Source organism: Ostrea edulis, chromosome 3 (genome assembly GCF_947568905.1).
Source record: "Ostrea edulis chromosome 3, xbOstEdul1.1, whole genome shotgun sequence".
NCBI classification, from domain to species: domain Eukaryota; kingdom Metazoa; phylum Mollusca; class Bivalvia; order Ostreida; family Ostreidae; genus Ostrea; species Ostrea edulis.
This window is the reverse complement of record NC_079166.1, coordinates 74109717-74253895: the sequence shown is the minus strand read 5'-3', so window position 1 is coordinate 74253895 and position 144179 is coordinate 74109717. Positions and strand designations below refer to the sequence as shown.

At 34.7% G+C, this 144179-nt stretch overlaps 5 protein-coding genes, 4 long non-coding RNA genes and 1 pseudogene across 17 annotated transcripts in view; 6 read left to right on the top strand and 4 right to left on the bottom strand.

Annotated features, from left to right (window-relative positions):
• Positions 1 to 5032: 5032 nt before the first annotated feature.
• Positions 5033 to 8640, top strand: LOC125677567 (uncharacterized). Its single transcript, XM_048915689.2, has 4 exons — positions 5033 to 5685; positions 5874 to 5923; positions 6899 to 7042; positions 7126 to 8640. Exons 1-4 carry the CDS (start codon positions 5594 to 5596, stop codon positions 7425 to 7427), a joined length of 588 nt encoding a protein of 195 aa, XP_048771646.2. The 5' UTR covers positions 5033 to 5593; the 3' UTR covers positions 7428 to 8640.
• Positions 8641 to 17994: 9354 nt separating this feature from the next.
• Positions 17995 to 20177, bottom strand: LOC125677583 (uncharacterized). Its single transcript, XR_007371192.2, has 2 exons — positions 20046 to 20177; positions 17995 to 18477 (listed from the first exon to the last, which is right to left on the bottom strand). It is a non-coding gene; the product is annotated as an uncharacterized LOC125677583 (long non-coding RNA).
• Positions 20178 to 44569: 24392 nt separating this feature from the next.
• LOC125677563 (platelet endothelial aggregation receptor 1-like) lies at positions 44570 to 50802 on the top strand. 2 transcript variants are annotated; one of them, XM_048915681.2, is made up of 5 exons: positions 44580 to 45363; positions 45611 to 45657; positions 47431 to 47574; positions 47808 to 47951; positions 48041 to 50802. In XM_048915681.2, the coding sequence occupies exons 1-5, from the start codon at positions 45278 to 45280 to the stop codon at positions 48331 to 48333; spliced, it is 714 nt and encodes a 237-aa protein (XP_048771638.2). In that variant the 5' UTR covers positions 44580 to 45277; the 3' UTR covers positions 48334 to 50802. The 2 variants fall into 2 exon arrangements, with proteins under 2 accessions (XP_048771639.2, XP_048771638.2); XM_048915682.2 differs by lacking the exon at positions 47808 to 47951 and having other exon boundaries at positions 44570 to 45363.
• LOC130052828 (uncharacterized) lies at positions 48036 to 65178 on the bottom strand. Its single transcript, XR_008801241.1, has 3 exons — positions 65039 to 65178; positions 63375 to 63495; positions 48036 to 48100 (listed from the first exon to the last, which is right to left on the bottom strand). It is a non-coding gene; the product is annotated as an uncharacterized LOC130052828 (long non-coding RNA).
• LOC125677575 (uncharacterized) lies at positions 60199 to 63482 on the top strand. Its single transcript, XM_056158911.1, has 4 exons — positions 60199 to 61419; positions 61597 to 61646; positions 62957 to 63100; positions 63187 to 63482. The coding sequence occupies exons 1-4, from the start codon at positions 61334 to 61336 to the stop codon at positions 63480 to 63482; spliced, it is 576 nt and encodes a 191-aa protein (XP_056014886.1). The 5' UTR covers positions 60199 to 61333.
• A 4375-nt stretch (positions 65179 to 69553) lies between the features above and the next one.
• On the bottom strand, positions 69554 to 82684 carry LOC125677558 (uncharacterized). Of its 2 annotated transcripts, XR_008801239.1 has the most exons (9): positions 82569 to 82684; positions 82410 to 82473; positions 79691 to 79916; positions 78278 to 78426; positions 77136 to 77250; positions 76811 to 76941; positions 75342 to 75470; positions 70406 to 74017; positions 69554 to 70146 (listed from the first exon to the last, which is right to left on the bottom strand). XR_008801239.1 is itself a non-coding variant. In XM_056158904.1 (8 exons), the coding sequence occupies exons 3-8, from the start codon at positions 79914 to 79916 to the stop codon at positions 73878 to 73880; spliced, it is 858 nt and encodes a 285-aa protein (XP_056014879.1). In that variant the 5' UTR covers positions 82410 to 82473; positions 82569 to 82660; the 3' UTR covers positions 73552 to 73877. The 2 variants fall into 2 exon arrangements, 1 of the variants encoding a protein (XP_056014879.1); XM_056158904.1 differs by lacking the exon at positions 69554 to 70146 and having other exon boundaries at positions 73552 to 74017; positions 78310 to 78426; positions 82569 to 82660.
• A 1411-nt stretch (positions 82685 to 84095) lies between these two features.
• Positions 84096 to 114878, top strand: LOC130052827 (protein draper-like). Of its 7 annotated transcripts, none has more exons than XM_056158905.1 (5): positions 84096 to 84224; positions 110153 to 110231; positions 111747 to 111805; positions 113931 to 114065; positions 114471 to 114878. In XM_056158905.1, the coding sequence occupies exons 1-5, from the start codon at positions 84116 to 84118 to the stop codon at positions 114755 to 114757; spliced, it is 669 nt and encodes a 222-aa protein (XP_056014880.1). In that variant the 5' UTR covers positions 84096 to 84115; the 3' UTR covers positions 114758 to 114878. The 7 variants fall into 7 exon arrangements, 6 of the variants coding, with proteins under 6 accessions (XP_056014880.1, XP_056014885.1, XP_056014884.1 ...); XM_056158910.1 differs by lacking the exon at positions 84096 to 84224 and adding an exon at positions 86537 to 86665; XM_056158909.1 differs by lacking the exon at positions 84096 to 84224 and adding an exon at positions 99408 to 99454.
• Positions 100336 to 101477, bottom strand: LOC130052829 (uncharacterized). The gene is made up of 2 exons (XR_008801242.1): positions 101363 to 101477; positions 100336 to 101050 (listed from the first exon to the last, which is right to left on the bottom strand). It is a non-coding gene; the product is annotated as an uncharacterized LOC130052829 (long non-coding RNA).
• An 8194-nt stretch (positions 114879 to 123072) lies between the features above and the next one.
• Positions 123073 to 125521, top strand: LOC130053644 (uncharacterized; annotated as a pseudogene).
• A 16497-nt stretch (positions 125522 to 142018) lies between these two features.
• LOC125660914 (uncharacterized) overlaps positions 142019 to 144179 on the top strand; it is a 3848-nt gene continuing 1687 nt past the window's right edge. Inside the window, exons 1-3 of the long non-coding RNA XR_007364541.2 lie at positions 142019 to 142438; positions 143385 to 143469; positions 143599 to 144179. The exon at positions 143599 to 144179 is cut by the window's right edge and continues 1687 nt beyond it. This is a non-coding gene — a long non-coding RNA (uncharacterized LOC125660914). The remainder of the gene's footprint in view (positions 142439 to 143384; positions 143470 to 143598) is intronic.

Below are 144179 nucleotides of genomic sequence, written 5' to 3'. Positions count from 1 at the left end.
TATGTGGGTTTGATTATGCTGTGAAAATGGAAGTGGAATAAGTCAAAAGTTTCATTAAGTAAAGGAAGTAAGTAGTTTCAACAGCGAGCACATTTACAATGATTACTAGAGGCTATCCTGTAACAAAGATAGATAATTAAAATATTGTATATTGGTGAACGTCTCTTTTAAGAATTTTCCACTCATATGGAGACGTCACTAATACCAGTGAATGGTTTCGAATCCAGGCCAATGCTCGGCACTTACGGCCATTGAGCAGTGAACGTTCTTTAGCGTGCCACACCGTTATTAAGGTCATCTCCGAGGACCCGTTGCATTCACACCTGGTGGCGATGGAACTTTTATTAGGCCTTAACTGCTTTCATGACCTAGGTCTGTCGCAGCCGGGATTCGAACCCCAACCTTCCACATGCTGGGCGAACGCTCTACCATGGCAGTTGATGAATGGGATAAATGAAGACGAAAATAAAATGTAATGACAATAGAAATAATGCTTGTACAGTCTACGCCACCTACATTGAAGTTGTTTATATTAACTTATCTGCCATATTGAAGGGTACATTGGATTTTGGATATAATGAACAATTCGGGTTGGTTTTCCTAATGTCGATATATCTAGAGAACAGCATACATAATAACATGTAATAAAATGCACCTATTGAACCTCTATCTGGCTGGAATAGGTCATCTTTTGAACCTCTATCTGGCTGGAGTAGATCAACTGCTGAAGTTCTAACTGGCTGGAGTAGATCATCTGCTGAACCTATAACTGGGTGGATAGGCCATCTGCTGAACCTATAACTGGCTGGAGTAGATCATCTGCTGAACCTATAACTGGCTGGAGTAGGCCATCTGCTGAACCTATAACTGGCTGGAGTACATCATCTGCTGAACCTATAACTGGCTGGAGTACATCATCTGCTGAACTTATAACTGTCTGGAGTAGGTCAACGCGGGCGGTTTTGCACTTTATGATGGCGTCGATCTTGACATGATGGTGATATTTTCTTCATACATAGTTGATGGGGAGTTTAGGTACATGTATGTTGTATATTTTACTAAAAACATAATTTCTTTTGTATACCTTGCCTACTTTATATGAAATATTCTGTTCTCTATATTGTTCAAATTGCGATCAGGGTAGATACTTTTTTAAACTGTAAGTAAAAAAAAAAATTCTATTTGTTTTCTCTTTTATTCTTAATTTGTTAAGCAGGTAACCACATATTTGATAACTCTATTAAAGAATGAATGAATCAGTTGAGAGGGTAGTATATGTATGAATATACATGTACATGTATGTGACAAAAACTGAATAAATTATTTTTAGAAAATCAGACTGTGAGAAAACTTACTATCATTTCATTGCCAGGGCCCTTATTCACAAAATATCGTATGAAAGGTGAAGATAATGAACAGTGATCAATCTCATAACTCCTAAGATGTTGACGGTGCTACCGTTTGAGCGAGCGCAGCTTCATGTATGTACATATTTTGTAATATTCATGCTTTGATCGAGTTTAATTAAACAATGTCTACTTGCCAAATACACATGACATGGATTTTCTCCCAGGGTTTTATATTAAAAATCATTAAAACATGTATACATGAATGTGATTGAAATATTTTTATGCCACATGTATATATGCATTTTATTTCTGCTGCCTTCACTGCGACTTCCTTAACCTTTGATGCACGACCTGTTCTGAACTGTATGCTCTGTCTCTACTTTCCTTTTTTCTACTCTCAATCTTTTCAAATTACTAAATGTATGATAAAAATGCCCAAGCCTTTCAAGTTTGTAAAACTATGTTTAAACAGCACTGCCTTTGAACGCAAACACATTTCAATATATAATGAAAATTTAAAAATAAATCGATAAATTCAAATATTGGGCATGTATATCCCCCCACCCCGCCATTCGAACCTATCTAATTAAAAACAATGAAATTCATATGATAATCCCCTTGTAGCAATGATATGTTCTAAAAGAGAAAATTAAAACAATTTTTATAATATTGTAAATAGTCCTAGTTGTAACACAATGATGAAATATTTCAGCATTCACATACAATCATTGAATAAAATTGCAACATCATTAATTTCAGCCCCTCTCCTGGAATGCTGTTGTTGTGAGGATACATTAATTAAGATTAATTCACAAAACAGGAATTAATTAATGATTTTTTAGTCGTTAATAGCAAGTGTCATGGTTGGTTATCATGATGGGGGGGGGGGGGGGGGGGGGGGGGGGGTGGGGGTGGTCATCGGGGTTTGCATTACCGGACATCTTAAAAGGAAATGGATTGAAGCACTTATTATTTTTAGTCGCCGGAAAAAAACAACAACAGAGATTTAAAAAAAAAAGTTTGCAATCCGACCGAAATCCATCGATTTTTTGTAATTTTTTAAATAGCACTAATTCAGTACCTGTGATCCCTCACATATTCTAACAATTTTTAAGAAGTTAGTCTCCCTTTTTTCTTGTTAGAATAATAAATTCCTATTGAGAATTTAGTATTTTAATCGATTACGCATGCCTAATGTTTACGTATATATTCAATAATGTTCCGGTAGTATGACTTTTAACAAGTACGTATTTAGATCCGCCACTGTCTGTCTTATTATGACGTGCGTCAAAACGTAGACATAACGCCACACATCATCTTAGCCTGCCTTTCATAAACATTGCACTTCGTTAAACATTTCGCCTAATGGTGCAATACATTTTGGAGCTAGAAGGCTACAAGATTAGGATGATAATTCACGTAAGTTCACAATCATATTCCAAGGTGTGACTTTGCGAAAACTCAGCTATTTTTGACAAGGGACTTCAGGGATTGGCGTCAAAAAGTTCCTTGTTAGAGGTTGAGATTTAGCTCGGATTATTTCCCGCGCTCTAGTCATGAGAGCTTGTAGTACGGAAGCACTGGCTCGCTGCGCTCGCTATAAGTAATGCAAATTAGATAGATGGGCAAACAAGGACCCATGGACACACCAGAGGTGGGTTAGGTGCCTAAGAAGAGTAAGCATCTCCTGTCAACCGGTCACACCCGCTGTGAGTCCTATATCCTAATCAGATAAACAGAGTTATCCGTATTCAAAATCAGTGTGCCAAGAAAGGCCTAACTATCGGTATGAAACACGCCAGACAGCATTTGACCCAATGATAGGCTAAATGACTAAGATCAAGGTTTACGAACACTGTGATTTTCTTATTTTTCATTTCTTGTAGATTTTCTTCATTAATACGTAAACTACATTCATGGTTTATAAAACTTGATTTCATACTTATGATCTTGTGATCGGTATTTCATTATCAGACAGAAGTATTTTTTCAGCTGAGTCGTAAGATGATTAGTGAATAAGGAGACTGTTAAGTGGCTATGTAAAATAACTGTTGAGGAGGTAGGTGTTATTGTCATTTTGAATTTCAAAATGGTTCGGAATAAAATTCGCTTTCATTTTTTTTTTAGATAAATGTACACATTGATTGCAACATCATTGCAACTTTTCAAAATGTGTTAATGAATCAAATACTTTCGTTTCTTCCTGAAATTTCTTATATAGTATTTCTTTTCCATTCCGAAATATATACAGTCTGTATTGTATCACTCGATGACCACACTGACATTGTCACGGTATATGCTTCATGTAAATTTTGAACAGTGTATGTTGAATACTTATCATTTAAAAGAAATCTCAAAATTCATCTTTCTTTAATTTATTGATCACTACATTTGCGATTCATTTCTATTTTCTATACTCTAGTATTGATCAAGAAATAATGCAACACCCACACTCACCCAAATGTTTACCAGTCAATCTGAATGTGGGATTACATCTGTTTGATCACGATCGTATATTTCGAGCTACAATTACTACATGTGATCATGAAAAATAAACCAAATTGAACCTCATCATTACAGATTCAAATGTTCCTTCATCATTATATATGTTTCTTTAAATGGAATAGACACAAAGACTATAAAAGCCTTTCCAATATATTTCAAAACTACGGTCAATTAAAGAATGTTTACAGAAGTAACTCGGTGAATACGAAGTTCACAAAGCCATGTGCGACTGTAGTTATAGACATACTACAAGCACTAAAGATATGAAGCATTTTAAAATTCCCCTCTAAAGATCATTGTATAGAAGATATAAATTCTCTATCATCTCAAACTTCATTGACAATAATCATGTTTCTGATAAGGAGATCAAAGAACTACATGTATATCGAGAAAGCGATATCAAATGCAGTATGAAGGATAAAAGATGTTGTCACGAAGGATGCAGGGATGGAATCGAAGAAATCATATTTGCTGTAATTTAATAGTTATACATAGAACGGTGGAGATAACGAACAGTATTAAATCTCATAACTGTACAACTCCTGATATCTAAAACAGTAAAACAAAGTATACCAAATCCATTAACTTTGAGAGCAAAATTAATAAATAGATAAAGACACATCTTTCAAAACGCAGATTTGAAAGCTTTGTCGCTTGAATTTAGATGAAATGATCTGTGGTGATCATTTTTTAGAAATTGCTACAGGTATCACATTAAAAAAAAATACGGAAAATCTATTGATCCCTATCTTTCGATATTGATAAACCGCAGATGTTCAAAGGGGCATCTAAGGTCAAGTTATAAATATAGACTTGTATCAAGTTCAACGATTTTGTAAGACAAAAGAATGCAAATGTTAGATTAGAATCCCCAGTTACTTCAAATAAAAAGTGCATTTCACATATATAATAGATGAGTTAAAAGGTAGTTCAAAGGTCAACACCAAAGTATCAAGGTTAAAGAATTTGGTGTTTTTAATACAGTAAACGCTGAAAATCAGTTCGATTTTATAGTCGACAGTGAGTGAAACATGAAGATCAATGTCTGACTGCATATATTACAATTGATACCAATTAAAGTGTTTTAACCAGACTTTTACGAACATGTGTCGTGTGCATGCTTATCTCATTTTTTGCAGTGTAAAAATCATTTCATTGCTCGACTATAGAGAGTCGTTTTGGATGCTGGAAGGAAAATATTTTGGAAATTATGCTTGCACCAAGGATTTAGATAATGCCAAAGTACATATACAATCTTCTTCACACTCTGTAACGTGCTTGATTCTAAAGCATGTGATTCGTTTGAGGTTATTATTCTGCTGTATAAAGTATGGTTCTTTTAATATACTGTCAATTAACACCATTCCTATTGTAGTGTTGCTCACGTCTATCTCCCTGACCTCTTAACAATTTGGAGAACGTGTTTCCGTACACATAGAAAAGCATTCTTATGTTCTGGTTAATTGATCAACACATATTCTATTTTTGATTTGTTGTTGTTATTTTGTTTTTGTTGTTCAATACCAGGATGTAATTTTCATAATTATTGCCAGAAATAGACATAAGCATAATTGAAACAACGGCATGATTAAAGATGTAATTTTAGAAACTGAGGAAATGGATATTATCAAGTTTGTTTTCAAACCAGTACTTTTATATTTTTGAATTACTAATTAATCAAAGACTATATCCTGGGAATGACAATTCGATGATATGAAATATTTTACAATGATATAATCATGCAGTATATTGGTGTTGGTGTGTGTGCATTATTTGTTTTTTGTGTACATGTACAATTTACCATTTGTAAATCAAAGGAATGTGAGAATGGGTAAGTAGAAATCCTCTCTTTTTCTCTTAGTTTGTGTATGTCTCGCGGTCTCTCAATTTCTCTCTCTCTGTCTCTCGCTCCTCTCTTTCTCTATTGTTGATATATGATTGTCTCCTTTATTTCGTTAACGCATCATTTTGCAAAAATAACGATATGAACACTATAATGATATGCCATTCATACTGCAGGGAATGCTGTTCAGGCTACAAATGGGATGCTACAGCGGAAAGGTGTGTTGGTAAGTACAATTCCAAGTACGGTAACATTTAGAGGTGGTGCATATATATCTTTCTATCTAAATTATTCTAATATCTATTAAAACTTCCTTTGTACATATTCTGAGCATGTAAGTGTATGGTTATATGTGACATACACTGCGTAGGTTTGATTATGACATCACATTCACTGTTCGTTATCTTCACCTTGCATTGTGACGTTTTGTATGGTTTACTACGGAGGAAAACAAACAATGTCAACAAAAACGACTTCGGCGGAGAAAATACACCAGATTAACTGAGACAATATTAGTATGAGAATAAACAGAATTCCCTATACAATATCATTACTGTTACCCATATGCCAACATGTCAAGTGAAACAATCGTCAATGTGCAGAAACCAAATAACGATCAAACAGGACGATTAGGATTAGAACAGAAATAACATTAATGCATATTCCATTCCATATTGCTTTATAAAACAATCACTGGCCAAATCCGACGGCATATCTTACGCTAGATTGATGCAGTGTAAATTGGAATTTCACATTCTATGCCACGTCATCATAGGTTGCACTGTACTCTGTGTTAACCCCCTTTGTGTCATAAGAGTTGAGGTATTGATTATAAAATTTAAAAAAGATGGTCCAGAGTTTCTTCGATACTAATTTACACAGAAAGGACTATAACTGGCCTTAACTTACGTGTGTGACCATGTGAGGAATAATCCAAGGGGGTAACCATTATGTTGGAACCCGTGCCCCCAGATGATAATCAGTAATAGGAATACACGTGTCTATATTATATTTTAGTGCATCCATGTACTACATCAGTTTTGTTAGCAGGTGATATTATCAATACTATGCAGTATGTTTTGTACATAAAACTCCTTTTGAACAACGTTTTACATTAAATGATTCCTTTCTTTTAAAATTATTGTTATTAAGCAACGTTAACATAAATGTATGATAAGAACATCGTTGTATTATTTTTAAGAATGTGACGTTGGATATAGGGGACCTGATTGTTCTCTGACATGCCCAGTCCCATTCTTTGGACCAGGATGCAATTCTATGTGTAAATGTTCAAATGAGAGCTGTCATTTTTCAAATGGATGTGCAAAACTTAATGAATCTACAGGTAAAGCGTTAGCTTTGTTATAACCATTATGCAGTGTGCGAATATAATGAATATGAGTGTTACTAAATTCTGTGTATATTTAGGTACAGTCAGAAAGGATAAACCACAAGGGGGAGAGGTCACGCACAGGTCCACACCAGTTATACATCCTACAACAGAGAAGAAGAGGGGTACAAGACAGGAAGATGTGAGACCTCAGAATGAAAACTTGGGTAGTGTATTACGCACCAGCATTTTTCTTGTCACAGGCGTATTTTCCGTAGTCTTAATCTGTTACCTCATAACGTACAGCAGATACAGTAAGCTACTATGCCCAAAATCTTTTTCAACAACAGCAGATATGCATGCTCTGAAGATACTAGAGATCAACCAGGAAGAGGATTAAAGATTGAGCATTGAGGATTCGTTATATCTCTCTATTAAACTGAAAGGAGAGAAATGATATGCAATGTAGTTATTGATTTTTGACAATCAATATCATAGTCAATAATTTGTTTACTAAATATCTAACTTATCTGGCGAATTTTTCAAATAACAAGGCTTTCACATCAACCAAAAGTTATCCAATAATGGTTTTATTAAAATGAATAAATACATGTACTTTAGTTTCAAGTAGTAGAGGACAACGGTAAATCTTGTATCGTTAGAAAACACAGATAACATTCTTGAACGAGAAATTCATAGCAGAAAATGCTATGTTACTTTATAACATTTCGCACGTTACTGTATAAACAACAACACCAAATACAATAAACTACATGTACAATGTAAAATTCACACACCCACCTCATACCTTTGATTGGACCATGTGGCATTTCATCAGAATTTCCTCGGCTACGGACAACGTGTCTTAGCTTTGTAATTGCGTTTATCGACTTCCTAGGAGTCATGATGACACCTACATTTTGCACATCAATTTCTTCACCAAGCACTCGAATAAAATGTATCCTAAAATTAGCTTACACATTTTTACACATGTTATATCACTTCAAATAACGGACATTTCCATTTTTAAGAAAGTTGACCGGTGGGTCATTATCAATAATTCGTATCCGGAGCTTAACTGTAATGAAAAATAAATGAATGTTAAATCCTCACATACACCCAGCGCGGTCTAGTGTTCGACCTACTCTTAACTTTATGTTCTTTATTTGAATTATGAGATTGGTCGCTATTCATTATCTTTTCTTTCTATTTTAGTTTCGGTTCTCTTCTATCTTATCTTACATCTTCTTAAAAAATTTTAAATATGTAGTTCTACGATGCACTTTGAGCAATGAGTCTGGATATCTGGTATACGAGTAAATGTCATGCATTGTCAATTTATCGTTGAACGGATACATTTTCCATTTGATGGTATTTCTTCTAGCGGTGTTTGTTAGATTTGTTGACCATTATATATATTTTGCATGTATGTGAAAGTGGTAATAAACAATACAAAAATAGAAATAATGATGCTAAGGTAAACATTTTTGTTTCTATATTTGGATATACTACTTTTGCTAGATAATCAAGGCACACAAATACGCAGTGAATATACATTAATTTTGTGGTGTCAAATTGGGCAATCACAATAAGGAAATAAATATCTATTCATATTAATGTTTTGTTTCCTTATAGAACAAGGAATGTTGTTTCGATATGGTGGGGAAATATATGATTTTCCGCACACCACAATGATTACATCTCGAAATATCCATTTATTTCCCTTAAGGTAACTCCATACTCGCAGTTTTATCTGATACAAGTTTAAAAAAAGTGTATTTATTTCCATTCATTAGAGCTAAAACTAAAAAATTATCAAATAAAATATATAGGTCATCACACTTTTTAAGATGCAAGACATTACCTACACAGAATCATATATCACCGTCAGAAAATTACAATTTTCCTTAAACAGCGTTATTCAAATACCACACAAACTGGTTATGATGATATAATAGCATTCATAACAATTTCATGAAACTGTATCTTCACAAAAATATACAAAATGTCTGTAAAAAAATAAAGGAAATCTATCGCATAATAGACTTCATAAAGAAATCAACAAAACAGTTATTGCCCCTGGATTCAATATTTTGAAATGTATTGTTGTTTATTCATCTATAACTTAGACTTTTGAAATAGTTCAAATTATTTTAAGAAGATGTTTTACAATCACTATCTGAAAAGACTCCAACAAAATGTATGTTCCTATCATGCATAAATCTAAATAAATCATTGATTTTGCAAAATCTGATGACACCACAGGAGGGTGGAATTACTTTAAAACTAAAAACAAAACAATTCATGTTCTTCCTAACTATATTGATTCAAAACAATCAAAACTATATTCCAGGCAATAGAGTACATTCATATGAAACCTATATTTTTTTGCAGGAAAGTTTGATAGTAGTGCGTTTTTAATTATATCAACCATGCAGAAGCAGATAATTGTAAATGACAGATAAAACCCAAATTGATTTTCCTAATGGATAAAATATGTGAAAAGGTCGTCACTATAATTCTTTTAGCTGAATATATATTCCAAAATATAAGTTTGTCGTAAATGCCAATACTTTATTATGTAGAAAGTCGTAACTACCTATACTACAGAGGCAAAATGTTGTAAGTGGTACGTTATACAAACATCAATTTAACGGACAGTAAATTCCTAACTTATCTTTGAAATTGAGCATTAACTACCAATACTACCACTTACAACCATCATACATTTGCTTTGATTTTATATTGATTTGTATTTCCGGGATTTGCAAATTCTAGTGAATATAATAATGTTCTTATTATATCTAAATTGAATTTACTTTCGTTGCCTATACAATTTTCGTTCATCATTTTATCTTATTATCAAGAACAGAATCGATGCGGAGCAATGCTACGTAGTGAGTAAATTATTTACATGGTATAATTTCATGAAATAACACTTGCTCATAAAACCTCAACCATCTTTTGAAAAAGAGAATGTGTTTTACTTCATAAACTCTGAATAGTAACTTGTGACCGGTCAACAGGGATGCTTACTCCTCCTAGGCACATGATCCCACCTCTGGTGTGTCCAGGGGTCCGTGTTTGCCAAACTATCTATTTTGTATTGCTTATAGTAGTTATGAGATTAATCACTGTTCGTTATATTCACCTTGTATTCATAAACATTGTATTATATAAAAAGCCCGTAAGTGCAAAGATACTTTGGGTTATTTATTTTAGATATATTATGAACATTGAAAATTTAGAATGTTAGAATGTCATTACCTCAGTAACTTGATCCGAAGAGTTGGATCGCGTGGAGTTGACAGGGGCGGATCATCAGATCAAACTAAACGCGAAGCGTCGTGTTTGATCTAATGATTCTTGCTTGTCAACGAGTAGAAATGATAAATTTATCATTATTATCAGCAGGGGATGCTTACTCCTCCTAGGCACCTGATCCCACTTCTGGTGTGTCCAGGGGTCGGTGTTTGCCCAACTATCTATTTTGTATTGCTTGTAGGAGTTATGAGATTGATCACTGTTCGTTATCTTCACCTTGCATACGTACCCTATTGTATATTTTTAAATCCATATTTTAAAGATAAGAAATGTAATATAAATCATCAAAAACATAGACATACAGTGAAATTATATTTTGTGTACAGTCTAGTTTGTGACGCGGGAATATTTTCCACAAAAATCGTTGTAATGATGCATTGTGACGTCATCAGTTTCAAAGGATACTGATACGTAATAAGAAAACCACAGTGTAGTGATCCGGATCACATTCTGTGAAATCAACAGTATAAAAAAGGAAAATATTGATAGGTATGTAATAAATATATATTATTACTACAGTAACTTGATCCAAAGAGTCTGATCAAGTCGAGTTGACAGGCGCGGATCTTCAGATCACACAAGACACGAAGCGCATCTGGTGTATCAAAATTGGTATCGTATAAGTTTTACATTATGACCCCTGGGTCGAGGCCTCTGCTGATGGACTGTTAGTTCCCGAGGGTCTCTACAGACAGTAGGTAAGTACTTCGTTACTAGCTTGGCAATACGTAAGTATATTTAATTGCTGTGATAAAATTTAGAAATTCATTTAAAATTAAAGATGATCTCCCTCATGCATAGCTCTTTTCCTTTAAAACGAATTTGGCAATCTGATTGTCCCTAAAATAACTCTTACAAGTTTATTATTTCTTATTTCAAAAATTTTGGCTCGAGCATCACTGAAGAGACATTATTTGTCGAAATGCGTATCTGGTGCATCAAAATTGGTACCGTGTAAGTTTTACATTATGACCCCTGAGTCGGGTCTTTGCTGGTGGACTGTTAGATCCCGAGGGTCTCTACAGCCCAGTAGCTAAGTACTTCGTTACTAACTTGAAAATACGGATGTATATTTAATCGATGGGATAACATTTAGAAATTCATTTCAAAATCAAGAATTATCTCCTTCATGCATAGCTCTTCTCCTTAGACGAATTTGAATTCAGTCTTTGGCACTCTGTTTTTCCCTGAAGTATCTCTTACATGTTTATTATTTCGGATTTCAGTGTGGTGATCCGAATACCGGATTACACTCTGTGAACTCCACAGTATAAAAAACGAAACATTAATGGGTATATAAAAATGAAAACATTTTTCTTTTATAACAATTACTGATGAAAAATTAAAGGGCGTGGTCGGTCGAAAGGTGATCCTTACTCCTCCTAGGAACCTGATCCCACCTCTGGTATATCCTGGGGCCATGTTTGCCCAACACTCAATTTTCTATTCCTTGTAGGAGTTATGAGATTGATCACTGTTCGTTATCTTCACTTTTCATTTCATTTTTTTTTCCCAAAAGGTCATATCTACCATATACGACAGTATTCAAATGACGGTCTTTAACAATTTTTAAAGGCTTTCTGGGATATTATAAAAATTGAAAATCCATTGAGATATTGTTTTCAGGAATTTTATTGTTGCCTGAACAATCCTGAAAGAACAAGTATTTCATCCCTCTGTACCAGTGGAAATAAAATTAATGTAGGTAAAACCATGTGCGAGATAAAATACTGGGACAAAGCAGTCTGGTCACCTGCAACTTCCATAATTATAACACAATCTGAAAAAAGACTGACAGTGATATATCATGTTTTGTGATGCTAACCGATGATAAAATTATGATTTATATAGTAGTCACGTTGATATACCCTTTACAAAGTACAGAACAATAGTAAATAAGTACGTTCAAAAGAAAACAATGAAAATTATCAAGATACATCTATGGCTAAAAGTGCACAAAAGTTGTAACAGAAAGGACACAAAATAACACAGACTTAACTGACGACAACAAAAAGAACATCAGAAGACACCAAAGACGATGCAGAGACAACAATAAAAATCGACAGGGGCATATAAGATTACACAGAGTCTAGAGAGGATATCAGACAAAAAGAGATGCCAAAACTGTACCGATTCTTCAGCGGATACCAAATACAACACAGAGTCGGCGAAAGACAAAAAAGACAATTCAGAGTCAGAGAAAGACACGGAAGACAAGGAAGACTCATCAGGGGACACAGAGGACAATGCAGATTCTAAAGCAGACAGCACAGATTGAAGTGGTACACTCCAGGGACATACAGCGTCAATGGGGAAGACTAAGGACAACAGTGAAGAGAAGGCACCAAAGATAATATAAAGTCAACAAAGGGCATCCTAGACAACACACATTCCACGAATACCAAACATAATTAACATAGAGCATTTAAAATACAGGTGATAATAGAAGGCATCACAGAACATGTACTCTCAAGAGACAATGCAACAGAAGACACTAATGATGATAGAGTTTTCCAAAAGGAGGCAGAATGCAAAGCTGTTTTAACAGAGGTCAAACAAGACAGCACCGTATCCACAGAAAACATGCATACCGACTAATTATAGTTCATATAGTTCTGATGTCGATACCTGTGTACTGCTTCTATAATCTTACCGATCGTAATGTACATGTATGTTAGTGGATCTGCAAGCCGAAATGTTACTGTTAATGTTGATTTATGATATACAATTTCTGATAGCATTCTTATGAAATATTAGTAGATTTGTGTTTCGTAAAATGACAATTGAAGGTATTTTATTTTGGTTTGAAATATTATATAACGTGAGTTACATATGTTCAAACTTTCTATGTCGTTGAGTGATATAATCAAGCTTATAACATGATTTACTTACTTGTTATTTATACTATCATCATTCCTATCATTCAAAATGGCGGTATCTGGAAATTACTACCTTGACAACTATAAACAGTGATTAAATACTTTAAAGACACAAGAGCGTATTTGAAAATAAGAAAAAACAAAGATAAAAAGCAGATATACAAAAGGTTTAAAACTATTTCAATATAATTCTAGATATATTCAGCTACACTGTACAATATCAAAACGTTTTCAACAGGCTTTCTGGTGTTTTTTTTTCAGTAACAAAAAACCCAGAGTTTTTTCTTTTTCGCTCTTATCAGAAATTTAAAAATATCATACACGTATGAATTTGTGCCTCTATGGCGTCTGACATAAAGTATCAATATCTTTTCGGTACTCTAAGATAACACGGGCATTTATCTCTCTTACAGAATAGAAGCTGATTTTCTGAATTGCTTTTTTGTCCAATTCGAATGCTAACAATATTTGACGATTTGAATCCTAAAACTGCTGGTCATTCTATAGTTTTTTTTTTCACGAATCCGTCATTAAAATCCGAACACAAGGCTGATCTGACTATGGTATGCTTGGATACAAAATATGATGGCGCGGCTCTACAAAAGTAAGTCAGCATGGGCACAATCTCTGGCATCTGTGTCAGAAATGAACGATGACGTCACTGCATGGGTCAGTATATCTCAGAACCCAATAAAATCACCTAAAAAGGATAAATCAATTTTATGGAAGGTTATGTGCACAATATTGAAGGTATGATTTAGTTTTTTAACAGCCTCACAGACATCATAAATGAAACTGTCAACTTTGAGTCCGTTACAACTATTGCTATTTCTTAAATGACAGACAATAAAACCATGTCGGTGAATATTTGCACGCAATCTAACGAAAAGAAAACAACCATAATATGTGATGTGAGAAAACATAAGTGAGCGTGGTTTAGGTTTTTGATGAATTATGATTCAAACAGTATTTTTATTATGAATAACTTAATAAGGATTAGGCAACAGGCAACGCCAATATAAGCCTTCTCCTTTAAGGTACAAATTAATTATTTTCAATATGTACCAGGAACTATTTACCATTGATATCTGAAAATATTATGCAATATCGCACGCATGTTTTTCATATTTTTTTTATTTGAATGAAATGTACTAGTTCTCCACCATTCTTTTACAAAAACTATTTCAAATTCATTCTATACAATCTCTTTAACTATTCATAGCGGGTTAGAATAGGTCCTCAGTACCCCTTGCTTTTCTTAAGAGGCTATTAAATGGGATGGTAGTGCAGTCCGTCTCTCCGGCCTATTCGCGTTAGTGGTGTCAAGTAGAGTTTTATCGTTCCATACCGCTAAAGTGGGCACCTTTGTCTTTGTTCTTGTGTTTTGACCGCTATGGGGGGATCCGTGCCAGTCACTGTATGCTGACTAGGGTAAAGTAAGGTGTTAACAAAACCCAACTTGGAGGTTACTTTTCAATTGTATAATACTTTCTGTGACATTATAATACTTTTGTGTATGTAGTTTTCCGTTACGTTGCTATGACAGATAAACACGACTGAAGAAAACCGGTAACACGGTTGAAATATTTCTACAAAGTGTTTCGAATTATTTTGCGTTACGTTGCTACGACAGATAAACACGATAGAAGAAAACCGGTAACACAGTTTCTAGTAAGTGTTTAGAGTTTTATTTATATAGAGCCGTTCCTAGCAAAAAAGACCATTATCTTATCCAACATTTTTTCTTCTTCAAAAAACGTTACAATGAAAAAAAAAAAACCGCGACGTCATATTTTGCATACTTGTAAAGGAAAAGGTCACGATTACCAATCATGGGTTGGTTGTCATCTTTTATTGACTGTAACATTTTAACGACAATCAATATTGCTCTAATATTTAAAGGGATTGTTCTCTAAGAGTTCACACTTTAGCACTAAAATACGTAAGGGATCTTTTTGCTAAGAACGGCAATGCTCAACATGAAGAATGGAGATAACAAACAGTGATCAATCTCATAACTCCTATCAGTAATACAAATAAAGATTTTGGTAATCACGGACCCCTAGACCCAGCAGATGTTGGATCAGGTGCCTAGAAAGAGTAAGCATCCTCTGACGACCAGCCACACCCGCCGTGAGCCCTATATCTTGATCAGGTAAATGCATTGAAGCTATCCGTAGTCAAAATCAGTGTGCCACGAACGGTCTAACAATTTCTATGAAACAGGTCAGATAGCATTGGCCTAATGATACATGTAGGTTGTATTGGCAAAGTAGATCGTTATAACGACCATATAATTTGCGAAATGCTAATTTTGAACGTGAGAATTCCAACAGACAGTTGGAAGACGTTATCACGAAAGATTACGAAGATGTTTATAAGGAAAACGTGAGAATTCCTACAGGCAGTTGGAAGACCTTATTACGAAAGATTACGAAGATGTTGTCTATAAGGAACCCCAGCATATATTTATTTCAACTTCAGAGCAATGAGCCTTACAAACAAAGGCAATGTTGTTAAAGGCTTTGTCATCTTCGGGCATGATCAGCTTGCTAGACTACTCGACCATATGTTCAAGTTGAAACTCAACTTGTTTTGGACGTCGGTAGGATTCTCACCACATAGTCACATGCATTGGGGTATTTGGGAATAGAAATCAGATACAATTACAAAAAGAAAAGAAAGGGAAAACACAAGCAAACAAAAACATACACTTGCAGACTTTTATTGTGGTTTACTCATTTTAGCTGTTGAAAATGGAAAACATACTTTAGAGCTTATAGTATTAAGTGGCAGAAAATGTGTATGTTGAGATTTGGATCATGTTGAATATCGCATTATATCTAAATGTGAATTACAAAGGAGTATGAAATTCAAAACAAAATATACTAAAATATGGATGCTTCTCTCGATAAATATGTATCTGCGTGTTTCGCTTTTAGGCCTGAAAGTATTTCTCCGGAAACATGCCAATATGATTCATTTTACATCTTAGAACACAGTTCGACCTGGTTTCCCATCTTAGTAGAATTTAAGGAAACTGCAAACAAAAACTTTGATCAGCTGAGAAGCTGAAATGAGAAAAATTGGTGAGATGGAATTGAATATTTTTGGCAATGTACAGCCGTAACGATGAACGAAATAAGTCCATTGAATAATGGATCCACTGATTAACATATCTCATTTCAGATTACGTCGTTAATACACCCGTGTTATTCTTATGCACTTTTACGGTAAATATCGGAGAAGAATGAGTTTCTTAAAATAATTGTTTGATAATTTTCTGAATTTGTAAATTAATGATTCAAAGAGGTATATTCACATATAGTTATCACCCAGGAATGCCAGTAAATGTGAATGATATCATTGAGAGGAGAATCGTATAGCTATGCAACAATGCGGTGTAGTAGACCTGTTTCTACATTCATATGCAGCAGAATTTATTCAAAAACTTCTACATGAGAAGACAACAAATATATCGCTGCGGCCTTCAATTCGACATTTAGATATATCAATGACGTTTTATCTATAAACAATAATAACTTTCATTCATATGTTGATTTGATATATCCCCGTGAGCTCGAAATAAAGGACACCACAGAGTCGTCCACTTCTGCTTCATACTTAAATATTTTATTGCAAGTGGACATTGGCGGCAAACTGACAACTCAGCTGTATGACAAACGGGATGATTTCGGCTTCTCCATCGTCAACTTCCCATATTTATGTAGCAATATTCTATTTTCTCACATTATCACCAGTGTGAGATCGACTTTACCCATGTGAGACAGCCATGAGATTTTTTTGTCTCACACTGCTGCGACGTCATTTGATTGTGACGTCATATATTTTCTATGATTTACGTTACACTGTGAAGATTTACGTTACACAGTGAAGTAAAAATATTTTGCATTGTTATCTTTGAATTTTAATGTAGTATAGCTTTCTGGTGGACAACCTTGGGTTTTTTAGTTTACACTTACAGTGTAAACCATTTTCGGGTATGCTCTTTCTGCCTATCTAATTAGTTTTTGCATCGAAGTTCAAATGAGGATTTTGATAATCTACAATTTTTTGAAAGCTCCTAATTTTATGCACTAAACTGTAGTTAAAATGTGAGAAAAATAATCCTTCATTATTTACTCGTGCGGGATAGGGAAATTCCACTTCTGGAACAAAATTCGCTGTCTAGGACTCGGCAAAGCCTCGTCCAAGACTGCGAATCTTGTCCCCTCTGTGAAATTTCCCTATCTCACACTCGTACTAATGAAGGATTCTATTAATCACCTGTATATGGTGTGTATATATCTCAAATGATTCGATATCCAAGAGCTTGTTCTGCGTATAGTCAGTTTTTAAATCGAGGTAAGCTACTGACAAACAAGTTGATGGTACAGGGGTTTCAACAGTCTCGATTGAAGTCAGCATTTCGCAAATTTTATGGTCGTTATAGCGATCTAGTTCGTCAATACAACCTATCATTGGGTCAAATGTTGTCTGATGTGTTTCATACTGATTGTTAAGCCGTTCTTGGCACAGTGATTTTGACTGCGGATAACTCCGTTTACCTGATCAGGATACAGGGCTCACGGTGAGTGTGAACGGTCAACAGGGGGTGGTTACTCCTCGTAGGCACCTGATCCCACCCCTGGTGAGTCCAGGGGTCCGTGTTTGCCCAACTATCTATTTTGTATTACTTATAGGAGTTCTGAGATTGATCACTGTTCGCCTTGCAGGCAAATTATACACATCAATGTATTCCAGTTTTAATGTTAATAACTGTTTATTTCTGAAACATAGTTATACAACACTGATTTCAAAACGTATTAAGATATTCCATGTTCTGTGGGGAACATTCAACAAATGCGATGTTAACACGATGTATGTAAGTTAAAACAAGGATACATACAATGTACATGTTGCATCAAATAAGGTTTGGATTGTAGATCACATAATGCAACCATGGAATTATACAGTCAGTGATTTCCTGTCATCCATTCGAAGTACTCCCTTTTCTACCTGGTTTACTGGTAATCGAATTGTTAATAAATCCATTTGAAGTATTTTCTTTTATACCTGGATTACTAGTAATTGATTTGTTAAGAAATCGATTTGAAGTTCTTCGTTTTGTACCTGGATTGTTGGCAATTAATTTGTTAAGAGCGAATGTCGTGTCCTTGTTGAGTACGTCGCTATTACTTACAATGCTAGTTGATGCTTGCTTTGTTTGTACATGACAAGGAATATCTAAAACACAAAAGCAAAAATATAAGTGTTTCAGAATCAAATATACCAAAATAGAGATATCAAAGGATTGATATTTTCATTCACTGTCATTGATGTATGGATGTACATTGGCTGTCCGGTGCAATTTTTTTTTTCAACTTTCATCTCAAGAATTGCAAGGCCATGATTTACCGATCTTGTGACAACCTATTGTTTGGTGATAGTGTTTTATTTTCGAGCTAAAGTTTTATAGCGTACATGGTATCTTGAAGAAAGATTAATGATGTGTTTCATGATATGTAGAACGAAACTGAATCTGCGCATTGAAATAAAAGATGTATGCTTTTCGTTTGGTAACCTTTTTGATTTCCCTCGTTTTGATTCTGCATGGAGTTGATAAATAGATAGTTTTAACGTTATATTAAAAGAAACCTTTACGAAAAAATGTTTTCGAGTGGTTTTTCATCTAATTATTATCTATGGAGCATAAGGTGTAGATTATAGATTTTTTATAATTTGTATTATTTTCATACCAGCTATTAGGATATCATTTTCATATCAGTTTCATATAACTGTTTAGTACTCGTCACTTTGTTAACTGATGAAGATGGAGGGTTTAAGGCGGTTTTGTCTTGTCAACAGGGAATGCATACTTTTCCTAGACACAGTATACCACCTTCAATCTCATTTATCTTTGAGCACATTAAATAGAGTAGACACGGATTTGTACAAAATGGTCGTTATAACGATCTACTTTGCCAATACAACCTATCATTGGATCAAATGCTATCTGACGTGTTATTAGATCGTTCTTGGTACACTGATTTTGACCACGGATAACTCAGTTTACCTAATCAAGAAATTGGGCTCATGGCGGATGTGACCGGTCAACAGTGGATGCTTACTCCTCCTAGGCACCTGATCCCACCTCTGGTGTGTCCAGGGGTCCGTGTTTGTCCAACTCTCTATTTTGTATTGCTTATACGATTTATGAGATTGATTAATGTCCGTTATTTTTACCTTTCATAGATTCTAAATTGCTAATAGCATCAGATTTGAAAAGACATTATGTGTATATTCATCACTTTTCATACCAAAGATATGTACCCATGTGCACATTTGGCAGATGTTACAATTAATACATAGCATATCTTATGTCTCAAGCTCATTCATGAAAGCAATTGGAGGTACAAATGAAGACTTACAATTCTGCCAGCGATAACTTTGTAAAGGTGAAGACAACAAACAATGATCAATGTTATAACCCCTATAACAATGCAAAACCAAGAGTAAGACAAACACATGACCATGGAAACACTGGGGTGGGATCAGGTGCCTAGAGGAGTAAACATCCCTTTTTGACCGGTCACATCCGTCTATAGCCTTATATCAAAATGCAGTATGCAAAGAATGGCCTAACAATAAGTAGTCTTAAACACCTCAGCAAGCATTCCACTTAATGTCAGCTTGTGTTTGCATTAGGTCATTATAACGCCCATCTAATTTGACCTAATGACTGATTGTTAATGTAACACACATGTATTCATTTAAAAAAATTCATGAACAATTTTCACAACGAAATCACCAACCTGTTTTGCAGTAACCGTTATTACAATCATGATTGTTGGAATCAGAGATAAGGTGAGAAATGGAATCAGGTTCAAGATTACATGTTTCATAGTCTTTAATGTTCGGATATATTTTCTCATTCTTTGATTTCACATTCTCTGTAAAACAAAAAAATATGTGAATTTTAGTTTTATATTTTTATTTGAACTGCTTATACGTCCTAGAAGGTAAAACCAGGGCGCAGTTTGATGTTTTTTTTTCTATTTTGCTAATTAAGAATCAGAAACCTGTGTTCTATGAAAATGGGTAAGGTAATTATGAATGTTACATATTTACAGATATCTAAGTATACTTTGGTTGAAATATATTTGAATACATGTCTGTATCTTATTTTACTCCCAATTCATTCGTATGCTTCTCACTATTGTGGAAGCGTCATCGACTGAAGTTAAAGAGTCATTAATTTTCATACATGCAAGGTGTTCAAAACCGTAACAGTGAGCGTTTGACGACATTATAATTCCATGTTAAAGGCTAAATAAAAATATGTGACTGTCACTTCTAAATCTGAAAGGTTTTGCAAAAAGCAGTCTATATGTATATTGAACTGCGTGATATTTCCGTGACGGCTGAACTGTGAATGGAACCCGGGACCTTCCGGTTCTAATGCAATCGCCATTAATCTGAAGGTACCGCGACAGGTGATTGAAACATGAGGGATTGAAAAAATAAACAAAGTATTCTGTATAAGAAGACAAACCGATTTCGCACATGCATTCTTATTGGAGACGGTATCAATGTTGACTACGGAATTGTAACTCAGTGGTAAAAGCGTTCACTTCATGTTTTGGGATGGAGTCGAGTTCTGATCGTACCTGATCATGTCAAATTCAAAACGTAAAAGTAAATAGTGTCTGCAGCTTCATCAAGAGTTCGACATTTAAAAGTGAAAGTTGCACGTTTTTTATTTTGGATATTATGTTAAAAACCGATTCATGTGATGTGACAGGCAGCTTCGTTATGAATATACGGCCCATGGATACGTCAAAATATGTAACACTTTAACCGGTGACGTCTCAATATATAAACGAAGGGCTGTAAACAATGTATACAGAAAGACACAGTTCAGATGAAGGGTGAATATAACGAACAGTGATCAATCTCATAACTCCTACAAGCAATACAAAATAGATAGTTGGGCAAACACGGATCCCTGGACACACCAGAGGTGGGATCAGGTGCCTAGGAGGAGTAAGCATCCCCTGTCGACCGGTCACACCCGCCGTGAGCCCGATATGACCTGGTACGTTGCTATGACTTTGGTTTTCCCTTGATCGCTTTTAATCAATGGCTATCCCCTATGCCGCTTTCAATGAACCAGATACATGCTCACATTCTTGTATAAATAGTTTCATACATATACATATCTATTTTTCCTATGATGTACCATTTTTCCATTTGTTACGTAGTTTTCGCTTTCCTAACCAGCACACCAGCATTCCACAAAAAACCATGGTTAAGACAATTAAGAAACCAGCTCCAATTGACATGATGTGAATAGAAAATTCAGCACTACAATGAATGACGATTGAAATCTTTACAAAATGAAAATAAAAATTATTCTCGAATAAAACTATAATATTGATCATGACTTAAAATCGTTTTACTGAACGAACCTCTGGTATTGATAGAACATTTATGCAGTATCTAAAAATGCACGCAACATATTCATTATTCATAAGTGCTGTATAAAAACAAGGAAAAGTTTCGGTAGAAGGCTGTGTAGCTCCTTTATTTATCATTGCGTAACACTCTTGATCTATGGCAACAGAACATGCTTGATGATTTATTTTCATAAAAAATTAAACAGATTTTTAAAAAGACACAAGTTGAAACATATGTCCCCAAAGGAACGAAGACATCTTAGGATTAGAATTATTGTCATTCATTTATAGGATTATTCCGAACTAAAATGCAAAGAAAAGAATATCAGGGAAGTTATGTATCAATGAGAAAACATTATAAACTTCATACACCACTTCTTTTTTACATTAACTTTATAATGTGTGAGTATTTTTTCAAATATACTTTATTTCAGTAGATAGTGTGTGTATGCTTACATTTGTAAGCGTCTGTAGACATGAAGAAATTTGGACATGGGTTTTTGAACTTTTTGCAATCAACGTCAAACTTTTCCTGAACTCCTTCTGCAAGAATACTGAATTCTGGACAAAACCCTGTAAAATGTACCTGAAATATAATTATCGCATTTCCGCAGCCATGCTAAGACTATGTAAAGTGACATGTAGTAAACATGACACTTCAGATATCAGTTGTTATGTACGGAAGCCCATTACTGCAAACCAAAACTAAATAAAATATAAAATTATTATATAAAATGCGAAAGTATTAAATAAAAAAATAAATTATTAAATAAAAAACGAAAATAATCAATAAGAAAAGGCACGTTCTGTACTGATGTGATCTGATAAGTCATTAATTCTACATGGCACGGCAAAGTATTCAGTTCTTGGTATAAACAAAGGCAACCCGTTTTAGCAGCCACACTGGTACACACCGTATCACACCACCGAAACTTAATTAGTGTAAAGTCAAGTTATTGTTGAGGTACCTGACTGATGGGAGCCATATATTTTCTTACTTATACACGGTCAGCTACCTATGATATCACATCAATCTACACAATTAAACATACAATTTGAGGATTTAATTACTGCAGTAGAAACATACTACAGTAAATCGGACACATCTCTCTATGCAATAAATTCATCATTCACTGGCGATCTGAGCCTTCTCTTCAGATTAATTTTGGGAAATAATACTTTTAAATTTAATTCAAAAGTTTATAAACAGATATTTGGTTGTGTTATAAGAGTCTAATTGTCCCCCATCTGTATGCGATATCCGACTACATCAGATAACTAAAGAAATTACAAACAGATTTCCAGGTAAACATCGCATAATGTCCCACGTGCGTTATCATGACGATGGTTTTATTTTATTATGTTTCATGGTGAAGAAAGAGAAATCCGGCCATGATTTATTCGCTATAGAAAATTCCGCTCATCAACTGCTTAAATTCACATGTGAATAAAATGCATTTCTTTGGCAGTAAGGTGTATAAAGGAAAGTGATTTGAGGCAACTCGCATTCTAGATTTGAAAACGTACATCAAACCTACAGTTTGGAACGAAAAAGTGCACATCATTCTTCAGTCTATAAGGGATGTATAAAAGGTGAAACTATTTGCCATATATACTGGTAAATTAGCCGATGAATATACGACTTTATCTTAGAATGTAAATTACTATCCGCTCTACGGAAAGAATTTTGGGTTCCTAGATATTGTCATGTACCAAATACACTGAAATGTAGGGAGAGTTAATGAGAACATGAAACCTTAAAAGAGTTAAAAAACAACAACAACTATGTATACCCATGAGTAGGTCTGCTGTCCTTCCTAAGATGTATATATATATATATATATATATATATATATATATATATATATATATATATATTAAATTTTATGCATTATGTCTTTTATTTTGTGCTAATGTACATACATGTGTATGTATTAGTTATATACTTGTACCCTTGGCAATGTTGTTTAAATACTAACTTATATATCTATGTACCTCATGTACCATTGTATGAATGATTTGAGTGAATAAATTAATTGAATTGAATTAAAGAAATTCTTAAACATTTCAAAACAAACCCTCTAAAGAGGGGCTATAGTGATAATTGAATCAATAAAAAACAGTACAAGTGGTACTTGATAACTACGATCGAGCCACCTCTGTTATCAGGTGTAAATAGAAGCAAAGAACCGGATGTACCCCTTGTTTTTACCACCAAATACAACCCATGAAGCAAAAGCTTTTAAATTACTGGCACATCCTCCAGAGAGACAAAGACGTTTTCTCTGTTCTACATTGTACCTATCGTGTGGTTCATACCAACGCAATACAAATTTAAGGGATATGCTCACACCCTCATTTCAGAATAATCAAACTGCATAATAATTGTGAAGTGCAAATAGACTTCTGATGAGGCGGATCTTCATGTAGCGAAAATTCAATCAATCGATCAATCCAATCAATTAGCTCAATATCATAAAATCGTTTCACACCGCCGAAACAATTAGAGTAGAGTCAAGTGATTGTTGAGGTACGTGGCTCATGGGAGCCATATATATTCTTACTAGATCTATGGGGGCTAGTCTTGAAGTAATTTTGGAGAAATCCTGTAATCCGATACACGAGGTCTGGGACCTTTCAGCGAACATAGTAGATAAACGTGTAGTGAATGGATAAGTTGGCTGTTTTGTAATGTCATTATATTTCTGTAAAACTCCATTGGCGATGATGACATCGCAGTAAATCAAAGAATTAGGAGCCATATTTCCTTCCCTGTTAAGCTCTACTGACACACACATTATATTCTCAAAAACAGTTCTTAATTTCGTATTTTATTCAATAATTTCGTTTTTTATTTAGTTTTCGTTTTTTATTTAATAATTTTGTTTTTATTTAATATTTTCGTTTTTATTTATTAATTTCGTTTTGAATCTGATAATAATTTCGTTTTTTTTATATAATAATTTCGTTTTTTATATAATAATTTCGTTTTTATTTAGTTTTGGTTTTATATATAATATTTTCGTGTTTTATTTAATATTTTCGTTCTTTATTTAATAATTTCGAATTTTAAATAATAATTTTGTTTTTCTTATTTAGTTTTGGTTTGCAATAATGGGCTTCCGTAGTTATGTCGTCAAAACCCGAATCACTAGATATATATTTATTAGTTATACGGAGAGTGCATGTTTCGCAAACAATGATTTGTACCTTTTTCAAGCAAGGTTTGCAAAGCTATTTGTTTCCTCTCCTGGTTTTATAAGAAATATCAGCAAACAATCCTCATCTTACACCAGTGCCAAATTGGTATGTACGCAGATTGACTTTCATTTATTCTAATTGACAATTCACATTGGGGGCGATTTGAATGTCACGATGTAAGTTATCTAAAGTAAGGTAGTGAATACTATATATCAACTAGGACATATATTGTTACAGAAAAATCATTTAACAAGCAAATTTACACATATATCTTAAACACTTGATAACGGTAGCAAATAACTACTAAATATTATAGGATTTTCACGGGGGTTCAACTATGGATCAGTTCATCGTGACGTACTTTTATATTGTGACATCATAAAGTGTAAAATGCACTGAAGTACATTTTATGATCTCTTGGGGAAAGCTTTAACTACGTTATGTAGAAAGCTTATCATTCATAGTTTTCCCTTAGTTTATATACGCAAATAATGAGATGAAAAAGAAATAATCATAAATTGTCATTCAAACATTCCGTTTACAAAGACTACTTTTTATATGATGTATAATACTTGTAGAGAATAGCTATAGCAACATCAACTACTAATCGGAATAGTTTAAAGATATAATTCATGAATCATCTTATTTAAGAAGTAATAAATGATTTGATGAGAAAGGACCAATTTAGGGTACTAAAGAAACTTATTAGTTTCGAACTGGGATGTTGTCTTTGCAAAAAAATCACCCACTCGTTCTAGATTGTCCCCAAGGTTAAGTAAATATAATTGATTGTTTTTTAATATATTTAGTATGTGGGCATAAGCGAAAACTCTTGACAGACATCTTCCAAAAATCTACTAGCATGACTCATGTATTGCTTACGTATTTTGAGCTCTATATGGTATTTCAAATGAAAGGTGAAAATAACGAACAGTGATCAATCTCAAAACTCTTATTAGCAAAAGAAAATAGAAAGTTGGGCAAACACGGACACCTGTATACACCAGAGGTGGGATAAGGTACCTAGGAGGAGCAAGCTTCCCCTGTCGACAGGTTATACCCGCCGTGAGCCCTATATCTTGATCAGGTAAACAAAGTTATCCGTAGTCAAAATCAATGTACCAAGAACGGCCTAACAATCGGCATGAACAAGTCAGACAGCATTTAACCCAATGGCAGACTACATTGCCAAACTAGATCGTTATAACGACTATAGTATTTGCGAAATGCTGATTTTAAACAAGACTGTTGGAGCCTCTACATCATCAACTTGTTTGTCAGTAGCCTGCTTCGATTTAAAATATTTGTAGACACAATGAATTCAAGACTAAACTGTCTGACATCATAGATAGTTACTTCTAAAAATGGAAAACGGAAATATTCCTATCTAACAACCAGTCTTCCAAAGAATTACTTTGTTAAAGACCCAACTTTGAGTTAACGCCCCCAAATTTTACCTGTGTCGCGATCAATGATAAGCCACTGGTCAATCAAACTTTTAACAATAGAGCTTAGGTTGATTGACGTTTGCAGAGACCTTGGTCTACAGCTTCTTGAGAAAGATGTTTTGATAACAATCATGGCTAATGATGACCAGCAGTCTTCAGATCTTGAGGAAAGCCCCAGTATACCTGAGTTTTGATAGCATTGACTCACACCTAGAATATTTTAATTTCTAACGTCCCCTATACAATGCAATTTATCATCGTATTTTCTCTCTCCATCTTTATACATGTATTATAGATTAAACAATCAGAAATCAAACAATAATAATAATAAAAAAAACCAAACAAACATAAGTTATTGGAATATTTTCTATTAATGATTTATTGTGGCTTTATATTTATAAAAACATGAACAATTCTTTATTGGCGCAGCACATCAACATGTAGAATGGTTATATTGCCCATGCGTAAAACTGTTACAGTAGTTTAAAAAATGCCTCTGTTTGAGATACCACATGGATTATAAATTACACAATCAGAAATCAAACAATAGTAAAAAAAAAAAGCATAAATAAGTTATTGAGATATTTCTATTTATAATTTATCACGGTTTTATATTTAGAGAGAGAGAGAGTTACTGAGATATTTCTATTTATAATTTATCACGGCTTTATATTTAGAGAGCGAGAGAGAGAGAGAGAGAGAGAGAGAGAGAGAGAGAGAGAGAGAGAGAGAGAGAGAGAGAGAGAGAGAGAGTTATTGAGATATTTCTATTGATAATTTATCACTGTTTTATATTTATAAAGAGAGAGAGAGAGAGAGAGAGAGAGAGAGAGAGAGAGAGAGAGAGAGAGAGAGAGAGTTATTGAGATATTTCTATTGATAATTTATCACTGTTTTATATTTATAAAGAGAGAGAGAGAGAGAGAGAGAGAGAGAGAGAGAGAGAGAGAGAGAGAGAGAGAGAGAGAGAGAGAGAGTTATTGAGCTATTTATAATTTATCACGGTTTTATATTTATATATATAGAGAGAGAGTAATGTGTAAAACTGTAGCAATGATATAGATGAAATAATATGGCATGGCAATAGTGTTGCATACGTATGACAATAATTACTCATTTAGTCAATGACTGAGAGTAAGGGAGAAAGAGAAAGGGGGGGGGGTTGACTAACTATGTGTCAGCTTCTGTTTGGGATACCATCGTTACACAAACACTATGTCCACAGAAACCCTAAAGAGAGAGAGGGGAGGGGGTGTAGACTTCGTGTCAGCTTCTGTTTGGGATACCACCATTACGCAAACACTACAGCTACAGAAACCCTACAGACGGCCCATATTGAGGGGTATCTTGATCATTTTTCATTTGGTTGTACATGTACACAGATCTACTTGGATTTATTCATTCTCTCGAACATGGATATTTTACCTACTACACCCACGACACCGCGAACTCCCAGGACACCAGGAAGTGTCCGGAAACACCGGGTAATATTATATTTAGGAAATTATTTATATACGATATTTAACAATTTAATTAGAAGTTTTAAAAAGCAAAGGTTTAGAAATGAGCTAAACCTGTCATTTGCAATACATAAATATGACCAAGTTTGAAGGTTTACGGGAAATAGAAATGCGGTATGCATGTAGGTAGACATTTTAATTTTTTGTTTTTTTGCACAAATCAAGACACTAAGCATAATTTGTAATAACCTGAGAAATTTCCTGTGTATATCATAAAAATATACACAACAACCGATCTCTTGGCAAGGTAAATTCCAGGTAAATAACATTAACCATGGATAAGCTCCGCCCACATTCAGTGATCCGTGGAGCAACCGTATGGTGTTTTTTTTTTTGGTCTTTAAACGCCACTCTGATTCCACGAACAAGTACTCCGAAGTTGAAATAAAAAATATGCAAAAGTTCCTCAATATCATCGTGGTTTTCGGTGATCAGGTCTTCCAACAGTCTGTTGGAATTCCCATGGGCAGGAATTATGCTTCTTTTATAGGTGATCTGTTTTTATATTCCTATGAAGCAGAATCTATTGAAAAACTTCCACGTGAAAAGAAAAAAAATCTCTTGCTGTGGTCTTCAATTCTACATTTAGATATATCAACGACGTATTATCTATTGGCAATAATAATTTTCATTCATTTGGCTATTCGATATATCCCTGTGAACTCGAAATAAAAGACACCACTGAGTCGTCCACTTCCGTATCATACTTGGATATTTTATTGAAAGTAGATATTAACGGGAAACTAACAACTCAACTTTATGCCAAACGGAATAATTTCAACTTCTCCTCGTCAACTTTCCATATTGATGTAGGAATATTCCACAATTACCTGGATAGGGTGTTTATATCTCTCAACTGATTCGATACGCAACAGTTTGTTCTGTGTATAGTCAGCTTTTAAATCGAGGCAGGCTACTGGCAACAAAGTTGATGGTGCAGAAGTTTCAGCAGTTTCATTTCAAGTCAGAATTTACAAATCATATGGTTTTTAGTTAGTCAGTACAACCTATTATTGGGTCAGATGTTGTCTGACTTGTTTCATACCGATTGCTAGGATTTTCTTGGCACAATGATTTGACTACGAATAAGATATAGGGCACACGGTGGGAGTGACCGGTTTACAGGGGGTGCTAACTACACCTAGTAACCTGCTCCCAACTTTGGTTTATCCAGGAGTCGGTGTTTGCCAAACTCTATTTTGTATTGTTTATAGGAGTTATGCGATTGATCGTTGTTCGTTATCTTCACCTTTCATATATCCGATCAGAATTACTCTCGAGCTAACGCTCTTATTGATATACACTTATTTCACACGACATTCAATTGTGACAACAATTACACATGTAACTGATGTATGATACATGTATATTATAAAAATGGAAATTCAAAGAAGTACATACAGACAGTAATACATGTACATGCATGAAAGGTGAAGGTTGCGAACAGTGATCAATCTCACAACTCCTATAAGCAATACAAAATACAGAGTTGGGCAAACAAGGATCCCTGGATATACCAGAGGTAGGATCAGGTGCCTAGGAGGAGTAAGCATCCCCAGTCGACCGGTCACACCCGCTGTGAGCCTTATATCTTGATCAGGTAAACGGAGTTATTCGTAGTCAAAATAAGTGTGCCAAGAACGGCCTAACAATCGGTATGAAACACGTCAGACAGCATTTGACCTAATGTTATGTTGTATAGCCAAACTAGATCGTTATAACGACCATTAAATTTGCGAAATAAAACAGTTGTAACTGTTCCATTGTAAGACGGTCGACATTCAATGTGAAAGTCACGGGTCTTGAATTCGGATACGACCCTCAAAGGTACAATAGGTGTCAAATGTTAAGGAAACAGACCGGTTCCGGAGACATTGAACATTATGCAGGAATGTTCAATTTCTGGATTTCATTTCGTATAGGTAATTCATAGACTATTAGGGTAGTCTTTAGTCAAAATCAGTTTAAAAAGAAGGGCATAACAATTGTTATGAACCATGTCTGACAGCATTTGACCCAATGACAGGTTGTATTTGTAGATTAGATAGTTATAACGACCATATAATTGGCAAAATGTTGTCTTTAGGCGAGACTATTGATAGCATGCAGCATCCAATGGTCATAAGCAAAATAAGCTCTTGCTTATCAAACCCGTTAAGAAACATATATACCATATGTAGGTGATGATAGAATATTGCTATATGAAAGGTGAAGATAACGCACAGTCATCAATCTCATAACTGCTATAAGCAAAACAAAATAGATAGTCGGGCAAACACTTTATAAATATGGGAATTTGACGATGGAGAAGCTGAAGACATCCCGTTTGTCACACAGCTGAGTTGTTAGTTTACCGTTAGCATCTTTGTTCAAAAAAAATATCCATGCATGAAGCAAACGTAGAGGAATCGGTTGTGTCATTTATTCCGGTACATTGGCAAACATCGAATCAACATATGGCTGACAATGCGTATTGTTAAGAGATAGAACGTTACTGATAAATCTAAATGTCGAGTTTAAAGCCACAAGAAATATTTTTATTCCCATGTAGAAGATTTTGAATAAATTATGTATCGTAAAAATGTAAAAACAGGTCAGCTAAGAAAGGAACATAATTCGTTTCCATGGGAATTCCAACATATTGTTGGAAGACCTGATCTCCAAAGACTACGAAGATATTGTCAACGAGGAACTCCAGGAACTTTTCAATATTAACTTCACATTACTTGTGCGTAGAATCAGAGTGGCGTTTAAAAAATGTTTTGGATGAGTGATCACAAGGTATCAATATTTTATTTTCCCATCTTTAATGCAGAAACAGCTGTCTATGGTTTGAAAAGCTCGGTCTTTAATTTGTTTTGTGAGGAATGGGCGTAAAATGTGTTTAATTGCTGTACGTTCTGATGTTGCTGATTTGAGAAAGGTTTGCAATTCCTTTATAATATTTTAAAATCCACATTAAAGTTAATTTACACCACATGTTACATATGTGGTATAGTATGTTTAAAGTTTCTCCTTCCCAAGAGTTCATTGTTTTGTGATGAGCCAAGATAGGCAATTGGAAAAACATCTACTGGACTATGCATGTAAGTATCGCCCACAACAAGAATGCATGTATCGTCTAACTTGTCAGAAGAAAAAGCTCTTAAGCAAAAATGGTTTGTTTTTCTATGATTGTGGACAGTGAAACATGAGAAAATATTAAAAAGGAAGGTACAAAATACCAAGCAAATGCTTTTCTAGCCGAAGAAACAATATGAGAAACGTATATATGAATAAAACCAAGGGAAGTAGCAAGCATGTCTGCATGTACGTTGAGATGTAGCAATTTGAAGTTAGAGACGTAAATGATCTCTATTCAAATGAGAGATACAGCATTGAACCTCATCTATACTATTACAACTTGCATTATGAGAATGTCTAAATGTGCTGAATGAGAAATGATGCATAGACAGTTTTACGCTTTGTGACAAATACACTGTACTATTTGTTGGCTGAGTTTTCCCAGCAGAAATAACTGGGAGAGTAAAGCTTGTAGATGGAGTTGGGTTTTTTGAAGAGAATTCAGCACCCTCATTTACTTTAAGTTCATCTAACACCCTTCTGTATTTACGGATACTTTCTATAAGTTGTATTAATGCCTAATACACAGACTGTCAGGAAACTTTGATTAACTCCACCCCACTCTTAATCCCATTCTTTTCTAACCGATCGCGATAGATTTTCCGTTTAGAATTTTAGCATAAAATATCTCCTAAATGTACATTTCTCACAAGCAATGAAATACACCAATCTACAGTACTTTACCAACAGCATAACTCTTTACCAAAGACGTTCGTTCTGGACAGGCAGACACATCTATTCTTCTATAACATACCTCTTATATCGTGCAAGTACCTCTGTTGAGTAACGCTGTATGAATGATTATTGTATTTGGGATAAAATCGACCACTGTAAGTGTAGTTTAACGTGACTGTGTTTATATACAAATAAGTTGCAATTTGCGTTCTCTTTTACTGTATTTTATATATAAAAAATGACAGGGATTGAAACTAGACAATTGAAGGAAAATATATACAGTGAAACTTCTCTAAACCGGCAAGCTGTCGGACCGAAAAAAAAAACGGCCGGTTTAGAGGGGTGGCCGGTATACCGAGAATTTAGCATTTAGAGAGATTTCAGCTCAATTTTTATTAGATATTTCATTGACATACCACAAACCATATAACATGGTGTTCAAGGACTATTATTTCACTATTGGAAATAAAGCAAAAAAATAATTTACTAACATGTTTATTTTCAATTTATAGCACTAAAACTAATTAAACATGAATAAACATTTTTACATTGACATACATAAATAATGGAAAACGGTCCGTTTAAATAAAACGGCATTTGATATATGTATAGAAATCTGTAGACTAGCAGCATTTATGTAGAATTTCGGCTTATGTTTTAATAAACAAAACGAACACATAGCCATTTGATTGCTGCAATTAATACACAGAGTAGGCACTGCTCACTTTGATATGGGAATATATGATCAATTATCGGTGGAGATCAATTTAGACCGCTTGTACCTACAGGTAATTATTACCAGAAATAGTCTTGCTGCAATCATCTAATTTTAACCTAAAATTTATAACAGGATGCATAAAGAAAACACAAAGGCCTATTATTGGAATTCCCCTTACCTATAAAAACTCTGTTTACGTCCATTGCTTATATCGTTAACAAATTTGTTTTGACGATTTTGAAAAGTAGAGTAGTAGATATATAATTTTAATTGTGATGTGTTTTTAGGAATTTTAAGTCTACGGAACCCCCCCCCCCCCAAAAAAAAAATTTATTTATCTATTGAAAATTAGCATTAACAGCCATGGGTTTGTTGTTTATTAACTACCGCTTATATCCATGGTGCAACAATATGGCGTATTGATTGTAGTCATTCAATATGTGCATATCTGTTAATAAAATTTTGTACAGAAATTTAAAAGGATCACTTTGATTAGCCAAGCACCAATTAGCACCCTGGACAGCACAGGTAAACTATAGAACTTATAGAGGCCACTCGTGTTTTTCACACCTCCGGTCGATAATTTCGAATTCCCACCTGGCGGGTAGGTCAGTCGTTTTTCACACCTGGCCGGTCTTAATCACCCCTCTGGCCAAAATTTTCTAGTCTTCAAATAGTGGCCGGTATTATAAGGGTAAATTACACATGTTTGTTAACAATTGTACTATAAAAAGTGACCGATGTCTGGTTTTCAGGGGTGGCTGGTTTTGTGAGACTTTCTTTGTAAGGAAATGTTAAGGTTTCTGCCGGGACTTTGAAAATCGGCCGATATTCAGGGAGAACCGGTTTTCTGAGGGGCCGGTTTGGAGAAATTTCACTGTATTTATAATTATGCAAGATATGATAAAAGTGTTGAAATTGCGAAATAAAAATTAAATGTGTTTTTTGAGGTGAAGTTTTACCGTTGCAATATAATCACAGTATAGACTTCCAGCAGTGCAGCTGCTTGACCTATTCTTAGCACAAGTAATACTTGTTTAAATATGAAACATGTCTTCGAATCAGTTCCCCTAATTTTTTGTCACGTTTTCTTTCATTTTGACCCCAAAGCAATGCTATTGCAAATCGTTCATACCGATTGTTAGGCCGTTCTTGGCACACTGATTTTGACTATGGATAACTCCGGTCGACATGGGATGCTTACTACTCCTAGGCACCTCTGGTGTGTCCAGGGGTCCGTGTTTGCCCAACTATCTATTTTGTATTGCTTATAGGAGTTATGAGATTGATCACTGTTCGTTATATTCACCTTGCATTGTAACCTATCAAAATATGAAATTAAAAAAAATTCTGAGGGACAAGCCTCTCTTGAAGGAATTCAAAGACCAATTTTATGTCAACATTGGTGCTGAAAAGGGTGAAATACTGTTTTGGTCTCTCTCTCTCTCTCTCTCTCTCTCTCTCTCTCTCTCTCTCTCTCTCTCTCTCTCTCTCTCTCTCTCTCTCTCTATATATATATATATATATATCTGTGTGTGTGTTGTGTGTGTATGTATGTATATATGTATGTATGTATGCATGTATATATATGTGTGTATGCTACATAAAATAACTGAAGAAACTTGATATAAGAATGGACATTTTTTAAGCTTATACGTTTTATTTCTTTTGTTACCCTGATTGGTCCTTTACTAGCACCAAGTCTTAAAATTAAGGAAAGAAGGCACTGGATATGTTACCACCGAACATCCGTCGAGAAGGAGCACAAACCTCTCCAGTTTCAGTCACGAATGGATTTATGACACAGTGATATTCCAGGTCCTGTTTAGGTAGACGGACACAGTGATCGAATATTCGGTGACATCCTTTTCTTTTTGCAGCCTCATCCCAAGCATTTTTTGAATCTGGACACTTTTCAACATATTGCACAGTTAAGGTTGGATCCGAACAGCGTAGATTTGGCATCTATAAGTACAGTTCTTAAAATATCAAATTACATTGATACAATTCAGTCATTCAGAGAATTGACATCTAGATTTTATCACTCAATATGTTACAGTTAACATTATAATGTCCCTATTCTACATTTAATGTGTAACTGTTGTAGAACTTGCACAGGGACGATATGTGAAAGCTGGTTAGAATAGTGTGCAGTGCAAAATCCAAACGTACAGACGTCAACAGACATGCACACACAGAGAACGTTTTGAGTCTGTTCATTTTTCTGCATTAGTGTATACAATCATGCCAAGTAATAGCAATATCGGACAAAACAATACAGCCGATCATCATAAATTTGAACGATAGTGCGGTCTGTTTCTAACTCCGTAAAGCTTTCTGAACTACATTCCTAATGTCACTATACATCTGTATATTGAAACTTCATATTGAACACTATATGTTTGAAAATACATGCAAGTACATTGCCTTTACGTGATCCAATAATAAACATTTCTATGTTATTATACACCTTGAAAATCTAAAATAGCATTACCACAATAAAGGCAAAAGAACCATTAGAATCAGTATAGCACTTTACTTACTTTTTATATATTGATGTAATCCTATTCTTAAAAGTTTCTTCCAAGATATGTCCTAAAAGCAAAGAAATACAATTATTAAACATGTAACTTTGTGAAGTGATGTCTGTCTTAATCTCAATCAAATAAAATCATACAATGACGTGAAGCTTAATCTAGACAGGCAAGCGATAAAACCCGGTCAGTGTTTAGGCAATCGATTTATATATCACAAACAAAACCACGTGGATTTTTAAATTGTACATTCTGGAACCTTGGCACATGTTTATAAAGCTAATATAGGACGAATATATCAGGGACATGTTTAAGGTAGGACATGACAAGAGTGGCTATTGATCATGACCCAAGTTGGTCCGATACCGAAAGAAAGCAGAAGGAAACATTCTTGATGCACAGGTTGAAATCATTCCAACCGCACGGTATTAAAGGACACAACGCATGTTTCTAAACTTTTTCATTTTTGCAGCAAAATCAATTCTGTTCATGCCTAAAACTACTTTAAATGTGTTTTAAATGAAATATTTTGCGTAGTTTTCGAGTTTGAAAGCGATGAAATTCAAATCTTGCGATATGCATATTTACTTTCGCTATTTTACGCGCCATTATGTGTGACGTCATATGCGCCCTCGGGTTTGAAAACATATATTAGCCATTTCATAAACAGATTAGATTTAATCGACAAAAACCAATTATCATGTTAACGGCTTGTAAATAACATTGCATTAAGATGTGTTTTGCCGTGCTCGGGTGTACTAGTTGTCGGTAGAAAGGATTTAGACTCAGTTTGTTTTTCAAATTTTCGAAGGAAGGTACGAGAGGAAAGACATGGATAATTTTTTGTTGGAGCAAGAACTTTACCTTAAAAACAAACACCCAGTCACCTTTTCAAAAACCACTTGGACAGAGGCCCTGATAAAATGCGAGAAAATGGATATATCAAAGCTATAAGCACTGGTAGGCCTACAGCATACATTCTGTTTTGGTCTTCAAATTCAATACACACTCGGATCAACTGACCTTCACCTTGTAACAACATATATAAAGTAACTTGCGAGTTTCTACCAACGGTTAGATCAGATTTACAAAAAAATTAATGATACAAAATAATTGAACTTTTAATTATATAAGTAATAGAGTATTTTATTTCCTAACTTTAAAGTGAATTATAAAATTATTTCCTCATTGAACTCGTAAAATCTTTCAAGAGTGCGCCAGTATAACGCCGTGTTCTCACTTCCTAACGACATGCTGATCACAATTCAAAAATAATGAGAATGCTTTATAAAAATAAAATAATGTGATTTCCACTTTAAATTTGATTATTTTTATTGATGTGTGTTTTTTTTCTTTTTCTTTCTTTTCGAAATGCACCCGTGACAGTAGCTTGGCCTGGGGCATAGTTGTCAACAATGTAACGTATTATAATTTGTCTAATCCAAAAATAGATAATGAATGCACTGTTTATTTTAGTAAAACAGCGCCAATTACAGATGTATAAAGGAATAACATTACCAAACAGTTAGTAGATAGCGACCCATATAAACATTATTTACTCGCAATATTGCTGATTTCATACTCGCTTTCCTCGCTATATTTGGGCATTTACATCGCTATTTGTATGTACTGGTGGCGAAAACATATATAAAACTCGGGAAATTTGTCAACATCGATTTAAATGTTGCCAATGGGAAATAAATTAGGCCCCTAAAAGCTGAGTTTTTAATGATATCTCGCAGTACTTTCACAATCCGAAGGGCGCATGTGACGTCACTGTACTACGTGACTACCTACCTAATTAACTTGACTTTTTAGAAATCGGGGCTTAGATTTAAGTCGGTATTGTGGTTAATTATTTCAAAATTTCGGGGAACGAACTATTAAAATTAATTACTATAAGCATAAGTAAGACAAAATGCATGTAATTTCGTATAATTTGAAAACATGACATGTGTCCTTTAACAGACCTACTGACTTCAACAAGATGAATTCGAGCTAAACCCTTACTAGAGTTTAAGCTTCATCTAAACCTATTCGTCTGATCATGTCCCTAACAGTGGTACTATGACCAATTTTAAACATTATTTTCAATTCTCTGTCTACAAAATAAGCCCCCTCTTTTTACTATGACCTTCATAACCGATTGCTTATATGTAAAATCCATTTATCAGTTTCCGTGATTCTATTTGTTTTACACGTCTACCCTAGACATGATTAGTACACGAAAGTCTGATGTTAATCAATGTCCTAGGCTGCTTATTCTTTGTTTTTGTTTTGAGTTGGTCCACTTTGTTTATTTATTCAAACTTGCTATTTGTCTTTTAAGTTTTTGTTTATTTCTTATTTTAAGCTTTATTTTTATAGCGTTCATTTATATACATATATTACCTTTATTGTTAGTTTTTTTTAATCATTTATAACTTACTTATTCTTAATACATAGTTAAGATAAAAGTATTCTCCGATTACGACTTAGGTTTACCACTTATCAACGTAATATGGTTAACTCGTTCCACCTGAGATTAATTAAGTCTAATTTGACTACTTCGTACATTGTGGATCAACAGGCATGTTCACGAAGCTATCTTAGATTTAGAGTGTCCTAAGTATGTTCAATTAAGAGAATTGTGCTCATTTACTGTCTGAACTGTTTTTATTTTCTTATCAGGCAAAATTTATTCAAATTCCTGTCCATGGAGAGGTAAAGATAATGAACAGTGACCAGTCTCATAACTAAAAGCCATATATATCATACTACGACCTTCAACTCGATATTTAGATCTATCGACTACGTTTTTGTCGACTAACAAATCATTTTCATCCATGTGTTAATTTGATATATCCCTGTTAACTCGACATAGAAGACAACTCAGAGTCTTAAACGTCTGCTTTGTACTTAGATATCTTACTGAACATAGATGATAACGGAAACCTAACAACGCTTCATTAAAAACGGGATGACTTTCGCTTCTCCATCATCAACTTTCCATATCAATGTAGCAATAGTCCAATATCACCTGTATATGACTTTTATGTTACCGACAAACACGTTGGTATTGCAGATGTTTCAACAGTATCGTTTAAAGTCAGTATTTCACAAATTCTATGGTCGGTATAGCGATCTAGTTGCTAACAGAATCTTTCATATGATCAAAGGCTGTCTGACATGTTTCATACCGATTGTTAGACCGTTCCTTACACACTGTTTTAATCATGGATTACTCCGATTTCCTGATTATGGTATATGGTTCATGGCGGGTGTGGCCGGTCAACAGGGGGTGTTTACTTCTCCTATGCACCTGATCCCACCTCTCGTATGTCCAGTCGTCCGTGTTTGCCAACTCATAATTTTGTATTCCTTATAGGGGTTGTGGGATTGATTACTGCTCATTATCTTGAGCATTTTAAGCGCTGGTGCATGTGTCTCGATTATAAGGGCTTAGCAGTCATGACATCAATTAATCGGCTTCATATTCAGAAGTTATTCCAACAAATGTTGTTCTACAAGACAGTGTGTACGCAGGAGTTTCTTTGCACTCTTTTCGTTTGCTGACCAAAAATGACACAGCATCATATATTTCCTTAATGTTAGTATCATTTAAAAATAATCTTGTGCTACAAAAACAAGCAAATATTTTGTGACGCGTTTTGAAATGTGTAGTGTAGGATAAATGTCTGCGTGGTTTGGACATTTGTAATCAAATAGGCAGATAAATTATCGGACAACGTATCCTACCTATAATTTGTATGGCATGGTGTACAGGAATTCGCTATTGATAAATAGATTACATAAAAATATGTTGACTGTAGTTGAAATGAAAATTGATTAAATACCTACGGCTGTTGACATGCCGCGTTATGAGTGCGCTGTAGATACGTGTACAGTTGTTTTACGGGGTAAGAATATTTGCCAGTATCGAATAATTTTATTTTTAAATATTCTAAACATACACTGTATGTAGGAACAGGTTTAAAGCATTTTATTGGGTAATAATGTACCCGTGGTTATTGTTTTGCACTAACCCATTCCCAGAGTTCCCACACTGTTTACAAATTGAATTGATGACCTAGATTTGAGTCCATGGAAATACAAGTCGGAGAAACCCCGCAAAAAACCATGCACACTAATACAATTATTACGATTTATTACTGTTCGTTATCTTCACCTTGCATCAGTTTCTTATCGGCCCAAGTAGAGTAGAGTATGAATATGATATAATGCTACAAACCATGGTCACATGACAGAAATGAATCTATAAAACGCATGCGTTTTTATATTTTTTGTACAGGAAACCCTAGTTTATTAAGAACCAAAAGTTTCAATGCATTATAGAATTTTTGAAATGACGTATTACAACCTGTATTTCGATCCACCTGTTGATTTATTGGGTGATCACCGATAGAGGGCACCTGATTCTAAACGTTATTCGAAACAAGGAAAACTGTGGGTGTTGTAATTGTTTTCCCCGTGTATAACTATATATATATATATATATATATATATATATATATATATATATATATATATAAATGCACTTACGAGTAAAGATAAAGGCAATACCCTAATATAGTAACTGATTCGTATGTTTATGAAATTCAAGGAGTTCTTTTTATAAAAGTCGGTATCGGAGTATGGATATCGGAGGTGAGATTAGTGTGTAAACAGAAAATCTGTATAGGTAGTCCCCCTCTGCCGTCCATTTTATGTACAGTTAAAACGAAAGGAATGAAAATGATTGATGATATGTTATTCCATTCTAATGACATATAGGATAATGTATTCTACCACAAAAATATATGAGCAGATTTCTCGCCCCATGAAAACTCCCACGAGATTCTCCCTCACCTACAGGATGAATACTCTTCTGCAAGATAAAATCCTACCATTCTGCATAAGTCGTTTGTCTCTTCAGACTGATATTTATGATTTGTACAGATGTAAAACTTATACAGTACCAATTTTGATGCACCAGATGCACATTTAGACAAATACTGCCTCTTCAGTGATGCTCAACCGAAATGTTTGAAATCCGAAAAAAAAAACCAATGAAGTTTTAGAGTTATTTTAGGGAAAAACAGTTTGCCAAAAAAGTGTGTCAATCTGAACATTCTTTGAAATATCGCTTTGAAATAGCACCTGGTGCATCTTGATTTTTCCAATTGTGTGAATCAATTTGGACATCAAGATTGTTCCCGAGAAGTATGGAGTTATTCTGTTCGCCGGTTTTGCTATTATCTATAAAACATCGCAATCCGGGACCATCGGGAGAAGGCATTACAGTGTGCTAGATTTACCGCCTGCTAGTAAAAACCGGGCCGGTGTAACCGTGATGGCTGTCGCTGGTGATCAAAGTCGCTCTTAATAGAATATATAGGGAAAAGAACTACTCGAATCACCGTCTTCTGCGCATGCGTGGTGTTTAACTCGAAGCGGTGCCCCATTGGTTTTAAATCCATAGTAATAATAAACCCCCCTTCTCAGTTTTCTGTTTCTAGTGCACATCATAACTTGAAAGATACAAATTAACTTGTATTATCAAACTCCAAAATTGATGTGTTAATGAATACGATTTCTGAATTATGTCTAAGATATCTAATAACGAATAAACAACTTGAAAACAATGGCTTTTTATTCTAAGCATATTTACAATAGTGTTATCTCTATAACAATTCCTAATGCATCGTTTATATTTTAATCAAATGATAGCAGATGTGAACAAGGCACAGCTAGACGTCTTAAACGTGGATTAATGTGAAGATGTAAACAATTACCTGTAAATAAAATAACACCAGGTTATTCAACCGTGACCAACCTTCGTAATCGTATAATTAGAAGTACCACTCGCCCAACTTAAGAACAATACGTAGACACATATTCAACATTGTTATTATTATTTATTTATTTATTTTGCATAGTATTTTTCTTCTCTCACCCTCTTATTTCAAATATATTTTCTGATTACCTGAATTCAAATTATCTCCGATATGCGAACAACCACAAATCTACTGTGTACAACACGGAGGTTTACTTTGGGTGTTTTTGTACGAAAGTGGAAAACTTTCCTATTACAAGATAGTTGTTTTTGTGTTACAAATTAAACAACTAGACTCTATATACATATAGCAAGGTCGTGTATAGGAACCAGCAGGCATGAGGGATCGTGCCATCCTCCTTTTCCCCAGTAAAAACCATAAGACAACAAAACTAACGTCTGGTGGCTTTTTCTTCTTTATTTACCTAATATCTATTTATTTGTTTTCAAGGTCAACGTATATCTGTTCGCTTATGCCCCAACTATAATTGCTTACAAAGGACCCGTTCTCAGTTTCACAAAATTAGCATTCATGTTTGGTATACGGACAAAAAGTCACAGGACAAAATGTCACAAAATCAGTAGGACAAAAAGTCACAATGATGACTTTTGATAAGATAGGATAATAATTCACAGGGCGAAAAGTAACAGGATAAAACGTCACTGGACTAAAAGTCACAAAACCGGAAGGAAAAGTCACAAAAATGACTTAACAAATGAGACGCCATCAGATTTTGTTTTGATATTCATTAATATGTAGTATACTTTAAACCAAATGATCATATAGCTTATATTTATTTTATCTCAATAAAAAATCTCTGTTTTCAAAAATCAAAATAATATCTGATAATAAGTATGATAAAAAGAATAACAATTTTATAATTATTATCAAAATCTCATAGAAAATACAAAATTTTGCATATATATTTTCTTAAACTTTACAAAAAGAACAGATATGTTTTCAAATATATATCAAAAATCAATATTTTTTTTTAATTTTCTTATTAACTGTGACTTTTTGTCCTGTGACATTTTGTTCTACTTTCATATTTCTAATTGTGACTTTTTGTCTTATTTTCTTATAAAACTGTGACTTTTTGTTCTGTGACATAATAATAAAATTTCATATTGCAACTTTTTGCCCATGGTCATATTGGCCGTGACTTTTTGTAATTTGTAAAGTTGTAAATGGTTTGAAAGGCATATAATTTCAGCACAATGTATATATTAATCATGACTTTTAAAGTTGAAAAATTTTCATTATCCTAGTTCTAATTGGGAACATTTATTATAATCATTTTTTATATAAAAAATCACAATTTTCTAATATCAAATTCATGACAAGGAACTATATAAAAATGAGCAGTATTTTGAGTGAATCTCAATCTTTCCAGACAGCGGAGTTGGAACTGCTCTCGTGGGACAGACTCTAGATAGGGGTGGTAATTTCAAGAAGAGCCCTGGTCTGACAATCTATATCGTCAGGAGGAAGAGGAATAGGTTCAACACAATTCTGCGAGCAAAGCTTAGAAAAAGATTTATATTACTTCGGCTGAAATATCCCCAGGACTTTTCGGCTGATGGTGTTCATATTTCCCAGGGAAACCTATGGAAATATGGCGCACATATAAGGAGAGCTCTTCTGACGGAGTAAAGCTCGAGAAGAAAACCGGCCCTTTTAAGGGCCACAGAAGTATTTCGAAAAGATGCCTCAATTAACATATAGGAGTTATGAGATTGATCACTGTTCGTTATCTTCACCTTGCATTCAGAGAGACAAAACATATACTCCCTAATTACCAGCATACAGCCTCACCGAACTTTCCATCAAACACATAAAAATCCACAAATGATTTGTTTTCAGTCTCGTGGCCCGAACGATATGTATAAAATTGGCATATCTTTAAACAAAATAGCCAAAGTAGAAATGTAATTAAAGAAAATAAAAACATATCCTATTTCAATTGGTTACAAAATATTTCCAAGAGCATGCCCACAGCGATCAATACCATAATTCAAGCGTTCCATAATCATATCATGAAGTAAACCATTTGCTTCAATATATCGCAAAACACGCACCATAATATAAATGTTAGCATTAATTAATCAACATATGATACAATTACATTTAAAGTGCATCAATGCACTTTGTTACGTAGGACTTATATCTTATTGTATACAAGTTCATAAATAACATATACAGTAAGGCGTAGTGCAGGAGTGCAAAGTGCAGATGATACAATAATCACAATCAGTATTTCACAGACACTTAGGATGGGTTTTGAAAAGGAAGGTTGGCAGAAATATAATTCACAACTCTGCTCTAAAATATAGCTGACAAGCAAATAAAAAGAATTTCATGAACACGAAAATTCGCTTTCGGTTTAAGTTTTTTGGGGGGAGGGGTTAAGTTCCGACTGTTCTGAAATGAATTCTATTATACATTACCACATGAGTATTTGACTGCTCAGCGACACAAAGTGGGGGGAAGCGCAACCAGGCTTTCAACTAACATTTTCATATTAAATTAAAAGTATAATTTGCAAAATATGCTTGGAGAAAAGGAAGCACATCCCCTACCCCGACACTATGTGCCTGAAACGTATGGTGGAATATACGCAAAATCATGAATTTAATCCGAATTTGATAATATGTACATGTATGATAAAAAAAAAACACCACAGAATGAAAGTATTTCATATTATTGCATTAGATCAATTATAGCTTTCATAGTAATCCAATGAGTTGTGACAATCAACGAGGATTTCCCATTTATCCTTCATGGAAGGTGTTTCGTTAAGTTGTGTGAAATATTGGTTATATACTTTCTTCTTTTTGATAATTTGCTTCATTATGCATGAATGAATGCATTATGTTGAGGGGGGGGGGGGGGGTCCTTCATGCAAAAACTGAGCTGAAATACTGTGGTATCATTGGGGGTTTTCCAATTCCAATTCCAATATAATATACGCTTAATTCAAATTTTAATGAGAGTTAGGGCGATGCTCTCTTGCGTAACAATTTTAATGAAATGTTTTTAATATTAATTTCAATAAGAAGATCAACATGCATTTATAATTATATACCCCACGTATCCTCATTGTATTTAACAAAAATGGAATATATTTTATGATGATGTAAATTGTAATATGCAGGTTAGGGCTATGCTCTCTATCATAACCATTTTCACATCAGTTCTAAGTAACGGAAATTTATTTGACAAGCACGATTTCCTTACCATTTTAAGAGGGTGATGTGTATCCAAGGGAGATCCAAAGACCTTTTTTGGTTACTTGTACATAGAGAAAATCTGAAAAAGTTTTAAAAGGTGCAAATAGGTGGCGGTTTGATTTGAACTAAATAATCTAAGAGCAGTTTTAGAATTCGGAAGAAAAAAATGGAAAAATAATTATTTTGAATTAATTAGGAGTGTCGGTGATTGGAGTCGCTCTTCAGAATGACCGTTTCATATTTTGCCATAACTGACTAGTGTATGGTCTGTAAAAGTTGTAAAAGGTGCAAATGGGTGGCTTTCACGAACATGTATCGTGTGCATGGTCATCTCTCGTTTTGCAGTTTAAAAATCAAACTGTATCGTTTTATCAATAAAACATTGAATATGAATGTACAATTCTTATTAAAGATGCTTGGATCCCCCCCTTAATTTGCAAAAAAAAAACGTTTTTTCATAAGTAGGTCAAAAATCAATATCGATGTTGAAATATCAATAAGACTCTGATCTCATACTTCAGAAAGTATAGTAAATGATAATGTTTCTGAAAATGAATCCAGGTGATTTTCAAGTGATGTGAAATCAAGCCCTTTATTTGGGGCTTTTGCTTTGGATATATTGAAAAAATACGAATAAATGTAAAAATATACGAAAGCTTTGATAATTTGAAATCTTTTATATATGTGATGGATATAATTCTTTGTCATACAAAATATACATTTTCTGAATATCCACCAGCAGTCGTTTTGGGTGTCGGAAGGAAACTATTTCGGAAATTAGGCTTGCACCAGGGATTTAGTTAATGCCCAAGTACATATACTATTTTCTTCACACTTTCCAACGTGCTTGATATTAAAGCTTGTAATTCGTTTGAGGTTTTTGTTTTGCTGTATAATATACGGTCTTTTACCATACTATCAAATAACACGACTCCTATCGTAGTGTTACCCACGTGATTGATACATTATCTGTCTCCTTGACCTCTTCATAATTTGGAGAAGCCGTTTCCGTACACATTGGAGAATATTCTTCTATCTTGGTTTATTGATCAACACATTTTCTATTTTTGATTTGTTGTTGTTATTATTTTGTTTTTGTTGTTCAATAGGAGGATGTAATTCTATAATTATGATCAGAAATAGACATCAGCATAGTTGAAACAAGGACATATTGAAGAATGTAATTTTAGAAAGAGGGGGAATGGATATTATCATATATGTTTTCACACTAGTACTTGTATATTTTGGAATTTCTAATTAATCATATACTATATCATGGAAATGAGAATTTAATGATATGAAATATTTTACAATAATGTAATCATGCAGTATATTGGTGTGTGTGCATTATTTGTTTTGTGTGTACATTTTCAATTTACCATTTGTAAATCAAATGAATGTGAGAAAGGGTAAGTAGAAATTCTCTCTTTCTCTCTTGGTTTCTGTACGTCTCGCGGTCTCTTTCAGTTTCTCTATCTCTGTTCCTCACCTCTTTGCATGCTCTCTCGTTGTTATATGATTGTCTACTTTAATTCGCATAAGTATATCGCTCCCTCTCCTTCTCTTCTGTCGATATCTAATTGTCTGCTTTAATCTGCATACGTTTTGCAACGATAAAGATATAAACACTGTAATGAATGGTCATTCAAATTTCAGGTGCTGTCCAGGCTACAAATGGGATGTTAAAACTGGAACGTGTGTCGGTAAGTCCAATTCAAACTACAATATCATTTAGAAGTCGTATATCTTTCCATCTAAATTATACATACTCTAATATTCATTAAAACGTTCCCTTGTATTTATTCTGATCATGTAAGTATACGGTTTTATGCTATATGAACTGCGTAGGTTTAACTATCACGCCACATTATGACGGTGTGTATTTGATACTACGGAGGAAACGATTTCAACAAAGCAATTTCATCGGAGGAAAAACACCAGATTAATTTAGACAATTTCAGTATGAGAGTTTCCAATACAATATCGTGATTGCTGCAAAAAATGCCAGCATTTCGAGTGAATCGATCGTCAAAGTGCATGGACCCGTATAATGTTCTTCAAATAATGATCATACATGACGATGGGCGGGATTGGGGCAGCCCTAATATTGATTTATATTTAATTTCCATTACCTTACGAAAAAAAAAATCACTGAAAAAAAAAACAACAATTGAATTACTCTAGATAAATTCTGTGTAAATTGGAATTTCGTTGTATGTGCCACGTCGTCATATGATGCAGTGTACTCCTTTTGCGTCATAAGAATTCGGGCATTTAACTTAAAAACTAAATATGTGGTCTTGAGTTTCTTCGATTCTCATTTACATGGACATGATTGTAACTGGCCTTAACTTACGTATGTGCTTATGTGATGATTAATCCGAAGGGCAACAACCATTCTGTTGGAGTTAATGCCTCCAGATGATAATCGGTGATAGGAATGGGCGTGCCTGTATTATAATTTTTAAGTATGTGCTACGTCTGTTTCGTTAGCACGTGATATTATCAATACTATGCATTTTTCTGTAGTGTGCATAACAGAACTCCATTTAAAGAGCTTTTTACATTAAATGATTACCTTATCTTAAAGGAAAAGGCCATCCTAACCACATTGTTGCTTTTATGAATAAACTATAACTTTCTGATATCGTAAATGACAGTCTTTAAGAACAAAAATCCTTGTTTAACAATTAAATCAATATTAATCTATCATGCATTTCAAATTACCCGCCGCTGAGAGAGCGGCCATTCATGTTTAATTTATGACGTCACACCGTCTGTTCCGGTTCATTTCATCAGTAGCACTGTAAACATGACAAGTCACGAACAGTTAAGTTTTGAGCCATATAGATTTGAGCCCGTTCTTTTGCAAGAAGAAATTGAGAAAAGAAGACGTTCAGTCGAGTCGCAGACCAGGTTGACGGTAAACATTTCGTCATACAAATGTCTCGAACCTCACCTTGTCATTACACAAATGATGGATCCACAGTTTACATAGTATTTTCTTTTCAAATGAATTGGTTGGGTCGGGGATTTTGAAATATTTTTTTTCCCACATCTTCCCTTCGCATTAATGTAATTAACTGCTTGACAGGAATGCATTAACCTATTTATTCGTAGTATCTACCACGTGTATATCTTTACTGATCTTAGAATCTCAACAAAACAGGAATATACGGTGTGACGTCAAAATTATTGATTTTTGTGGTCTTTAATACAAAAGATTACACATCATGGCAGCGTCTATAGGTCGCGGGAATTTCAATTTCTAACGTTTTCAAATTAGTACTGAAGCATATCTAGGCCGTATATTAACAGAATAGTATGACGAATCTTTATCATATAATTAATCCTCTCATTTATCATGTAAAAATCTTTTGGGTTGCCTTTCCCTTTAAGATCATTGTTACTAAACAACGTTAACATACAATGCATGACAAGCACAAAAACTAAATACATGTATTGCTTTTTTTAAGAATGTGGCGCTGGATATGTTGGACCTAATTGTTCTCTGACATGCCCATTCCCGTTCTTTGGACCAGGATGCAATTCTACATGCGAGTGTTCAAACCAGAGCTGTCATTTTGCAAAGAGGTGTGTAGAACTTAATGAATCTACAGGTAAAGCGTTAGCTTTGTTTTAGCCCTTTCTATATTATATTTTAGTGCATTCATGTACTACATCAGTTTTGTTAGCAGGTGATATTATCAATACTATGCAGTATGTTTTGTACACAAAACTCCTTTTAAACAACGTTTTACATTAAATGATTACCTTCTCTTAAAATTATTGTTATGAAGCAACGTTAACATAAATGCAGGGTAAGAACATAGTTGTATTGATTATTTTTAAGAATGTGACGTTGGATATATGGGACCTAATTGTTCTCTGACATGTCCAGTCCCATTCTTTGGACCAGGATGCAATTATATGTGTAAATGTTCAAATGAGAGCTGTCATTTTTCAAATGGATGTGCAAAACTTAATGAATCTACAGGTAAAGCGTTAGCTTTGTTTTAAACATTATGCAGTGTGCGAATATAATGAATATAGATGCTACTAAAGTATGTGTATATTTACGTACAGTTGGAAAAAATGGATCGTCGGAGAGAGAACTCAATCACAGGTTCACACCAGTTATATATCCTACAACAGAGAAGAAAAGGGTTACAAAACAAGGTGTGATACCTCCGAATGAGAACATGGGTAGTATACTACGCATCAGCATTTTTCTTGTCACAGGAGTATTTTCAGTAGTCTTGATCTGTTACGTCTTAACATACAGCAGATACAGTAAGCTACTATGCCCGAAACATTTTTCCACAACAGCAGATATGCATGTTCTGGAGATTCTAGAGATCAACGAGGAGGAGGATTAATTTTTAAAGGATTTTCTGTTTGCTATATCCATCTATTAGAATGCAAGCAGAGTAACGATGTACAATATTGATTTTTGATAACCATAATCAAATACAATAATATGTTAGCTAATCTTTTATCATTAAGGAAGCAACTTTGAACCATTCATTTGAAAATAATTCTTTGTTGAATATCATTTAAAGATGACACTGTCACGTTGTCAGGGAAAGATAAAAATTGTATGAATAAGTTTTGATACGAGAATAATCCTAAACTCTCATTGATTGACCAATATTGCATAAATGTAACATCATACATATGTAGTTAGCCAATTATTTAAATGTTTCGAATCATCCAGGAATCATATAGATGGTATATAATCCACTAGATTCCAACAACACTCCATACCCGTAAACGTCGAATCCACAAATCGAGTACAAGGTCAGATGCAAGAATTGTGCAAACACTCACATGGCCAACAACAGATTAGATTGTCAAATTTCCGGTCGATCTGTCACTTCCTCAGAACGAATGAAAAAGTTTACATAGGATTACTAAATATGATTAAACACAGCACTAAACATTTCATTTGTTTTTCGCTTTTATCATACTAATCGTAATGTTTTCAAGAAAGCGAATTTAGACACTTCCTATGTGTCCAATTGGTGAATTCACAATACACGACGTAGTAATCGTAAGAGAACGAGTTAATTTATGATGATGATTTGTGCAAAAATGAGCCCATACCCTGTGAGACTTACTCTTTACCATGCTGGTACCTGATGCAATTTTCTCGTTACCATGCAATTTTTGGAAAACAAAGACGGCGTTAACACATTGGTATAAATAAACAGTTTATGAGGTGTCAGGTACATTTTTTGCTGTTGGTTTTGAAACTTTTAACTAGTGAGTACACATCACAGTGAGCTTTTGAAAGATTAATGGAAAATCACAATTCCCTTTTATGTAAATACTTATATTTCGTATTGATGTAGTTTGTAATACATGCCCCTGGATACATGCAATCCATTCATAGTGGTGCTGGTATATACAAAACATGCTCTGAGCAGGCGTCCCCTTTTCTCTTTGATGTGCTGTCATTTGGATTAACTACACACTACCCAGACCCAATCAGAGTACTGTTAGAGGGGATTTATGCACTGCACAATCAAGAACGCTCTGTCTCTGCCCTTCGTAAATATCTGCCTTGTATCTTATGAATCCAGGGGTACGTGTTTGTACTACTTTTAACTCTGTATTCTCAATTGAATTATGAGATTGATCACTCTTCGTCATTTTCACGTTCGCTTTTAGTTTCTATTCTCCTCTATCTATCTTATTTTCCATCTGTCACAAACACTTACACATAAGGTATTTGAAAGTAGAGTTGTGAATTATTTAGTAGTATGAATACAACGCACTTTTGTGCAATTTATCTGAATATCTGGTATTTGTTTCGTGTGTTGTCAATTTATCCGTGGACTGATACACTTTACATTTTATGATATTTCTTCTAAAAGAGTTTTTTTTAAATTTGCTGATCATTGTATGTGTATCACATGTACCTGAAAATGGTAATAAACAATGCAGAGATAGAACTAATAATGTACATGTTCTATGTATTTTTTTTATATTTGGATATGTGACTAATTATGTTAGAAAATCATAACACATAATTACGCAATGAATACACATTTGCTGTGTTGACTTAAGCAATCCAGAACTCATTAGTTATTAATGTTTTGTTTCCTCTTAGAACACCTATTATTTTCATTTGGTGAGAAAATATATGATTGTCCGGGTTCAACATTGATGAAAGTACTTCTCGCGACTGGTATAGAAAAGGGTAAAATGTCAATTCATTTCCTTCGAAGCAGTATATGCCGTATCAATTGTACATCATCGAAGGAATACAAAGCATGTACTTTTTATTAAGCTATATATATAAGGTATACACTTAATGCAAATTGTGCAATTTAACTCGATGGGATTAAAAAGTAAGCATGTTAATTTTCTATTTTGTTACCTCGTCTCCGAGTCGGATAAACAACACCCCATTTCGAAATTTCCACGATGATGTGACGTAGCAAACTGGCAGAGTGGACGTTTTATATGGTTCTATGCTCTTAGCGGGACGTATACAGCGATCAAAACCAATTAAACGAGAAACGCAGGGTTCACACTGGACCAAAATTGTGTGTCGCAACCTGGCGCGTCGACTCGTACATGTTTGTTGTATAATTGATATATCATTATCATGCCATGCATACATTACAGCTTTCTTTTACCTTTATTATAAATCCCTCTTACTATGGAATTATGAAAATTGTATTTCATCAGGTCAGTTTTTAGTCATCAATGACATGGTAGCACAATGGTCTGTTCTATTGTTTTAGACCAACTCAATTGCATTCCATACCCAGAAAAAATGTAGGAGCACTTTTATTGTCTATAATTGAATGCAATAAAAACAATAAACGGATTTCTATTAGCTTCATTTTCACTACTATTACATAGTTTGCATTGACTGAATGTTACATGTATTATGCTTATTCAAATTTTATGCATATTCAAATTCATAGATGTTGTAATTTATCTTTTTGTATGTTAGTTGACATCTCATTCCAGCATAGTTCCCACCATAGAGACGATAGCAGCTTTTGATGAAGTTTCGGTTATTTTGACCTACACATTGTACTTCCGATTGTAAGTTCTTTATCGAACCAAGGCGTACAGTGATCGTTCAGTGTCATACAAAATCAATTATAACTTTTACTCGTACTATCATGCGTTTGTCAAAAGAGCAAACAAACATCACGTATGTTGCACGTATAAGGTTTGATGTTGCGCCAGGATAGAAGATAGAACCTCGGCCTCACGGTTGCATTAGAGAGTATCCAATCCATTACACCTCTGCAACAGGTTTGTACAGTTTATACGTTAAAACAATAGTTATCTTTGGGGTGGAAGTCGCAGGGAGATGGCTATTAGATGCACCGATTAGAGTCATGAGAACGTGAAATTGAATACAAATGTACATACAATTCAGTTTTCTGTTTAATCGAAATCAAAATGGGATCTGCAACAGTTCCATCTGGTTGCATTACCTCCTTTCACGACCTAGGTCTGTCGCGGCCGGGATTCAAACCCTAACCTTCCGCATGCTGGGCGAACGCTCTACCTTTAGACTACCGTTGCAGTTGATGAATGAGATAAATGAACTCGAAAATAAAATGTAATGGCAATAAAAATAATGCTGGTACAGTCTACGCCACCTACCTCGAAGTTGTTTATATTAACTTATCTGATATATTGAAGGTTACATTGGATTTTGGATATAATGAACAATTCAGGTCGGTTTTCCTAATGTCTATATATCTAGAGAACACCATACATAATAACATGTAATCAAATGCATCTATTGAACCTCTATCTGGCAGGAGAAGGTAATCTTTTGAACCTCTATCTGGCTGGAATAAGTAATCTTCTGAACCTATATCTGGCTGGATTAGGTCAACTGCTGAACTTTTAACTGGCTGTAGTAGGTCATCTCCTGAACCTATAACTGGCTGGAGTAGGTCAACCGCTGAACATCTAACTGGCTGGAGTAGGCCATCTGCTGAACCTATAACTGGCTGGAGTAGGCCATCTGCTGAACCTGTAACTGGCTGGAGTAGGCTATATGATGAACCTATAATTCCCTGGAATAGATCATCTGTTCAACCTATAACTGGCTGGAGTAAGCCATATGACGCGGTTTTGTACTTCATGATGGCATCGATCTTGAATTGATGGTGATATTTTCTTCATACGTAGTTGATGGGGAGTTTAGGTGCATGTGTTACGGCACGTTTGGTCGTCTTGGCACGTTCGGTCGCCCGGTGACGATACGTGCGGCACGTTTGGTCACCGACGAACATTTGTGCGGCACATTTTGTCGCCAGCGACCAAACATGCCACACATTTCGTCGCCCGGCGACCGAATGTGCTGTGAGGGTGGACACGAATGATCGTCAATTTTAGGCCATACCCGAGCATGAATGGTCGCCACCCAGCCCAATGTCCCAAACTCCAACTTTGCTTTTATTTTGCAAAAAGGATGTGTGTTCGTGTGTGTATGTGTTCGTTCGTGCATGTCTGTGTGTATCTGAGTCACGGTGTGAGTGCATGCGCGCGTGTATGTGTATGTGCATGTGCTTATACTTGCATGTGTGTACATATGTATGCGTGCGTATGTGTGTGCATTTATGCGTAAAAAAGTTTGTTTTGCATTGCAAACGCAGATACGTACACACTTTTGTGACACAAGTCAAGTACGACACAAAGCCAATGAACACAAAATGTGGGCATTTCTGGATGGAATTTGAGTTTTTGAGTTGATATATCCCAACTGATTCGATATGCAAGAGCTTGTTCTGGGTATAGTCAGTTTTTAAATCGAGGTAAGCTACTGACAAACAAGTTGATGGTACAGGGATTTCAACAGTCTCGATTGAAGTCAGCATTTCGCAAATTCTATGGTCGTTATAACGATCTAGTTCGTCAATACAACCTCGAATTGGGTCAAATGCTGTCTGACGTGTTTCATACCGGTTGTTAAGCCGTTCTTGACACACCGATTTGACTGCGGATAACTCCGTTTACCTGATCAGGATATGGGGCTCACGGCGGGTGTGACCGGTCAACAGGGGATGCTTACTCCTCCTAGGCACCTGATCCCACCTCTGGTGTGTCCAGGGGTCCGTGTTTGCCCAACTATATATTTTGTATTGATTGTAGGAGTTATGAGATTGATCACTGTTCGTTGTCTTCACTTTGCATGGGAATATATTTTGCAAACATTTTAGCAACATAATACTCTTACATACCATCCCTATGACACGTCGTTTTTACATTTATTCCCCTTTGAAGATATCTCATAAATCTTATAAGACATCTTATAAAAGACATAAAATCTTTTAATATGTTTTTATACGAAATATCGTTTTTGATTTAAGATATCTCATTAACTCTTATAAGATATGTTATAACCTTTTTAAGGTATCTTATAAAAGAAATGTTATAATATATGTTATATATTTTATAAGATATCTTGTAAAACATATGATATATCTTATATTTTTATAAGATATCTCATCAATGATTTCTTATAAGATATCTTATAAACTATATAAAGTATCATATTGTTGTGTAATACGTATACTTGAGTGACACCTGTGACCTAGATTGTTCTAGAGTTCGATGTTTATAACGTAGTAGAAAGATGACGAACTGTGTTTTTCAAGAATGTACCAGAACATTTATTCTGATTATGAATACAATGTTAATCTAGCGGATGATAACCTCTGGGTAGACAAGCACTTTAGCTATTTTGGATTATTCTATAACTGGGAGTAGGATTTAGGAATTTCGTTGGAAATTAATAACCGATTTGTGATTTGTTTTGTATATAGATTCAGCTCGGCACGGATATTGTTCACCTATTGTAAGTAAGTACTTTGTTATTATTGTAATTTTTTCCAATAATTGCAAATTAATGTCATTACTTGTTTGACTGCCTTTGTTAGTGAATTCTGCTACTGGGTAATTCTGACCCAGAACAATATGAATTTACTTTTATAATATGTATAAGATACCTTACATTTACAAAACATATTCGATATCTCGTATGTTTTATAAGATGTCTTATAAAGTTGATGAGATATCTTATAAAAAAATCATCTATGAGATATCTTCTTATAAAACATATGGGATATCTTTAATGTTTTATAAAATAGCTTACAAAGATAAATTTCTAAGACATCTTCTATCTTTTAAAAGATATTTCATCAACTTTATAAGATATTTTGTTTGATATACAATATATCTTATAAAGTCTATGAGATGTCTTATATAGTTTTAAAAATATCTAATATATTTATGAGATATAATATTAACTGTAAATTATATGAGACATCTTTTGAAGTTTATTAGATATCTTATTCAAAATAGAAGATATCTCATAAACTATATAAGATACATTTACAAAGGAGTAAATATAAATATGGCGTGACATACATCCTGCCAAGTATGAGTGCACAAACACGCATACAAATACACATGGGCACACAGAGTGAAATACAAAGCAAGCACTACCATTTGTCATGGTTTGATAAGAAAATGAAATCTTTAGATTCGGTATAAACAACACTGCGTGTACAGTTTTAATTTTAGTGAACATAATATTCATGAACAGCACTTTACCACTTACCATGTTAACTTAATGTAAAAAAGAAATCCATCAGTACTATCATGATGATCAAATTAAAAAAAGGAATTTCAGCTCACTACTGTACTAGCGATAAGCATGGAGTAAAATGTACGAAATGGCCACAAAATGGGTACTTTTACAAAGTACGCATCCAATCGAACAAGTAGAGCAAGCAAATCTATAAATTTGCAACTTCATAGGTATGAAGCACTTTTCATACATGAAATAGGCTCTCTCAAAAAGAGCCACTATTTTTAAATGTAGTTAGCAGAAACACAGTTGTCTTTCTCTCTGTTATTGAATTTGGCGTGGAAGAGAGAGAGAGAGAGAGAGAGAGAGAGAGAGAGAGAGAGAGAGAGAGAGAGAGAGAGAGAGAGAATACTATTGAACATACCTGATTGTCAAGAAACGGTCATGGGTGTGTTTATATCTGTTACAAAACACTTCCTGTCTCTGAGAGAGAGAGAGAGAGAGAGAGAGAGAGAGAGAGAGAGAGAGAGAGAGAGAGAGAGAGAGAGAGAGAGAGAGAAGGAGACTGTGTGTTTGTGTGAGTGTGTGTGAAAGAGAGAGAGCAAGAAAGGTTACATGGGATGATTGTAGGAGCAGTGCGGGGACAGTTCTGACTTGTTGAAGAGTAGGCGTCAATGGAGGAATACTACAGTTTTGTGGGTATATCCATGCCATGTTTCGTGTACTCTCTCCTCTTGTAGGCCTACCCTTTTACGCCACATTTATGAAATGCAAAATTAGGCCTACATGTATTCTCTGCATACTTGAAGCATGTCGAAGGTTTGAAAAGCTGTTTCTAATCGGAATAAGGTATGCTGTGATTTTTCTAGGTAGCGTCCATTAGCATCTGGTTGTTAATCGAAGGCTATTAGAAAGCGCCATATCCCTCTTATAGCTATTACCTGCCAATTCAAAAGACTCGTTCGGTTTGATTAAATCGGAAGGAATCGATGAAGAATTTGGAGAAGAAGGTGGAGGAGGATTAGAGAGGAGAACGAGAAGGAAGGGGAATATGTGCTGGAGGAGGAGGAGTAGGAGAAAAGCATAGTTGGGAGTTTGGAGTTGGGGCTTGGGTGGCGACCATTCTTGCTCGGGTATGACCTAAAATTGGCGACCAATCGTGTCCACCCTCACGTCACCTTCGGTCGCCCGGCAACGATACGTGCGGCACGAATGGTCGCCGGCGGCCAAACGTGCGGCACGAATGGTTGTCGGTGACCAAACGTGCCAAAACGACCAAACGTGCCGTAACAACATGTATGTTGTACATTTTACTAAAAACATCAAATCTTTTGTATGCCCTGCCTACTTTATATGAAATATTCTCTTATCTATATTGTTCAAATTGCAATCAGGATAGAGACGGTTTTTTTAACTGTAAGTTAAGAAAAAATAAATCTATTTTTGTTCTCTCTTTTATTTTTGATTTGTACAGCAAGTAACTAGAAATTTAATAACTCTATTAAAGAACGAATGAATCAGTTGAGAGGGTAGTATATATATGTATATACATCTATGTGACAAAAACCGAATGAATTATTTTTCAAAAATCAGACTGTCAGAAAACTTACTGTTATTTCTTTGCCAGGGGCCTTACTCACAAAATATCGTATGAAAGGTGAATATAACGATCAGTGATCAATCTCATAACTTCTATAAGCAATTTAAATTAGATAGTTGGGTAAACACGGACCCCTGGACACACCAGAGGTGGAATCAGGTACCTAAGGGGAGTAAGCATCCCCTGTCAACCGGTCACACCCGCCGTGAGTCCTATATTCTAATCAGGTAAACGGAGTTATCCGTAGTCAAAATCAGTGTGCCAAGAACGGCCTAACTATCGGTATGAAACACGTCAGACAGCATTTGGCCCAATGATAGGTAGTATGACTAAGATCAAGGTTTACGAACCCTGTAATTTTCTTATTATTCATTTCTTGTAGATTTTCTTCATTAATATGTAAACTACATTCATGGTTTATAAAACTTGATTTCATACTTATGACCTTGTGATCGGTATTTCATTATCAGACAGAAGTATTTTTTTCAGCTGAGTCGTAAGATGATTAGTGAATAAGGAGACTGTTAAGTGGCTATGTAAAATAACTGTTGAGGAGGTAGGTGTTAGTGTCATTTGAATTTCAAAATGTTTCGGAATAAAATTTGCTTTCATTTGTTTTAGATAAATTTACGCAATGATTGCAACATAATTGGAACTTTTCCAAATGTGTTAATGAATCAAATACTTTCGTTTCTTCCTGAAATCTCTTATATAGTTTTTCAAAGTATTTCTTTTCCATTCCGAAATATATACAGCCTGTATTGTATCACTCGGTGACAACACTGACATTGTCACGGTATATGCTTCATGTAAATTTTGAACAGTGTATGTTGAATACTTATAATTTTAAAAAAATCTCAAAATTCATCTTTCTTTAATTTATTGATCACTACATTTGCGATTCATTTCTATTTTCGATACTCTAGGATTGATCAAGAAATAATACACCACCCACACTCACCCAAATGTTTACCAGTCAATCTGAATGTGGGATTATATCTGTTTGATCACGACCGTATATTTTGAGCTACAATTACTACATGTGATCATGAAAAATAAACAAAATTGAACCTTATCGTTACAGATTCAAATTTCCTTCATCATTATATATGTTTCTTTAAATGGAATAGACACAAAAACTATACAAGCTTTTCAAATATATTTCAAAACTACGGTCAATTAAAGAATGTTTACAGAAGTAACTCGGTGAATACGAAGTTCACAAAGCCGTGTACGACTGTAGTGATAGACATACCACAAGCAGTAAAGATTCCGTCTCAAGATTATTATATAGAAGATATAAATTCTCTATCAACTCAAACTTCATTGACAATAATCATGTTTCTGATAAGGAGATCAAATAACTATGTCGAGAAAGCGATATCAAATGCAGTATGAAGGATAAAATATGCTGCCACGAAGGATGCAGGGATGGAATCGAGCAAGTCATATTTGCTGTAATTTAATAGAAATGGCTATGCATGGGGAGGTGGAGATAATGGACAGTAATAAATTTCATAACTGTACAACTCCTTATATCTAAAAACACCAAAACATGTATACCAAATCCATTAACTTTGGGAGCAAAAATTAATAAATAGATAAATAGATAAAGACACATCTTTCAAAACGCAAATTTGAAAGTTTTGTCGCTTGAAATGATCAGTGGTGATTATTTTTTAGAAATTCCTACAGGAATCACATGAAAAGAATAAGGAAACCCTATTGATCTCTTTGTTCGATATTGATAAACCGCAGATGTTCAAATGGGCATCTAAGGTCAAGTTGAAATAATATTTATAGACTTGTATCAAGTTCAACGGTTTTTGTACGACAAAAGAATACAATGTTAGATTTGAATCCCGTCACTTCAAATGAAAAGTGCATTTCACATACATGTATATAATAGATGAGTTAAAAAGTAATTCAAAGGTCAACACCAAAGTAACAAGGTTAAAGAATTTGGTGTTTTTAATACAGCAAAGTCTGATAATCCAGTTCGATTTTATAGTCTTAGACAGTGCGTGAAACAAGAAGATCGATCTCTGAGTGCATATATTACAATTTGATACCAATTAAAGTGTTTTAACCAGACTTTTACGAACATGTATCGTGTGCATGCTTATCTCACTTTTTGCAGTGTAAAAATCATTTGATTGTTTATTGTTTAACATCCCTCCCGAGAATATTTCACTCATATTGAGACGTCATCATTGCCGGTGGAGGACTGCAACATTTAGGCCTATGCTCAGCGCTTACAACCTTTGCGGAGGGGGTTGTATATCGTGCCACAACTGCTTTGACACGAGGCCGCGGATTTTGCGGTCTAATTAGAATGGCCGTTCCATTTAGTAGCCATTTAGGACAAGCAAGGAGTACTAAGGACCTTTTCTAACCCAGATGCCTACGGGGTTTAAAAATGAAATTACATTCTCTGATAATTGTTGTTATTAAAACATTGAATAGAAATGTGCAATTCTTATCAAAGATGCTCGTTTTTTCCCTATATTTGGGATTTTTTTGTCACTTGAGTAAACTCAAGTAAGCTATAATTGCAATTGGTTGCCGTCCGTCGTCGTCCGCCGTCCTTCGTGCGTTAACAATGGAGTATTTTTGATTTCTTGATAATTGCCAGTCCAATTCTTTATAAATTCTATAAGATGCATCTTTGGGACAAGGGGGGAATTAATTGTAAATTTTAGGACTCCAGCAACCCTGGGGCCCTAGGGGCAAGACAAAAACTGTCCAAAATGTTCCAATTTCCAAAAATCTTCTTCTTAAGAATCGCACATGTGTACGAAAAACTAAATGTATAATGAGGTAGAGCAGGAAAACCAAAATAGTAAACTTCATGATCCCCGGGGTATGGGTTCTGACACCAGGGCGGGGTCAAACTTGTTATATAGTGTTTATATGTAAAACACTTAAATAACATCTGTTTTAGTGCTAATGACACTTAATTGAAACTAAATGAATATTTAGAAAGAACAGTTAGTCCTTCACCAAACTTGTAAATTTGACGATCTCATGGATAGGGGTTCTGGTATTAGGGTGGCTCAAAATGGTCAGTTATTAAATGTGTGAACAATAGACGTTTTTAACTTCTTTTTATGACTATCAGTCCAATTCTTTTCAAATTTGGTATGAAGCATCTTTGGAACAAGAGGGGGGGGGCATGAATTGCAAATTTCAGGATATCTGCACCACTAGGGTTTTAGGGGGAATACAGTTCCTACGGTCATCTGGCCCAGAGAATGGATGATTTCAGTAGGAGTCCCAAAATCTGGCATTCAAATAAGGAATATATAAGCACAACCAAACTACATTTGATTTGATCCAACTTTGCTTTGTATTGTATGTCAGGAGTGTTAAGTTGGCATAAAATTGCCAAAAAGGCCGAAATCAATATAAAAATTCATATAAATTCAGGGGGTTTTTCTTTTAGAAAAAAATACAGTCCATGCGTCGAGCAAATTCATATTCAAATACATTTTTATTTTCTATATAGGGCTCACGGCGGGTGTGACCGGTCGACATGGGGTGCTTACTTCTCCTAGGCACCTGATCCCACCTCTGGTGTGTCCAGGGGTCCGTATTTGCCCAACTATCTATTTTGTATTGCTTGTGGGAGTTATGAGATTGATTACTGTTTCTTATCTTCACCTTTCATTAACACACAATATATATTGATTTCATTTTGCTCGACGAATGAGTACACCTTTTCCTAAGCAATAATCTGGATGAAGTTATCAAGCTCTTTTTGATTAAAAGGCAGGAAAATGTCTTATTCATGATTTAATAATGCTATCAAATAAGCAATAACTTTGATTTAAGCATTCCTGCACCTCTGGGGCTTTAGGGTTGGGGCAAAAACTACCCAAAATTGACCGATTTTCAAGAATCTTCTCATGAACCACACGTTTAAGAAAAACTAAATGCATACCGAAATTGTAAATTTCATGATTCCCTGGGTAGAGGTTCTCAGGGTGAGGTTAAACTTAGTATATAGTGTTTATGTGTAAGTTTGCTGATACTGTATAAAATCTAAATGCATACTAAGGAATAGCAGAAAATATGTACAAAAATAATGAATTTCACAACCCAGGGTTTTGACAGTAGGATGGGTCAAAATTAGTTGTCTCTTGTAATGTTTTAATGTTAATACACCTAATATATTATATGAAGCATTTCATCAGTGTATGCATGCATGTATGAGGACATTGAAGTTGTAAGAGCACATCTTGTTCTATACTTTTGCTGAATGTTGAAATTTAGCTTAGATATTCAGAGCAGGAAGTGTTTTTTAGATTTGATAGCCCTTGGGAGAAGTGATAATGTTTCACCAGTACTCAGGTGAACGATAAGGCCTATGGATCTATTGTTTATAAGTAGGTCAAAATTAATATCGAGGTTGAAATATCAATAAGACTCTGAAAGTCTAGTAAATGACAATGTTTCTGAAAATGAATTCAGTTGAAGTCAAATTGATTCTGAGACCAAGCCCTTTGTTTTGGGCTTACAAAAATACGAATAAATGTAACATTGTGCGAAAACAACAGGTAATGTGATGTATATAAATCTTTGTCGTACGAAATATACTTCTTCTAAATATTTATCAGCAAAATAAATCTTGCTCGACAATAGAAAGTCGTTTTGGGTGCTGGGAGGAAAATAGTTTTGGAAATAAGGCTTGTACCAGGGATTTAGAAAATACCAAAGTACTATCTTCTTGATTGTAAAGCTTGTGATTCGTTTGGGGTTTTCGTTTTGCTGTATAATACACGGTCTTTATACAGCATACTATCAATTAACACGATTCCTATTGCAGTGTTACTCACGTGATTGATACATTATCTGTCTCCTTGACCTCTCAATAATTTGGAGAACGCGTTTCCGTACACATAAAATAGCATTCTTCTTTTCTGGTTTATTGATCAACACATATTCTATTTTTGATTTGTTGTTATTTTGTTTTTGTTGTTCAATAGCAGGATGTAATATTTATAATTATGGTCTGAAATAGACTCGAGGATAGTTGACACAAGGAAATATCTACGCAATTAAATTTAGAAACCGAGGAAATTGATATAATCGTATTTGCTTTTACGCTAGTACTTGTATATTTTTGAATTACTAATTAATATAACATATCCTGGGAATGAGAATTCGATGATTTGAAATCTTTTACAATAAAATAATCATGCAGTATATTGGTGTGTGTGCAATATTTGTTTTCTGTGCACATGTACAATTTACCATTTGTAGATCAAAGGACTGTGAGAATGGGTAAGTAGAATTTAGATCTTCTCTTGGTCTGTGTACGTCTCGCAGTCTTTCTCAATTTTTCTATCTTTGTCTCTCGCTCCCTCTCTTTCTCTTTCTATCTTGTCGATATATGAATTCGCATACGTTTTGCAACGATAATGATGGAAACACTATAATGATATGTCATTCATACTGCAGGAAATGCTGTTCAGGCTACAAATGGAATGCTACAACTGACATGTGTGTTGGTAAGTACAATTCCAAGTACGGTAACATTTAGAGGTGGTACATGTATATCTTTCTATCTAAATTATACTTAATTTCAATATAATTTCAATATCCATTAAAAATCCCATTGTACTTATTCTGAGCATGCAGATATATGGTTATATGTGACATACACTGCGTATGTTTGACTATGACATCACATTATAACGTTTGTATGGCTTACTACGGAGGAAAACAAACAATGTCAACAAAACGACTTCGGACGAGGAAATGCACCAGATTAAGTGAGACAATATTAGTGTGAGAATAAACAGAATCCCCTATACAATATCATTACTGCTGCCCATCTGCCATCATACCAAGTGAAATAATCGTCAAAGTGTTCAAAACAGTATAATGTTCTTCAAATAACGATCAAACAAGACCACGAACGGCTTTGGACAGAAATAAAATTGCTGCATATGAAAGGTGAAGTTAACGAACAGTGATCAATCTCCAAACTCCTATAAGCAATAAAAAATATATAGTATGGCAAACACGGACCCCTGAACACACCAGAGGTGTGATCAGGTGCCTAGGAGGAGTAGGCATCCCCTGTCGTCTGGTCACACCCGCCGTGAGCCGTATATCCTGATCAGGTAAACGGAGTTATCCGTAGTCAAAATCACTGTGCCAAGAACGGCCTAACAATCGGTATGAAACATGTCAGACAGCATTTCACCCAATAGTAGATTGTGTAGACGAACTAGATCGTTATAACGACCATAGAATTTGCGAAATGCTAACTTCAATCGAGACTGTTGTATATTTACTTCAATATTTATGATAAAAATCATAACTGAGAAAATCCAAAGGCATATCTTACACTGGATCAATTGAGTGTAAATTGGAATTTCGCAGTATATGTCACGTCATCATAGGCTGCACTACACTCTGTGTTAACCCCTTTTGCGTCATAAGAGTTGAGGTATTGATTTTAAAATTTAAAAAAATGGTTCAGCATTTCTTCGATTCTCATTGACATGAAAAATGACTGTAACTGGCCTTAGCTTACGCGTGTACCTACGTGCGGAACAAACCGAGGGGGATAACTATTATGTTCCAAGCTTCCCCTCAGATGATAATCAGTAATAGATATAGGCGTGTTTATATTATATTTGTTTTAGTATGTACTACATTCTTTTCTTTAGCACCTGATATTGTCAATACTATGTATTCTTCTGTATTGTACACAATAATCCGTATGAACAGCGATTTACATTAAATTGTTACCCTGTCTTAGATTAATTGTTACTGAGCAATCTTAATATACGTTGTATTTTTCTTTCAGAATGTGACATCGGATATTATGGACCTAATTGTTCACTAAAATGTCCATTTCCCTTCTTTGGATCAAGATGCAATTCTACGTGCACATGTTCAAATGAGAGTTGCCATTTTGCAAATGGATGTGCAGACGTTATTAGATCTACAGGTAAAGCGCTCACTTCTTTTTAAACATGCAGTTTGCAAATAAAATGAATATTGTTGTTACTAAATTATGTGTAAATTCACGTGCAGTTATAGCAAACGAATCACAAGAGAGAGACGTCAAGCACAGGTCCACACCAGCTATAAATCCCACAACAAAGAAGAGGGTTACAAAACGAAAAGATGTGAGACCACAAATCCATGGACACGGGGGTAGTGTATTACGAACTAGCATTTTTCTTGTCTTTGGATTGTTTTCCGTAACCTTGATCTGTTACCTCTTAACATATAGCAGATACAGTAAGCTGCTTTGCGCCAAATCTTTTTCCACAACAGCAGATATGCATCCTTTGGAGATACTAGAGATCAATGAGGAAGAGGATTAATCTTTTTGTCCATCTACAATATGGAAATCACTTTAACAATATCATATATTACTAATTATTACGTGGTTGCAACCGTGCAACCGATTCCAATGTCATTTTGGTTGCTAAATAATTGACCTTGACCTATTTGCCGAAGTTTTGAAATAGCAACACCCTTACCTTAATTTTCAATCAATGAGTTTATTAGAATGAAAAAAAGAGTTTATGTTCATCTGGTGGTTTGCAGAATTGTAAATATCATCTTACTAGAAAATATATAGCAAACTACATGCTCAGTATAATGATCTTATATGAAAACACAACCTATTGTTAAGTTGAATGTTGCCGGACGTGTTTTATAACAATTTTAAACCGTTCTTTACATATACATGTTGACTGGATTACTCTATGTTGGCCTGATCAACATGTCCGGTTCATGGCGGGTGTGATCAGTCATCAGGGGACCCTTGCTCATCGTAGACACCCGATCCCACCCCTGGTGAATCCAGGGGTCCGTGTTCTCATTATGATTCTTTATTTATTCCACATAAAATTCTGAAAATCATCATTATTGGTGATCTTCACTTATTCATCAAATCTATTGATAAATACAGATGAACGGAAATTTTGAGCGATAGCTTTATAGAAGAAACATTGTTGTATAGCTTTTGTCACGTTACTGAAAAAAATACCCCCCCCCCAAAAAAAAAAACACCAACCAACGAATGAAGTCAAAATCGATCTTCATAATAATAACACTAATGCTTATACTAGTACTACTACAACTATTGTTGTACAACTACAACTAGAACAACTGCTACTACTGTTTTTATTATCATTACTACTATTACTACTGCTAATGTCGATAATAAAAACAAACAAGAAAGAAACCATGGTAATGTGAATTTAAAAGACAGCTTTTCACATATGAAACTAAAATTTATCATCTAAAGAGTGTGGGAGTAATTTAATTTTTGTTTATATAATTGGCATTATAAACAATATGCAAAATAAATCTGATTTACAATTTAGTTAAGAGCTCCAATTTCAATCAATTATTTGAATGACTTTAATTCTGGGGCATTTTGTACGAGTATAACCTGGTTTGGGTCAGTTTAAGCTTTGAGGATTATAAAACAGCATAAAGTGATCCAAACCAGGTTCTACTCATATACTATGTCCCAGATTTAAAGTTATCCCTTATAAGTTAATGCGATATACATAGATACAACCCGTCGTTTATCAAAATGTACATAAAATCTGAAAAAAATAAGTCAACTGAGCCGCGCAATGATTCGCTTAATAACCACGACGGAGTGTGGGCAGCCATTTTAGTTCTACGGAGCCTATTTATCAAAATATTGTAAACTGCTAAACTACTAAAGGTAGTTATTAAGGGTTAACTTTGAAGTTTGTCATGGCAGAATATATGTATAGGCTATGAATGCAATGCGTAATTTGCTGCCCGTTTGCATTGTGAGGCCTACCCAAAATATTAAAAATAAGTCTTAAAATATCAGAAAATAGAATAATCTGCGGCTTTTAAGTCTGAAAATTTCTAGTACGTGAAAACTTACATTTGTATGCAACGGTATCTCGAATAATCCGACACAAGAAAGGGAACAATCGCGATCCATATGCCAATGTGACTGACGCCATCTGATATAAAATGAGATGTATGGTTTGTTTGTTTGCGTTGTTGAAAGGCGGATCAAGCAATGAAGCAATCACCTTTCCACGGTGAGAAATGTATATCAAAATGAATAGGGCAATGTATACTTGGTACATAGTTAAATCGAATATGATATCGTTGTTTAACGTATTATTCGATCACCACATAGAGAAAGATGATTTACAACAGTGATTTGTGTATTGGTAGATCTTATACGTCTTGCTTGAAGATGAGAAAAAAATATGTGTAATAAACCGAAATACCTTATTACAGACGTTGAACTTCTATTCCTTATAAAGCCCAAACAGTGATGCGATGTAAATTTAGAGAAATAAAATGTAAAGTTCCGACTGGTGGTTGTCAGGGGGTTGTTTCCCCATACCATACCAGATTAAAGAAAATAACCTGCGTTCCTCAATTTGATTTTGACCAATTAGAAATATAATACAATAAGAATTAAATTATTTGAAAATACCCCTCAAGAAATCAACACTGACATTGTTAATGGGAGACAAAAATCATCTTCGATAATCAACAATCCTGAAGTTCAATTTAAACCTTGGGGCAATGCTATATATTATTATCATTCTCGAATAAAGGGACATGTAAGTGATTTAAGATGGAAATTTTCTAATTTTATTTTTCTATTTTCAATATTTAGAAAACTTAACCAAGGTAAAGTTCTCAGCAAAAAAATTGATATCAGTTGTGGAGGTACATGGGAGATATAGAGCTCATAATTATTCGTTATGTAAACAATGTCCCTGTTATGTAAACAATGTCCCTGTTATGTAAACAATGTCCCTGTTATGTTTTTGTTTACATAGGTTAAATATACAAGTTAAATCTGAACACAATTAAATAAATAGGTTCTAGTGTTTGTCACATCTCATTTTGTTCATAACATGATATTTTCTATTACGCAAGATATATGTAAACAGAAACATAGCACAAGTTTTGCTTACATAATAAAGGATTGTGAGTGATGTTTCTCTCTTGTAACTTCATAACCAATAGTCGAATTTTGGTTGACCAATCAAAATATTTTAGCTAAGCAGTGTCGACAATGAAAATGTAAACATAACATTGTAATATTTACAGATTAAATCGTGCCCTTGCCCTTTTATAGTACATTCGTGATCACTTCAAAGTAGTCAAGTGATAACATCGTATATCAGCTATTCATATCCATTGCCAAAATATATAATGTATTCATAATACAAACATGTTGATGATGCATATGTTGTATGAATTATAAATTTATACATGTACTGATACTATTGTTGATTTTATGATATTTCTTTTGCAAGTGTTTGTTAGATTTCCTGATCACTGTATTCACTTTACATGTGTGCAAATCTTGTAATAAAAATACAAAAATAGAAACAATAACACAGTTTTTCCTCTTTTGTTTCTATATTTGGATATGCACATGTACAACTAATTATGTTAGAACACCAAAGAATGTAATTCCGCAGCGGGCACTCATTTGCAATCAGGAAATTATTTATTTATTCATAACGATTTGTGTCCTCTTAGAAAACCTGTTGTATTCATATGGTGGGAAAATATAGGATTAAAGAACACTACGAGATTAGTATAGAAACAGAAGGGTATATAAATGCATTTCCCAAGAAAACTAAATACAAAGCAACTGACCCACTTCCTAATTACCTAGATTAATTTGATACCGTAAATGTTTATTCCAAGCGCCGATAAAACAGCTAAAATGATATTTAGTGTCTATTGCTTTTATCGTCACATTTATACACTGACATATTCACAGTATGTTGTGACCTTCAACTCGATAATTACAAATAGATACATAGACGACATTTTAACTATTAACAATAATCATTTTCATTCATTTGTCGAATTGATATATCCCAGAAAACTTGAACTTTATTTTAGTCTTCCACCTCTTCTTCAAATTTAAATATTCTATTGCAAATGTACTCAACTTTATTACAAACGAAACTTTATGGGAATTATGGTGTTGATCACTTTTTGTAATATCCAACTTTTCACACAAGAATTACACCCTTGACTTTGAAAATTTAATTTCCAATGTCATTGATTGATTTTTTACAATGAGAAGATTCAGATAACAATGATGAATCTCATAATTCCTATAATGAATACAAAATTAAGAACGAGCCAACAACAAACCCTGGGTATTCCAGAAGTGGGATCAACTGCCTATGATGAGTAAGAGAGAGAGAGTTTGACCTAAACAGTCTGATGTTTTACAAAATAGATCGTTATGACGACCAGATACTTTGCGAAATGCTGACGATAAATGTGACTACCTCGATTTAAAACTGCTCATAGGTAAAGGGAGCTCTTGCTTATCGAGTCAGTTCAGAGATATAAACACCATCGTGCAGGTGATAATGAAACATCGTTACATAAATAAATATGGGAAGTTGGCAATGGAGAAACTGAAGCTGCTCCGTTTGTCATACAATTGAATTTTTAGTTTGCCGTTAATATATTCGTTCAATAAAAGATCTAAATACGAAACACTGTGAAAGACTGTGGTGCCTCTTATTTTGAGTTAAATTGGGATATATCAAATACATGGATGAATGGAAATTAATATTGTTAATAGATAAAACGTCGATATATATAAATGTCGAGTTGAAGCAAGGTAATTTTTCTTCTAAAGTATACTATTTTGAATAAATTCTGCCTTATATAATTATAAAAACAGGTCAGGTACCAAGGGAGAGAATTGTGCCCATGGGAATTAAAGTTTCTTTATAAATCTACTGGCATACATGTATGTTGTGATATAATATGGTAGGGGTTTCTCCTTGACAGCTAATTATATTTATGTGAGGAGCAAAATGCTTGGTAGAACATTTACTGTATCGAGCAATGCATGTTTGGAAGGGCTTTTTGTGATGTCTAGGAATTCAGTATAGGTACTTTAGCTGACATTCATTCATCCCACTGACTGGGATATCAAATATGTTTAAAACTCTAGTGTGCTTTTGAAGAATCCTCATCCTCACAATTAATTTATATACTTACACCTTTTCTTTAAATTCAAAAGAAAGTCATTCTTGAATTCGGCCAGCTAAGTAACACCTCAACATTATTATCTCTTCTCTACTTTCTATTGATATCAGGAGATGAAGTATGAGGGTCAATGTTCGTAAGAAGCCTATAATTTTGTGCATGAAGTAAATAAAATAACATCTGAAATAAGGCCTTAAATTTGTAATTATACGCTATTCTTCTCCTTTCATAGATCCTTAAGATGATGCACATCATGTGAGCGTTTCACATTTAATTGTTTGACAGATAATGGCCACAATGGTCAAACAACTTGAACATATATACATCCATATAAACTGTGGGGTCGACTTTCAACAGGGTTCATCCCCAACAAGATCATTTCCATGTGTTGTTAGTAACGGCAATTAACATCATAGGTAATCAAAATCATTCTACAACATACATTCTATTTAAAGCTATTTTTAGCTTGTAACCTTATTGAAATTCTCTATATGAAATAAACTTTAACAAATTAACATCCAATTATCAACTGTCAATATCATAATGCAACATCCACATTAAAGATGAAAATTTTGCCCTGTATCAGTCCCGAGGAAACCGGGTTAGAATAGGTCCCCAGTACCCCTTGCTTGTCGTAAGAGCTAAGTAAATAGGGAGGTCCTTTGGATGAGACTGCAGAAAGTCGAGCCCCCGTGTCACAACAGTTGTGACACGATAAAGATCCAACCCTGCTCAAAGTCCGTAAGCGTCGAGGATCTGCCTAAATGTTGTACCCCTTCATTAGCAATGATGACGTCTCCATATGAGTGAAAAATCTCAAGTGGACGTTAAACATTACAACCAACCTCACATCATTCCAAAGTGAATAGTTCTGGACCAAGTCGTGCAAGTATGGAACATCCAGGAATGCTGATAACAAGTGATATATGAGAGAAGAATATCAACAGCCAAAGAATTGAACAGAACGAACAAGAATGGTGGGTTGGATTGGTATTTCAAATTTCCCCGCTCTCAATTTTTACTGACCTTCTTAAATGCTGCAGGATGAGAAAGGAAAGTGATGTTACGGTAAATTGAGAATGATACCTGGTAGTCAGAAACAGGGTTCCGGATTATACAACGTCTGGCAATGATGACTAAATCAACAACTTGACATGTCTTAGATTTAAAAAAAAACCCAGATACCATAATCAAATAACACTATCTACCTCAATGACATATCACCCATAGAAGAGGGCCCGGGGAGATAACCACAAATATTTACAAGTTAAAATATGTGCTGTAATTATGAAAGTCTGTATTAACCCATTGGTTCAGCAATCCAACACAAAACTTATCCTGATAATTATACAATACAGTCCTCACATATATTTTGTAGATGAAACAGATTATGAGAGCATTTTACAATTTATTGTTTGGAAGATATTGGTCACAGTCGCCAAAACAACTTGAACATATATACAACCATATACACTATGGAGTAACCTTTTAACAGGGTTCATCCTTAATTAACATGTATCGTCCATAACGGCAAATACACTGCTGGGTAATCACAATCAAGCTACCAGCACAATCAACATATATTGTATTCAAAACTGTAACTTGTAACCTTATTGAAATTGTTGATATAAAATACAAACCTCTGCATGCAGAAAATTCTATGAGGTTGTCCACCAACATACGACAAGGGTAGGAACCTTCAAATAATAAATGGCCACTTTGTCACTGTTTAGAATCCTTCACTCATGTGATAATCATATACAATATACAAGGTAATTCTTTTCGTTTCCCCGATCAGTAAAATACTCAAATGTCCCTTGAATTGAATTAAGCGTGAGTGATACCCCTGCAATCAAATTCCTATTCAGTCTATTCCTTGCTTGTTCCATAGTTCTAACATAAGCGTGTCTGCATGAAAAGGGAAGGACCAAACCAGCGTAGTCTCAATGAAGATGCTGGACTGTAATTACACGTCCAACTTAATTAGATCTGAAAATCAGGAAAGTTTCATTTGTACTACATATGTACCCAGAATGGTTTACACTAAGTGTAAACTACAAAACCCAAAGACTGTCCACTAGAAAGCAATATCAACTTGAAATTTGAAGAAAACAATACAAACTATTTTACTTCACTTTGTAATTTCAACTATAGATATATAATTGTGTCAAGAAGTGACGTACATTGTAAATTATTGGCCGCACAATAAGTAAAAAAAAGATGATAATCTCCTAGGGCAGTTAGGTACCTATCTTTGCCAATCAGGTCGATGAAGTTTACCTCCCATACCCTTGTCACTGAATATCTATTCCTCTTTTATTCTGTCCTCCTGGTGCAATTCGTGCTGCTTTCATTGCCCGTTTTATAATTGACAAACCGACTATCCATTCCTTGATATCGTTAAGTTGTGGGATCCCTATAATATGCATTAATATGTATAAATCTAACACATCATAAACGTTCACAGAGTGAATGATTAACATAAAAGAGATGTTCACGTAAGTGACGATCTAATATAAGCTTGGAACGCATTATACCCCCATTTTCCAGCTATTTTGATTTCATCACATAAACCCCTTTACCTGCTGCCACTGGCACATCCCCTATTCTGAATAAAATGATACTTGTAGCACCTATGCTATCTAGACCTATAGGGGCAATGGTTCATCCAAACCAGCTCTTGCGTCCTTAAAATTAGTCATAGCCGGAACTGGGCAAAAAACTGAACCATGACAATTCCGTACAATCGTGACCTACTTCCCAAACCTATCAGTTTTTGAACACTCAAGAAACACAGTGATATGGTTATTTTGTATGCTCAGATCACCTATTCCAAAAATGGTGTGCGGGTTGTTACCTTTGGATAAATCACAGGTTTTGTCAAATGTAGTTCTAAGATCACATATGGTGCTTCAAAAATCTTTCTTTCAAATCTTAAAACTTCAAGATCTGATGATTTATCAGTTATTAAAACCATGACTCTGTTGGGTTGTTTCCTCCACTTATTGACAGATGTCTTAAATTCAGAATTGAGAGTTTCAATCTTCAACAACTGACCTTTCGGTGTCATTTTCTTATGGCATTGTTCTCTATCTAACGGTATCTTTTGAATGCCCTGTACTTCATGTTCTTGGACAACGTCCTCGGTGTCACAGGTGTTTGTTTCGTTTTCCGCAATCTTGAATCTCGTGTTTAGTAATTTAGGGACGGAGTTTCACTGTGACGGGTAGTATTCTGATGTGTTCCAGTATCAAAAAATAGGCGGATCTCAAACCAGGGAATATTACGAAGTTTATTCATCTGTTCAGTTTACGCAATGCATACAGTCACGCACATATAATCTCGCACACATCTACACTTCTATAAATTCCATGTGAAACTGTAACAAAATAAACGTTTGCCTTACTTTGTATCAAAAACAGTTTATATCAAATTTACAAATACCAGTAGTTAACAATTTCACATGTAAATAGTACACATAACTCCTTGTGCCCATATTCGCACGTACAGTCGTGAGCACACCAAAAACATGTTCAAAGTATTGCTCGCAATTTTACCTCTCAAAACAGAAGAGTCGCAGACTCGTAGCTAATTTGTTTATAATATATTTCACGTAGGTTAAAATGTACGGTGTGACCGTTGAGACGAGCGAAGCCATTAACATCTTGCAACACGATTTATAGACATTTTATCCGCCTCTTCATTTAATGCGGGAAATATAACGCGGTGGATGTCAACAGTTACATTGTGACGTCATATTAGCTGCAATGTTTTTTCTTCCTCTCTCAAACCAAGCAAAAACAAAACGTTTGAAGCTATGAGAAAGCTTGTCTGGAATTTAAAAACCCTTATGATACTTTCTAAACAATCTAATTATTCTAATTACGGGATTGTCAATGAAGTATACCACAGTGACGGCGACAATTTTCCAGAAGCATTATGGGTAATACTCATCTTTTTTCAGCTGATGAAGAGCAAATCACGTGACTCATATGTGTAATCATTGGAGCGAACTCGTTGTTTCGGTTCGCGACACGAGCTTCGCTCGCTATTACAAACTTATTACTGCAGTAACAAATAGTATACCCTCTCTTCCTCTCTAGACAATGAAACATGTTAAATGAGGACGTTTTCGCAATGTCTAGAAGAAAATACACGCATGTTATTGTAAAGGCAAATATGTACTGTGTTAGGTATAGCTATAGGGTCACCTATTTAATGTTCTCTTGTGAATTGTGAAAAAATGGTTTTGAGAGAGAATATTCATGAAAACATGTCCTCACACCACTTGTCCCCTCTAATCTGATGTTTTGTATCTACATCTGTCGTATGCTATGGGTCACGTTTATGGAGACGTAAGATTTTTGTCAAATGGTTAAAAATTGTCCTCGCTTTACACATTTTATCACCAGCACCACCACCTCCTCTCTTAAATTTAATATAGAGTTTGCTGATGCTAAACTTTCCTTTTCCTACTTTAATATCTGTGTTATACATGTTTTTTTTATATTTGTACAAATACATGTATGGACTTAAATTCCTGAAAAACAATTTATGAAACCACCAATCTGTGATTGATAATGTGCGAAAAGCAGTTTTCGTGAAGTTACCTTTGCTGTTTTACGGGTAAAGTGTGTGCTGATCGATGTCTGAGGCGTTGAAGCAGACAGGAAGTGTTATGTAACAGATATACACATACCCATGACCGTTTCTTCACAGTCAGGTATGTTCAATAGTATTCTCTCTCTCTCTCTCTCTCTCTCTCTCTCTCTCTCTCTCTCTCTCTCTCTCTCTCTCTCTAATTTTATAAAGAATTTGCTGATGCAAGGTTTTCTTTTTCCTACTTTAATACAAATTTATGTTTTTTTAAATATTTGTTCAAATACATTGTATATAATTAAATTCCTGAAAAACAATCTATGAAACCACCAATATGCGATTGATACTAACAGGTATAATCGGTTTTCGTAAAGTTAACTTTGCTGTTTACGGGTAAAGGGTATATATATGCACTTGTATATGGTAATCTTCCGACAATGGTATATGGTAATCTACCATTATATTGAATGTATGATTCAATAAAGGTGACATGAGAATTTTTTTGTAAAATGTGTTTGTACAAGCGATGCATGCACATGTTTACGGCAATTGATATATTTATAATTTACGTTAACGGGAGATAACTTGCGTTTGTTGATGGTATTAATCATTTACAGGTGAGACCGCGGCGAGGACAGCAGGACCGCAGGGGAGCGCGGGATATGCAGGGCTACCTGAGATATACCGTGGTAGCTCTATCCCGCCGGGAAAGTGCGGAAATTACGGGATCCGTGTTGGCCGTACTGTAGTGCCTATGAGGAGTAAGCATACACTATACATATCACGATATTTCACTTTTACTGCAAAATGTTGTTTATTTCTATAGCATGATAAACTTGAAAAAAATGTTTTGTGTAATAGTGAATGGGATTGGGCAACAGGATAAACCTATTTAGCCTTTTCTCTAACATAGTCATACAACACTGGGGTATGATGATTCAAAACATCTTGATATATCTACATTCAATATTCAATAAATGATACATGTATGTAGACATAATGAACCTAAAGTTAAAACAATGACATAATGTTTTATAAAGTAAATATAGAAATCTATGTAGACAACTTCAAATGTTTATCTCACAATGAAATAATGCAATTATACAGTCCACGGCGATAGGTCATCCATCTGAAGGTTCCCCTTTTGTACTTGCATTGCTGTTATTTGATTTATGAACAAGGCATGATATACCATTGCTGAATACGCCATCATCAAGTATTATGGTAGCTGATGCCTGTTTTGTATAATCACAATGAATATCTAAAACATAAAATTAAAATACACATGTTTCATAATCCAATTCAACGAAATAGAAAAATACAGTATTAATATTTTTATTGACGAATACCCAGATTGTCAAAATTTAGGGACACATACATTTATATTCCTTTCAAGAATTACCAGCATGCATGTCTAATCATATTTGATATGTTAGATAATCAGGGGGTCATGGTACATAAAATGCATTCTGTTTGTAAGAAAATGATTTACAAGTTATCTTCTTAAGAACTACAAGGGTTCATGTACAAACAATAAACATGTATCTATATGTAGTATACTTTAATCAATCAAACAATTTTGTCACAATATCATCCTTAGAACTAAAGCTGGATCATGATTTGAACAAATTACCACACAGGAAAAGAATAGATAACGTCCACGTCCATGACCCTTGACGCACATAGTTATTACAGGAAGGTTAATTGTATGATTGTTTATAGACAGCGACACTGCATATAAATATTGAAATGAAAGATATATTACTATTACTGAGTAACACAGCCACTACTTTCCCGATTTATCAGGTTTTAATTTTGCATAAAGTCGATGAATAGAGTTGACTTTTTAAAGCAATATTGTTTTTATTGTCTTTGAGAGTTTCACTTTCCTGGCTTTTAATGTGTAGATTATCCACATAAAGGTTTGGTGTCATTTTCATATCAGGTGTTAGGACATTACTTTCATTATTGCTTGTGGCTGGGGGTTACTCTGTTTATCTGATTAAGATATAAGGTTGGCAGTTTCTGTGCCCGGTTACCAGGAGAAACTTTCTCGAAAAGGATGATGGGTAGGATTGGGAAACCAATAGCATTGATGCAAATTTAATTTCACAATACCTTATGAAAGAATCACTGACAAAAAGATAAGTGTCTTATATTTTCATTTCTATGGAATGGTCTGTTACTAAACTACGTGTATGCTATACTTTCAAACTTTACAGATCTTACAATAGATTCAGAACATTCATTATTGTCAAAGCTCTTTCAGTAAACCAAATATAAGGTACAGATGCAAACTACGCTTAAATGGCCCCGTTTGGGATCTAGGTAAAAATAGGTCTTCAGTACATTTGCTTGTTATAAATGTGATTAAGTGGGGTGGCCCATCGGACAAGACCGCAAAAAACAGAGGCCCGTGTCACAGCAAGTGTGAAACGATAAAGATTCATCCTTGTTCAAAGGCCATAAACGCGGAGCATAGGCCTATATGTTTCAGCTCTTCCTCGGCAATGATGATGTCTCTCTATGAGTAGAAAATTCATCAAATGTATTTAATGAAAACTTTTAACATGACAAACACAAACCTCTTTCGCATTCATCAGAATTGTTGGGATTAGAAACGAGGTAGGAATAGGATTCAGGCTGATCATTACCAGTCAAATAGTCTGCATTTTCTCGTCGCATCTCTTCTTCCTTTGTTTTCACATTCTTTGCTAAACAAATTCAGAATTATATTTGTTTCATCATTCAATTGCACTGCCAATAAGTTATACAGACTCTTACAATAGGGCACAATTTCATATTGCATTGATATATATTTGGAAGAATACATAAGATAAGCGTGTCATTTTGTCTCTGGCATTGGAAATTTATAGTTGTCATCGACTGTAGTTAAACAGCCTTAATATTTTTATGCATATATAGCCTATTTATGGATTCCAGAGCAATCCGCAGTGTCACACACAGAAATGTACCTCAGTGCACGGCATACAGTACATGCAGACTATATACGTCACAATCAAAATGCATGCTACGAAGGACACGTATAACTTGCATGGCGGGGAAAATGTGATATGTTGTAGCTATTGATTATCGCTATTACGTGTTCACGTTGGATATGTGTAACAGCTTGTTAAAATACTTTTTAACTTTCTGTGATATGTTTACACGTGTCTATTTTTGTCAGATATAGAATATTCTATGGTAAGTTTATTATCTTATCTTGACCTTGAACTATCTCCTAATATGTAAAGGTTTAAGTTAATGTGTGTAAACAACACCGTAGCGTAGCTGCAGATATAAAGGATAGTTTACTGATAGTTTGTGTGAAACCTGGAGAAGAAACGTGTATATCAGCAACTCTTGCTAGGAAAACAAACGAAGCATTTTGATGCTGTAATAATTGCTCATCGTTTGCATAAAATATCCTCAAGTTTGACGCTTTACATACCTAATTGTTTTATATTTCTATATGTCGAGGTAAATTATTTCAAGAAGTTTACCATTTACATTTCGTATAAAGTGCCAGACCTATTATTGCCGTAAATGTGTGAATGTGAAATTCATGCCAAAAGAAATCAAATGTTAGTTATCAAAAATCCCTATTTGTGGAATAGTCTTTGATTTATACTTTTATGAATATGCATTTTCAAATAATTTCATTTTGAAAAGACAGGGCGTTCAAATATGTTACATGACCGTGACATTTGAAAACTGAAAGTAAAAGTACTTAATATAACTGATTCTACATTTTCATTTTGTAGTAAATATCCAGATCGAGTTAAAATGATACATAAAATGGAGTTAATTAATAATATATCTCATTGAATTTGAAGATTAAAAAGAAATACGTTGATTATTTTTTCCAGTAATCATCAATCTATACAACAAGTTAGTTTTAATATGACCCGATGCTTTGATACAATTTTTGCGTTTCCCCTTGTTTGCCTGCAATCAAGAAAAATGTCATATTTATCCATATCAAGCTTTCTAATGACAAAATATATATTGCTGCATAATATCTCCCTATATCTGCACATTTTTTGTAATTTACCATTTCTCCTTTTGCAAAGTTGTTTCCGCTTCCTTGAGCAGTACCACAACGTCAACATAAAAATTAAGACCACAACAACCAGTGCAATCGTTCCAAGTACAATAGACATGACGTAGGTAGCATGTTCGGCACTAAAATGAATTTCGAAATTATAAAAGAAAAGCGTTATTGAGATAATTCAAAAAGTAAAACATATTGATGGCCATGGCTCAATTTCATGTTAGACATTGTTTATTGTATATACGAATCTCTGTCATGCATAGAAGATACACACAACGTCTTCATCAACACTGTACATACATACATACATATATGTAAAACATACTTTGTTTTGGTATCTGAACTGCTTGTTGAAGATGTCCTTTCAGAATGTGATTTTAAAGGCTTTTCGGTAGCGGACTGTGTTGTTCGTCTGTTTATCATTGTGTAGCACTCTTGATCTATGACAACAAGGCAAGCTTGATAATTTAATTATATAAAAGTAAACAATTTTGGCGAAAGGCACATTTTAGGGCATATTCATTCCAATGATTCAAAACTATATCCATCAATATTATACGTCTTACAATGTATATATAGATTTTTATTGAGACTGCATTCAATTTGTGTTCACTGCGTGTGGTCAAAATATTATTAGAAATTATTATCGATACAGTTTACGTTTCAGTCAGAATGTTGGGATTCTACCAAGCTTATTTCAGGACCCTACTAAAATTCATCAATATTTCTCTGATTGCACATTGATTACAATAAAAAGGAATAAATGAGCATTGCAAGAATCACTCAGAAAAATTAGTTTTAATTTGATCCATAACTCATTGGCACTGACAGACAGCATTTTGATGAATGAGAATTCCATACTTGAATCTCACAGCTGCTGTTCGATAGTGTTTTGATCATTGGATGTTATGTATTAGACTTGTACATGTGAATATATTTTGTGAAATTGGAACAAAACTTTGCAGAAAATTCGTATGATGAATGCAAAAATGCTATAGTAAATTGTATTTTGAATTGATCGGGGTTCGTGTTTGACCAACTGTCTATTTTGTATTGCTTATAGGAGTTCCGATTCATCACTGTTAGCTATACATTTCATTAATAAAATAAACTTAACTACAGTTATTAAATATTAGTATTTTGTTTACGGAAGAACTATTGGTGGGTACATAGACATTCCGGTAAGATGATGTGGTTTTTCTGAAAATCTAACACTGTAGTTTATGTTATTGACGAGCAAAACGGACATGAAACAGTATCAGAACATGATTCTTTGGTTTACTTAGTGATGATACAAACAACGTTTCTCTGATGTACTGTAATAGTAATATCATATCAATGCGTTTTATTTCAGGTGAATACTCCTTGAAATTGATGTAAAAAGTTCTTCACTTTAAATGCCTTTTGCCCCTTCATTAACAATCAATTTATTATTACATATATCATAAATATTTCCGTGGGTATTACCTCCAACATGGTATCTACATGTATATGCTTACATTTGTAAGCCTCTGTAGACATGAACGTTATTGGACATGAACTTTGGAACTTTTTGCAATCGATGTCGAAATTTTCCTGAACTCCTTCCGCGCGAGTGCTGTATTCTGGACAAAACCCTGTTGAGTATACATATAATCAGATTATCGCATTTGGAAAAATTGCATTCACATTTTCATCTTTTTCTATCATCCCTCTCACCAAAAGGAATTATGAATCATCATGTAGAATAGAATTTATCTGTGTATGGTGTGTGATAATTGCATAAAATATTACCATATAAGCATCAAAACGTTTTTCTTATATGAGGGGATGCTTACTCCTCCTAGGTACCTAATCCCACCTCTGGTGTGTCCAGGGGTCCGTGTTTGCCCAACTATCTATTTTGTATTGCTTGTAGGAGTTATGAGATTGATCAATGTTCGTAATCTTCACTTTTCATGAGTTAGATTAATTCTGAATTCTTTATTATTCTACAACTTCAACAGTTATACCAAATACTAATTCAAGTAACTTTAAGATACAATGTACTTATGTATTGGTTTAGGTGCAATGACTGTTGTTGTGCTACGTCCCTTTGATAACTCTTCACTCACATTTGTAGGTGAAGTACGATACTACACAGTTAGACATATGCATAGCGCCCAGGGCTGTGCAGTGAGGGTTCGTTAACGTATCAAAGTCTGGCGCGACATGGGGCCTCCAGTTCGAATGTCATATTCGAAAGACCCATGGCTCTCACATGTTACAGGGATTTGAACCGCATTGTTTAAAGTCAATATTTCGCAGATTCTACAGTAGTTTGTAAATAGAACCTCATTGCGTCAAACACTGTCTGAAAAGTTTTATATCGACTGTTATAGCCCGTTCTTTATACACTGATTTTGACTATGGAATCACCCGTTACCTGATCAAGATATTAGGCTAACTGGAATGTAACCGGTCAACAGGGGGTGTTTACTGGTCCTAGGTAACTGTTCACACCTCTGGTATATCCATGAGTCAGTGTTTGCCCAACTCTTAATTTTGGAGTTAAGAGATTTATCATAGTGGTGATCTTCACATTTTCTAAAAGTCAAGCTTTTGTCTGGGACGAATCATTACCTGCTGTACGTCACATTTTTGACACAGCCATGGTATGAGTGGACTCAAACTCACAACATTTTGATCATGAAAAGTGAAGATAACGAACATTGATCAATTTCCTAAGTCCTATAAGCAATACAAAATAAAGAGTTAGCCAAACATACTCGTATCATGAAGTGAACGCACTACCACTAAGCTACTGTGACCGTAGGGTGCAGTGAATGATTTTATGAGATATTTACCAGCAAGTTAAGAGAGTAAAAACAAAGCAAGAAGATATTCAATTGGATATGTTACCACCGAACATCCTCCGAGAAGGAGCACAAACCTCCACAGTTTCGTTCAGGAATGGATTGATGAGACAGTGATATTTTAGGTCCTGTTTAGGTAAACCGAGACAGTTATCGAATATTCGGTGACATCCTTTTCTTTCTGCAGCCAGGTCCCAGGTATATTTTGAATCTGGACAATTGTTTACATGCTCCATTGTTGAGGTTGGATGTGGACAATGTGAATTTGGCATCTACAAGTGTGGGTTTTAAAATTAATAAAATCCGAGCATTCAGAGAAGAGTCGTATACATTATATTATTTGATGTTACAAGTCGCAGAATACAACATATTACATGCATAATGCCAGTGTTCTACCAATGTTAGGTTTCATAGATTTGAACACATAGTGGACGAGAACCAGAAATCCGTACGTTTGATAGCCTTTCCGGACGATGTTTGTGAACCTTTTCATTTTCCCAACGCTTACTATATTCATGTTATTTTTGGTTTCACAACAAATATACAATAAGGTACAATTACTACAGAATAAAACACATAAAATTTGAAAGTTCAGTTAACCACATTCAGTTAAATGCATGTTAAACTGAGTATTTAATATAAAGAAAACATACAAAATAAATACGTATAAAATTGAAAATTGTAAACACTTGTGACTTGGTTGACGCTTAGAGTGAAATAGTATCATACTATATATGAATTATCTGAACCTATGTAAAAAAAAAAATCAAATCACTGACCGAATTTCCCATAGTGTGCATGGTAAATACCACAATTCATATTTATGTAGCAGAATTACTGTCACCTGTATATGGTGTTTATATCTCTCAACTGATTCGACACACAAGAACATGTTCTGTGTGTGAAAATTTCTTAAACAAATACAGGTGCTGGCAAATAAGTTGGGTTTCAACAGTTCTGTTTAAAGCGACTTTCTACTAGTATTTCACAATCTTAGAATGATTTTCATTGCAAATTAGGTCGGATACTGTTTGACTTCTTTCACACAACTTGTTAGATCATTCTGTATTATCGATTTTGACTACGGAATAATATGCTTATCTGATCAAGATAAAGGGCTTACGGCGGGAACATATATGACATTATCATATCCCTGGTGTGTGCAGATGTCCTTCTTTGTCTTACAATAAACTCTTTATTCTTTATAGACTTGATTATATTCTTTGCTCTTCATTGTCTTGGGTTTTTATTAACAATTCGATGTTGTTCTGATACATTAACAGAAATTATATATGCTTTTTCCAATATGTATCAGGATTAAAAGATACATGTAGTATTTAGCTGACAAATTCATTTTATGCCTTTGCAGTCGGGAATTCGTAAGTATATTATTACTAGCTATTGAACTGTTTGTCTTTTTCTACAAAAATAATCTTAGCCATAACCTTTGAAATGCTAGTGAAAACATTTTTGAACAACCTTTCTTGTTTCTTAAAACAGGTCCTCAGTACACCTTGGTTGTCGTAAGAGGTGACTAAATGGGGTTGTCCTTCGGGTGATATTGCAAACACCGAGTTCCCGTGTCACAGCAGGTGTTGCACGACAAAGATCCCTCTTTGCTCAAAGATCATATGCGCAGAGCATAGGTCTTTCACTGGCAAGTGAGTGAAAAAATTTGGATCTCAAGAGGGACGTTAAATAGGAAAAACCAAACCAACGTCCATTCGAGAATTTTTTTTACTCACATTGAGACGTCACCAGTTGTAGGTAAAGAATTACAAATTTAGAGATATACTTGGCGCTCAGGACAGTAGCAGTGAGAGTGCTTTAACGTGCCAATGCCCGCCGCGATCCGTGCTTAAGTCATATCCGAAGACCCATGTTTTGCATTTCTGAATGCTGAGCGTTTGACAAAGAAACACTCACTTCTTGAGTTTGGCGCGACCATGGCATGAGTATTTCTTGAACTCAAGACCTAATTGCACAGCGAACGCTCTACCACTAAGGTACCGCGACCGTTTTTAAAGCCAGTGGGTGTTCTGCATTTTAGGCCCCTACCGACGAAGTTAAAGGGGACTTTAAATTTGCGCTCCGTCTGTCTGCCTGACAGTCCGTCAAATCAGTTTTCCGCACTTTTTTCTTTGTTCTTGTAGAGATCTTTTTTTACATATTTGATATATTACTTTGCCATAACAAGTTACATATCAAGTTCGAATTTCGTCTTGGTTTGTTGAATTTTCAATAAGTTAATCCCCATAGACTTAGAAAAAATAACATTAATTCTCAGTTTTCCGGACTTTTGTTGAACTTGCACACATTCATTTGATCTGTTTTGCATCGCGTTTTTACAACAAGTTACAGATCAAGTTAAAATTACACATTGGTCCGTTGATTTTTCACTAAGTTATGACCCTTGGACTGAAAAAATAACGTGGATTATCAGTTTTATGGACTTTTTTCTCTTTTCTTGCAGGTATTTATTTCATTTTTGGCGCATTGGTCTGCCTTGATAAGTTACTGATCAAGTTTGAACCTTTGTACTCGTGACCTTATAGATATCGATATCCTAGTATATGTACAAGCAAAAGAAAGTTTAGACACTGTTTTCCCCTATAATAGCTCTAAAACTTTATTGTTATTTCGGATTTCAAACATTTCGGTTGAGCATCACTGAAGAGACATTATTTGTCGAAATGCGCATCTGGTGCATCAAAATTGGTACCGTATAAGTTTTACATTAGAATCAAATTAGGTGTTTCACTTACTTTTTATGCACATGAATTGGCTCAAGTTCATTCTATACCAAAAAACTTCTTTTCAAGGTTTGCCCTAAAAGTAAAAAAAAAATAATCATTAAACATGTACTGCAATTAATGTCTTTCTCTTAATTTCCATAAACTTACAGCAACAATCAATGTACGTACAGTAACGTCTACCTAGATCTCCACCGACAAACGATAAATAACATACCCCAGTGGTGGTGTAATTTTATATGTTTACAAACAATACCACGTGGATAGCTGTGGATTGGCGTGTATTTATAGTATTTATTGTCTGGGATCTAGGACATTTTCATAAAGGTAACATAGGACTAAGATGTTAGGACACATCTTATAATTAAGACAATGTATCACATTTATTGTAAAATTAAAACGTACAGATGAGTATTACGGATTTTATCTTAGTTTAACTGTCTTTTAAGACGATATCTATGGCGGTTGTTTATCTCCGATTTATAAATAGACGAGGTTATACACCGTGAGCTGGTTCTGAATTGATCAGTACATATTGATTACCGAAACGCACATTGTGACTAATCAGAGCAGAAATTGTGTTGATTACCTTGTGTTACCTACTTTAAGTGACAATGACTTTATTTTCATGAACTAATTTACATCAGTGTAGAGAACATATAAGATACATGCATATATACAATACAAGGACTCTGTCCTTTATATAATTTATGAATTTACATAATTGTAACAGCAAAATTTTATCCTTTTGAGTTCATCAGGTTATTATATTTAAATATATTAAAATTTAAGCGATATATTTCAGGTAAACAGAATTTTCTCATGGATGCAATATCAACATTACTACATTTTAAAAGATAGTGATATTTATCTCCAATTTTATCTATGTCACAAAGTGTATATTTTCTATCACCTCTAGAAAAATATTATGCCATCCACCAGTTTAAATTAGTAGTTTGACATTACAACATCTATATTTAAATAATATTTTTGCTTTTTTTGGGAGGTGTATGGGATACCTTTTTTTTTTTTTAAATCAGTGTTGTTTTGAAAATTCTATAATCGATTGCTTTGAGCGAATTAGAAATATCGCTCTGCCATTTTTGTACAAATTGATCATACAGTATTTTATAAACATTATTTCATAACCATTTTGCATAGGGAATCTATGAGACAACCAGATATTTTAAAAACATTTCATCCAAGATGTAGCAGTGTTTAAGAATGCGTTCACTGTCTGTGTCCCTAGTACAAGATACAAAATATTTTTTGACCCGGAAAGCCTTGTTAATAAAACGAAGTAATTCAGGGCTTATACACCAATTTTGTAGCAAATAAAGTTCATCTTCTTTACGGAAGCCTATTACGATAGCTTAACAGAGAAAATATTTCTAAAGACGCAATCATGCAAATCAAAGGCGTTCAAAGACAGACATGATAAGTAATAGTTATTGTATATTTATTTCGGTGTGTTTTGATTCATTTAGACGAAGGACGGTGACGAGTGCGAAGCACAAATCAAGATACACCGAAATAATATACAATAACTTAGTTGTATCGTGACCAATTAGAAATATAATATCTGTCATGTGACCAGTGTTTATTGCATAATCTTTTGAATTACCCCAATGAAAAGTAAGAGTTTTGTCAGGTGATCACTTGGGTATTTTTCTCCTCCCGCCATGCATGTTCATCGCGCACTTATCGCCCGATATTTGATGAGAGAGGATGTACAGAATGTGTTTGATCAGAGCAGCTCAACTATGAACACTGACGATTTGGGTGTACAGTTTTTATTCAATGATGACCATGAGGATTTTCTCACAAGCATGTAATGCTCACACATTTGGTGAAATTAAATTGGGAGATGATGAAATGAATATCGACACGGCCGTGAGCCTAGATTTCGTGAATTCTGATTTGAACTTCGCCATGTATTGAAACTGTCAGATGGTGTTCAATAATTTATTGACACAGCACAGTTTTAAAAAAATATGTAAATGATGGTTCCGCCCGCTGGTGTATCTAAAGTTATTGTATACTTTTTTTTATAAAAAGCAAAAACACCACAGCCATGATACCAAGCAAACGAAAGGTGTAGTTTGACGCGAATGAAAGGCGTTACGATGCCTCTCTTTATACTCAGACTCAATAAAGGGGTGACATTAATGTCGCCATGATGTTACTTGTACAACAATACGAAAATCAGTGGAATTGAGATTATAATTTTCGTTACTGCATTTCACGAAACTCTCAGCGAATTTAACCCAAACCAGAGTCACAGCCTTCCGGAAAGATTGGAAGATTGTTTGTCATCGTCAGATAGTAATGGGAAAGCTTGATATATTCTTTAGTTAGATATGTACTCAAAGTAATATTATGGGGGATCTTGTAGATATGTAATAATCTTGAAATAAAAGTAGTTGGCTGCTAAACTGTTCGTCACAGCATTTTAAGAGAGATACCGGTATGTGAAAGATTCATCAATGTGGTTTTTTTCCCCTCGTTTACATCGTAAGTTTATTGTAGACGTTGTGTAAACGAATATATTTTGGGGGAAAATTACCTTTAGTCTGTGTCTATTAAACATAATCTGTTTCGTAAGAGTATGTTCATATCAGTTAAATTTTGATTGCATGAAAATATGCTTGGTTGTTTATTTTAATTGTCAGTAGAAATTGAATAATCGGAAGTATCGGTAGCAGTCCTACTCTGGGGTGCAGCTAATTTAGGCAATTCATTTCAAAACAGAATATACTAAGCATAATATTTATCTATCGATTATAGTCGATGAATTTATAAAACAATGCAACAGATGTTAAAAAGGACAACGCGAAACTAAATATTGTCAAGGTGAGGTAATTTACTATATCTGAATTTCCCTTGTACTATATGATCGATCGTTTGCGTTTACTTCCTTGTAACAGTACACAGTCAGTCTAAGGTCATTGCCGTCTCTTTAAATATCGCTAAAATCGGGTAGTGGTTCACCTTGTACTTTCAAATTTGTAAACAACATACTTTAAAGCCAAACACATGTTTGTAATAGTTGTCCGTGATCGAACTGAAAAATTGTTCATTCCAGGTGCCATTTCAGGAATCAATGCAGTTATTATACTCTCATGTAGACACTCAAATTTAATTGGCAGATGACACGATTGAAAACATACAATGTTTACCTGTGAGTGGTAAAAATAAAGCCACTTCCTTTATACGATGGTCATAAAACTTCACAGATAGAAGATGTTGGTCATTTGATACGATTGGAATAACCCAAACAAACACACACGCGCACACACACATACATACATACGTACATACATGTATACATGTATATATATATATATGTAGATACATATGATAATAAATACATAATGTTATATAATAGTTCAAATAAAAGTAATTATAATATAGCATATTATATAGTATAGTATAGTATTGCGTGCGAACGTGCTTGTGTGCACGTGTGTGTGTGTGTGTGTGTGTGTATGTGTGTGTGTGTGTGTGTGTGTGTGTGTGTGTGTGTGTGGAGAGAGAGAGAGAGAGAGAGAGAGAGAGAGAGAGAGAGAGAGAGAGAGAGATCTATTACATTTTACTTAAACAAATATATAACATTATACATCATAATAGCAACTATTAGTGCATACAAAATAGATGCCTTTATCTTACGAGAAAAATAGTTTGCCTTTCAGCATAGGCTGTACTACTTGTCAGTCTGATTAAAATCAGACCCCATTCTCATTATCATATCGTTGGGGACGAATGGCCAGGCGCGTAGCTACGTTTACGTCAAAACGCCCGGTCGTACACATAAAAAAAACCTATTGAATGCTATAAACATAGGTGAAAAATAAGTGTCTGCAGTATCTGCGGTACATTAGTCTCCCTATTGGTACTGATATCTTGGATATCTTGTTGGTGTTACACCTTTCCGGGTCTAAACCGTTGTCGTTACGGCATGTTTTTCTCTATTATTGTTCCGGCAAGTTGTGAAACCGATCAAATTACAAAATGAAGAAGATTGATGAATATTTTAAACGGAGTGTTACTAAACCACCACAGGAAGCTGAGCCATGTTCCAGCTCTTTTTCTGAAAGTCCTACAGCAAGCACTTCTAGTCTAAGTTCGACAAAATCGTCATGTGATCCTCCATATCCCGATATTGGAACAATGAAAGAAGCCGACTTGTCAAACCATGAAACTAAAATAAACCTGTTACAAAAGACATGGGATTCCAATTAATATACAAACTATTCATTTCCTGCAAGGTAATTAGATATTTTTCTTAATTACTCTAAACAAATCTTACGATATGAAAAAAAATATATTCCATTGATTGACTATGAATGACCATGAATGCAAGTTAATTTCATGAAACAAAACATATACATTTCATTATGTCACTAGTTGTAAATATGATATGTTTGACTTTCACCCATCAATAAGTTAATTTATCCATGCTGTATGAATCTTGGTCTAAGAGTTGAATGTCCGTTCGTTTGTCGACGGTCCGTCCCCGACAGGTGTTTTTTTACTTCCAGATGATATATTACTAGGAATTGATTATTGATTTTCTGTTATTTGTTTATAAAGTCATTTACATTTCCCAATATGTGGAAGGGGTATTACAGATGGGTGGATAGAGGATATTCCATCCCGCTACCCTTCACCTTGACAACCGCCTCACGCCCTCATGACCACTCTCTTCCCCGGCTACCCTTTCATTTTACCCCCAGTTATTGTTCCCAACCATAATCCCTGCTCCCCGAATTTTTCTTCCCGTCAACCACTGTTCCCTATACCCCCCCCCCCCCAAATCACTGATAATGAAAGGATACCGGCAAATGGCACAATACAACATAGAAAAAAAAAATAAGACAACAATCCCTCTGGCAAACATACAAAAATAATTAAAATTGTAAAATTTCAATTACCTATGATTATTTTTTCAAGATCTTAACTGCGATGAGTCCATGCTTTTTGGGGTATTTTTTCAATTACAAACATCGTCTACGTTTCCTAAATCCCAGGAGCTTCCGGGGGCCTTTGTCGCCGCCGTACAATAGGCGTACACATTAATTAAATCAGGCTACGCGACTGATGGCTTCCCTGAGGTTCTAAATAAAGGGTCGGGTTTGTTATACGCATTCTTGTCGGCCACATATATCAAAACATGCAGACGCATTGACAAATTTTGCAAACATATCGTGTAAATTTACTTTGAAATTTTGATTTAGTACTTTTGTTTACTTATGCATGGCTTTCAAAAAGTTTTTAAGTGAATAACAATTGATAATCGTGGATGGTTGTGGATTGTAAACGTTAAAAATTATTTTGCAGACGGCATGCGCTTAATTTACCGTGGTCGTATAATTACCAGTTGACATATCATTGTCTAATATTATACATTTCATTTCTAAATTTCAAAATCAACCTCGGAATGCCGCCCAAGAGAGAAGAAAGTCGAAATAGCACCAGTAGTACGATTGCTGCACCCACATTGTACTACTATTTTGGATTTGATATTTTGAAATTCATATCTGCGTTTTAGTTGATATGGCTTGCAACGCAGTACTTTCTCTAGTGTAAAGAACGCTCGAGATCATCAGTACATATAGACATGTATGTATTAGGGTGTGATTGACAACCAACCATATAATACATATAATTGTGCTGCCAATTCCTAGATATTTAGAAAATGATTTAATGTGTAGAAAAATCACAGGGAGTATTAAGTTTCATGATAAGCTTAAGCATAGGAATTGTGTCCTTAGCACAAGTGTTTACTTAATTTGATGGTAAGAAGCATTAGGGGAGTTCGACACTTATACTACTTCCGTGTTTCTATTATCATCAGAAGTGCTTTCAGTAGATCTGTTGTATTGGGACGTACGTCATTAACAGTCGGATTTTTACCCGGGCCCCAGTAGAGTTTTAATGGACTTTCGATGTGACACATAGTACATGTAGCTTTCAAGTTAGGCAAGGCTACACGGTCCATTAATAATCATATGAATTATGCTTGGAAAAAGTCAACCAACTCAAAGACAGCTCATTAAACATTCCGTTAATCCAGATTATGATACCTGACTTTACATATATGTACAGTTTGAATGGAAAGAATACTTTAATATATTTAGCGTGCACGATTTACTTGATTTAGCAGTTGCTGGTTAACAGTCAAATGCAATACGTTCAACAGAAAAGTATATTCGGGACACTGTGGATACTTACAAAAGGAACACATGAACTCACCCCCCCCCCTCCTTTTTGAGATTCAACCTTTGTATCAAATACGGTGTGATTCATCTTTTGTTTACAGTTTATATATGCTACATTACCACACAAGGACTTGATCATTCAACTTTTATAGCATTAACTCAAATACACCGCTCAGTTTCTAACCAATACATGCATATTTAATCCCCTAGGAGATTCCATGCTATTTAGAGTTTATGGCATTGATCTGTTCTTATCTTCGAGTGCTGTTTATCCGAAACTGAAACCGAAACATTTGCTGACGAAAGTGGCGTATTTCTATGAAACATTTGATGAATAATAAGTGTAGGCAAACACGGACCCCAGGACACACCTGAGGTGGGATTAGGTACAAACTTCTGTAGACTAGACTACGGAAGCCGATAGGTGCCAGAGTATAGAATTAATATTTATTTAACTGGCGGCCGCCACTTATTAACTGGCGGCCGCCACTTATTAACTGGCGGCCGCCACTTATTATCTGGAGGCCGCCATATAAATTAACTGGCGGCCGCCACTTAACTTATCTGGCGGCCGCCACTTATTATCTGGCGGTCGCCACTTATTATCTGGCGGCCGCCAGATAAATTAAGTGGCGGCCGCCAGTTAATTTATATGGCGGCCGCCACTTAATTTATGTGGCGGCCGCCACTTAATTTAACTGGCGGCCGCCAGTTAATTTATGTGGCGGCCGCCAGTTAATTTATCTGGCGGCCGCCAATTAATTATATGGCGGCCGCCACTTAATTTATATGGCGGCCGCCACTCAATTTAAATCATTTATATGGCTGTCACCAGTTATTCAATTCCTCTCTCTTTCTCTATCTCTCTCTCAAAATGAAAGGGGTGCAATCCATCCCCAATGCTTAGTAATATGTATCTGATATATATATATATATATATATATATATATATATATACAATTAAGAGCATTAAATTATTGTTTTTCGATTGTACTGTTAAATACGTAGAACCACAGGGCTGACCTTCCATTTATTTGAACGTTCAATTTCTATTATTTTCACATTTAAACTAAATTATTTTCACATGTGAAATAAGATTAATTGGCCTCCACCCCACTCTTTTGGTAGTAGTAATGAATGGTAAAAATGTAATAATGAATGAACTGATCAATTGAAGGATGAACGGAGCTCCCTCCCTCAAATTTAGGAGTACGAAGTTTGGACAAGAGACATTTTAGGTTCCTTTTCTGCTTGTCAACAATTGTAGAAGAAAATTTCTCCTCCGAATGTCCCTATGTACTTTGAAAAAAGATGCTGCGAGTTTGCGTACTATTCTAAATCTTTCCAAAATAATCACTCAGCGATACGAATTACATTGTTTTTGCAATTGGCAGCCGCCATATATAAATTAAGTGGCGGCCGCCAGATAAAATAACTGGCGGCCGCCAGTTAATTTATATGACGGCCGCCAGATAATAAGTGGCGGCCGCCAGTTAATTTATATGGCGGCCGCCAGTTAATAACTGGCGGCCGCCAGATAATAAGTGGCGGCCGCCAGATAATAAGTGGCGGCCGCCAGTTAAATTTAGTGGCGGCCGCCACATAAATTAAGTGGCGGCCGCCAGTTAAATAAATATTAATTCTATACCCTGGCACCTATCGGCTTCCGTACTAGACGGATGCATTCGCCGTAACTTGTAAACAGGTCTTCAGAAACTCCGACATGTGACCTTGACAGTGGGTTTAAATGTTTACATCGCATATCTGTGCTAAAAATGGGAGATTATTCAATCGATATACAATTTTGGGAACTAGCCAATGTTTTGATGTAAACGATTTCAGGACTCCTGTACCCCTGGGACCTAAGGGGAAAGACAAAACTAGCATTTCATAGCCCTTGGTGCTAGTGATACTTTTAATCAATACAATTAGCAATTCAACGGGTCACTGTTGCGAATTAATGAGCACAAAGTATGTAAAAAAAAATCAAAGGTCTCAAGAGCCTCCGAGTTCATGGAGTTGAGTAACCCGCGATTTCCAACAATATAAGCATTTGAAGTATGGTAAAACATGCGTACATGTATATGCTTAACTAGATATATATGGAAATGCAACGTCACAGACTAGGAACACGACACATCGGCTAGAGGAATTTACCCATAAAAGCTTCAAAAATTGACTGAATATAAAAGTTCAAGATCCATGGTCACTATCCATGGTACCCAGCACATCTACATGCGATGCTGCATGAGATGATCATTTATTGACACAAATTTGCATGTGAAATATCAAAAGCCTACCGCAAAAGACAAGACATTAACAACCCGGACACCGATTGTAGCAGGTATCGATACAAATTATTCTCTTGAAATCTTCAAATACAATCAAACGCATTGAAGTGGTAAAATTTTTTCGTTTGTACGGAATGTTACGAGCTTTCTGTTAGACGTTTGATGCCACGCTCATTTTTACAGAACTATAGGTAAACAATATTCGGATACACCCCTTATATCACCAAAGACCCCGTGAAACTGTATGAACATTCAAGTCAATGAAGAAATATGTACACATATATCTCGCTGGCGTAATTCTAGTAATGCAGGGGTGGGGGTTTCAAGTCCCCTTTAATGTGTAGGTAAGCGTTTCGCCCATCCCCTACTCATTTTGGTCTGAACAGTAAGTAAGAGATGTTAAATATGAAACACTTCTTTTGCATGTTAAAAAACTCCGTAGCAAGCAAATTAACATGAGTTCTTCCCGAGCTCTTCTCCATCTCCCAAGTACCACCCGGTGAATGCTCGTATTAAACATAATGAACGACTATAGTGACATTCACACTTCAAAGAATTTGTCGTGTTACAGTGTCTATCTTGCCCCGCTTTATCTACCCGATGATGCATTGATGATTCCTTGTAACATAATCAATTGAAGACGGCGAAACTGCATGGGTACTAACTCATCGCGGACGATTGGAAAACAATGGATTGAAATTTAATGTGCTGTTTCTAAATTGATTTAAAATCCACTTAGTTTCATCCTCATTTTGTACATAAATAAATACTATTACAAACGCATTTTTATTGAGAATATGAAAGGGACTATGTAAAGGAAAATATGTTTATGTAAAAGTGGATTGAAAATCAACTTGGCAAATTTCTTTTGTTTTTATTATAACAGATACATGTAGTTAAATGAATAAAATACTTAGTTCTGCTCATCACTATCTGACTTACATGTAATTTGTATATTGAAAATTTGAATTAATGTCATGCTTGTTTTTCGTCAAACGCTGGTTTACAGGCAAATGCATTAGGCGGATACTAACTCATCGCCGACTCCTATTTCTAAGCATTTTACACGAAATTCAATATTCTTTCAGAAACACCTCAAATGTCAGATATACGCAAAATATCAAATATGATATTACATTTTCCTTTTTTTAATGGGCAGATTTTTTGTTCTTCTTCGGCACGTGTTGCTGTGTGCAAAACTTGCAATAACGCGTGAATTGAAAGAAATTTCAGAAAGTGATATCATGCAGAGGGTTTTACCGTAGCACTGGATATCTCAACGTTACTTGACAATTCTGTATGCGCAATGTTATATATATATATTATTACTACAGTAACTTGATCCGAAGAGTCGGATCACGTCGAGTTGACAGGCGCGGATCATCAGATCACACGAGACGCGAAGCGTCGAGTTTGATCTGATGATCCGCGCCTGTCAACGAGACGTGATCCAACTCTTCGGATCAAGTTACTGTAGTAATGATAAATTTATTATATACCCCCTTGTGCATTTTAAATCCACATTTATAAGATAATAAATGTAATCCAAATGATCGAAAACACAGACATACCATGAAATTATGTTTTGTATACGCAGGTTCGTTTGTGACGCAGTCAACATTTTCCACAAATAACGTTGCGTTGTTGCATTGTGACGTCATTGTGACGGCATCAGTTTCAGAGGATACTGATACGGAATCAGAAAACCACAGTGTGGTGATCCGGAAAACCGGATCACACGCTGTGAAATCCACAGTATCAAAGAACGATACATTGATGGGTATATAATAAATATATATACATGGAAATGTTCATATATATGAATTCATTTACGTAAAAACTAGACTTATTTTCATTGTGTTTATTTATACTCTTTTCGAACACCTTCCTTAATGAACGGGGCCGAGGTCCATTGCTTTTAAGGAATGGAGTGATACGAGTACATTGACTCACTTAAAATCCACCTTTGCTGGGCCCCTTGCTACTAAACTTTGTGCATTTTAATCATGTCTTACGTTTTTCATTCTTTTGTTGAATGCATTTATATCTACTTGTATAAAGGTTGACCTACTTTCCGAACACTCCATTCCTGAAAAATAATGGAGTGTTCGAACAAAAGAATTACGTCATAGGTGGATTTTAACAGCGTTCCAAACATTTCATACGATGGAAAAATTTTACCACTTCAATGTGTTTGATTGTATCTTGACCGTATTCCCGCAAAAACGTACCACGTGCGTATCTAAATGATATTAACTCGTTCATTATTTATTTATTTAAACAAAGTAAATATAGAATTCATTAATTCGTTTCAGATATATTCTCGTCAGAATTCTGAGTTTACATGTAAAATAACACTGCTAATGTGAGTATAAGGAACGATAACTCTGGGTAGACGTAACGTATCATGCATGCGCGTTCGCGTTGTTTCCAAACCAAATCATAAAGAGAATATTATTACAATTAGGTAACACTGCCTTTAAATGCAAGAACACAATAACCAATACTTTGTTTAAACCAACGACTTTGATATGCACAATATTTCCCATATTTTGCCGAAATTTCATTGACCAGAGATTAAGAACTATTTGCATCATCTCGCATATGTATCAACAATGGTTTGTACTCAAAATCCGAAGTGCGGTGCCGGTGATAACAAGGGTCTTTTCGCTATCGCGAGTCGGCTCAAAAAACCAAACAAATATTTAAAAATTATGTCGGCAACAATATGTTCTCTAAGGTGGAATGTTTCTGTCATCACTTGTCAAATTGCCGACTTGTCATGTAATAATGTCGAGTTGTTAGTTATGTCGACTTGTTACGCGTTTGTGTCGACCTGTCGAAGGAATATTTGAAGACGTGAGGAGGGAGGGATATAGCGGTTAGACTTGACAACCGGAAACCGGAACTTTGTTTTCAGTCTTCTAAGGAATAGAATGCCAACATGTACAATAAGTTTCTTCGGTTTGATACACATATTGTTTTCTCGTTGTCAATATTAGCATCTCTCTCCCTCTCTCTCTCTCTCTCTCTCTCTCTCTCTCTCTCTCTCTCTCTCTCTCTAATATATTCGCATTAATGATTTACCAAGTAAGCATTGTCCTGTTCATTTTGAAATACATTTTTCACTGGGAAAAGGAGTGGGTGGGGATGGAGGGTGTTTCATTGCTTGATTCGCCTTTCAACAAAGCAAACAAAGATTCATACGTCACATTTTATCACATGACGTCAGTCACATTAACATGTGGATTGCAATATCTGACATGTCACTTGCTTATACATTATCTTTTTGGGTTGGATTTACTATTAGCGACAGCGTTGTATGCAATGGTAAGTTTTCATGTAGTAGAAGTTTTCACAGGGTTAAAAGCCGCAAATTATTGCATTCTCTGATATTTGAAGATTTATTTTGCAATTTGCAATTTCCCGTATTTTCTCAATTGTCGGAGATGAGCGACTTCAAAGTCGATCTCTATCTCTAAAAGGCAGCGAAATACCCATTGTATGCATAATCTACACATAGTTTCTATCATGACAAACTTCACTTTCGATACAATATTTTGATAAATATAGGCTAGGCTCCGTAGAACTAAGATGAAAGATGGCGACCCTCACAGCTAGACGCGACGCTTTGTCGTTGTTGCTAAGTGAAACATTGCGCGGCTTAGTTGACTTGTATTTTTCCGAGTTTATGTACATTTTGATAAACGAAGGTTAGTATCTCTGTCGCTAGCATTAAATTACAAGGAATGACTGGGGTAAGTTATACGAGTACACAGACGATGATGTGATTGCGAATCCAAATTAACTATACTTGTTGGCAACCTGATAAAACATTGTTTTTATTAAATTGTAATATGAATGAGACTGGGAAAGATGGTTCATGAATTCGGAAAGAATAATAATTTCGAATTGTATCTAGTATATTATGCTAGTCATACTCATATTTGTTCGATCAATATTAAATGCCCATATATTATTCTTATGTAAATGAATACGATTGGTGATATAAATATATAATTTGGAATGAAAAATACTTCACATTGCAGCAAAATGAATGTCCATAAAAATCTTCACTTGCAATAAGGACCTTTGCTCTATAAATTCCTTTTATGCATTGGTGAGCATCAATATTTAGTTCAACTGGCGATCAAATGGTGACCGCCATCTAATTTATACAAATAATGGTTTACCCTGGCATCTACCGGCTTCCGTAGAAGCAGCCATGGAATAGTTTATAACGTAAGCGCTCAAATTATAATTTGCAGCATCACCAGTCTTGTTGAGCCTGATGTTGTGATGCAATTCTTGTTGTTTTGAAATTGACTACAATATTAATAGTTTTCAAGTTTTGTCCTTCATTTGCAAAATCCTGTTGGGATGTGCAGATTGTGAAAGAAAATACTGACGTACTTCCTAAGTCTTATTGCCATGGTATTGTTAAACGAAAGAAAGAAAACGATGACGTTAATGATATGCATAAATTAAGACTTTGAATTGGCATTCTTCCATTTCTTCCCAGTATTTGGATATGCTACTGACGGCAATCTAACAACTCAACTTTATGACAAATGAGCTGACTTCAACTTCTCCTGACGGCCAACAAGAACTGCTTACTCTTTCTCGTCACCTAATCCTACATCCACCTTCAGTATTTCCAGGGGTCCGTGTTTGCCTTTTTCTAAATTTTGTATTCTTCATATGGTTTATGAGATTGACCACTGTTCATTATCTTCACTTGTACATCAATTTAAGAGTACTTGCACGTATAATCAAATTGGTGTTAAATAAAGCATCTTTATGACTAATCACAAGATATGGATTTTTTCAATCAAAAATACCAATGCTGTCCTGAAATTCATCTCAAGTTTACGTAGAAGTTAAACAGACCTATAATAATTCTTTGTTTATACAAGATTACACAATTAGTTGTATGAACTAGTTTACATTGTGGTCCTGTCTATAACATATAATTATACATATCGAGAACATATATCACAAAACATGGAAATATCACAGTTTATATACATACAGACAAGAACTAAATGAAATGAGACAATAAACACACGAGTATCATTGAGGATCAAAATGTTTTAGGTAGACTGATTTAAAAGTTGTGATAGTTTTGCATTTTCTTATAAAATTTGGTAATGAGTTCCATAAAATCACTGCTGAAATGATAAAAGATCTAAAATATTCTGGTTTGGCTCTTGTAACATAAATAAAATTAGTAGAGCTCTTTCTTGTATTTCTTGTGTTACCTCATTCACAAATCTAAAAACATGCTAATACTCTGGAGTCATATGATGTAAAACTTTAAACATAAGCATAATTTTTCGATAAATGAAATAGTCAATCAAAGGCATCCATCTCAAATTTGATAGCATGCAAGAAGTTGACACTGAATGAGGTACTTTGATATGTAAAATGATCCTGACTGCCCTCTTTTGTAATTTAAAAAGCCTGCGTATATTGTTGATGTGACCCATTTTTTTTTTTATCTTATCCGCTCTATTTGCATCGTTGTAATAAATATTACCTGTTGACGTTTAAAAACAACATTCCATTCTAAAAGTAGTGCATACGATGTTTAAATTGTATAGAATGCATTGTTTACATTTACTTCCAAGGGTGTATTAAACTGGCATACTTTAAAACATGACCTGGTACCATTTGACAAATGAGCTAGCTCCGATTTTGGCCTTTAATCTGGCCCCAACCCAAATTTTGGCCTGGCATCAAAAGTTGGCCTGGCCTCAAATTTGGCCTCTAAAATTTCTCTTGGTGTCAACCAAAACTATTTTTTATTCCAAATATTGATTGATTTCAGTGATTTTTCATTTGTTCTAGGTTTTCAAAGTCACATCAGATAAATGATATGTTCTGTTGTTTTGTAAATGTGCACTTTAAAATAATAATTTACTACCACCAATTTCACAATCTGATTAAAGTCAGCTCCTCGATCCGCTCCTTTATTTATTTTCATTTTTTTTGGTCGCTACTTGTGTAGCGACACAAAAATAAATAAATAAGGGGAGCGGATCAAAGAGCTGATTTTAATCACATTGACCAATTTGATTGATTCTATTGAATATATTGTTTAGTTTAATGATAATATAATTTGTCGTTTCCCTTCCTAACTTCTGTACTAATACACACCACAAAGTGTACACTATGAATGAAATGACTGTCGTATTGAATTTGTATTAAGGTAATTCCCCAGACCACGTCAAATAACGTTAGAAACGTTAATCACGAGTCACGAACGTTATCACACATTCAACGAACCCGAGAGAGAAAATGCTTATAGTTATATACATCGCGAAGTCGTAAACTATCCATAAACATTGCGTTACAGTGTATGACACACAGTCGTTCAGTAATTCCCGTGAGATTTCTGCAAATATTACAGATTATGATGTTTTAAATAAGTGTTGCTTACTTTCAATGTATCTATTGTAGACCATTTCTTTTGTGTGATTTCTGATGATGGGTAGAAATATCGAATCTCCTATTCAACAAAATGCAAATGTTTGTGTGCTACATGTACTGACAGTCACATATTTTTGTTATTTTTTCCCTATGATTTATTTAAACCTGAAAGAATACGATCGATGTTGTCATGATCTAAATAAAATATATGCATAATCTAAAGCTATACTGACATTTTTTATATTTATTTACCTGACAAAAATCGCTTTCGAGGCTCTCCGAATCCGTAATAAATGTGCATATACATGTACATGTATGTGCATATCTCTGTTGTGTCTAATGATTTCAGGGTGTTCAATTTAGATCATACGCTGACAGATTTGTCACATATTTAGGCCCTATCTAGACTAGGCCTAGGTGTCGTACGTTTGTGTTCTTGTACGTACAGTATGGATCATGGGTGTTGTAATGTAATTTTCTTTTATCTAAAACACTTTTCTGGCCGGACATGACCTTTACTGATGTTTTGATTAAAACGACTCGGAATGTACGCGGTAGCTACATGTCGTTAAGAATGGCATCGCATGGCTGTATCGTATTGCCAAAAACTACCAGGAACTAAAAATTACCAAGGGGGCGAGGAATGCAGAATTCAGGTGTTTTAAAATATTCGAATTTTCCAAAATTTGTAACTTGAGCATAGGTTAGCATTCTCTGAATGAGCGTTAAAAATTTAAAAATCATTCTGATCTACATTACTTTGTTCCAACTAGATCTGGCGACATAATTTTATTTTTTCATCTATTGTGACATCATGTCCGTGTTCATGTGACGTAGGCTATGAATTTAATAAGCTCCATAGTAAAATTAGGATTTTTCTAACTTCAAGCCCGATCCCTAAAGCTTACGGTAATCAATGAAAGTGGTTTTTAGCTATTTGAAACTTTAATGTTTTAAACTGTTTTTCAAAAACCACCCTGTAATATTTCTTGAAATGGTAATTTAGTAATGTAAATGATGAATAAAACATGTTTGCAGAGATAGGAATTTTAGACACCATTTTCCAATATGCGTTTTTTTTCAAGGTTTTCTAACCTAGAGGGGGTCATTGGGCTGTCAAATTATCCGATACCCTATCTACTTCTTTTTGTCATATGATTGCTGGAGTGTAAAGGTAAAACATATTGAAATGTTTAAAAAATCTGAAGGTTTTTGACAACACAATTTTCCGGATATGGTAGGCTATGATTAGTCAAAATTTGACCACTATACGTGTATTTTCATCACCTTGAAACCAAGAACATGGTTCAGTAGATGAACAATTATTGAAAATAGTCAAATGCAATACATTTTCTTCAATTCATATGAAAGAGGCATATTTCTATCGTTTAAATAAAGACAGTGCCTTAAAATCTATATATATTAATACTGCTTGGTTTAAAGTGACGTGTTCTATTTTTAGAAGTGGCTGTACTCTGGGAAAGGCCGCTAAACATATTTTTCTTCGATTTTTTCGTCAATATACATCCTCGACAAAATACATGCAAACTTTGATAGAAAAATGTAGTTTTTCAATACTAAGATGTGGTATGGGGAATTACCTTAAATTATACAAATGCAATTCATTTCATTGATTTATTATTGGTTTTGATTTTTCAAATTGTTGAAGATAAATTATGTGTTTCTATTGTTTTGTAAATGTGCACATTGAAAACACTCATTTTACTAACGATCCACTTCACTGATGTAACAATGAATAAAATAAATTTCCCTTGATCTCAACCAAAAATACTAAAATAAATTCACACTAGCTTAATGATAAATCATCACACTAAACACATTGTAATGTAGTGTACTGTCTTAACTCTCATTGAAAAAACAAAACAAAACAACAACAACAACAACAAAAAAACCCACAAAACAGTGAGTTTGATATCTAAATTGGGACAGGCCAGGGAAATTGGACCATGCCATGTTTTATAGTCTGCCGTATAAAATTCAAGATAGTATGGATATGAAAAACCATAATGCACATTGTAAACGAATATCTCTTAACTGCGAAAACGTCCTGTTTTACAAAGTGTCGGATTTTTATAGGCCAGGGTCGAAGCAGGCAAGTATTATAAAATGCAAAGAGAGGTTGATTAATTGTATCTTGTTTCACGTTTTCACTCATATCGAGACGTCACCAATACCGGCTAGCGAAGGTCTTCAAATTTAGGCCTTTGCTCGGCGATTACGGCCATTGAGCAGTGAGGGTCCTTAAGTGTGCTACACCTACTATGCCACGGGGCATCCCTTTTAAGGTCATCTCCGAGGACCCGTGACATTTACACCTGATGCCGAGCGTTTGGCGAAGGAATTGTCACTACCTGTTTTAGCGACTTCGGTCTGTCGCGGCAGGGATTCGAATCCCGGCCTTCCGCATGCGGGGCGAACGCTCTAACCCCTAGACCACCGAAGCGGTTAAAAAAGTAATCATTATTAGACCCCCATCTATTAAATAAAAGTTTCATCAATTGTAGTGCAGTGTTAAAAGAAATGTGCGCTATGGTGTTGATGCTGATGTCAGATAACAGTCACCATATGCTTTATAAGGGAATTTTTAAATATAATCTAAGTATTCCCGAGTTATGTATGGATTCACTGCCTAACATAATAACGGTTTGGTGGGAGATCTTAGGTGCCAATAAGGGAGTGTGATTTACCTGAATGAAATATAGGACTCACAGTGCGTGTGAGCGGTCATTAGGGGTAATTACTTCTCCTAGGCTCCCGATCCCACTGTGCCAGGTAAGCGGAGTAATTAGTATATCATTCAATCACGCATGTTACACGCTTTACCATTGGTTGAAAAATTAGTGATACATCGTATCCAATGAAAATGAAATTGCTGGAATTTCTTTCCATTCGAATGTTGGGAATTCCTATGTATGCTTCGTATTCATAGATCTATTCATAGATTGGGAATCCTGAAATTCTTTTTAAGAATTCTATTGATCTATATAAATTTATTCCGCAAAAACAAACAAACATCAAATACAAATGATAAATGTAAAACAATTAATTTTGCAAAATGAAAGATACATGGCTATTTGAGTTTGAGACTGAAAAAAAACCCACAACACACACACACAACAAACGTCTGCTCCCAAGAGTCAAATGTACTCAACCGGGAATGACAATAGTCCAGTTCATACCCTGCAACAACTTCCTTCATGTCACAAACCCAAATGCCAGATACACCTCAGAACAAGTGCGATATTCATGTCTTTAACCGTTAACGACGATGGTTTCAAACTCCGGTGATGTTTATATTTGGGGACGGAAACGAGGCTTCCGTAAGACGTTACAACAACAGTGAGGTCTTAGCACTTTGCTGGTAAAACTTGAAAAACCCTCTGTAACACTCACTTATCCACCCAGAAGCCGTCACAACCGTCTAGAGGAACATACCTGTTTGGTAGATAAGCATCGTGAACATGTACCGTATACATTTCCCACGCTTGCCGTTATTTGCGACATCAAATCCAGTTCCACTCAACAAAATCCCAGCAATTTTCTCTCAACAGGAATTGTCTCTTTACTCATTAACACTACTCTTTTCAGTTCACACAAAACCCGTCTGCTCAACAATTCGTGGAGGTTGTCATTAACGGATTTAGTTGACATTTTCCCACAAAATACAATGCCCATCTCAAAATGTAGTCTAAGAATAAATCGCTAATTCACTTAAATCATGTCATGTTTTATTATTTGATATAAACTCAATGTTTTATAGAACATTGAAATGATAAGGAATACATTTACTGTTTTTGATCTAATGGAGGTATATCATCAAAAAAAAAGAAGAAGAAAGCAAACAAGACAGGAAATTTTTTAATCATGCGATACGCACTATGTGCAGTTTGTAATTGAAAAATGATATGAGCGAATTCTGAAAAAATAAAATAATTAATATATGTAATCTGAATTAAATTATCTTATGCAAATGTTAAATATATTTTGATTGATAATTTACCATGTAACATGTTACAATCCCCTCCACAAAATTTATTAAATGCAGCATATATATTATCGACTACCCATTAACATATCAACTATATCGGGTTTTTGTAACATCAGTTAAAAATAAATTCTAATAATATGTCTGACTTCATTCGCACTGAAATTGAAGTTAATTCTTGCATGTGTAGACACGTATTTATTCAGCATACCCAATGAAATATCTTTCATTAAATTATTGAACATCGATTGTACAATTATAAATCAATGATTAAATCATTTTTGTAAAGATGTGAATGGGGTTCGCGTGAGAGTGGCAATCAAATGATATGATGCATAATCTAAAGTAAAAGAAAAAGCCAAATATTCCTTATTCGTTTTGAATAATTAAAACGAACGAAATGGATGCTCTGAGAAATGGATGACAGGTAGGCAGGTAATTGAGGGAGAAACATTACATCTTTGATCTGCCCACTAATTTAATACAACAGTATACACACCATTGTTATTTTGCAAATAGTAGATAAATATATATACATAGGATAATGTTACCGCATTCAATTTTTATCTGTCTATCGTTATCCTCGTGTATTTGGTGTATAACTCCGAACTCTTTATGTAATGTGGTTTAGCGCATTTCAAGATATCTCATTGGCGAGCGTCAGGTGTCTGATGATGAATATGCAAATAAGATATCTCTACCATTATTTCGGCAGGCTCACATAACATCATTGATGCCTTTTCCGATGAAGACATTGTACATTGCATGTATTTAACACTTTTGTAATATTTCGTACGAGATAGTGCCACCATTAATCATTTTTAAAATCCAAATCCTACGGTTACAGGGAGACAACTCTTTCAGATATCTGGTTCGGAGCTTCACGTTGTTAATACTCTTGATTATAGCATGTTTTTATACATTGATATTAGGCACAGGTTCTGAAATATTGTAAATACATGTACAATGACAGTTTGATCACCACAAGTACACGAAGTGACCTTTTGAAAATGACAACATTTAATAGAACTAATATAGTTATGTTTATTAATTGAGAAATGATTCGTTGCATTTGCCATATCCAAGGAGTTGAAAATAATGTTCGCTTGGTCAGCTGATGTACTAAATCTAATGTTAACGCGTTTCCGTTTACGGATCATCTTTATTTACAAAGTTCACATATTTTGTAAATATACAAAGTGATAAGAAACATATTCCCAACAACTTCCGGATTCTCCTTTGGTACGTCCATAGCAATTGTCGTAATAGTTATGATATGGCTAAATCGAATGAAATCATCCCCTGAACAGAGATGAAATGAACAAATGTTAGCATGCAAGCGGCACGTGCATGCAAATCGGATCAACTCTATAAAAAGTGTATAAATTTTCACTGTGCGGTTCTTGGTTTATTAGACGGGGTAAAATAGTTTTGAGAACATATTATACAGGTTTTTTGTTTGTTTGTTTTTTGTTTGTTTGTGGAAATATATATATATATGAGACTAATCCTCTTTTACAACGCAATATTAAGAATACGATTGTCAACATAACGTGGGGGCACTCAGGTAGTGTGTGCTAGTCTGGTATTTAGCTTTCACGCAGTGCTAGACGAAACTATAGAAGTTTAAAAACACACCGTGTACAATGCCACATGCGGGGAACGTGATCGGTGTAGCGCGGGGATGTGATTTCGAAGCGAAGAAAGTAGGTCAATAAGTATTCAAAGACTGATTGTGTTTAATCAAAATAAATCTAGATAGCCAAAAGTATTGCACGGAAGACAGTGGTTATTGGCAAGCTAGCACTAGCAACTGGGGAGTTTAGAACTCTTTGGAAATACCCAAACACTTCGACAATATACAAGTAGGGTAGGCGCCGGGTATATTTTTCGGTGTATTTAATGAGAAATATCCACTCCTACTGCATAAACTCCAAAGTTTTTTTGACCAGAAACATTACCTTTGAATGGGACTCAATATTCGACTGAAAAAACCAACACAAAAGCATGATATGCCGAGTATTTGACTGAAAACCCTGTGTGGCGTAGGGGGGTGAAAATCTTGTGGCGTAGGGGGACTGAGACTCGCAAAGTTTCTTACCAAAATCCTCATCTTGAACACAGTGAATATATAAATATCAAATTCAAACTTGTTCAAAGTTACTCTGATATTCGTACGATAAACCGATAATGATGTGTGTGACTTTCTATGCCATTACATTTTCATTAAAAACATTTTCTGAAATACCACAATACCAGATGATTAAGACAGTTTCATATTTTAATGAAATTGACATGAACTATTGATAATTTCAGATAATGCAATGATCAGAAAGAAAAACAATCTTTGGTTAAATAAACACAGACACCTGAGGTATGGATACTACTTAGCCCCCCCCCCCCCCCCCATTTTTTGCACCATAATATCTTTTAAATGTGTGGATTCCCTGTCTATCTCACCCTAATATTGATTTATGTACATTAAAGCTTACAAACAGTATGAAACGATTACATAACTAGACATGAGGATGAGATAGACAGTCATGTCTAAGGTTTAATTCTGTCAAAGTTATGATACAATTACATGTAATACCAAGAATTTCACGAATATCCAGAAATAAAGCAAGATGAAAGCATATGATATAAATGTTTTCAGGCACGTAGGATTTTTTCCCCCCAAAAAAGTGGGGAGGGGAGGGGTGGGGGGAGACGTCCACTTCACAAGCGTCTGAAAATTCTTGAAAAGCAAAAACGAAACAAATATAACAAAACCCAGTTTAAATCCTAAATCGCGGGGGATGGAGGGCAAGAGATTGATCGGTTCCTTAAATTTTATAATTCAAATATTATTTTATTAATGGAGGTATTTTATAGATCAAACTTTGTTTGTAAAATTAACTAACTATGCATGTACAGTAAAAAACACTCCCTTCTATTGCTACGTGTTTGATAATTATTTTTGTGTACATTTGAGTAAGTTGATTTACACTAACATTGATTTTCAAAAGATCGAATTACACATGAGTAAACATATTTCAACAAAAATATTGCATTAGAGAAGCGTGTTCGATAAAATTAACATGTTGCGGTCATTGACTCCTGATGTACATGATTGTATATTTTTGTCCACAGTGTGAAATGATTACAAGATAATACTTGCATGCTTTGTTTCTACATGTAATTTCTGAAAAGTAATAATGAAAACTTGATATTTTAATGACATCCTTACCCTGGTATAATTTTTTTTAGGACTGCAAAAAATCACACAAGGGACACATAAATATAATCAATGACTAAAAGTATTGTACAACGTCAGCAATATCATTTCAAATTGTCAGTAATTACACTATTCCTTAACTGGCACTTATTTACATGTACAATCAGAAATAGTAAATCCTTATAATGCTGCAATGAATTGAGGACCGCAACCAAACTCAGCCAGAGTTTGTTTGAACATGGACCGCAAGCATTCTCTCGCCAAAGGGTGCGTTACGCAAGATTCTCTTACATCTCTGTCAACACTTGCAATCACGTGACAATACAATCAAATGATATACACAGCCATTCTCATTTCCTTTCCTTTTAAAAGTTCTGGCAACATGTGATACATCAGGCTCTTTCATAGCGCACTGGCACTTTGATAAGTACATTTTTACCATTAAGCTGTTTGTCTCTTATTTTACAAGTGTTATGGAATGTTTTACAGCCTTCCTTACTTTTGATTCCATGTTTACAGTGATCTCTACCACGTGAATGACCTACATTCATACGCATATTACGAAGTAGTTCCAAATTTAGTATCAAAAAACCGTGATTTTAAACATTTTACAGTAAGCACCCATCAAATTGCACCAAAAGCATTTCATAATATGACTAAATATTTAGTCCAAAACATAAATGTTGAATTATTAGAAACTTTTACAAGATTTCTGTAAAAAGCCGTTGACAGAGGTCTAGTGCTCGTACAATCTAATTAGAATTAGATGTTAGATCCGCTCGCTACACAAACATCTAACATCCCATAGAGGGTCACGTCAGAGGTCAAATTTGCAACAGCCAATCAAATTTCCGCCTTCATATCGCAATTCCATATATTGTTTACGTAAGGAAGAGAAAAAATGGCGGCACCCACAATCGTGACTTATTTATCGCGTGTTTTGTTTAAATTTTAAACTATGGCGACATCGGGGGATCTTTTCATGTATACTTCAACAAAGATGACGTGTAGCGAGTATGTTAGCGGATCTAACATCTAATTTTAATTAGATTGGTGCTCGTAGCGCACGAACCTTTGAGTGGAGAATAGGACCGCAACGTGTTATGCGCCACCTGTATTCAGGGGGAAATATCTCGCGCTGCACTGTGAAAAATGCCTTAAGTTTGATTTTGACGCATATAATATTTCTCGCACAAATCGTATATATGTGCTTGTTTGGTTGGGATTCCATCATTTCCTCTACATGCAATCAGTTTTACTCTGCAAAACACACATAAGTTTAAACATATAGATAACAGTCAATCATACACTGTGATTTTACTTGGGTTCCCTTTGAACAAAATGATTTGAGAATTTTCCATATAATTTTGAATAAAGACAATATTCGCTGTGCTGAAGATGTGTATTTTAGTGAGAAACTTTGCTTACGTTAAAAGGATTCTCGGCCCCCTTACGCCACAAGATTTTCACCCCCCTACGCCACACAGGGTTTTCAGTCAAATACTCGGCATATCATGCTTTTGTGTTGGTTTTTTCAGTCGAATATTGAGTCCCATTCAAAGGTAATGTTTCTGGTCAAAAAAACTTTGGAGTTTATGCAGTAGGAGTGGATATTTCTCATTAAATACACCGAAAAATATACCCGGCGCCTACCCTACTTGTATATTGTCGAAGTGTTTGGGTATTTCCAAAGAGTTCTAAACTCCCCAGTTGCTAGTGCTAGCTTGCCAATAACCACTGTCTTCCGTGCAATACTTTTGGCTATCTAGATTTATTTTGATTAAACACAATCAGTCTTTGAATACTTATTGACCTACTTTCTTCGCTTCGAAATCACACCCCCGCGCTACACCGATCACGGTCCCCGCATGTGGCATTGTACACGGTGAAACAGCTGAGACAAAAGTTAGTGCTAAACAAGGAAAAAAATATCTGTTAATTAAAAATAAAATACACCTGACGTGCCGTTATATATAGATTTAATTCAATAGTGTTTCTCCAACTCAGATTTGATGCAATTTTCTAGTAGTGAATTTATTGTTGTAATTTAAATAATTGTTTATTCGGTATATACATACATACAAACATACATAAATACCAAGGATAATCCATGAAAGCTCGAAAGCTTATTTCCAATGGGGTCCCTTGATGCACGGAGTTTGCGCTAGGGGATCATTTATGTGGGAGGAAACCGGAGTACCCGGAGGAAACTCGCGTGTTCGAGCGGGCGACCGCCATACTCTCTCACATACAACCACTGTTGATCACGGGGATCAAACTCGGTTAGCAGCGGTGAGAAGCGAGAGCGCTACCCCTGCACCACCCGGATATTGGAACTAAATAGGGAGATTGGGGAATTCATATGCACTTATACAAGAACAATGAAAAAGTGTAGATAACGAACAGCGACAAATATAATAATTTCTGTAAAGAATACGAAATTAAGAAAGGTCAAATACAATGTCACCTCTTCTGTTCTATGGACACTGATGTTCTGTTTGAATCCCTCTTTTCGGGTTACTAAATATCGCCTGTGTTACTACATTACTGCAAAGGAAAAACACAGGCATCTTTATAGAGTTTTTGATGGTTTATATAAAATTGTAGTTACACGGATATCCTAATGATTGATTATTTTAAAGTCATAGCTATTGATAATGACACAATAAATATTCAGATAAAGAGTAAACAATCTCCACTTCACATACGGAAATTTACATCGCTCACACTATTTATTCCCTAAAATAATTATGTATTGGGTTCTGATTGAATTTGAAGGATACTTCCGCAAAATAACATACAATGTAGGCTCGGTGATGGTGATTTTATAATTGTGTTGCTAAATCAAAGACAAGCACTGCATGAATGTGAAACGTAAACTACAGTTCTTTTATATGAAAATATTTTGCCAATTTCTACACACAAATGAAACGAACATGTAGTTGGGGGAAATTTTTGAAAAGGTATTGTGCCTCACCTTCCTTAATGGGTGACCTCCTTAAGAAATACACGTGTATAGTTGAATATGAATGATACAGTCGGTGTTTACAAGAGGTACGTCAACAAACTTAATCAGATTTATTTATGTTAGCCTGTAGATGGACTATCCCAGTCCCACAGGCCCATGATTTCAGTCTGCTTTCTCCTAAGTGACTTTATAGTAAAACTGCATTTTTCAGTTGTTGAAGAAAAACGTAGTTTCATATTTTAAAATAATAATTACACAGGCATATTTTTAATCTTTCATTAGTAATACTTTTTGTTGGTGGGTTATATCTTCATTCATCCTTGGATACACACATATGATTTCATGAATTTTATATTCACCCGAAATGAAACTCGCCAACAGACTTAATACTATAGACATCATTGAGTTTCAGAAAATCATCTACAGTAACACAGCATCATACATGTGTTATTGTTAACGTTTGTACTTCATTTGCATAAATGTGTAACGTAAAAAAAAAGTTCTGCAAAATCGTGCGTTGACCACGGAGACAACTGGAAATGACACATTATACACCGTTGGATTCTGAAATCGCTACAACCTTTAAAATTTCCAGAAGATCTATGAAAGCAAAACTCTTGACAATAGTTACATCCAAATTACTTCTGTTTGCATCTTTGCTAGTCCGAGTTTAAGTACAATTGCTCTGATACGTTCGTCTGATTGTTATGAGAAAGTCGCAAGAACAGACCACGGACGTTGTTAAATGTTGTATACTAAATATGCTATGAAGTACATGTGTACATTGCAGTTTGATATACAAAAGTGCAAACGATTATTCACTCTTCTTTAGAGGTTACTGTCCGAATAAACAAATATTTAGCCATGTTATTTGCTTACGTAGATACTTACGTTAGGGTCTGACTTCACGTAGCATTTCTACTAGTTAGTAGAAACCTTACGTGAATTATATAGTTACGTCATTTGATGAAACAGACTTACGTAAAGCATATAATCAAGTCAGAAAGTTACGCCAAATTAAGTTTACGCAACTAGTTACGATGTTCGATGAAACGACGTCCTGAGTTCTACTTGAATTAATCTGAAGATCCTTGATTGCCAATATGAGTACTGATTTAATTTCCCAAGTCAAAACTGTATCCATTATGCATTAGATGTTCTTTTTACCTATCAATAAAAATACATAAGGATTATCCTTGATACCGGATATTTCATCTGCATTGTAATTGGATATCTTATTGGATATATATGCCAACAGCAAACTAACAACACAAATTTATGGCAAACGAGATGATTTCTGTTTCGTCAACTTCCCATATTTATTTAGCAGTATTCCATTATCACCTGGATTATGTGCTAATATTTTTCAACTGGTTTGATACGCGAGAGATGGTCTGAGTATGGTCATTTTTTTTTAAATCGAGCCCATTACAGAACTACAGAAGTTGTTACGGTAAAATCCCGGGACTACTTGAACTTTAATGTCACATTTTCACTTGTTCGTTAAATATCGCGAAATATGCCTGCCTTCGATCTTTACGTAGTCCGCTTTACCTAACATGTATCTTAGACGGTTATATTTCCTAATATTTAAGTAAAAGTCTATACTCATTACATGGTAAACAACGATCAGTGTTAATACCAAGTGCTACTGTGATAAGTAACTAGCTTTTGTGAAATGTGACAGTGAATGTATAAAGATGTTGTGCTGGTGAGATTTTCGACGACATGGAATTCTAAGAGATATAGACTCAAACAGCAATAAGTTATAGTTTTCATATGAATTCATGTCCTATCTATTAATAATACTCAGTTGAATTTATATGGTGATTCGGTAGATCGTTGTAAACTTGAATTCAAAGACACCAGTCTTCCAGTACCTGCTTCATGTGTTAATAGCAAATTAACAATTCAATTTTATGACCAAAAAAAAAAAAAAAAAAAAAAAAGGGATGACTCCCCCATCATCGACCTGTTTATATTCTTTATGCTTCTCAACTAATTCAATAATGAGAGCATGTTGTGCGTATTATCAATTTTAAATGGAAGCAGGTCGTATTGCTGCTACAGAGTTTCAACAGTCTCGTTTAAACTCAGTAGACAGACAGTGTTATGATTGTTTCAATATGATTTGATTTTATGTATTGAAGGTACAATAGTAACAATTTTAAATAATATTTGATACTGTTCAACATGTAGAAGCGAAATGGAATGTTCAAACATAGTTTACTTGCTGATTGACTTCCTTCAAAATAGTACATATGCAGTATTTTCAGGGAGTTATATGAGTTACGAAAGGAGAACTTTAGCAAAACATATCCCTCCCGTTTTTGCAACTGATAATCATTAAAATATCGGTTGACAGGGGATACTTACTCCTCCTAAGCACCTGATCCCACCTCTGATGCGTCCATGAGTCCGTGTTTGCCCAACTATCTATGTTGTATTGCTTATAGGAGTTATGAGATTGATCACTATTCGGTATCTTCACCTTTCATGTAATATATACAACCGCATGTGGCTTTGTCTTCTCTGCCTTTCCCATGTGTTTATATTTCATGAAATATCTTTAGCTGGGCATTTAACCAATTTTCTATATTTGATTGATTGATTGTTTTAGGTATCAATGAAATACTCATCGTGACGTCACATAGTCTTACAATGTGGAAGGAACTGCGAAAGAAGCACGCTATTACAAGGTTGTCGGTCCATATTCTTCATATAGAAACAACGGATATATCAGATGCTAAAACATAATACTAATAGGTCTTCGTTCGGTTAAAGTTTCAATTGGGAAAAGAGCCTGGAAATTTTTGCAAAAATACACTACAAGTATTGAATGCAGTTCTCATCTTTTACTGATACTTCCATTAGATAAAATAAAAATAGATTCAGGATTTTATGTTAAATCTTATATTTTCAGTGATTTGTTTCCTTAAAATAAACACATGGAAATAAACACATTAATCTATGGAAGTTTCCTGTATGGTGTTAAATTATCACGTTTTTAATATTCCTTATGTTATTTATTTTTAGGGATGAGTGGTATTAAAATTAATGATAGTTTGGTTCACCGTAGTTATCCTGACAATTATGGTGTTTTTAAATTCAAAACATTAATGTTTCTCAATCCACATTTATGTATTCCATGTAGTGTATATCCTTTAGGAAGTTATGAGATTGATCACTGCTCGTTACCTTCATCTATTCATTGTAAATCAGACACGCACCGTGCTGAGTGTTTATTGGACGTGCAACCTTTCTTAGATTTTGTCGTTTTTCCTCGAAGATGAAATAAAAAAAAAAAACGTATGCGTACGCAAGTAATTCTAAACTTATGCTCTAACTCAGGACCGACTCTTAATCTGACATTTTCAGATGCCACCCCCCCGACACACACACACACACACACACACACACACACACACACATACATATATATATATATATATATATATGCTCAAAACGCAGATGACATCATATACAATTTCTATCACTCATTTCACTTACAACTTCCGCAATTGTTATACATTTGCCGAATGTTTCCAATGGTGTCGAGTAACATGAACATTTTTCAAAATGATTGGAATTTTTTTTCTAAGCACACTAATCTTCACCAAATGGTTTTTTGTTGCATCTGGTAGAATTAACTGTAGCTGGTAAGTATCTTTTTGTACATTCCAATGTATATTCTAATATTTCATACAATCACTAGCCTTTGAATTATTCAATATAATGAGTATATTCCGGTTGTGATGTCGACTTTAATAATACAGTTTTCACTTCCATGATGATTTCGACTTTTGGATTGATCTAAGCACCATTCATCTTATCAATAGTACTAAGCAGAGGACAATACAATGGGGTTCTTGAAACATAAGAGGAGGGGCTAGGTATATAAGAATACATCAAACTGTTTATTTTTCTTAACATGCACATTAACCTCGCTTGTAATATTTACACTGTACACACTCGGTGACTGTGGTAAAGTTTTGAACCAAATATCAGAGCAATAAAGTCTGTGCGAATTGGAAAAATTACATTACCCCCCATTTAAGCTCTTAAAATATTTATTACTACAACTCATACTTGAAATAACCAAAACAGTCTGGTGAAATTTCCTCATTTAAAAAAGTATAGAATAAAAGTCTTACAGATATATGAAATGTCTTACATATTATTTAATGTTGATTTTGTTTAACTTTGATATGGAGGGCTGATGATGGCTGCTGTTCTCGTGAGGTTTGGGATCCTAGAGTCAACCAGTGTGTACGTGAGTAAGATAATACAACTGTATACTATGTAAATTCACAAGTCGGTGATTCTTGTTGCCTTTTTATGTTGTTAGATTTGAATTGCTGATGTGCATCCAATTCGTATGATTGTTTGAAGAGACACTACTGCTCATTTTTCATATTTCAATGAAGTGTTTTTAAAACACGTATTGATAAAATGATAAAAATCATATCGATACTGACAATTTTGAACAATTTGGATGCATCAATTTGCTCTCAACTGCGCTATGATGATCATCCGGAATTCAAAGGTGTATTCATGCTGACTCGGACTTGTGAATGCTTATTTCCATAACAAGTAGACATTAACGGCCAACTGACAACTCAACCGTATGACAAACGGGATGATTTCAGCTTCTCCACCGTCAACTTCCGATATTTATGTAGCAATATTCCATTATCACCTGCATGGAAGGTGAAGATAACGAACAGTGATCAATCTCATAACTCCTATAAGTAATACAAAATAGATAGTTGGGCAAACACAGACCCCTGGACACACCAGAGGTGGGATCAGGTGCCTAGGAGGAGTAAGCATCCCCTGTTGACCGGTCACACCCGTCGTGAGCCCTATATCCTGATTAGGTAAACGGAGTTATCCGCAGTCAAAATCAGTGTACCAAGAACGGCTAAACAATCGGTATGAAACACGTCAGACAGCGTTTGACCCAATGCGAGGTTGTATTGCCGAACTAGATCGTTATAACGAGAATAGAATTTGCGAAATGCTGACTTCAATCGAGGCTGTTGAAACCCTGTACCACCAACTTGTTTGTCAGTAGCTTGCCTCGATTTGTTGTTTATATTTTCCAGCTGATTCGATAAGCAAGAGCTTGTTCTGTGTATTGTCAGTTTATTAATTGAGGCAAGCTACTGATAAACAAGTATATGGTACAGGGGTTTCAACAGTCTCGATTGAAGTCCACATTTCACAAATTCTATGGTATTTATAACGATCTAGTTTGTCAATGCAACCTATCATTGGGTCAAATGCTGTCTGACGTGTTTCATATTAATTGTTAGACTGTTCTTGGCACACTGATTTTGACTGCGGATAACTCCGTTTACCTGATCAGGATATAGGGCTCAGGGCATGTGTGACTGGTCGACAGGGAATGCTTACTCCTCCTAGGCAACTGATCCCACCTCTGGTGTGTCCAGGGGTTCGTGTCTGCCCAACTATCTATTTTGTATTGCTTATAGGAGTTATGAGATCGATCACTGTTCGTTATCTTCACCTTTCATGCTTTTAAATGACAGCAAAGATGCTGTGTAGAAAATTATTTAAATATCCCTTAGGGGTATACACTCGTCTTAGAAGTATGAAATCAATTGCTGCTTCATATAATTAAGTAATTATAAATCATTATTTGAACAGAAACCATCCCATGTTCCTATTGACCTATGTTTTTACCGCTAAAACGTGTCATCTTTAGATAAAAATATCACTTAGTTTTAAAATAGTGTATTCGCGGCTAGACCCAAAGGCAGATTTAGAGGATACCAGGACCCCTCCATTTTTTCGCCACGTATTGTGAGTAAATCTCCAGACTTTCACACACACACACACACACACACACACACACACACACACACACACACACACACACACACTTTAGAAATCCTAGATCCGCCACTGAGTGCTGCATGCGTTTCTCCTACATCTTTGTTTTCCAACGGTCATACTGATTCCAAAGAAAATTTCAGAAGAATATGTCAAAAGTCTGGATCTATCCACTCCACTTTCTCTCACTGAACGACATGCTACATTTTTACCGTTAATTCGCATGCGTCTGCTGACTGAAGGGAGAGAATTTATATTTCTGTATAGACCATAAAAAACTATTAATTTTTACGCTAACATGAGAATTTCTAACTTTAGGTAAGTGAGATTTTCTCAAAGTTGATACATTAAGCTATGCAACAAAATTCAGAAAGCGCTGGAAAAATTGTCATTTCAAGATTTTTTTTTTTTTTGTGTTGTTGCCTAAAATGAGCCATAGTGCCTCTTTAACCTTTTATTTTATGAATCAAAATTTGACATACCCTGACAGAAGATGAGTAAGTAGTGAATTTCAGTCACCCCCTGTCGTGTATTTGTAGCTTGCAACGTAGGATATACCGGAAAAGACTGTAAACAGCAGTGCAGATACCCCTATTACGGGATGCATTGTTTGAACACGTGTCTGTGCAATGAGATGGATTGTGATTTCCAAATCGGATGTTTACATTTACAAGGTGCATAATCATTCATGTTTCGCATTTTATAGTTTGCGCTGTAACATGTAGCTTAACTTCATATTAATCAATTAAGAGAAATAGAGAGAGAGAGAGAGAGAGAGAGAGAGAGAGAGAGAGAGAGAGAGAGAGAGAGAGAGAGATTAATTTCAAATTGAAGCAATTGTACTTTTCATATCCAAATAATTTACAAACGCTGATTAGAAATAAGCATAAGCTATTAAACAGTACATGACTATGATATTTACTTAATACCGAAGACAGAGAAACGGCATTTCGTTTTTATAGCATAGCTTTTTTTTTTTACACTTGTAATGTACCTAGAAAATTATCATTTAAAAAATTTAAAGCTACAATGTACAACACAAATATTTTTTCTTTTGAAATTGATCAGTACCTTTATAGGCTCATCAACAACTCCAAACCAGGTTACGGATCGGACGGATGATAAGAGTATGCATACCATTACATCTGGTGCTGAGAAACATAACAAAGAATTAACTTCGCCAAACGATGTCAATGAAAACCACTTACTTCACCTCGTGTTAGGATTTGGCACCGTTTTATTGACTTGCACTCTAGCTTATATCATCCTGTGGATATACGCAAAAATAAAGAACATTCACAGCGAAGACCACGAGAGACGATCTTTATACGCAGAGCCTGACGATATTGTGACACTTCACATATAAGCACTCTATTTGAAATATATCTGCACACCTTGTATGCATTTGCTGTAATGGACAGCACTGGATTTGCGTCATTCCCGATATTTTTGTTCTTTTTTTTTCATTTTATAAAAAAGTGAAGTTAACAAGGAGTGATTAGTCTTAGATATTCTATAACAAATACAACATTGAAAGTAGGGCCAACACGGTCCACTGGAAACACGAAAGGTAAGATCGGGTGCCGAAAGTAGTAAATATTCCCCACCAATGAGATCCGATTCTTGATCAGGTCAATGGGGTAATCAGTATATTAAAAGAACTGCATAACGATCGGTATGAAACAATTCAGAGAATATTCAACCTACTGTCACAATAATTACGTGTATCACTTTCACGTGATCTGTGAAATGCTGACTATAGATGGAATCGAAGCGTCATTTCATTTGTCAGTAGCTTGAATCTGTTTAAATTTTGGTCATATGCAGAACATGCTATCGCGTATTGAATTAATTGATATATATATCGAAGGGCTTTATGGAAAATTTGATCATGTACCAACCCGTATTTATATCCCGATAAGTATTTTAAAATGATACCTTATTACTTATATTTACATTTTTGGTCGGTAACATTGCTGAATTCTGTTAACAACACGTTTCCATACATTTCAAATTGTTGACGTCCACAACGAAGCGTCATAGATGTTCAAAATGACGACAACACAAAACAAAGTTCCATAAAATGAAGAACTGTTTTAATAATTAAGACGCTAGAAAGCAAGTATATCAACTTATACATATACATTAACTCGAGATTATATAATGGAAAACTCTTCCATATGTCTAATTTTAGGGGATGGGGTAATTATGATTTAAACGGGGGTGCACAATGTTACACTTACAGTTGTGATGCGCTTTCACTTTTGAAAAGTGAAGACGTTGAAGAACGACTTTGAAAGATATTCTGTGGATATTACGGAGTTAACAGAATAACATGAAGAACAGGGCAGCAGTCGTCAGGTGTAGGCAAATCATTTATAGACAGGACAGAGGACGCAGCTCAGATGAATCTCCGGAAAGAACTGAACATCGCAGAGAATGTGGAACTGCACGGAGGTAAGATACGGTTTGGATATGTAATTGTTGACAAACATGAGCTCACTGGACGCTTCTTTTGACTCGATAAATTTCTGTGATAGGTTTTTAATGACGCCTCGCTTGGAAACCGACATCAATCACCCATGGCTGCTGTGACACGGAAGCAGTGTGGTGTGTAGGTCTTAATGCACTTTGACGACTTATCGGTCATACATCCTGTGAATGACATTTTTGCTAAAGCCTAATGTCATCATCTAGCAGTAGGTACAATTCCGCATCACCGATGACCAGGGTGAAGTTGTAGCAGACGAAATTTTAGACATACAATAGTAAAATATTGTTTACAGAAATGCTTTGATCAATTATGGATGAAAGTCCACAGTTTGGAATACAAATGAAACCGTAAATACATTTTGTGATGTTGATTTCATCTATTGATAGATTTCTGTAGTAAGTGAGAGCGATTGCTAGATGTGTATTTTCTTAGTAAAAGTAGTACCTGTTACCTACATTTAACAAATGTTCATACGCTGTTGACCCCGTAGTGGATTTATGCAGGGATAAATACGTATTGCTCGTAGAAGTGTTATGTAGGAGAAAACAGTTGCATATATATATATATATATATATATATATATATATATATATATATATCCGGTTTGCCATAAAATAGACTTGATAGTGTATTGCTTAGGTCTAGTTTATGTGATATATCGAAATATTAACAGTTGCACACGATTCTGTGGCGCCTTTTATTTCGATTTTATTTGGATACATGAGATACACATATGAATAAATGGGATTGTGAAGTATTGGAATATTTTGCCAATTGAGTCGGGATATTGAGAGCGTTTGATATGGAAAGATGATGTTGAAGAATTTCGTCTTTGAAAGGCAACTTTGAGAATAAGTTAGATTACCAAAATGTGAAATTAAAGCTTCTAAATCACGGTTTTAATAATAATTCTTAAAGCCGAAAACAATGTTGTTACAAGCTGTGTCAGCTGGAACCCGTTTATATTCCTCAAACAACCTATCTAATTCTTTCAATCCTGGCTGTCAAAGAAATATCTGGAACGCATTCCTATATTAATGTGATGTGTATAATCTAATATATGATTTTGTCTCTCACTATTATTCATTCTGATAAATCGACACTCTTTTTCTTCTCCATATTTAGTTCATCGTCTGAAAAAAAAAATACTCGGAAGATGAAGCTTGCCAGTTGAAAGATAGGTGTATCTGGATATTTTGGGCATGTATTCGTTGACATGTGTTATACAACACAATGTTTTTTCATTGTTTTATTTCATCATTTTTTGGAACTAGAGATACATAACGTTTTTTTTTTGTACGATCTGTTTTTGTTTTTTTTTAATATTTTGCAATGAAGATACCGATACAATACGTCTCTATCTATTTGTTTTCGAAATTGACTTATATCACAAACCACTATGGGCATCAAGACAGTGGTTTTTAAACAAACTTGTCATATTCATAATGTGTTACTACATTGGAAATGTCCGAAATGTGCTCTTGTATTTTTTTTATTGAGTAGTACATTTATTAATGTACTGTTTTATGTTATTATATTGCTTTATACATTATGTGTATATCAAAATGGAAATGGGGTATAGTTAGTGTAGATTTCTATGATCACTTTTAGAGTTTTGGTGGGTTTTTTTCATATGTAACACAGTCCGACAAAGTAAACAATAATGCTCATCAAAAACATTTTAGTGCATAGAAACAAATTTTGTATGTCATGATTTTCCTACTAAAATGCTAGTACTACCGGTAAATAAAATTTATCTAATTGCACTGATAAATAATTATTAATGGTTGTTAAGTAACAACGTTTTTATTACAATTTTGGCCAAAATTCGCGTTTTGTCTCTATGAAAGGTGAATATAACGAACAGTGATGAATCGCATAACTCCTATAAGCAATACAAAGTAGATAGTTGGGCAAATACTGACCTCTGGATACACCCGCCGTGAGCCTTATTTCTCGATCAGGTAAACGGAGAAAGCTTCTCAACGACTTGCGAACAAGATGCGAGTTTGTTCCCATATATCCCCGTCAGTTTTAGGAACTAAGGCTATTAGTAAGACATGGAGACTAGCACAGGGTATAGTTTTGAAAGGTCCCGACAGAAACTGGAGTAAAAAGCTCTTTACTTTGGTTGTTTGGGGGTTGAGGCACTAACATTGAAGTGTAAAATAGTTAGATTTTAGCATACCTGACCCCAATTAATCCAAAATAAAACCTTGAAGTAATGAGGCAATACACTAGTGTGAACTGATATGTGATCTTGTGAGTAAATATAGTTAATGCTTAGAATACTGAACTTATGAATGTTTAGCTCGGCATCGGTTACATGAGTTATTATCTCGCCATAAGCTTGACTAAAAAGACCTTGCAGGGAATTGGTGTACACCTCAAACGGCTATTTTCAGCTGGACTGTGGCGGAATTGGCATTGGTGGCCTCTGGGGTTGGGGGGTTGGGGGGGGGGGGCTTAGTAATGATGAATCCAAACAGGTCCCTTTTCCGTGGAATGAGAACACAATGTCATTATTACATTTATATGTCTTGCTTGCGCCGAAGTGTCGTCCTTGGTTTTGCTCATCTCCAATTCTTGTCGGTCTCATTGTCTTGGCAGAATAGTGTAGGATTGAAAAGTTTCTTTTAAACACATCGGAACGAGTTTTTAGTGAATACATTTATTTATTTTTTAATGCGAAAATGATAATTGTCAAATTCAGATCGATTTCATGAACATTTTACCTCCAAACGATTAATTGATTGATTGAATATTGTTTAAGGTCCTGCTCTAGAGTTTTTAACTTGTATGGAGACATCACCATTTGCAGTAAAGGGCCCAAAAATTTAGGTCTTTGCCCAGCGCTTAGGGTCATTAAGCAGGGAAGGATCATTATCGTGCCACACTTGTTCGGACACGGGATCTTGCTTTTTATGATCTCATCCGAAGTACAGCCCCATTTAGTCGCCTTTAACAGTAAACAAGGTGCACTGAGCATCTCTTCTGACCTGGATCGCTTAGGCCTTTATTCTAGTTTTTTTTTTAAATCATTTGTGTTTCAAAACTCAAAGTAACTGTGTGATATTCTAGTAGGACACTGACTGAAATATGCAAGATCCAAGAAAATCTACACGTCAGCATGATCTCCGGTAACGTTCTTATAGATGAAGTTATTGATAGAAAAAAGAAATACATACTACGATTGGTATAGTCTATTATAGTATTATTGAAATTGCGTGTTGATTAAATATTATAATCTCATTAAATGTAATATGTTACAGCAATCCAATAGGTACATCACATTCTTTCAATGGTTCGTTGATGTGTGGATAAATAACATTTGATATAATGAACAATAAAGACATTTTATGAATGAAAAACATTTATTCTATATTGTAGATATTTTTCAATATGACAAATGTGATGAAGTCATCTTATCCACCATCACCTATCCTAAATTTATGTAGCAATATTCCAATTATGACATGTATATTGCATGCATGTCCCTCAACTGTTTCGATGTGGAAGAGCATGTTCTGCGTACAATCAGTTGTTTTCAAATTGAGACAGGCTACTGACAAAAATGTTGATGGTACAGGGGTTTCAATAGTCTCGTTTAAAGTCATCATTTTGCAAAATCTGTGGTCGTTATGAAGACCTAATTTACAAATACAACCTGTAATGGGTCAAATGCTGTCTGACGGGTTTCATACCACTGGTTGGGACGTTTTTACTATTCCGTTCACCTGATATAGATATAGGGATCGCATTGGGTGTGTCCTGTTAACAGGGTATGCTTACTTTTCTTGAATACCTGACCCCACCTCTTAACACATGTATATCCAGGGATCCATGTTTGCTTAAGAGATCAATCACTGTTATTGTCACCTTTTCATAAGCAATTTATTACCAATTACAGCTGCCTGCTATATCAATTATGAAAATTTGATTGTCTCCATTTATCTGATCAGTGATATTGTGTCATCTGTGTTAAGGATAGATCAGACCATAATAATAACAATATTGATTGCAAAATGATGACATTGAACAAGGTTGTTGAAAAACCTTTGACATCAGCTTATGTAGTAGAGAACTGGAAAAGATTCACAGAATGACCACGTATAGAACATGGTGTACCATGTATCAAATCAACTGAGATACATCATCAATTGATAATAGAATATCGCTATACACATATGAAATGTTGACAATGTGAAAGCTGAAGTCATTCCTTTTGCCACAAGGTAGAACTTATAATTTGTCATTAACGTATATATTCAATAAAATATTCACAAACGAAAGGGATATGGACGACTTGGTGTTGTTTTTCATGTTCACTGCGGTATATCGATTAGATATATGAATGGAAACTAGCATTAATGATAAATAATACGTCGTCGATGTAATGGAGATGGAGGTCACAAAAAGATATATTTTCTTCCTATGTAGAACCCTTTGAATACATTTTGCTGAATAGAAATATAAAACAGGTCAACGATTGATCTGTATTTGCACCTTTTACTGTTTCGTTGTCTGCTACTAACGAGCATATCCATATTTGTCATCTGATATGCATGAGATCGTTTCTTTTAACCATTGTTTTCTTGTTTTGTAAAGATCTTCTCCTATACATTTCATTCTCCATAGAACAAATGCAAATATCCCAGGAGGATAAGTATGGCAATTGGTGTACTGATTAACCTGTAATATCATATTTAAATCCGCAATTATATCATATGTTTGAGTAAATATACATGCATCAATATGAGGTTGCCATGGTTAGCAATATAAATTAATTGAAAAAAAGTATACGTATTTTGAATGATATAATTACATGCATTTGAAATAGTTCCGATAAAAATGATTTGCTTTCATATATTAATATATTTTAAGTATGTAATCAACATAATAACTGATAAAGAACTTAATATCCAAACACATGGGAACACTCAGCTGCAATATTTAAGCCCTATCCATTTTTTTTATTCTGACGTTTTCGGGATAGGGCTACAATTCCACAGGATCTCCGTAATGGTGCAAAATCGTTTTATGAATAACCGATGATAAACTCCGTGCATTAGTCCTAAATGTTCAACCTCTGTGCTTGGGTATGAAAGGTGAAGATAATGAACAGGTATCAATATCTATGGACGATTTGGGATTTTTAAGATTTGGGAGCTTTGGTATGTCTAATAAAAGTGTTGCTCATAGTTATTTCGGATTTCAAACATTTCGGTTGAGCATCACTGAAGAGACATAATTTGTCAAAATGCGCATTGGTGCATCAGAATTGGTACCGTATACGTTTTACATCTGAGTAACCACTGGACTAAGATCAGAAAATACAGCCGAATTCCTTGCAAGATCATAGAAAACCAGAACACATCTGAAACTTCGCAAATACAATCCATAGGATGCCGTTTCATTAGATTCAAATCATACAGTTTGAAACTTAGCAGGAATAACCTTGGATATCTTGAATAAAAAGCAAATTGTCCTTTGAAGAGGTCATTATTGTAAGGGAGAGTCGGGAGCATTTGAAGACGTTGTTAAAACTAGCATCCAGAGTATGATAGACGATAAAATAGTTTCCAGGGCAACTAGCATACAGTGTTCGTAACATCTCACATGAAGCGAGTTACTTATTGGTAATTCATTCTCACCTAAATAAATGAATAATAAACATATTTTCATTGAGAAAACACCGAATTTGAAATAAGAAAACAGCACATAAAATGCACAACAGAATATAAATGATACTTCTTTGTGACCTACCTACCTACCTTTCCTCTTCGAGCCATGTTCGGCTCATAAGGCTTGACAGCATCTTCCGCCATCCCACTGTCATTAGCTACTGTGACTGCTTCGCTCCATGTTTGCCATCCTAGTTGTTCGCGTTCTGCCTCTGCACTTCTTCGCCATGTTGTTTTGGGGCGACCTCTCTTTCTCTTACCCTCTGGGGCCCATGACAGGGCTTCTCTGTTGTTGTCATGTGGTTTCCTCAGAGTATGTCCTATCCATCTCCATCTTCGACATTTAACAATTTCATCTACTGGGCATGTCCTTGTCCTACAGTATAGTTCATCGTTACTGACTTTCATGGGTCAGAAGATGCGGAGTACCCTTCGTAGACATTTTCTCTGAAAAGTTTCCAATCTGGCGACATCATTGTCATTCAGTTTCCATATTTCTGCTCCATAGAGTAGCACAGACATCACATTACTGTTAAATACTCTGATCTTTGTTGCTCTGATGTATTTGGTGGACTTCCAAAGAGGATTAAACATTACCAATGCATTCCTGGCTAAACTCAGTCTGTGCTTGATGTCTTCTGTTGTCCCTCCTGTCTTGTTGACAATAGCACCAAGGTATGTGAAAGTGTCCACATCCTCAACGTTTCTTCCCTTGATTGTGATAAGATTGGTTTCCTTGTTGTTAATTCTTTTTTGTGACACTAATAATCATTTATGTTGATCGTGAGAACAAACTTACCATACAGTTGCACGTTCTCCTATGATTTCTTAGGTCATATGATGGCTTACAGCGAAAGCTGTTAGAAGAGTTGTAAATGTATGGACATAGGGTACAAGATGCTTTTGTTTTGTGATGTTCCTGAACAATCCCTCCTCCCACATTGAATTCGGTACAGTACTGGCCTGTAATGGAAAATATTGATGGAATTGTTCGGTGTATCCCTACGTTAACACAGAATTTAAAAATAGTTAGCCATCCATGTCTCTTGACTTAAACCAAAATACCGTGCAGTTTTAAAGCAGTTATTCTAGTCATACCTTTTTAGCACTTACTTTAGATCAGTAAATACACATCTAACCTACAATTTTCGTTGTTGGTGCGCATATTTCCATGCTATTGTTACCCCATCCATTCAATAGACAATGGTAAACATAATCGAAAGAGTCTACTCAACTGTTCGTCGTAAGTTCACAACCAACTTCTTTAGCTAGCAGATCTCTAGATTCTATACTACAGTCCCTGAATCGTTCTACTTTACCATTTTTCCGTTCGCTCACCGTTTGCTCTCCGTGCGTTCACCGTTTGTTCAGCTTGCGTTCACCGTGCGCTCTCCGTTTACAGTTTTGCGTTCAGCGTGCGCTCACCATTCGTTCATCGTTCAGTCTTTTCATTGTCATTCGGAACACCAAAGTGAAAGGACCAATCTTGATAGCAAGGCGAAAATGAAAATTGAACATGTGCGTAAGAGTGGAAGAAGACTTTCTTACTATATGAGAAATTTAATTTCGAAGTACAAAATGTCAGGATTATCCACTGTGAATGCCGAAAGGTTCATTTGAGCTTTTATTAAAAAAAACAACAACTTCTAAATGAGAGACGAATATACATGTAAGAGCTTGTCGTTATGAAGTTAACCCAAGTACAAAAAATAAGGCAGTTTCAGGTAATGAAAACCTCTTCCCCTGTGTACAAGATTTAGCATTTACAAGTTCGGACAGAATCACAAAATATTATAATTAATTTGCATTGCTTGACAAGAGTTTTAAACAAGTCACACCCACCCCCACTTTGAAAAATAAAAACAAACGATGCTACATAATGTACATTGTACCGTATGTACGTGTCAGAATGTCAAACTGATGTAGCTATTTTTACGCCTATATTTATGAAAGACATTGTCAATAAACTGATATTTAGTACTCTTGCCAAATTGAAAGTTTTGTAACATTTGTCCTTAATGCAAAGATGTAATTGTTTATCTTGTACGTTTCTGCATTAGCCTTTAAACATTCTACGGGTAGCTCAGTACAATAAACAGTTTTATCCACAAATATATACAAATATTGCACGATCTGACTGCAATTCAAGGTGAAGATAACGAACAGTGATCAATCTCATAACTCCTACAAGCAATAAAAAATAGATAGTTTGGCAAACGCGGACCCCTGGACACACCAGAGGCGGGATCAGGTGTCTAGGAGGAGTAAGCATCCCCTGTTGACCGGTCACACCCGCCGTGAGCCCCATATCCTGATCAGGTAAACGGAGTTATCCGCAGTCAAAATCAGTGTGCCAAGAACGGCTTAACAATCGGTATGGAACACGTCAGACAGCATTTGGCCCAATGATAGGTTGTATTGACGAACTAGATCGTTATAACGACCATAGAATTTGTGAAATGCTGACTTCAATCGAGACTGTTGAAATCCCTGTACCATCAACTTGTCAGTAGCTTACCTCGATTTAAAAACTGACTATACCCAGAACAAGCTCTTGCATATTGATGGTCACAGAAATAATAAAATTAGTAAGTTTTGTACTTACATGTGCATGAATTCTAGGATTATTTCCTCGGGTCGATGTAGTTGCGACAAGTCTCAAAAGATGCCACTCAGTCTGTTTTAGAAGGTAAATAATTTGGATTTAAATGACAAAGGAATTTTCAAACTCTGAATCTTTAAACTTTTGATAATATTTAGGAGAAGAACTAGTTAACAGTTGCATGTATACACAAATCTATTTATTTTCATAGGTGCAAAGATTGGGCTGAAGGAATCTGTTGATTTACAGGACATCAACATTGATCCCACTAAAGTGTCTCTTCATTGCAGTCCATCAATATTTTTTGATCTTGAAACAACTGGACTAGGTTTGTGTAAAATCTTTCAAATTTATTGTCAAGTATAAGATTTAAATTTATAGACATTTTAAAGAGTTTTAAGAAATTTACCATTTTCTCATATCAGCCAGAACATCAGAGACTATCCAGATAGCTTGTGTTTGTGAAGAAGATACCTTTAATGTGTACATGAAACCAACTTGCAGCATCAGTATTCCAGCATCAGATCTGACAGGTCAGTTTTGAACATAAAATGTTAGTTTTGAACATAAAATGTTAGTTTTGAAAATAAAATGAACTAGTCATGTTAATTCACTGGTCTATTTCTTTCTTCTACAGAGCATTTGGTATATGCATAAAAATAAAGGTATTCTGATTTTTTTATCATCAGGACTTACATATGTTGGAGGTGTCCTCAAACATAAAGACCAAAGTGTAGAATCAACAACAACAGCTGACGGACTTCACAATTTTATTAAGTTATTGTCACACTTTTCAAATGCAATTCTGATAGGACACAGCATTCAAAATTTTGACATTCCAGTTCTATTGCACCAGTTAAATAGACAAAGCCTTTTAAAGGACTTTGAGGAAGCAGTTCAAGGTTGTATTGACACACTGAAGCTTGCGAGGAAGGTCATCCCAAAAAACTGATGTTGGAAACTATAAGCAAGATAATCTTGTTCAGAAACTTTTAGGAGAGACCTATGATGCCCATAATGCCATTGGGGATGTACTATCACTCCAAAGTTTCTTTTACCTTGAAGTTAAAATCACAATGTAAGAATGAGGACATATTTGACTTGTCTTATTACACATGTAAGGAATCTTTGGACCCCCTTGTTACAGATAAAGTTATTTATACTATAACACAAAAGAAACTTCTGGGACTTTCTTTATCGTTGCCTAAACTGAAGGTTATTCACTTACGAGATCTCAACAATGGTATTCATAACGTGTTTAGTGAGAACTTGCAAGATTCTAAGAAACCAAGAGTGTCAAAGTCAAAATCTGTCATTGGAAAAGTTGTACAGTATTTGTCAAATCTATAAGACTGTTATTTTTTTTAATTTTGTGTTTACAAAATTTAGATATTGTGTTTTTATGTATATGCATACTGTATATATGTATCAATTTCTCAAAGGCTGTTCAAGTGATGTGAAAATGAGCCATATACATGTAGTACACATACATTGTTTCTGTTGAATGAAGCAAAGTTCATTCAAAGTATTATCAAAATTAGATTTCATTTGAGATGTTTATTTTTAATTAAATAAAAAGATGTTATCTTTGGTTACGTTAAATCTTTGCAATGATTCTTTTTGTCCATTTCAAGGCGGTACCTTTACATTATTGGCTCTGGACTAAAAATATATGTGAATACCTTTGGTCAGAGAAATATGCATTAAAGTGCCGTGATTCTTGTTGTCCATTTTAAGGGGGTACCTTTACATTATTGGCTCTGGGATAATAATAGATGTGAAAATATGTGATTTTTTTTATTGTTTTCTGTTGAACAGATGTTTATTCTTAATCAAGTATAAAAATGTTATGCTTTGGTCAAAGAAATATGCATTAAAGTAATTCCACCCTACTGTGATTTCATCAGATTTTGCAAAATCAATGATTTATTTACATTTATGCGTGATAGGAACATAAATTTTGTTGGAGTCTTTACCTATAGTTATTGTAAAAAATCTTGTTAAAAACAAACTATTTTAAAAGTCTAAGCTATAGATGAATAATCAATGATACGTTTTAAAATATTTAATCCAAGGGCAATAACTCTGTTTCTATTGATTTCTTTATCAAGTCTATTATGCGATATATTTCCGTTATTTTTACAGACATCTTGTATATTTTTGTGAAGATACAGTTTCATGAAATTGTTATGAATGCTACTATATCGTCATAACCAGTTTGTATGAAATTTTGATAACGCTGTTTAAGGAAAATTGCAATTTTCTGACGGTGATATATGATTCTGTTAATGTACGTCTCGTATCTTAAAATGTGTGATGACATATGTATCTTATTTTGATAATTTGTTAGTTTTAACTCTAATGAATGGAAATAAATACATTTTTCAAACTTGTATCAGATAAAACTGCGAGTATGGAGTTACCTTAAAGTACCGTTATGTTTAATTTTTGCAATGATTCTCGTTCTCGATTTCATTGGGGGTACCTTTACATTATTGGCCCTGGGATAAAAATAAATGTGATGACATGTGATTTTCTTATTATGTTTTGTTAAACAGATGTTCATCCTTAATTTACTATCAAATTTAAATGTTTGTGTAACAGGAATTTCCATAAAAATGATATGATGTCCAATTTTCTCAATCATTCTTGTTGCACAATTTTCGTGAGAATGAGGCATATATTATGTAAAATTTTCTTTTAGTGCTTTCCATTCATAAAAACAAATGTATATATACTTTAAGGTAAATAATTAGAACAACCATGTGTAATATAATGACTATTGTACTATTTTTCACAAGTTGTAGCTTAAAATGTCATAATTGGTAATAATGGTAAAAAACTGTTAACATATGATAGGGGATATACATGTTTGATAGGCTGGTTTAGTAAATCTAATATGATATGCCCTTTATTTTGTTGTTGTTTTCTTTTGCTGGAATGTTTGTCTGTGCAATAAACACAATTCTGACAGGATTTATCAGATAAAATGAAAAGTAACGAGCTACCTTAAGGTGTTGATACAGGGTATACCGTCCGTATTGTTTGTTTACTGCATCTATCTTGACTCCTTTCGGAGGTGTTTGTTAATTACAGGTATCCTAAACGATCGAGCTCGTAAAGTTTGAAGCCATACATGAACACCTGTAAATTCTGGATGTCACTACGCATATAGACTATAGTGTTTTCCTTTTCACATGCATTGTATATATATTATACTCATGCATTAAATGTATCTGTACATGTAATGGTGCATGCATACGCAATGTACATACGAAATTTGCTTTTGTTTGTGTATGACTGTTGCGCGGTTTAATGTACACTTTGCGATAATTTCATGAAATATATACATGCAAGGTGAAGATAACGAACAGTGATCAATCTCATAACTCCTACAAGCAATACAAATTAGATAGTTGAAATATATACATGTATACTCGGTACTTGTGCAAAAAATATATTACATTGAATATATCCAGAACTGTAAAATACGCTGTCCGATTTATTTCATTTTTTATCAATTGATGAAATATACATGTATATGTATTTTATTACTTGATTATGAAATAGGTAAAATCGCAGGGAAAATCCGAAACATTCCGAGTAAATAGACCATTTTGCGTTCAGCGTGCGCTCAGCGTTCGTTCACCGTTCACTTTGGGCTCTGTGTTCGCTCACTGTTCACCAAATTGCGTTCACCGTTCACTCTGCGTTCGTTCACCGTTCGCTCTGCGTTCGTTCACCGTGCGTTCACCGTTTGCTCACCGTGCGTTCACCGTTCGTTCACCGTTGAAGTGGGAAAGAAGAACGTTCCAGGGACTGTATCTGGACAAATTTTGTAAACTATTGTTGAAACAGAGGCAAGGCATGGTATTCTCTATAACATAGAAATGAAATATTTTGATATCTAAATCTTTATGTTAATAGCATGCTAAGTTTGAGCAAAGTCCAATGTATAAACGAAGCCATTTAATCAGTGGAGCTATATTTTTTTCTGATACATGCTAAGTACATTTACTCTCTAATCTCAGATACTTCAAAATTTTTACTCTAAATCAAAGACGTTGATACCATAAATCCGGTATATTCAGGGGTCTGTGTTTGCCCAACTATATTTTGTATTGCTTTTATGAGTTATGGGATTGGATCACTATTCGTTATCTTCACCTTTCATGAGATAAATATCGGTTTCCATCACTCACATTTCTGTTAGCATTACCTGTTGTTCCCGTCTTCGTCTTTTGATCTGATTCCCATTACAGCATTCGCTTAGAGATGTCATCAATACAAGGGAAATTGTAATGAACAGCACGTACTTGTCTAATACAGAGCATTGTCTGTTGAAATCACACTTCACATTACAGTTCCCGCTCATTCTTGATATTGATAATACAGATTCAGGGGAATGAAAAAAAAAATGATTAAAATCAAGATAAGGATTTTGAAAAAAAGAACTATCTGCTGAATAAGAAAACTCATCCATCATGAGAGCAACACAGAACCCTTCTCTGATTCATCTTAATCATTAAGACCAACATTTCAAAGGGATTTGACACTTACGTAATCAAGTATCAAAACAATGATTATGGCGCAACTGTATACATGAGATTGATCTTCGATTCTTCATTGCGGTCTATTTGTTGGTACAGACGCTCACTTGAAATATATATATATATATATATACCGAGAAGACATTTGATTAAAATTCTATTAAAACATTAATAGAAAGACTAGGATAGAAAATGCAATTCATGTGAACATTCAACTAAAATTTGAGAGAAATTTCAGATTTGAAAATTTTAAACATACCGCTACAGTGAAGGCAAGAATGACACAAAAATTAAAGGCCAGTGACTAAGATTTAAAATTAAAGACACAACGACGTGACGTCTCAGTAGTTATATTGATATACTGAGATCAGATTTCAAATGCACTGTAATTCAAAGAATAATTTGGAGCAAAAATACATATACAATTATTCAGTTTCTGTTGAAATTTAAATCATTCCACTGGTCAATGAAATATTACTTGGTTTTAGAAACAATCATAACATAGATAATTTCTATTGACGCTGAAAACAGATATATGTCTAGAAAATTTGTAAAGAAATTGATATTTTGATTGCGTAATTATTGATTTCCTATCACACTGTGGGATTGCAAAATGGTGAGGCAAGTAAAGAAAATATCAAAATTAATCGGATGGAATAGAAAGTTTATCATCATGATATTTGAAATCTAAAAATGACATTAATGTTACTGAAATTTGGGGAAAAAACTATCTAAAAATATATAGTAGATGACCTCAAATAATTATCATCTACATGTATATCTATAAATACATCTCACGTCAGCTAGACAGTTAATGTGTCTGAGAAGCGGAATAATGGTGCACATATATCGAGGCTGCAATGAATGTACGATTCAGAATTGTTTTAATTTAGTATTTCTCTAACGTCAATCTCCAGAATATCGTATTCACCTATTTAGCAATTATGTAGAATAATGATAGGTATTGTTATAACACATTCAAAGCAAAGAAATACAGTTACATCATGTTTAAACAATGTTCAAATCCTAAGAGAAATTAAAAAGAGTGCAAGCAACCCACGCATACATGTTTCTACGATTCAAAATCAAACGTACAATGTATATCTAGGTCATTTGACGATCTGATAATGAAACCACAAGTAAATGCATGTTTAACGATTTAGAAAAACTCATGAAATTATAAAGTATGGCCCATAAATTTGTTTAATTTCAAATTAGCAAAACTGTTAATGTTATTATGTCATTCACATTAGGCTGGTTCTTACAATCGCATGCGTATATATTACACAATATGCACTGTACTTATTTTTAAAAAGCCTTTTGGAAGGAAAAAAAAAATAAGATAATAAAAAAACAAAAACAAGATATGCTTCTGTTGTCAGAGAGAGAGAGAGAGAGAGAGAGAGAGAGAGAGAGAGAGAGAGAGAGAGAGAGAACAAACTCTCTTGAAGCTCAGGTGTTACCTAGCAGTATTTCCTTTAGTACGGTAATAAACGTAAGCACTCCGTATGAATTTCCTTAGAATGAATATATCATTTATAGTCTTTAGTTGTTGTACATGTGTATAAACTATATATACTACATCGTATGTCATGGCATGTTACAAGATGTCATTGAAAGATGACTTAACTCTATTTCTAGATTTGAAAAACAATTGCAGCTGAGTGAGTACATCTCTAAATGTCTACGTTTCTAATAAGAGAATTATGCAATATAGGCATATATTTACATTTGCAACTGTTTTCTCCTACATAACACTATTACGAGCAATACGTATTTATCCCTGCATAAATCCACTACGGGGTCAACAGAGGTCACGGTTGTGCGTATGAACATTTGTTGAAAGTAGGTAACAGGTACTATTTTACTAAGGCAATACACATCTAGCAATCGCTCTGACTTACTGCAGAAATCTTATCAATAAATGAAATCAACATCACAAAATGTATTTACGGTTTTATTTGTATTCTAAGCAGTGGACTTTCATCCATAATTGATAAAAGCATTTTTGTAAACAATATTTTACTAGACTATTGTATGTCTACAATTTCGTATGTTACAACTTCACCCTGGTCATCGGTGATGTGGAATTGTACATACTGCTATACGATGACAGTAGGCTTTAGCAAAAAGGCCATTCACAGGATGTATGGTCGATAAGTCGTCAAAATTCATTAAAACCTACACACAACACTGCCTCCGTGCCACAGCAGCCATAGGTAATTGATGTCGGTTTTCCAAGTTTATGTCGGCACATCGAAGCGAGGCGGCGTTAAAAACCTATTACAGAAAGTTATCGAGTCAAAAGAAGCGTTCAGTGAGCTCATATTTCTCAACAATTACATATCCAAATCCAAACCGTCCCTTACCTTCGTGCAGTTCCACATTCTCTGCGATGTTCAGTTTTTTCCGGAGATTCATCTGAGTTGCGTCCTCTGTCCTGTCTATAAATGATTTGCCTACACCTGACGACTGCCGCCCTGTTCTTCATGTTCTTCCACCTCAGTCTTCTGTTAACTCCGTAATATCCACAGAATATATTTCAAAGTCGGTTTTCAACGTCTTCATTTTTCAAAAGTGAAAGCGCATCACAACTGTAAGTGTAACATTGCACACCCCCGTTTGAATCATAATCCCCCACCCCCTAAAATTAGACATATGGAAGAGTTTTCCATGATATACTCCCGAGTAAATGTATAAGTATAAGTTGATATACTTGCTTTCTAGCGTCTTAATAATTGAAACAGTTCTTCATTTCATGGAACTTTGTTTTGTGTTGTCGTCATTTTGAACATCGATGACGCTTCGTTGTGGACGTCAACCATTTGAAATGTATGGAAACGTGTTGTTAGCACAATTCAGCAATGTTACCGACCAAAAATGTAAATATAAGTAATAAGGTATAATTTTAAAATACTTATCGGGATATAAACACGGATTGGTACATGATCACATTTTCCATAAAGCCCTTCGGGCTTTATGGAATTTGATTACATGACCAACCCGTATTTATATCCCGATATATATTTTAAAATGATACCTTATTTCTTAAATACTTGATGTAATCATGTTCTAAATTTATTCATTATGTTTATGGATGTATTGCACAATACATTGTAATGCTTGTATACTTAACCTAAGTTTACTTTAATCTAATAATGAATTAATCTTAGTGAAAAACATTTACAGATAATGAAGATACAGTATCGTTTGATATTTTCATCTATGGATGTAATATATTTACCATTACATCTAGTTATAAGACTTCTAGTTAAAACACTTCATGATAACACAACCACGATGTGCACACTTTTAACTTTAAAAGTCACTTGCGTTTATCATACAGTAGTACACAATAAAATGAAGGCATGTGCATCTATCTTGAGTTGCCTTTATAATTCGTACCTACGAATAGTAGAGTTTACATCAAGATAAACGAAAGGGTTTTCAAACTCCCTAAACACTTTCAAGTCCAATACCACGATTTCGTCAACATGGACGCTGTCATTTGTACCGAATTCAGCTACATGAAAGGATACTTTATTAGCTGTCCTAAGATTAAGACAATTCTTAGGGGTTCTATATTTTTTCAAAGGAATTATCTTAAGGTAAGACACTGTTGACAAACGCACTTATGATTAAGATTCTTTCCTAAGTACGAAATATTGGAACAATTCTTAGTCCCAAAATAGTTTCATAAAAAAGCTAGGTTTATGAACTCATTTCTGTTGAGTTTTTTTTTTCAATTTCAGAAAGCGTCATGGCAGTTAAATACTGGTGAAGAAATCTATGGACTTGCCTTTGTCAATCTTTCTAACGTGTTGGTGCAATTTTTACAGAAAACCATTTGCTAAGGGATACTGTTGTCTCCAAGTCTCCCAGCTCTGATATGATTTGTTGAATATGTGTGAATTGCTATGCTGCCAAAAGCTTATAGGTTGTAAGATCGGCACATATGGTATGAACATGCGGTATGTCAACGATGAATGTTCTTTCAAATAAAACCCCCTGACAGTTTCGCCAATATGCTTTTGAGTATTTTCTCAGGTCAGAGGTGGTTAAAATAAGAAAAGAACTGATTTAATTTTGTTTAGTTATCTAAAATATTGATGACGGATTGCTGATATACTGAAGACATCCTGATTCTGATCTTAAGAAGTCGAGGACTACATGTAGTTGATATTCACATCCTTTGGCACATCGTGACCCAGCATCGCTTCTCACACAAAGGACACATGATGTGACTAGTGACTAAAATTATTGTTCAGTCATACTACTTTTGAGTCATTACACTTAGTTATTAAACAAATCCTTACAAGGCAATGCATAGTATTTTTCTATAGTTCCTTATATTGACGTCATTGTTAAAATGCAGAACTGAAAACGGATAGAAACGGAAAATATTGCATGTTGTATGTAAGAATTTATGAGTTAAGGCTTATTCAGAACATAGGGAGCAGAAATGAAGGTCAAAACGGGAAGTCATTTTCAGATTGTACCGTTTTATATACTTCATAATTTATACTTATGCATTTTTATGACTCGTCATGGACAATATTAAGCAAATGCTCGTGGGCGTCACCCTCTTTTCCCGACATTGTCATTTTCTGGTCCCCTTTCTCCCACCTATTGTGACAATGTGTTTCCTACCTCCTACCCCCAACCCCCAATACAACATGGAAAGAAAGATGAAATAATGTTCTCAACAAATTACACCAAACCAACAAATTACATCAAACATACTTCTTTTGAAGCGAGCTTGCTTTTAAACAAAATTGATACTTTTAATCGAAATAGATATTGTAACGGTCTGTGCGGGTGGTCTTATCTTTCGTGGTAAGGCTTGCGTTACATGGCTCAACCTGAGCCAAGGAGGGTTTGTGTGGCACAGTAGTTTACAATTTAACACCCTTAACTTCCTATTTTGCAATACTGAGTTATCTCCCTTAAATCATCAACTTTTGATTACTCAACCATATCACTCACCACTGCCTACAACGAATGCTGGACAACTCGCCCCCAAGACAACTCGCCCTCAAGACAACTCGCCCCCTCTAAGGACAACTCGCCCTCTCTCAGGACAAGTCGCCCCTTCTCTTGAGACAACTCGCCCCCCAATATTATATATAAATATATTATCACATTTTATTTTTATTTTGTGTGTGTGTGTGTGTGTTATTTACACTTTTAACCCCATAAAGATATGTCTTTTTATTTCATACTTTAACACGAATGGTAAATTTTAATAGAATTATACACAGATTTGATTATTGCATTTCAGTTAAAGTTATATTTTTCATAAATCAATTGGCAAAGAAAATTATATTTACTATCTTCAGGTAATTGATTAAATGTCTCCAAATCTGATAAAATTTTGGGGGTTGTTTTGGAGGGGGGGGGGTGTGAGTGGTTTTTTTTATCGATATAATATACATAAGTGTAAAGGTGAACCATGAATATTCTGATACATGCAATTATCTTTTGATGCATTTCTCAACTAATTCCCGTTGAAAAATAATAAAATTTCCATTTTAGAAATTTTATAACGGCTTTGCTTTTAATTACTGATTCTTTTTACGCGGGGTGATTCTTTTTACGCGGCGATTTCAAAGTGTAAAGAACTCTGATGATGAGTACCGCATATAACGTTTGAAGTAAATTTATAACAGCTTGGGGGAAATCAAACAATTAGATTTAACAACAGACGCAGATTATTGATAAATATACTACGTCAGCTGTAGACCAAACTAATACTCTCCCTATACCAAACGCTAACTTGTTTCCGCTGAAATTATATATTTTACATGTACATAAAAGTGATGATGAATTTACTGAACCCAAACACTGGATTTTCACTAAAATCTTTCGTCTTGCATAAAAAGACACGAAGTTCGGTGTTTATGTGAACACGTCTTATTGTCTGTGATGTATACCTGTATACTATTTATAAGAAATTCATTAATTGTTGCTAAAACACCTCTTGGATTTAGACCAAAAATAATAATTGTAAATATGTATGATATGTAGGAGCAAGATATCTCAAGAGAGGGGGCGAGTTGTCGCGAAGAGGGGGCGAGTTGTCTTGAGGGCGAGTTGTCTTAGGGGCGAGTTGTCCCGATGAGGGGGCGAGTTATCTTGAGGGCGAGTTGTCTTGGGGACGAGTTGTCCTGATACCGATCCTACCCCTACAACCAATACCTCCTATTATTTACCCGCGCTCTCTAAGTTACACTAAATTTATTAATACACGAAATATCTTAAACTATCTTCTCTATTTATCAGCTTATTAACACCTAGATTGTAAGGAAGTCACAAAATTCCCTAAACACTCAGTATTTTCTGATTTGGTTCTTATTCTTTACTATCCTGCATTTCCAACTTGGTTGGAAAACCCTCAATTCTAGAAAACCTTGTAAATCTCTGAATTGGAAATGAGACAAAATACAATTTTACAATTTATTAAAGTGATTATCTCTCAAATAAACAATCAACAAATTCTAAATTATGTCTCAAGTCACCTAAATTTGTCTATAAGCAACTGTTCCCACCTCTCTTATGTTGGACAATCAATCAACACTCAAAAGTATAAATTATTCCTGACTCCCAATCTTTCTCCCAGATCTCCTGGATGGAAGTAAAAACCAATAACTAAAACTTAAACCCTTGAACTTAATTTCTTAGTGAATTTCCAAAACTATTGAAATTCCTGAATAATTTCTAAGTCTGAATTCGGGTAAGTCTGAATCCCAGTTATAAAACAACAGCAAAAGTTAGAAATACACTAGCTTCCTCTGCTAAATGTATAAATTACACTAATCTAATAATGATAAATGAATTTCAATAAATTCTCTAACTATAATCTGACACTAATTTACTAAATATTCAACAAATAGCAAATATCAGCAAAGTGCAAGGTGAAGATAACGAACAGTGATCAATCTAATTCCTCACTAAAAGTAACTTAACTCAACCACAACTTCTCTAGAAGCTCCACAAATAATTCCAAAAGACCCAAAAACTGTGCTGGAAATATACCTGGCTTTTCTTAAAATAAAATTAAAAAGTCATTCTTTTTAGAGATGAAAAATCAAGATGGCGTCTGTGAGGTAGTAGGCAGAGATATCGTGAGCGCAAAAGTTTGGTGATACTTAGCTAAATAGTGATTGTTATGATTGCAAACTACTAGCAGAGTTCTTATTACACGGTAGAACAGCAACTGAAGCCTGAAGATGTTCAATTAGAGTTTTGGGAACATTTTAAAAAGGAAAAGATTGTTCGTTCGTTCTCAAAAGAACCATGAGTACTGTTTAACGCTTATCCGTGTGTATTATTTTGTGAACAATTTTATGTAAATATGACAAATACTAGGAAAGCGTCAGAGAAAAATAAACTTGGAAACGACAAATGTGAAAATAATACTCCAACATGTGAATCAACAAATGAGATGACTTTGGCGTCAATCAAATCAGACTTAAATGAAATAAAAGAAAGCCTACATAAATCAGTAAAAACGGGAGATCTTGAAGGTATAGTTACAAATATAGTGAAAGGTCTGCTGAAAAACTCTGAAGAACAATCAGAAAAACGAGAGACAGTATTGAAACAAAAGATTGACAGGCTGTCAACGGACGTCGATCGACTGACTATGGAGAATGAAACGCTGCGCGAAAAGCTTTGTGATGCGAATAAGAACACCAGAGACTTGCAGAATGAAATAACAGAAGTTAAGGATTTTGCCACTTTTGTAACCGTCAAAGCCAACTACAACGAGCAGTACAGTAGAAAAAACATCAAGATTTACGGCGTATGGGAAGCAAAAGGAGAGAAAATCGTTGAAGTCGTGAAGACAACGTTAAAAGAGAAGTTGGATGTTAATGTAGACGAACGAGACACTGTAGCCGTCCATCGCATCCCAGGTTCTAAACAGAATACCCCGAGTGCCATCATGATGAAGATGAAAAACAATGACAGAAAAGCCCACATTATGCTACATAGATCGTCGGTTAAAAACGCCCGGGAAATATCAGAATAGAGGACGATGTAACAAAGGAAAATAGTGAACTCATAAAGCGACTAATTGATACAGAAGGTGTGACATCGGCATGGTTTTTCAATGGGTCGGTATATGGAACAGTGAAGGGAAAGCGCGTAAAGTTTGACATTCTGGACGACATTGAATACAAAGTTAGTAAAATCCGGGATTAGAAAATTCGATCATGTGTTCAGACATTAGTTATCCAAATAACATTTCCGGTCATAACATGTTGACGACGTTCCAAACAAAGTGACTCACGTGTCAGTATTTAACTTGATTTTTTTATTTGAACTCTTTTTACTGATGATAATCATCAAAGGAGAAGGTACACTAACGGTCAATTTTGGCCTATTTTCAGAAGTTGGTAATTTTATGCCCTAATACTATATAGGGTGTGTACTTTCTATATATAGTAATTATATCCATGTATTACGTATATTTTTTGTGATATGAAGTAGCAAAGTTGGCATGTTTTGCGAGTGCAAGATTTAACGTTGCGTCTTTAACCTGTGTCTGATGACATTTTCTCAATTCTTATATAGAAACAAATAGTTCAATATACCTTGTTAATTAAATGTTTTGGATAATTTTTAAAAAGTTATTAACACACACACACAAAAATCTGTTCAATAACATCATACAAATATCATATTCAACACTATTTACAATTAACGTGTATTTGAATTGTAATATGAAGTAGAAAAGTTGTCATGTTTTGCAAGTGCAAGATTTAACGTTGAGTCTTCAATCCGTGTCTGATGACGTTTTCTCAATTCTTATATATACAGAAAAAATAGTTTAATATGCCTTGTTAATTAAAATCCCTTGGAGAATTTGTAAGAATTTGTTGATACATACATACAAAAATTGTTTTCAATAACATTATAGAAATATCATAACTATGGTGTCCGGATAGGGCCATTTGCAAAAGCGTGACTGCGTGTTAGTCACAACACGCCGTCACGCCAACAAGCAACACGGCGCGAAGGAGTATTACTTGTTGACGTGACGGTGTGAAGGCGCGTTGCTTGTTGGCGTGACGGCGCGAAGGTGTGTTGCTTGTTGGCGTGAAAGCGCGAAGGCGCATTGCTTGTTGGTGTGATGGCGCGTTGCTTGTCTGCGCGAAGACGTGTTGCTTGTTGGCGTGAGAGCATGAAGGCGCGTTGCTTTGTCTGCACGAAGGCGCGTTGCTTGTTGGCGTGAGAGCGCGAAGATGCGTTGCTTGTTGGCGTGATGGCGTGTTGTGACTAACGCGCAGTCACGCTTTTGCAAATGGTCTCCATCCGGACACCATACATAACAGTGATTATTCTACATTTTTTACAAGGGTCCTGTGGCTTTCAAATTGGGAGAAATCAATTTTGTAGTAAATAAGTTTTAAAATCAAATCAAATATAATATTATCTTTATTTTACATATCTAATTTTCTTTATTCTTCTAAAATATTCAACTATTCTATCCAAATCATCATTCGGATAACTCTTTTTAAGTCGTATGTATATACTTCACATCGATTGTTTTTTTTTTCAAATATGTTTTTCTTTCATAATTTTATTATTGGAAACAATGCAAGCTAAATTGGGAAAAAAATTAACAATTTTTAGGAGGGGAAAGGGTCGAAATCCGGCCCCAAAATGGGCCTTAAAAATCACTGCATAATCAAAAACTATCTAAAATAACGTGTATTTGAATCAATCATGACCATAGCCATCAAAATCCTTGTTTGAAAAGTTAAGACTAAAGATGGTTAAATGTGAAGTAATTACTTGTATTCTATTGTAAAAATTGTTTTAATGGTATGGGCTCTGAAAATCTACGATATTTTTTTTCTCAAACTCATGATTCCTATTCCATGCGTCCCGAATTAAATTATAATCTTTGTTTACCAAAACATTGAACAATTTTGTTTCAAAACGCTCTCCAATACTCAGGCGTAGATGTATCTAATGAGGTACCGTTAGATATAGAATTATCACCGTCTCTTACTCAGTCTGATTAAAATCAAACCTCTCACTTCGCTCGATATATGGACAGACAGTCGCTCCCACGCAACGTCCGTTGATCAAGTGAAGTGAGAGGTTTGATTTTAATCAGACGTTCTCTTACTGTTTTTAGAAAAAAATATGAAAACATTTATTTTTAAATACATGTTCTGTATACATGTGCATGTATTTGAAAATATGGATGCATTTTCGTTAACGCCCCCCCCCCACCCCCTATCTTTCATTCCCTCGTGTAATTTTGGTACTTCCTGCAACTAACGCTACCAGTGAGCGCTCATTCAGTGCCCTGAAAAGATTGAAAACATCACTGAGATCAACAATGAGCCAAATACGAATAAACAATTTGCTTTTATTGCATGTTCATACAAATGAGACTGATGAACTGAATCCAGAAAAAATAGTACCTTAAAAGCTTTAAGATGAAGATTTCGGATGGTTAAAACCCCTTTTTTGTATGCCTTTTCCCAGTATATATCCCCTTCCGTAACGCAAAGGCCACATATAAACGTTCATGTGGAACATGTAAACATTAATATGGGAATACACCAAAACAATGCTGTTCGTATTAATATATCAAACTTAATTTTAAGATTATCTATTGAAATATGATCGATTTCTATTGGTTCCAATTCAGTCCTCTACCCGGTTCACCCCAGCCTGTCCAGAACCGCAATCGATTGAACTGTCATTCCACACACTGTATATGTCATTGAGACTGTTCACCCACTTAGTTACTTATCTAGAAGACCTTTTACGTGCTATTGATATAAATATAACTTTTGTTGGTCGAGAATTATTATCCTTGTCTTATTGCAAACAATTTCAAATGAGTGTAGTTCATGTAACAAGCGATAATATTACAGTCGACTATATCACTATCGTTTTAGATAATAACACTGAATGAAATTGAAAATCCAAATTACATGTATAATGATCACATAAATTTAAAATAGAAATGTTATTATTAATATTTCTTTATATCATATCTGTACTACACAAAAAGGTAACGCAGGCCTAAATTTATGATTTGTCGCTCATATATGTAATCTTAGTATCAAATGTGTGTGATGCGTAATTTTTTCCCGGAGATGTCAGATTTTATAATTTAACCATGAGCACAGGGAAGGCGATTGATGAAAGACCCTTTTATTATTAATCGAAGTATTTCGTTTAGCATACGCAAATATCATCGATCGCCTTGAATGTGCTCATATCATAATATTGACAAATGTAAGTAAAATTTTGATGTTTTGGCTAAGAAATAGTGATCCAGGTAAATTCGGGAGAGTATTATTCTACTATGTGACGATTTGACACCATTTCGTTTGTATATTTGAAGAAAGGGTGTTGCCCTCAAATGCCTTCGATAGGTAAAAATGTGTCATCTTCTACTTTATTTTTCTTGATTTTACTAGGCCAAATTCATATGCTAAGCGTACTTTCTCCTTTATCCCTATGTGTACATGTATGTGCCTTTTCTTCTATCAATCCTTTGTCTTTATCTTTATTTGCATGCTTTTAACAACGTTGGGGATTCTGAAGTTCTGTTGGGTATCATTTTTTCATAACTCAATGTCTATTTCATTATAAATTCCAATGGGTAAAATCATTTCTGTAAACTGTCAAGGTTTGGGTGATATTGTAAAGCGCAAAGACGTTTTTAATTATTTAAGAGCCTTAAATCATAATATCTACTGTTTACAAGATACACATTTCTCATGTGATACTGAAAATGAAGTTAAGAATTTGTGGGGTTGCCAATGCTTTTTTAGTTCATATTCTACAAATTCAAGAGGAGTTGCAATTCTAGTTAATAATAATTTTGATTTTAAACCTCTTACAGAAAAGGGTGATGTGGATGGAAACTATTAACTACTTAAAGCATGTATTGAAGGTCATGAAGTGTTGATATGTAATGTTTATGGTCCAAATAATGACAAACCGCCTTTTTTGATAATGTACAAAAATGCATTGATGATATGCAGTGTTCTAATATTATTTGGTGTTGTGATTTGAATCTTGTCTTAAACCCAGATTTAGATTATTACAATTATAAAAGCACTAATAACCCAAAGGCAAGGGACAAGGTCTTGGAGTTAATGGAAAGTAATGGTTATATTGATCCTTTTAGGCAGCTACACGAAAATACTCGTAGATACTCGTGGAGGAAAAAAAACCTCGAATGATTTCGGTCAATCCCAGGTCCAAGATCAACACTAAAGTGTAATATTCTATATTTCTCAACTTTGAGAAAGCATTCGCTTCAGTTGAGTGGAATTTTCTGTTCAAAACACTAGAAACATTTAATTTTGGAATTAATTTTATCAAATAGATAAAAATACTTTATACAAATCATATCTTTCGTTTAAAAAATAATGGCTGGATCTCTAAAACTTGCCAGATGCACAGAGGAATTAGGCAAGGGTGTCCAATTTCCGGGATTTTATACCTATTTGTTGCAGAAATTTTATCAGATAAAATAAAATCTAATAATTCGATTCACGGTTTTAAAAATAAAATCTTAGAAAATAAAATTGAAAATATTCAACATGCAGACGACTTGACACTGGCTTTAAGTGATACCGATTCTCTAAAACATGCAATAAACACTGTTAATAGTTTCTGTGAATTAGCAGGGTCAAAAATAAATTTCACAAAAACAGAGGGTATTTTACTCGGAAACCCGAGAAACGAGCTTGAAACAGTAAAGGGAATAAAGGTAACTAAGAAAGCCGTAAAGTGTTTAGGTATTTATATAGGTCAAGATAAGATTGAATGTTACAATAAAAACTGGATGAAAACATATCATGAAATTGAAATGTTATTTCATTCATGGCAAAAAAGAAAACTATCATTATTTGGAAAATGTACAATCATTAATTCACTGGCTTTATCAAAATTGACTTATGTTGCAAGCATTTTAGAAGTACCCGATCCTATGTTTATACAAGACATCAATAGGATTATATATAATTTTTTATGGAATAAAAAAGAAAAGAATCAAAAGGAAAACATTGATAGGAGGTATTAAAGATGGAGGGATAGGTGTAGTCGATACTTGAAGCCCTAAAAGACATGTGGATTCCACGCCTCATTACAAGTAATCATATAATTATAAAATATGCAGAAAGTTTCAGCAAAACTTTAAATGTTGACATTGATTATTTAGCTGAGACTTCTGAAACATCAACTATCAATTATGGCATTCTTAAGGTAGAGACGGATAGCAACCACGTGATCAGTAAAAATCGTGTATATTCACGTGAATTTATTTTCCGGAATTCCGTACACCGTCATAGAATAGTTGAAAAACATAAAGGGGTTCCGAAAGTACAAGTTGTTGCTGTGACTGACTCGATGATTGAGGGGGTCGTCTCGACGAAAGATAGAGACAATTGGCCATAGTTTAGATTAGGAATACGTCAATGTAATAATAGTGGACCAAATGTTTCGTCCGTGCAGAATGGCACTTTTTACCTCACGACCATGCATAGCTGCGCTACGTAAACAATTTTACAAAGTTGTTGATGTAGCGTGATCGTGATGTCATGTCTGACTCCGAGTGCTGCGGGTTTCAATACTGTTTATGTAGTCATTGAGAGTTTAAACAAAGTTTCTTCTGAGAAGAGGAATTCGATGGATGCATTCAACGTGGACAACGAGATTATAATTTCGTTTGGTAAGTGAAAAAATATGGCAAATTAAATTTGTATTCAACCCACTTTTCCTCTGCTATTTCACAACGTGATTTTATAATAACATCTATAAACACACAACTTGGAGATGTTTCATTTTCTTTGCATTTATATATTCCATATGTGCCCAAAATATAACTCCTACAAGCACATGTAATTGTAAATGAATATCATGTATATGCCACATTTAAAAAAAATAGGGCTCTCACAAGTTTTTTTTTTTGGGGGGGGGGGTGTTGTGTTGCACTAAATTTCTATTTGGTATACATGATAGTACTTATTGTATCTTGAAATTTCATTGACCTAAGAGATATTTCAAATCTGGGGTTTCATGTTTCACACAAGCATGCAAGTCTACAATTTAAAATATTAATATTTTGTAAAATCACAAGCCCCCTCATAGGCAAATGTATGTATTGTATGAACATAAGATATGTATGTCTTTCTCTTGACCCACACTTGGTAAAGGAGACATGTCTGATAAATCTAGAGTTGACTTGTTTTGATATTATTAGAATGAACTGGCAGTTTATCATATGAAAACATATCTGTCATCTCATATTGCAATATGATAATCATGATGTTTATTCACCTCATTAAGGGTGGGGGGTGTATGGGGTATGTACAGTTTAAATAGAAGTTAGCTGTAACAATATAAAGTAAATAACAATCATTCAGATGTACTACTACTGCAAGAGTTCACATTGCTGCACTGCACACATTTAACATAGTGTTACATATGTAATTATACTGATTTCAGACAAGATTTTAAAAATTAACATAATAAATGTAATTTTCAATATATCAGTATTTTAAAGTTCACTGAAGATGCATTGAGACACACAATTTTAAAATTGACATTGTCTGACACAGTATAATTAATGATTAATACTGACTGCAAATATTAATTATGATGATTTTTTCCCTAAGTGTCATCCTAAGGACCAGTGCAAGTTGAAATGGGCTTCGAGTCAACAACTTCAACAGCAATTTGCCTTGAAAATCAGCAAGAAAGGTAGAGTATTTTCTAAGATAGAATTTTTTATTTTAACACCAGACATTTGTAAAGACAATTCTTAGTATATTAAATAATCATATTCATCTTTTTTTTCAATATTTGAATATACAGAATATATTTTAACAGGTACTTCATTTACATTGATGATGTCATATCCCCTGAACCCCACAACTTTACAGGTTACAGAGAAAATTCAAGAACTTCTGCACAATGTGGGACTCGGATAGAATCAATAATGTATTTGTGAGCCCAGATATATTGTGCAACATACTAAAGTGTGAATTTAATTGAAAACAAGTACATGTACTCATGTATACTATTATATGTCTTTCTTAAAGACAATAATATTGCATAAATGTAGATGAAGTGACATTGTTGATTATTCAAAGTTTTTGATATATCAAAATCAGTAAACATTTCTAAATGAAAATAAAATACCAATTTTATAACTTTTAATCAATGTGTTTGAATTTCTCATTTTCTACCCCCCCCCCCCAACACATTCAGTGCATATATACCGTGAACTGGGAGAAATTACAAATAGATAATGCAGTATGCATGTATTCTGAGTTATCCAATAGCGAGTTTTTGTTTCAGTGTGAGACTACAAGTAGGACTCATAAACTTATGAAGATACATATATATTTGTGAGAGCAAGATAGCTGATATGGGCCTCGAGATCCATGGGTCGAGCCACGGTGGTGGTC

What these genes read in the sequence shown, in the direction of transcription:
- LOC125677567 (XM_048915689.2), top strand. Translation starts at nt 5,594, where the DNA reads ATGCAGTATATTGGTGTTGGTGTGTGTGCATTATTTGTTTTTTGTGTA. An exon ending in TACAGCGGAAAGGTGTGTTG is followed by an intron (nt 5,924 to 6,898) that starts GTAAGTACAATT and finishes ATTATTTTTAAG; the next exon opens with AATGTGACGTTGGATATAGG. An exon ending in AAAACTTAATGAATCTACAG is followed by an intron (nt 7,043 to 7,125) that starts GTAAAGCGTTAG and finishes GTGTATATTTAG; the next exon opens with GTACAGTCAGAAAGGATAAA.
- LOC125677563 (XM_048915681.2), top strand. Translation starts at nt 45,278, where the DNA reads ATGCAGTATATTGGTGTGTGTGCATTATTTGTTTTGTGTGTACATTTT. An exon ending in AGAACTTAATGAATCTACAG is followed by an intron (nt 47,575 to 47,807) that starts GTAAAGCGTTAG and finishes ATTATTTTTAAG; the next exon opens with AATGTGACGTTGGATATATG. An exon ending in AAAACTTAATGAATCTACAG is followed by an intron (nt 47,952 to 48,040) that starts GTAAAGCGTTAG and finishes ATTTACGTACAG; the next exon opens with TTGGAAAAAATGGATCGTCG.
- LOC125677575 (XM_056158911.1), top strand. Translation starts at nt 61,334, where the DNA reads ATGCAGTATATTGGTGTGTGTGCAATATTTGTTTTCTGTGCACATGTA. An exon ending in TACAACTGACATGTGTGTTG is followed by an intron (nt 61,647 to 62,956) that starts GTAAGTACAATT and finishes TTTTTCTTTCAG; the next exon opens with AATGTGACATCGGATATTAT. An exon ending in AGACGTTATTAGATCTACAG is followed by an intron (nt 63,101 to 63,186) that starts GTAAAGCGCTCA and finishes ATTCACGTGCAG; the next exon opens with TTATAGCAAACGAATCACAA.
- LOC125677558 (XM_056158904.1), bottom strand. Translation starts at nt 79,916, where the DNA reads ATGCCAAATTCACATTGTCCACATCCAACCTCAACAATGGAGCATGTA. An exon ending in GTCTACAGAGGCTTACAAAT is followed by an intron (nt 77,251 to 78,309) that starts GTAAGCATATAC and finishes TTGTTGTCATAG; the next exon opens with ATCAAGAGTGCTACACAATG. An exon ending in AGTTCAGATACCAAAACAAA is followed by an intron (nt 76,942 to 77,135) that starts GTATGTTTTACA and finishes AATTCATTTTAG; the next exon opens with TGCCGAACATGCTACCTACG.
- LOC130052827 (XM_056158905.1), top strand. Translation starts at nt 84,116, where the DNA reads ATGAGAGAGGATGTACAGAATGTGTTTGATCAGAGCAGCTCAACTATG. An exon ending in TAGAGTCAACCAGTGTGTAC is followed by an intron (nt 111,806 to 113,930) that starts GTGAGTAAGATA and finishes GTGTATTTGTAG; the next exon opens with CTTGCAACGTAGGATATACC. An exon ending in CGGATGTTTACATTTACAAG is followed by an intron (nt 114,066 to 114,470) that starts GTGCATAATCAT and finishes GTACCTTTATAG; the next exon opens with GCTCATCAACAACTCCAAAC.